At 43.8% G+C, this 144,179-nt stretch overlaps 1 protein-coding gene and 1 long non-coding RNA gene across 2 annotated transcripts; one reads left to right on the top strand and one right to left on the bottom strand.

The window, feature by feature from the left end:
- Positions 1 to 74,486: 74,486 nt before the first annotated feature.
- On the bottom strand, positions 74,487 to 134,224 carry GNAI1 (G protein subunit alpha i1). Its single transcript, XM_030559459.1, has 9 exons — positions 133,669 to 134,224; positions 108,253 to 108,295; positions 108,029 to 108,170; positions 99,959 to 100,116; positions 92,832 to 92,960; positions 78,458 to 78,587; positions 76,997 to 77,150; positions 74,656 to 74,862; positions 74,487 to 74,534 (listed from the first exon to the last, which is right to left on the bottom strand). Exons 1-8 carry the CDS (start codon positions 133,784 to 133,786, stop codon positions 74,672 to 74,674), a joined length of 1,065 nt encoding a protein of 354 aa, XP_030415319.1. The 5' UTR covers positions 133,787 to 134,224; the 3' UTR covers positions 74,487 to 74,534; positions 74,656 to 74,671.
- Positions 77,157 to 90,028, top strand: LOC115650114. Its single transcript, XR_004000012.1, has 3 exons — positions 77,157 to 77,382; positions 83,915 to 84,173; positions 89,661 to 90,028. It is a non-coding gene; the product is annotated as an uncharacterized LOC115650114 (long non-coding RNA).
- Positions 134,225 to 144,179: the final 9,955 nt, after the last annotated feature.

The following is a 144,179-nucleotide window of genomic DNA, read 5'->3' as shown; positions in this document are numbered from 1 at the left end:
TTACAGAGAACACAGAGAGAGATCCTGTTAGACTTGTACCCTGGAAGGGGTTTGCCTTTTTATTTCATATACAGACTTTGTGAGACTCAGCTGGAGGGCTGAGTTTCTGAAGATTCACCATAAGGCAGAGAGGAAGTACAGACACATACACTCTGCCAAAGGGTTGCTCGTGAGAGTTGAGTGCCACTCTGTTACACTTTCGTTATGGAAAATGGACATAGAATCATAACAGAAAGATCACCCTATTTAGTCACAGCACCCCAACACACACATACACACCCTTCAGCATATCCCTCATTCAGGCTTGTAAGGGAGTCTTTGGAAGGCAGCCTTACGACTGCCTTCCTCAGTGCCTGCATTAGAGGAATCCTTTCCCAGCTGGAGCTGGAACTTTTGGTGCCCTTTATGCTACTCCAGTTTTATCACGCGCTGTACAGGATCTACAATGGGAGTGAGGACCTCACCAAGTCCAGTCCTACAGTCTATAAACCCAGACAGACGTCCCACCAGTGTCATTGCTGCACTTACTGTAGGACTTACCAGCATTGCCATCCTTTTTCTGTCATTTCAAAAGGTGAGACACATATTTTCCCCCAGGTTACTCTCAGCTTGGAAACATATGGTTTGATCCTAATAATAATACCTAATTCCCATACCACACTTTTCATTAGCAGATCTAAAAACACTTCACAATCTTTAATATATTTAGCCTCACAACACTTCTGTGAAGTAGGCAGATGCGACCCCATTATCCCCATTTTACAGGTGGCAAATTGATGCACCGAGAGGGTAAGTGACATGCCCAAGGTCACTCAGGAAGTTTGTGGCAAAATAAGAAACTGAACCCAGGTTTCCTGTGCCCTAGGCTAGTGCCCTATCCTTTGAACCGTTCTGCCTCCATATTGAAGTCAACCGCAACAACATAATTAACTTTGGTGGGAGCAGGATTAAGCCAGCCAAGGATCTGATGCAACGATTTATAATATTTCCTTTTTATGCTAAATTTATGACAACATGAAGAGTGCTATGAAGATCCAATTAATCCTTGGAGTAAGGGGTCATAACTCCCATTGATTTCACTGGGAGCTACATCTGCTTATGGTAGGCCTCTGTTTGCACCAAACAGTGTACACATTTCCAGATTATCCCATTGCAGAGCTAATGCCTATTTAATCATAGCAATGTATCCAATATCGCCATAGTTTTCATTGAAATGTATTTTGTTTAATGTAGATCATCAGAGTGAGGAATTGATCAGAGTAGGAGTATTTAAAGAGAAGACAGGCTCATTAAGAGAGAGGAGCAGGGGAATAGGAGGTTCTGTATTTGCAAAAATACAAAGTTGTGATGGAGGTGGAGCTGCTGTGTACTAATGTATGAATAGGTGGTTATTGGAATAGTTCCTGTGTGAGGAGACTGGTTTCAATACTGGGATCATTAATGTATGACTATTCTGGGTTAAGTCAATAGGACTTGAGGGGCAATAAACAGGAGAATGAAATAATGACTCTGCAGAGGACAGCCCCATCAGCAAACACTTGAGGGTTGTTACAGGACAATGTTGACCTCCCAGTGAGACAATCAGACTGGATTTGGACAGCCGGGCCAAAAAGCCTGGGGAGCTCAGAGGACAAGGGAACTCAGACTACGTAAAAGTAACTCTTTCTCCTATGTCAGAGAATTGCTGCTGAGAAGCTTTGCAGACATACACACACACACACTGGTATGTCTGAAGAAGTTAGGCCTTCCTAGGCGTCCATCATGGTATGGGAAGCCTGTGGAAAGATAGGCACATATACAAGCCATTCACTGTTGTGAAAACTTTTTTTTCTTTTATGTTATACTTAATTCCTACTGTGATGATTAAACAATGATTTGGTTTTAGGAAGTCCACTGGTCACGACTCACAGGCATCAAACCTAGCCAGACCTGCTGAGGTAGCCACAGTTGATTCACACGGTGCTGTAACCCAGGGCCAGGTCTAAGAGTGGGAGAACCTCACGATTCTAAGAAGACAGGGAAGGCATGAGGCCTGTCACTTGAGGGGGTGCACTCAGACACTAGAGAGGGGAGAGAGGTGCAACTAACCCTGTCACCCTAACACAGATTGTTCTTATTTTTTTCCATAGTCTGGAAATCTACTTTGGATACATCTAGGGCCTGATCCAAAGCCCACTGAAACCCTATAATTGCAATCAGGCATTTATGCCCAGTTAATGACAGCATACTAATCAGATTTCATTTGCTTCCAAATAAAAAAGGAAGGCTCCTGCATAAACAAAGCCTTCTAAGAATTAGTTGGTGCTCGGTCTCATTTTAAAATTAATTCCCTTGGGAAACACAGTTTTAATATCACAGCATACATTTTTGCCCCACGACGCAGTATATATTTTGCAGAAAGAAGACTAACAGCAAGAGCTTAGTAAATCATGAGCATAACAGCATAACAATTTGTTCTTGGCAGGATCTGACCAACACTTAGTCCTGCCATGAGTGCAAGAGACTGGTCTAGATGACCTCTCCAGGTCCCTTCCATTCCTATGATTCTTTGTCCCAGTGCTCAATGATACCCTGTAGATTCATGTTTTTATAAAGAAAGAAATGCAGCATCCAACAGGGAAAGAGATTATTGCCAGCTAGAATGTTCCGCTTTCACTTGAATGGCTTCATTACTCAGGGAAACTGAGGTACCCTGTTGCCCCAATGAAGCCAAACTACTAGGGCTGCCTGCCTCAACAGTTGCCCTGAGAGTCCCTTTGATGTGTACATCCTCCTTGTGGAGGGATAGCTCCATGCAAACTGTAATGCGGCTTCATGTGGTGTTGCCTTCCCAAGAAGAAGTTTATGATGCACATTCTTGACTTCCAGCAGCCCAGCACTCACCACATCCTATTTCTCCTCCAAGCCTGCCCCTTTCCCCATGCAGATCAGTGATCTGCAGAGGGAACCTCCATAGCATTCAGGAGGAAATGCTTCAATCCATACTTAGAGGGGGCATGAAAGGGCTGGGAGTGTGTAGCTCTGAATTTAATCCTATGTGTCCACATTCCTGGACACTTTAAATAATAAGTAAATATGTCAACAGACAGAAACCTGATCTGATTCCTTAATGACATCTGCACAGCACCAGACACTATTTCAGTGCTGCTCTGACAGGTAACTCAGAGTCTGATACATCACTTGGGGAAAATGTGCTATATGGAAATCAGTATTAGAATTGTGAGCTATCACTTTAAATGCTCAGGGGATTTTCCTGGCCCTACTTGAAAGCTATGGGGCTCTACAGAGTCAGTCCCACAGAGACCCAGTCTAGAGCCAGGTGGGAAAAGTTGAGCCTCTTTCTGTTTCTGGGAGCAGCCTGTTTTGTCTCTGTTTTGCATTCTTGTGTGATCATTCTGAATTCTACAAAATAAAGTGCTGTTACACTGCAAATTTTCAGCAAGAGTATTTGTATGTTTTTATCTATATTCTCCATATGTATGTCATGACTATAACAGAAACCACCACAAAAACCACTTTTTTTGAAAAACCTAATCTATATTTATTTCTAAAAGTTAAGAATTTATTATTATTTTCTAAGTATTTTATGGGTTTAGAGATTTTTCTGGCTGGAGTAGATAAATACCTTCCCCATCCATGTTTCAGCTATACAGGAGAACAAAACAAGCACATTGTTTTTGTTTGTTAATTTTCTTCCCGAGAACACTCTGCTTGGTGTGGTGTCATGATCTTCCCAATCCTAAATTAAACTTCACAGAAAAACAGTACCTCCTGCTGCAGGGAATTCAGCTTCCTGTACAAAACCGAACCAGTTTATAACCTACACACACAAATCCATGGGAGAGCAATATTAAGGAATAGAGCCTACACAGCCAGAGAAGGATACTTGGAAGCCTAGAGAAATATACAGGTTTTTAGAAGTATTTAGAATAGAGAGGAATGAAGTTAGCTACATAAGCTAGAATCACTATAGCACAAAATGAAGGATTTACATGGAGGACCAGATTTTATTCAAAGTTAGAGCAACAAATTTGCAATTGATTTCAGTTGGCTCAGAATTGGGCCTGGAGTTTGACAACAATAAAATCAATGTGAGTTGGATATTTCAGTGAGCAGCCCATCTAATAAACATCAAGCTTCACAATATGAACCCCAGGACTAGCTCTTTGTTCAAACTGCAACGCTCTGACCTCTACTTGATATGCTGGATATTGATTGGAGAGTTACTTTTTATAGACATTTCCAGTAGCTAGGGGAATGATATTAGGAGTAAAATTCCAGGTAGGCTGCAATTGGAGACTGTTAACCTTGGTGATTACTCTAGCTTCAGTGTGAAGAATACCTGATAAGACCTTAGTGATTAACTTCTTTTAAAAAAAAAAAAAATAGTGTTAGCACAGCATGATCCCTGCAAATAGGGGAACTGGGGACTAGCCATCTGTAACAGTAAAGAAACAATGCATTTAAAAACAGCATTTTATTTTATGATTTTTCTTCAACATCCATTCCGTGTGAAGGTAATGATCTGTAGCACTATAGAGCCTTTATTCGACGATTCATGCTAGGGGAGACATGTCACTGCAGAATGGCACAGTCGCCAGGAGAAGATACTCTTAGGTATCTGAGGAAGCGTATGCTGGAGAAGCAGCTCTATTGCCTGTTGAACAGGCACAGCAAGCACACCCTGAGAGCCTAGTCCCAGATCTTCTGATTTGTACAAAGCAAGGGCGAAGGCACATTCATGCCCACCCTACCCCTTTCTGGAGTAGCTAATAGCTGTAACAATGCTACCAAGGAACAATACTTGTGCTCCCAAAAGAACTCTGTCCTACCAAGGGCACTAGAAAAGTCAGGAGAGAAGAGGATTTTTTCTTTAAAATTTCTGGTACTTTCTGCTTCAGGTTCATCAAAAACACCACAAAAGCATAAGCAGAAGGTTTCAGAGTTTCTGATCCTAGACCGATCATAAAAATGCAGTGGCTCCTGAAAAGAAAACAGCGCAACCAGTGTACATCAGAGTCATTTCACTGAAATCAGTAATGTTGCTCTGCATTTATGCCAGTGTAACTGAGCTAAGAATCTAGTCCATTGCTTTGCAATATCCTTTATCAGACGTTTACAGCCTCTCAGCTAAATCTAATCTCAATCTCCATTCTAAAAATGTAAGTTGTCGCTGCTGCTAACTAACTTTATCAGCCAGTCCAACCTTTCAATGAAATATTTTCATTGCTTTTCTAATGATCCCATTTTGTTGCAGTTGATTTGTTTTATTCTGTCAGAAAAATCTCAACAGTATGTATTATCTCAATCTGGTTGAGTATTACTGATGTCACCTCACTGTTTGGTTAGTTGCAAATCAGACGCAAAGAAAAAAATAGAACCCAAATTATTTATTAAAAACAGAAGTGGAACAGAAAATAAAATTAGTGGAAGTCCCTCAGGTGCTGAAAAAGAGTAGCAAGCCTGAATGGAACATAGCATGGAACATAGCCAAGGAGTATGATTAAATGCTAGGAATCTTGATGACCAAAGATTTTCTTTTCCTAGTTTTAGTATGTGTGACAGCTTCATTGGTTGTACCACACAGTCGTGTGCCTTGGTTAATCTACACATACATTGCACTCTCCAAACATGATCTGAAGATAAATGCCAGAGCCATGAGCAAGTTAATTATAAGGTTTCTATGCAGCAATGATTACATGTTGAGCTTCTGTCACATTACGGACGCAGCTTTTATTTATTTATTTATTCATTCATTCATTCAGATTTATACTACAGTAAACAAATGATCACCTATCCCAAAGTACCAGCACCCGTGACAAACTTTAAAAATACATTTTGCAAAATAGAGAGACCTCAGCAATTTCCTGCAGATAACACTACCCAGTGCCAACAGAGAGAAACAAAACTTTTATATTAAAGTCATTATGAAAACCATCACTAGAGTCCCCCTCCAACCATTCTCCAACTTCCCAATGGGCTGAGCATAAGAGATGGGTCTTGAATGTTACCAGACTCAGGCTGTTATGGATCCTGGCAGTAAGTCCCAAAGGTGCAGAGGCCTAATGGGGAAGTCCTGCTAGCCACTCCCTCTCTTATACTCATGGGGCCACAGCTTAAATCCCTCTGCTGACTGCAGCTGTGCCAGTGTAACTCACACACCTATTGGGTGTGCTGTTCTTGGTGCCACTAGCTGGGATAGACCACTTAGCGAGAGATTGGAATCTCAATCTGCTCTATAGCCTGAGCTAAGGGCCATATGGCTTTTAGCTCATGCAGTAGAGCAGGAATTGGCAACCTTTGGTACACGGCCTGGCAGGGAAAGCCCCTGGCGGGCCAGGCCAGTTTGTTTACCTGCCACGTGCGCAGGTTCAGCCGATCATGGCTCCCAGTGGCCACGGTTTGCTGCTCCAGGCCAATGGAGGCGGTGGGAAGCGGTGGCCAGCACATCCCTTGGCCCACGCTGCTTCCTGCGTGCCAAAGGTTGCCGATCCCTGCAGTAGAGATTCATGCATTTTGCTCCAAAGGCCCCAGGTTCAATCCTGCCCACCGATGACCAGGGTCTGTCGATGTTTCACCAATATGGCACGGGGAGATAGATGGTCACTTGGGTAATTCCTATTTAGGGTTTTATAGGTTAAACCCCTATACCCGGAAACCAGTAGCAGAGCACAGGTTTCATATTCCCACATAGAGAAATGCAATTTAATAGGCCGCTCTATTCTGTACTAGCTGCAATTTCCACATGGATTTTATCTGGTTTCATCTCTGGTCCTTATACTCGTGTGCAGGGAGTGCAGCTGCATGCAAGGACCCCCACTCTATGAGGTATCTAAGGAGCCCTCTGAAGCCTGGGGGAGACTTTTCATTGATTCAGTTGGCTTTAGATCAGGCCCATTCTGCATAGGGCTCAGGAAAAGTGATATTCCCTGTGCTCAAGTGCACTCCACATATCCATTACCTCACAGGAAGCAAGAATGAGGTGGGGTCATGCTCCTCCCTCCTCCACAGAAGCTTTTCTCCCCTCCACACTGCTACCTCCAATACACCCAGCAAGTGCAGGGCAGAAGCAAGGGTTACCACCTGGATCTTTGAGACCCCACAGGAATTTTGCTGCTACTCAAGTTTTTTCAATGAATCCTCAGTTAACTATAAACTGAGGATGAAACCCGGGTTCCATCAAAATCAATGGCAAAACTCCCAATGACTTGAAGGGGACCAGGATTTCATCTGAAAACAGTAGGAAGAGACAGGAAAAAAAAAAGATGAGTAAACAAGAGTCAGAAATGCATCAGAGATCCAGGGAGAAAATCATCTGATCTGAAATCACTTTTCTTATTAACTGTAGTCCCCCCCCTTTCATTTTCCACGCAACATTTGCAAAGATGACTCCTTTAGAAGAAATCAGAATTCTAACTAGGTCCATAAAAACAAGGTCATAAGCCTTTTTTGAATGTCTCCATCCCTCCTGCTAATAAAAGACCAGCTCCCACCTACACAGCACGAGAATTAGTAACTAAGAAAAGCTCATCCATGTGAGGTGCCTATTTAAGGAGAGAGGAAAAGATATGATTTTAAAAGAAAAGATGAGTAAGTTACGGTAGCCTCTGGGTAGCAGGAACCAGCATGTTGAATGTTTCTGCATGTTTTATACACATTCAATATTAATTCAGTTTCCGTGGCAACTATGACATCCTGTGAAATTATATACTACCATTGAATTACAAAGCATCTTAAAGCAAAATGCACCTGCAGCTAACAGAGACACTGTTGTAATTTAAAATGTTTCTCCTGCTCGTGTGACACTTCAAATTATCCCTTAAAACATATTTGTTTCTTTCAGATGTAGACCACTAAGATAGATTTAAGCAAGATCCACTGCTAGGAAATTGGTTTCTTGACTCGTGTTGTCCAATAAATGTCTGACCCATGTTTCTGTGTTTTGTTATGTTTTCCATAGTAAATAGTAACCATATACCTCGAGTCTGCATGATTATTATCTTAGATTAAGAGTAACCACCAAAACAAGCAAGAACAAAAGGAAGTCGCCATCTAAGAACACGATGTGTATCTCTCCATAACAGCTGTATATTTAGAAATGGCAACTGCCTTCAGCAGACTCCTGGAAGTGGAAAGGTACAGCACACACACAAAAAATAGGTTTCACACATCAAACATCTGGCTTAGTCTGTAAGCTCCTGAAGGCAGGAATGGTCTTCATTTATGTTTTTAGAGTGCTATCACAATCCTGGTCATCTATAAAAATAATGCCTCCTTTTTTGGATGAAGTTGTGAGATATACAGGAGACTGTGCATGAACTGAGTGGTTTTAGTAATTCCTCAATAAAATAAAATAAAGGCACAAGGTACAAATTTTCATGACATGGGTGTCACTATCACAATGCATTCAAGAAAAATGTGACATAAGCAGGCTGCTTTCCCCCAGTTTATAATGGCATGTGTTTTTAGCAACATGCTTTGTTAGGATTATTCATCCTAGTATTCTTCTCCTTTTTCATTGCTCTACTGCAATGGGGTTTTAAAACCAAAACAAAGACCGTTGTCTAAGTACCCATGGCTGCAAGATGCTCATTTCAGCAGCAGATGAGGCTGTGCAGCATACCTCAGGCCCTAATGGAAAGAGAGGAAAGACTTAGGAAGGCAAAGAACAGCTGTGGTAAGGTGCTGAGTTCCCTTCTCAATGACAGCTGAGGGTTGTGGACCAGGCAAGCAACTGATTACCCTGATTGTTACCATTCTTTGAAAAATGGATGTTGTTCCAGTGCCACTCAACCGTTTTAACCTGGCAAAAATGCGCTGGAAGCATTTTAAAGAATTTCAATATTCCTATTTATCTTACTAAGTAGATTTCATGTAACTAAAGTTTAAGCCCACGGGGTGAAACCGGAAGCCCACAAAAGTCAATACCAAAACTCCCATTGACTTCAGTGGGACCAGGATGTCACCATTAGGCTTTTCTAAGTCAGACATATTCATGTATTTCAACTTTTACACCCCTGTTCTTCGCTCAGGGGGCTTCATACTAATTAAAATATAAAATGCAGATAAAATCCACACTATACATTGAACTGCACAGACAACATTACAGTGATGTCTGCCCACCACAACACTGCATAAAAGAATAACATTGCATCTTCTCATCTCCTCTCCAGTCCGAGCAGACTATGGATATGGTGTTCTGTTGGCTAAGTGGTATTTTCCTTCAGACCTGTCTGGAATTAATTCCATACAAGATGCACTTTAACTCAAACCCAAAGAGGAAATGATTGGTCTATGACTAATATTGCACCTAGCACAATGGGACACTGATCTCAGCTGGGACTTTATTTAAATACAAAGAATAATAAAAATCCACCTCCTCAATTTCCCCAGCTGAAGCACCAGCTCCACCCTGCCCAATGGATTGAGCCAAAGACACCTGAGACTTTGCAACCATTTGACTCTTGAGATGATAGAAAATCAAAATACTACAGACAAATCCATTCCTGGCGTTAGTGGAGTTACAGCAGGAGTGACTTTGGTCCGGTGACACAAACAAGATAGCATCAAGTGTTTTGTCCTGAGAAAGGCTGAATAGATGACGAAACATGGTTAGTTGGAGCTATTAAGAAAAGACTAAGCTTTGAAATAGATCTTCGTTATTTTGAATCAAGACTCCTTACGCTTTTCTGCAGTGAATATAGCAAGACCGATGAAGCACTGACCCAGGGGCAAAGATTGCCAATAGCTTTGTGCTTTTCAGTAACAAAAATATAAATGCAGCACAAAGCTATCCAAAAGAGGGGAAATGGGCAATTAATCCTATTACAAACAAATCCTGACCTCTGCAAAACATCCATGAAAAAACAGGCTAAAAACTGAAACTAACTATGAAAATCCCAAGGACGTGTAAATAGCTTACCATTTAAGATAAGAATATTTTGTGATTGTATAGTGCATGTGTCATAAACAGATAGCTAAGGGTTAATGTCTCTTTCACCTGGAAAGGGTTAACAAACAGTGACCTGCAACACCTGAACAGAGGACCAATCAGGAGACAAGATACTTTCAGATCTGGATGGAGGGAAGTTTGAGTGTGAGTTCTTTGTTCTTGGTCTGTTCTCTTTCTGGGCTCTGAGAGTGACCACACGAATCTCCAGGCTCTTTAATCTTCTGTTTCCAATTGTAAGTACAGCGGTAGAAAGACAATATAGGCTTTTACATTGTTTTTCTGTATTTGCAAATGTGTAGCCTGCTGGAAATAGTTTAAATTGTATTTTTTCTGGATAAGGCTGTTTATCCATGTTCTATAAGCTAAAAGGCCCTGTAACTGTTTACTATCTAAATTGCAGAGATAAACCTTTTATTTTTTTCTTTCCTTTTTATTAAAAGCTTTGCTTTAAGACCTGTTTGATTTTTTTCTCCTAGTTAAGGCTCAAAGGAACTGAGTCTGTGTACATCAGGGAATTGGTGGGGAGAAGGGAAAGAGAGCAGAGGGGAGGGAAGGATAAGTTTCCTCTTTGTGTCACATTCATGGAGCTTGAATCTGTATTGCCCTGAGGGAGGGAAAGGTAAATTTCCTCTTTGTGTTAGATTCACGGAGTTGAATCACAGTGATCTCCTAGTGTACCCAGGGCGGGAAAGATCTGGGAGGAGGTAAAGAGGGGGGAGGGAATGGTTTATTTCCCTTTGTTGTGAGACTCAAGGAATCTGGGTCTTGGGGGTCCCCAGGGAAGGGTTTGGGGAGACCAGAGTCTATCAGGCGCTCTACCTAAGTCCTGATTGGTGGCAGCCTATCAGATCTAAGCTGGTAATTAAGCTTAGGGGAATTCATGCTAGTACCCATATTTTGGACGCTAAGGTACAGATCTGGGAATTATACTATGACAGCATTAGTGACTGAATGAACCCCTGTAGTCACACCCTACACATTATTGTAATAATCTTTGTACAAAATACTCCTTGTGAGGTATCATTTGAAAAATAATAACTCATTTGTCAATATTGTCATGGTGAAATATATGGAGAAACATTGTCTGTAAAGTTGTGAATTTCCTCACTTGTATGAACATGTTCAGACTCCAGGTAACCCTGATTAGGCAGGAGTGGTTAAGCAGGTATATCATAAACAAAGGAATGTGTGTTTACCTTAATTTACATATAAATAGTAAACCAGTCATTGAGGTAGCAAGAGAGAGACAAAGCAAATCTACATTTCAGCATACACTGGAAAGAAGAAATAGCATGGGGGCACCTTCACCCCCAGACTTTGGGTCACCTTCGTTACTATTTGAATACATTTTTCTTTGAGAAATTATCCTCAGAAGAATCCACTTCAAAGGGGGACTAGACTGTAACAGTGAGGGGCAAAACAGCACAGTCTCTCACTCTCTCTTGCTGTTTCACCTAAGACAAAGGAACCAACCCTTTGGGGGCAGATCCTGACTTGAAAATTTGGTCAGCCCTATTGCAGGGAACATGTGATAAGAACGATATCTTGAACCAAATCTAGCGTGTTAAGTTTTAGTTACTAGAAAGCATTTTATCTTTATTTCTCTTATAACCATTTGTGACTTTAGTGCCTTGTACTTGTGCTTGCTTAAAATCTCTCTTTGTTGTTAAATAAACTTATTTTATTCTTTAATCAAAACTAATCCAGTGTTGTGTTTAAACTAAATTGTTTGGTAACGCTAATTAAAGTAGCAAACTCTTGAATATTGATCCTTACAGCACAATGGACCTGCAATATCTGAATTGTCCAGGAGTGGGCTGGATAGTTTCAGAACACACATTTTGGGAGGAAATCTGGGACTGGGCTTATGTTGGGGTTACCCTGCAAGTGGTAATGAAGGCTGATGGAAACTAGGGGGTTGACTGGAGTGTTGTTGGCAGGCTGCAGCTACACAAACATTCAGGGTGTGATCTGCATGCTATTTGGCTCTGTGTGAGGAGCCTGCGGTGAGAGCTTGAGCAACAATGTATTGTGACGCACTCAAGGTTGCAGGGCAGGGGATGACAACCCCTCACTAGTCTGCATTGCACCCCAGAATGTGATAGCATGCCCATTGTGCTTAATTCCATGATTTGTCCCATAGAAGTCAGGGGAACCCCTTAGAGTAGTAAGACACATGCAAGGATTGGGCCCTCTATATGTATATCTGCATCATCAATAAAATGCAGTCTCTTCTGGGATAGAGGACAGCAGGTAGAAGGCACCAGCAGGGGAAATTTTGGCCAAGGACCTGGCTTAGATACTTCAGCAATGAGAATGTTGAAATAGACAGGTAGGCTCTGAGACAAACTTCTTCCATTATAAACTATCATTAGGCCTTTAGTGCCCATGCAGAGCAAACCAAGCCTCAGTTCTTAAGGGATCATCTGAAAGACCTACACATTATACTCTTGAAGATAAAGCCCAGCGCTAAATCTGGCAGAACACATGGCTCTAGCAAATCTAAACTGTGCAAACACAATGCTTAGACCACTAAATTATCCCCTCCAATATATAATTTACACTAAAACCTGCTATGCTGATTTCCACCAGCTGAGGAACTGACCTGTAGAGTTTATATTATATTTAATTGTTGCCTAATGTTTAAGTATAAAACTTAAACACAATGACTTATACATGGGTAAGCAGGGTCTGAATGAACTCCTTGGCAGCTAGCTGGGGATGAGGAGAGACTTCAGGAGTAAACTGTATTGACATGAACACACCTACTCCATGTAGGTATCCAGCAGACAGGAGCTGTGTAGCTCCAACCGATCAACTTTTGCTGGTGTTGGGTTACAAATCACTATAGTACCGAATGCAGTATCTTTATTGCATGAGTAAAGGGGAGCAGGACTGTGCTCAGTCTGTCCTGATTGAGGGGTCACCCTCAGTTGAAAGGAGCTTAGTAAGCCAGGGGCTCAAATGCCATACCCCTGCAAAAGTAAGGGGGGGGGCAGGTGGCAGGTTTCCCACCTGGAAGGTGTGATCTTTCCACAAAGGTTCTCGGTCTAGTTTAACCTGTTCTTCCCCATTGTTCAAAGATAGAGCTAAATAGGCTTCATTAGGAGCCTTTTGTTATGTTAAGTGCTTTACTAAGAGCAGCGTGGACTCTCAAAAGAATCGCAGAAAGGCGGGTGGCAAAAGGTGACCAGCCAGTGGAGTGGAACAAGTGGCTGGTGAGGCAGCTAGTGGAGAGGAACTGCAGCTGGTGGGGTGTCTAGCCATAGCAAGTGCTCAGATTGCAGAACAAGCCAGGTGCCTTCTTCCCTGGTGGGAGGTGACCTCACACAGATGCATCTCTGAACCTTGGGTCTTCACTGACCAAGGACAACCACTGTGAGTGGGGTATGGTGAGCGAGCAGAGAGGGGCACAGTAAATTAATTTTTGGTTGTAGAGTTCAGGAACATGGGGTAGTGTGATGGGCATCCTGCTCACAGCTTTATGAATCCTGCATGTTGCATTTTCCCTAATTAATGTCAGGTAATTTCCCTCCTTTCATTAAAAGTTTCTTTGCTACACTCAGACTCTGTGCTTGTGAGTGGGAAAGTTTTGCCTCTCAGAGGTGACCAGGGCTGTAGTGTACTTTTCCTAGCTTACTGGGTGGGGACTTGAGCTGGTTTTGTGTTGTATTGTTGAAAGGGAACCCCTAGATATTGAACCCAGCCCTGGTTGCTGCTGACTCCACCTGGCAGAAGGGTTACACATGTGAAGTCGGGGTCTGCTGTCTGCATTTACACTGTATGCCTTATAGGCAGCAAAGTCAGCTTTTGAGGTCTGAGTATTACAGCAGCCATGGGAAAAACAAAAATATCGGCTCCTATATGCATTACAATCTTTCTGTTGCCAGAATAGGTTCTCACTGTGCCCATTTCTCATTACTGTCCTTGGGACTGATCCCGCTTCCCTTCTTTGCCTCAGTGGGCACCAGTGTAGGCCCCACATCATGAGAATGACATTCAGGATCGGAATTTTAATCCCAACATATTTTTTAAAGACTGCAGTATGAAACGCCTTTGACCTTTTCAGTGGTCTCTGTTTGATTGGCTGAACATTCTATCCCCTCCCTGGGGCTCACTCTCTGACTCTGTTACTAATCATGTTGCAGAGGAGTACAAATGTCAGAGCAGCACAAAGCTACACTCCGCAGAATCCAGGAAGCACTGCAATTCTCACATTCCATCCTTGGAACGCAGATGATGAGAAAACAAGCTCATATGACTAATGGGAACCTTTCCTTGTGAAAATGAATGTGAAAAAGGAGCACTCAGCATTCGGGGGGTCATTGTCTCTGCTGCGCAGTTTCTTGCAGAGGTCTTAACACAAATTCACAGGCAAGTTTATGAAAGTGTAGATGGAATCTAAGATGGTATAATTTGCACCTTCTTCCGGACCCTTTAGTGAGCATGTTGCTTCAAGTTAGACTCCCTTACATGTCAGGAAGTGGCTGTAAGTAGGTGAAAGAACATAGAAATTGATATCCCAGATCAGACCATGATCTGACAGTGACCAGCATCGGATGCTTCAGAGGAAGATAAAAGAACTCAAAATGGACAATTATAGCATAACCAACCAAAGGAGACTTCTTCTTTTATTTTACAATTCCTCTCCCAGGGAAGGGAGTGCAGCTGAGTGCAAAGGAACTGAAGTTAGTAGGAGGGGGTCTAATATAAAATATGTTACATATCTCTCTGAGTTTGAGCCATCTTGTCTCCAGTCTCCTCCTCAGCCGGTTTACTGAATTTTCTATATGCTTCTACATAGTTCGGGAGCTGCTTTCCATTGTCTTGCCACAGCTGATTTGCTAATATGACAAAAGACTATTTCAAACACAAAATATGATGCTTCATGAAATTTCAGGAGGCTGAAAATAATTCACAGGAAGTCATTATAAATAGGGCCCTACCAAATTCATGACCATGAAAAGTGTCATGGACCTTGAAATCTAGTCTTTGTGTGCTTTTACTCTATACTATAGAGATTTCATGGGGGAAACCAGCATTCCTCAGACTAGGGGTCCTGACCCAAAAGGGAGTTGCACAGAGGTTGCAAGGTTATTATAGGGGAGTCACGGTACTGCCACCCTTACTTCTGTGCTGCCTTCAGAGCTGCTGCTGAAGAGCAGCAGATGTTGGCCAGGCACCCAGCTCTGAAAGCAGTGCCCCACCAGCAGCAGTGCAGAAGTAAGGGTGGCAATACCATACCAGGGTCTACATAATACTTAGTTCTACCATGAGTGCAAGGGACTGGACTAGATGACCTCTTGAGGTCCCTTCCAGTCCTATGATTCTATGATCTACCATAACATAATATACCATGCCACCCTTATTTCTCTGCTGCTGCCTTCAGAGCTGGGCAACCAGAGAGTGGTGGCTGCTGACTGAGGGCCCAGCTGTGCAGACAGCAGCGCAGACGTCAGGGTGACAATACCATACCCTGCCTTCCTTACTTCTGTGCTGCTGCTAGTGGTGGTGGCTCTGCCTTCAGAGTTGGGCTCCCAACCAGCATTTGCCGTTTTCCAGCTGCCCAGCTCTGAAGGCAGCACCACCAGCAGCAGCAGTGCAGCAGAAGTAAGGGTAGCAATAACCATAACCCCCTTACAATTGTAGGGATCCTGATCCCTACAATTACAACACTGTAAAATTTCAGATTTAAATAGCTGAAATCGTGAAATTTGTGATTTTTTAATTCCTTTGATTATGAAATTGACCAAAATGGATTGTGATAATTAGGGCCCTACCAAATTCAATGACAATTTCCTAACTCAAAAATTGTTGCAGTCAACACAGGGATATTCTATAGTGGACCTTGTCCTAATAGATGAAAGACAAACTGATCACAGAACTGTAACTTTAGATAGATAGATATTTTTATAGCTGCTTCCATTTCCACTCTAAATCAGATTCGCACAGCCCTCTTCCTCAGTTGTGGGATTGTAGCTTTTTGTTTAACTAGTAAGGTGCTCTTAAATAATTTCCAATTATCAGTCACTTTTTTTAATGAAATCTTTCCTCCCAGCTGACTTGGAACATAATTATTTTAAGTTTTGTGAAACTGCTCTATTAAATCACCAAATATATATACCACTGGTCTGGACTTTATTCTGGTTGCTCATCATAAACGTGATCAAGTCGTGATCACTTGTACCTAAACTACCATTAACTTTTAGTTCTGTGATCAGTTTGTCTTTTATCTTTTAGTACAAGGTCTACTATAGAGGAGCACTCTATGGTCTGCAGAGGTAAGGACAATAATAAGGAGTTTTTAAAATATATTAGGAACAAAAAAACAATGGTGTTGGTCCATTACTAGACAGAAGTGGTAGAATTATCAGTAATAATGCAGAAAAGGCAAAAGTGTCCAATAAATATTTCTGTTCTGCATATGCAGAAAAACAGATGATGCAGTCTCATCATATTGTTAAACAGAAGCTAGTAAAGTCAGACATTTTTAAATAAGCAGGTCCAGATAATTTGCATCCAAGAGTTTTAAAAGAGCTGACTGATGAGCTTGCTGAGCAATTAATGATGATTTTCAATTAGTTTAGAGCACTGGGGAAGCTCTAGAAAACTGGAAGAAAGCTAATATTGTGCCAATTTAAAAAAAAAAGTCAAACAGGATGAACTGAATAATTATAGGCCTGTCAGCCTGACATAGATTCGAAGCATGATAATGGAACAACTGATACAGGACTCAATAATGAACTAAAGCAGAGTAATATAATTAATACAAAGCAATATGAGTTTATGGAATACAGATCTGTCAAACAAACCTGATTTTTTATAAGAATACAAATTTGGTTGATAAAGGTAATAGTATTGACATATGTAGGGATGGGGCGTGGCTTCCCTCAGAGACTGATGCGGAGGAAACCTTGCTGGAAGCAGAGAGGTGGGACAGGAAGCATAAAAGGCAGGTCCTGCAACTCAGCTGCGTGGAAGCTGGTGAAGGAGACACCTTTCACTCACCACTGGAGCGGGAACCTGAAAAGGGCCTCTACAGCACTGAGGACTCAAAGGGACTGTCAGAGCTGCCTGCCAACAGGGACGCCGAGGAGCTGCTGGGACTGCAGCTAGCTGCGTACCCTGAGAAGATGAAGGACACCCAGGGAGTGAAGGTACCCAGCAAGGGGGTCATAGGAAGTAGCTCGGGGACACCAAACAGTAGTCTGGTTGTATGGCCAGAATCCCAGTCAGTATGTTTCGTCCAGAGCCATTCACTACTGTTAGAGCCCTGGGCTGGGACCCAGTGGAGTACGGTGAGCCTAGGTCCCCCTAACTCCTGTTGCCAAACCCACCTTTGAGGTGGCAGTGTCCCCAGCTAAGGCCAAGAGGCCTGTGTTTGTCTGCCATCCGCCAGAGTTAGGACATTAGGTGATAGACTGTTTTGATGCTCCGCCCTACACAAGGGCCTGAGCCCTAAACTGTTTGTACCTTGCCCTGCCTGGGGACTACAGGCTGCTTGGCTCTGCCTAGAGAGCCAAGACCTCTCCATCCCCCCCCACAATTGTCAACCAATAATGGAGTAATGGAGCTCATATTTTTTCAATTTTTAAATGAAAAAAGGGGGAGAGGGTCAAATCGCCCTCCTCCTTTTTAAACTTTTTTTTTGAGCAGAGGCAGAAGTGGGAACTATGAGCAAGAGGGCCTACATTCTACTTCTACCTCTGCTAACAGCTGGTCTTACTAATATTTCACAAAAAATAATTAGTTATGCCTTATAATGCCCCTAAAGTAAACATCTTTGCCCCTACTTTATAGCTGATGAAAATGTGACTAAACCAAGTGTTATATCTCAGGTCACATCGAAAATTAATAATTGACCTAGGTTTAGAGCCCAGAATTCAGGTTTCTGTCTCATCCACTTAATCACAGTCCCACTAGATTTTTTTTTACTCTCTCAGTTTCCGCATCTGTTAAATGGAGAGATAGCAATATGTACCAGAGAAGAAACCTGATGACGTACAAATTCAGATATCCACGGTCACAGATAGGTCAGTATATGTTTTTGTCATAAACAGATTGTTACGGGTTAATATCTCTTGTACCTGTAAAGGTTACAAGCAGGGAACTGGACACCTGACCAGAAGACCAATCAGAAGACAAGATACTTTTAAATTTGGGTGGAGGGAAGCTTTTGTGTGTGTTCTTTGTCTGTTGTGTGTTCTTCTCTCGGGGGGCGGGGGGACCAGACATTACTACAGGCTCTCTAAGTTTCTTTTCAAATAGTAAGTAAAAACAGGTGGTTTAGGCTTTTTGATTGTTTTACTCTATTTGCAATTGTGGATCTGGCTGGGTAACTTTTATATGTGTAATTGCTGGGAATATTTTGATTTGTATTGGTACTGGGGGGGGGAAGTCTCTTTCTGGTGTCTGTAAGCTATAGGACCCTGTAATATTTACATCTTGAAGTTACAGAGATAATTCTTTACTTTTCCTTTCTTTTATTAAAAGGTTTCTTTTTAGAGAACCTGACTGATTTTTTTTCTTGTCTCCCTTGTTTTATTCCAGGGGATTGGGATAACTCACCAGGACGGGTGGGGGAGACGGGAGGGGGAGAGATAGAACCTCTCTCTGTTTTCCTTGAATCTGTTTGCCTCTTTGTGGAAGGGAAGGGAGATGCTTCTCTGTATGGTGATTAAGAGGTTGGATCAGTATCTCTCAGGATAGCCCAGGGAGGAAATTCTGGGAGGGGGAAAGGTGGGGGAATGGTTTATTTCTCCTTGTTTTAAGAACCCAAGGGATCTGGGTTCTTGGGATCCCCAGGGAAGGTTGGGGAGGTCAGAGTGCCCCAAAACACTATATTTTTGGGTGGTGGCAGTGCTATCAGATCTAAGCTGGTAATTAAGCTTAGAGGATTCAGGTGCTAGTATCTCATTTTCTGAACTCTAAGGTTCAGATCTGAGAAGGAATGCTATGACAGTTCTACAGTTTCATTTCATAATGGCTAGAGCTGAATTCTAGAGTCTCTCCTCTTGGAATGGAGCTGGCTATGCGCACTCCAATGCTATTGCAGAGTATATGTTTAAGTGTGCTGTATTTGAATTGCGTCAGTGCCACTATGGTTGCTGACATGCACTGGAAAACTAAGGAAAGCATCATTTGCAAAACAAGATTTGCAGCTGGCCAGAAATTAAGAACCATTGAGTCGCTACATGTTGTTTTGTATTTGACCATTCATTCGTCATGCCAGCTTTCAACATCATCCCTAGACTTACACATTTTTTTACCCCATTGTATTTTTAATTAGGTAAGGAATGGTGTCCCTAGCCTCTGTTTGTCAGAGGGTGGAGATGGATGGCAGGAGAGAGATCACTTAATCATTACCTGTTAGGTTCACTCCCTCTGGGGCACCTGGCATTGGCTACTGTCGGTAGACAGGATACTGGGCTAGATGGACCTTTGGTCTGACCCAGTATGGCCATTCTTATGTTCTTATGACACAAGGGCACTACTATATGGGAATACTCACTGATATGTAATCAAGAATTCTAGTCCAGTCCCTCAGCTAGTGTAAATTGACATAGAACCAATTGCTTCAATTGAGCTACTCTGATATATACCAGTTGAGGACCTAGCCCTTTAAGTATTTAAAACCCTAAAATGATCATTGTGGAGTTAAAGTTCTGTAATTTTAAGAAAAATTCCCTGCCACATATGCATCAGCAGTACACATGATTATTTGCAACTTGCCAGGAAACTAGCAGTCAGTAACGTGACACATTGAAACAGCTTAACTATATCTGAGATTAATAAAATATAGGAACCATGATGCGAAGTAGAGAGATTCTGAGTGCTAAAAATAATACACTATTCACCACTGCATACCTCCAGTGCATTAACATAATGGAATGGATTTCCCCTTTTAGTCTTCATACACATTCCTCAGGGGGGCCTGAATATCTGCGGAGCTCAAAACTTTCACCACCAGCTCATTAACAACATTTACAATGCCATGAATCTAACCACAATGTTTGCAATCATGGTTCCCAGTAATGCCGTTGCTACTGATGCTGTTATCTAACAAGAGCAGCCACTAAAACTGGGACTATTCAGATTTGATCTTCACTAAGTGCTTCATACTACGCATATTATGCTACTATGCATATGTTATTGGAACAACAAACGATAATAGCAAACATCTGCTTGTATAGGGACAAGCTACTCAATCATCTGTAATAATAGTTGAAGGTTGCATGGGCTAGGCTCTCTGATATACCAAATTTCTGCATGGAGAAGCAGAGAATGGGTATCCTCAAGGAGCCATTTAGGACTTCCTAAATCTCTGTTTGGAGCAGTCTTTGACAAAGGTTAGAGGAACCTGGGGGCTGCTTTGACCTCTCCCAGGTGACAGCAATTCTCAAGGTATAAGGCAACCATATTTTCCCAAAGCAAAATGGGACACTGCTTGGGGCTGGCCCAAGGCCTCCCACCCTCTCCCTACCCACATGGGACCAGCCTGAAACCCCCTGCTGCCTGCATGTGTGCGGCTGCCCTGTCCCAAGCCAGTTCCTTCCTTCCTCTCGGCTGGGGTTGCCATTCTCCCACCTCCACTCACACAGTCCTCCATACCCCAATAGGGGTTGCGCCCCACTTTTTTTGCAAAACTGGACATTTCACCCACCTTATAGTAGCCCCATCTAAGTTGTATTTGCCTAGTTTATTGATAAGAATATCATGTGAAACTGTATCAAATGCCTTGTCCTGTTTGCTCTTGCCAGCTGATGATCAGAGAGCACACAGCTGAAAGGAAGGCAGGCAGCACTAGCAAAGAATTTGGAAACTCTCTTCCTTTCTTCCCTATTACCCCTACTCTTTTGTTTGGGCTTTCATTGCATGAGAAGCTCTTTGGTGTAGGATCAGCATTTTCTTGTTTCTACTGAACATTTGTGGTTGCTGTGAAATAATAATAGGGAGAAGCATTCGTGGAAGCCTGAAATGTCTATCCTGGAATGTCTACCCATTTCAGGGAATATCTAATCTGGGACACCCATGATAACATTTAATCTCCTCATTTTCTCTCACTCACAGACCTAAGCAGCTGCAAATCTTGGCTTGTGAAATCAAGTGATCAGTTGCTGAAGTAAAAATGTGTTAACTTTAGCAGTTGCTTTATGTCTCTCCATGCCAATTGCCAGGCATAACAAATATGCACTTTTAAAAATATAGGGCCAGATTCACCAATACACTCTTCCTGTTTGCACCCCTTCGAGTGATGAAAATAGCTATAAAACTAATCTTCACAGACTGATTACGCCTGCTTTGCATTACCAGAGCGACACAAAGCAGTCAGAATATGACAGTGACTATGGCCCATAATATCCATCTCCAGTGGTAATAGTGAATATGACCAATAACAAACCATTTTCTGTTCTTAAAGTATTAAGCTCTAACTGGAAAATGTGTCTCTTCGCTATCAAAGGAATGTCCATTTTCACTGCAACATTCAGGTTTACCTTAAAAATTGCATATTCTGTTAGAAATTCATAGTATTCAAAAGTCATTTATGTCTCACTGTCCATTTGCTAATGAAAGAGCTGAAACATTGGGGTAGTGATTCTTGTAATAACTGTCTGTTCAGTGTCTCTCTGTCTTTCTCTACTTCTTGAAGCAAATCAATGCATTAGGAATGTCTGACTCTTTGGCCTGGTCTGCACTGGGGGTGGGGGGAGGAATCGATCTAAGATACGCAACTTCAGCTACGAGAATAGCGTAGTTGAAGTTGACGTATCTTAGATCAACTTAGATAGACTTACTTCGTGTCCTCGGGGCATGGGATCAATGGCTGACACTCCCCTGTCGACTCAACTTCTGCCTCACGCCCTGGTGGAGTTCTGGAGTCGACGGGGAGCGTGTTTGGGGATCGATGAATCATGTCTAGATGAGACGAGAGATTCATCAATCCCCGAGAGAGTGATCACTACCCGCCAATCTGGCAGATAGTGTAGCCATACCCTTTGGATTCATGTATGAATTTTTTGCAGCTGACTTGTCTATTTATTCTTCCTAAATGGAAATAGAATCCATCACCTCTGGATCACTCTTCTCATTAATGGTCTGATCCAAAACTCACTGAAGTCAATGTGAGTCTTTCCATACACTTTAGTATGCTAAGGATCAGTCCCTGTGTAGCATTACTCACATGTGTACTCTCATTGATGTTTACTTTTGTGAGCGAAGCCTACGCATGTGCGTGAGGGTATCTGGACACAGCCAAAGTATTGCTCATTATAAATAATAACAATCATCCATGTCATTGGAAGACTAATTTTCCTTAGCTGATTGTCTTTAATTTTGCCCTAAAGTCCAGATCTTTGTGTAATAAAGGCTTTAAAAAGTCCAATCTTCCTTTTTCCATCCTCTCCCTGCTCCCTCCATCCCCTAGCCCTGAGGGTGAACACCGCTACACATTGCAGCTAGAAGAAACTGTAGAATAAAATACAGAATCTCTGCTCCTGGGACATGCATGCAAAATTTTCTTCTTCTATTTCCTTTATAGCTTGTCACAACTTGCTTGAATTGCACATAGAACTATCTCTGCACTAGCTCGCCGATATCAGAAAGTGCCAATTAATACCAGGGCTGTCTGCAGAGTGTCTTTCAGTCCCTTTAAGGTTTTCTCTCTTTCCCCGGAAGATCCTTTTAAAATGTGGGTGAAGATGTCTGTGAATTATCTGCTTGTGACAAGCATAGCCCAATACAAGTAAATGCATGTAACTACATACTTTGGGTAGAAATGAAAAGGACAGCATATTATTGTAATGTCTTGGTAGACACAGACAGGCAGTAGATGTGATTATGCTGATACTGTATTAACTATGCAAAGACAGTTCTAGCTTCCCTGCTTTTATTATGCAGGAAGGAAAAATTATGTGCTGTGTGGCTTTTGAGTCATTGGCTTCTCTGAAAACATTGCCTTACATAGGACCTGATGGGAATCTTTCTAATGACTTCAGTGGGCATTAGATCTGGCTTAAATGCAGGAATTGACAGGTCTGATGTAATTATTTACACCTGACCAGATGTTAAACACAGCTTTAAAACCTCTTCTGTTCAAATGATATGATCCTGAACTAGAATTTACATGGAAAATGGATCATTCTTCAAATAAACTTATATTTTGCAGGGCATAATATGTCTATGAATATGTAATAGGAGTTCTGAATCTACCACCTTCTACCAACTACTGTTTGGTTTTCACAGCTCCTAAGTGTTGCAGTCATAGACCTAACACATTCTTTATTGTGAAGAAATGCTCTTTTCAAGTGGCTAGCAGCTTCTAAAGAGAGATTAGAGCAAATTAAGCAGTGGTGGACAACCTGTGGCCCGGGGGCCACACACGGCTCGTTAGGGTAATCCGCTGGCAGGCCACCAGACAGTTTGTTTACATTTGCATGGCCGCCCGCAACTCCCAGTGGCCGCGGTTCACCATTCCCAGCCAATGGGAGCTGTGGGAAGCGGCATAGGCCACAGAGATGTGCTGATCGCTGCTTCCCGCAGCTCACATTGGCTGGGAATGGTGAACCGCAGCCACTAGAAACTGCAGGCAACCGTGCAAATGTAAACAAACTGTCTGGCGGCCCACCAGCATATTACCCTGATAGGCACAGGCCACAGGTTGCCGACCACTGATATACAGGAATCACTTCACCCATGGCTGAAATGCCCCAGGCAATAACTGCACATGTAACCCACATGCTTTTATACTGCCTTTTTTGTTGGTGTTTTATTCCAAAGAAAAAGAGCAGCAGTGGAGAGTAGGAAGATCTTTTTTGGTCTCATTGTGATTCTGTACACATACAGGGAGAAGAGCAGGGACATGGCCAGAAGTGTCAGAAATACCCAGCAGAGGAGTGTGATACCCACTGAGAAAGCTCAAAAACTTTCTTGAAGCCAATGTTTGAAGGCGCTATTATGCACAAGCAGTTTTGCATGTCTTACATATCCTCAGTCTTAGATGTGAGCCAATCATCCAATGGACTTGGCTCAATGCTGATGATGGAAGGCTGTTTAGATACTGAGCCCTTAGGGTCAGGCTGGCTTCCTACCCTGTTTGTACCATGTTGAGCACAATGGAACTCCAATCCTTGGAGTCCATAAGCCCTGCATACTACTACTGCTAATAATAATAATTAATAATGCCAGAAGAGATGGATGCTATCATGTTTGGGTCTCAAAATCTGTAACAATTTGGCTACGGTTATGTGTTATTCCAGCCTTTGCCTATTAGGGAAACCCCTTAATCAAAATAATGTATGGGTCACTGCAGTGTATTTTATGGAGGAGGGGGAGAGCTGGAAGAGGAGCTTCTGTCACCCCTATAGCATGTATTTACTAGGGAAAAGGCGTGTTCTTAACTCAACAACTAAAGAGAGCTAAAATCCTGGGGCAGACAAGGCAGTTTTTACACAAGTTAGCAGGTCATGCTATGGGGGAGTCTACAGTTTACCTACATTTTAGGCCACACTATGGACTGAGAAATGGCCTATGGAGAAAATCAGTAGAAAAAAGAACGTATATACATACATGTGCGCTAAAGAGAAATGTTATGATGAAGCCTTACATTGCAGTGTAACAACTCTTCCTTACCATCCACACACACAAAAGGTAGTTTGTGAAAGTCTATTGAGGAAGGACTGGTAGACTTACCGTCTAATAACTTTTGAAACAAAATCTATTAATATTTTTGCAAATATTTGTATCCAATGTTCACATTTGACTAATAAGCAATTGTGCAGCGCTGTGTCTGTGAAGGGAACTGAGAATTGTTAAGAAAGACCTAAGCTTAGGGTTTTGAAGACAATAGCTCTGGGTTTAGCCCTGTGCAATACTTTCTGAAAAGACAGAACTCTGACATGGCTTCAGCAAAAATGTAAGCCGAAATGCAAGAAGGCAAATAGAACAGCCATTGCACATAATTTGCCTCCATGTCCCAGTTCTACACACACATACCCCCACACACTGGCTCTATCTTACTCTCTTCTAATAACTATTTGATGAATCAGATTATGGTCTGAAGTACAGTTTTCTACGCTGGCTTTGTCTACACAATTACTTAGTGCTCAGCCAGCCAGGGTGTGAATCTACAGTGCACTAGCTTGCCCCACGCTGAGTCACTGTGTGGACCTTTCTACACCAGGCACTAAAATTTCCATTGTGCGCTTTGACATACTCCCATTTCAAACAGCTGGTATACTCCCGTCCTGCCTTTCAGCTTAAACAGGAATACGTCAAAACACGTTACAGAACTTTTAGCTCTCAGTAGCAGGGTCCACACAATGACTTAGTGCGCTGTAGATTCACACCTGAGCTTGCTGTGCACTAAATCACCATGTAGACAAGTCCTAACTCAGATATACTTTGAGAACACAATGAATTGTTGCTTTCACATCCAATACCTTGCCTGCTACTAATAGGAAATGTAGTAAAGCAGAAAGGGATCAATTGTGGGAAAGCTGGCAAAATTGCTTATAGGTTGGACAATGCATCTTGATAATCCAACATTAACTACTGTCTGTCCTGGAAGTGGAAGTGCTCATATGAGACTTGTCAAATGAGCAGCTAACCTGCTTTGCTTCATCTATGAACTAGCATATGGAGCAACTTCTCGGAAAGACCATCAGAGCAGATTCTTTATCTAGATTGCATTAACTGGTTTATTATCCTTAGCCCCAGGAGGAAGATGAGGGATTTAATCACATCCTGAAATACATGTGTCAAGGAAATAAGGAAACAAGCAAGTGCCCTGTAAAATAGAGCTCAAAATACCTCACAGGGCTTTCATGAATTACTTTTTAGTAAGCATTTCAAAAAGGTAAACCAATAAGGAGTAATTGTATTTGGAAACTGAAGGTATTCTTTATTTCTGCCTGTGGTACAGTAATGCCTATAAGCCCCTGTGGCAGGGTGATGACTCAGTGGCATGGCACCTCCTACTGGTCATCCTGGGAATTAGCTCTTCCTAACCCAGAGCAGCCTCTTCAGGCTGGTGTTTTGCCTGCCTCTGGCCCCTGTCCCCCTCCCAGACCCCAATACCTCTTTATGTCAGGGTTCTGCCCCGACAATAACTCACAATCTGGGTCTCCCCAACCCTCTATCCCCACCTTGCCTCAGTGGCTACTGCCAGTCTCCATCTAGCCCTCACTCACTGGGGCAGGCTGCAGTCTGTAAAACACTCATCATCGGCAAGGAGGGTTCATAGACTTACGGTCAGAAGGGACCATTATGATCATCTAGTCTGACCTCCTGCACAATACAGGCCACAGAATCTCACCCACCCACTCCTGTAACAAACCCCTAACCTATGTCTGAGTTACTGAAGTCCTCAAATTGTGGTTTAAAGACCTCAAGGTGCAGAGAATCCTCCAGCGAGTGACCCATGCCCCACCTTGCAGAGGAAGGTGAAAAACCTCTGCCAATCTTCCCTGGAGGAAAATTCCTTTCTGACCCAAATATCGTGATCAGTTAAACCCTGAGCATGTGGGCAAGACTCACCAACCAGCACCCAGGAAAGAATTCTCTGTAGGTAACTCAGATCCCACCCCATCTAACATCCCATCATGGACCACTGAGCATATTTACCTGCTAATAATCGAAGATCAATTAATTGCCAAAATTAGGCTGTCCCATCATACCATCCCCTCCATAAACTTATCAAGCTTGGTCTTGAAGCCAGATATGTTTTTTGCCCAGACTACTCCTCTTGAAAGGCTGTTTCAGAACTTCACTCTAATGGTTAGAAACCTCCATCTAATTTCAAGTCTAAACTTCCTAATGTCCAGGAGCTGCTGCCTTTGCCTATCTCTGAGCTGCCCCTCTGCAGCCCCAGTACCTATTTGGTCCCTTTTTGCAAGGCCTGCAGCCTGGGGGGTTTCCTGGCTAGAGCTCCCCAGCTCCCTCTGCCCTTCCCCAGCACTGCTCCACCTCAGGTACCCTGCTCAGCTCCCAGGCAGCCAGGTCCTTCTCTCTCAAGAAGCTAGAGAGAGAGCGTGTCTGTCAGCTTCTGGCCCACTGCTCTCTTATAAGGGCAAGCTGGGCCCCCGATTAAGCTGTCCACAGCTGTGGCTGCTTTCTCCATCAGCCTCCCTTTCCCCAGCTGCGGCCCTCTCCAGGGCCGCTTTAACCTCTTCAGGGCCGGATTGAGGTGACCACCCCACTAAAGCCCCAACCAACACTAAAGCCCCACTGTGCTAGGTACTGTATGTACATATAGTAAAAGACAGTCCCCATCATGAAGCACTTACAATGTAAATTATAGTGTGGTGGTGGCAGCACTACACTTAAGATTCAGGCTAGCTTAATTTTTCATAGCTGATTGTTCTAATTGTTCTAAAATCCACAGGCTTACATGGCTTGTCTTGAAAGTTACTGCGCCTCACAAAGGGTCAAGGCACAAAATGAACTCAAACTAGCTATGGGAATAAAGGGAAACAAGAAGACTTTTTATCAATACATTAGAAGCAAGAGGAAGACCAAGGACAGGGTAGGCCCACTGCTCAGTAAGGAGGGGGAAACTGTGACGGGAGACTTGGAAATGGCAGAGATGCTTAATGACTTCTTCGTTTCGGTCTTCACTGAGAAGTCTGAAGGAATGTCTAATATAGTGAATGCTTACGGGAAGAGGGTAGGTTTAGAAGATAAAATAAAAAAAGAGCAAGTAAAAAATCACTTAGAAAAGTTAGATGCCTGCAAGTCACCAGGGTCTGATGAAATGCATCCTAGAATACTCAAGGAGTTAATAGAAGAGGTATCTGAGCCTCTAGCTATTACCTTTGGGAAATCATGGGAGACGGGGGAGATTCCAGAAGACTGGAAGGGGGCAAATATAATGCCCATCTATAAAAAGGGAAATAAAAACAACCCAGGAAACTACAGACCAGTTAGTTTAACTTCTGTGCCAGGGAAGATAATGGAGCAGGTAATCAAAGAAATCATCTGCAAACACTTGGAAGGTGGTAAGGTGATAGGGAATAGCCAGCATGGATTTGTAAAGAACAAATCATGTCAAACTAATCTGATAGCGTTCTTTGATAGGGTAACGAGCCTTGTGGATAAGGGAAAAGCGGTGGATGTGATATACCTAGACTTTAGTAAGGCATTTGATACGGTCTCGCATGATATTCTTATAGATAAACTAGGAAAGTACAATTTAGATGGGGCTACTAGAAGGTGGGTGCATAACTGGCTGGATAACCATACTCAGAGAGTAGTTGTTAATGGCTCCCAATCCTGATGGAAAGGTATAACAAGTGGGGTTCCACAGGGGTCTGTTTTGGGACCGGTTCTGTTCAATATCTTCATCAACGATTTAGATGTTGGCATAGAAAGTATGCTTATTAAGTTTGCGGACGATACCAAACTGGGAGGGATTGCAACTGCTTTGGAGGACAGGGTCAAAATTCAAAATGATCTGGACAAATTGGAAAAATGGTCTGAGGTAAACAGGATGAAGTTCAATAAAGATAAATGCAAAGTGCTCCACTTAGGAAGGAACAATCAGTTTCACACATACAGAATGGGAAGAGACTGTTTAGGAAGGAGTATGGCAGAAAGAGATCTAGGGGTCATAGTAGACCACAAGCTTAATATGAGTCAACAGTGTGATACTGTTGCAAAAAAAGCAAACGTGATTCTGGGATGCATTAACAGGTGTGTTGTAAACAAAACACGTGAAGTCATTCTTCCGCTTTACTCTGCACTGGTCAGGCCTCAGCTGGAGTATTGTGTCCAGTTCTGGGCACCGCATTTCAAGAAAGATGTGGAAAAATTGGAGAGGGTCCAGAGAAGAGCAACAAGAATGATTAAAGGTCTTGAGAACATGACCTATGAAGGAAGGCTGAAGGAATTGGGTTTGTTTAGTTTGGAAAAGAGAAGACTGAGAGGGGACATGATAGCAGTTTTCAGGTATCTAAAAGGGTGTCATCAGGAGGAGGGAAAAAACTTGTTCACCTTAGCCTCCAATGATAGAACAAGAAGCAATGGGCTTAAACTGCAGCAAGGGAGATTTAGGTTGGACATTAGGAAAAAGTTCCTAACTATCAGGGTAGTTAAACACTGGAATAGATTGCCTAGGGAAGTTGTGGAATCTCCATCTGTGGAGATATTTAAGAGTAGGTTAGATAAATGTCTATTAGGGATGGTCTAGACAATATTTGGTCCTGCCATGAGGGCAGGGGACTGGACTCGATGACCTCTCGAGGTCCCTTCCAGTCCTGGAGTCTATGAGTCTCACAGGAACCCAGGAGGATGAGTGGTCAGATTTGGAGGCTGTTTGAGCAAAGGGTTTCTAAAGTACAGCCCTCCTAAATAAGTCATGTGACACCAACATTGTACAGTTCTTCTGATAGTTTTGCACAGAGCTGGGGCTCCTATCATCCGCTCGATATTGATTTCAGCAGTGTTCAACACCCACAGCCCCTTTTGGAGCAATACTTTGAAAGTTGTTCAGGGTAAAAGTTGGATCTACAATATCTCAAGCCAAGCTGAAGAGCTAGAGAAAATCATTTGTACGGTGTGACGGGATTCAGGTTCTGTTGCTAACCAGAGTGTTTGAAGGCAGGTTAATGTTAGAGGGACTGGATGCAATGGTGAGCTGGAGTTGTTAAATTTAGAAGCCGCTGTAGAATCAGTTATTAAAGGGGCCGGCGGGTGGGCAAACTCCGGTCTGCAGGCCACATCCAGCCCGCGGGACTATCCTGTCCAGCCCGCCTGAGCTCCCAGCTGGGGAGGCTCCCCTGGCCCCTCCCCCCTTGCAGAGCCCCAGCACACCGCGCTGCCAGCGCCAGCACTCTGGGCAGCTCTGTAGCTCCTGTCACTTTCAGCAGCGTGGTAAGGGGGCCGGGCCGGGGATGGGAGGAGGATTGGATAAGGGGCAGGGAGTGGTTGGAGAGGGTGGAGGTTCTGGGGGGGGGCGGTCAGGGGATGGGGGGTTAGATAGGTGTGGGAGTTCAAGGGGTCTGTCGCGGTGGTGGTGGCTGGGGTTAAGGTAGTCAGGGGACAGGGAGCAGGGTGAGTTGGGTAGGGGTTGGTCTCAGGCAGCTATTTAAAGGGCTGGGGGCCAGTGGTGAGCTTGAGCCGGTTCCCACCGGTTCGCAGGAACCGGTTGTTAAATTTAGAAGCCCTTTTAGAACTGGTTGTTCCGGGACAGTCAGGGGCAGGAGTTCCAGGGGCAGTCAGGGGACAGGGAAGGGGGGGGTAGATGGAGCAAGGGTCCCAGGAGGGGGCATCAAGGAATGTGGGGGATTGGATGGGGCAGGAGTCCCAGGGGGGCACGACCCCTTGAAGGGTGAGGAGGAGGGAACCTGTTGTTAATACTTTGGCAGCTCATCACTGGCTTGGGTGGCAGAAGCAGGAAAGCCCCAGGCCCTTCAAATAGTCCCCAGAGCCCAGGGGTAGCCGGGGGGGCTCCAGGGGCTATTCAAAGGGCCTGGGGATCCAGCTGCCTCTGCCACCCAGTCTTTAAATAGCCATGGGAGCCCCATTGCTTCGTCAAGGCTCACACAACTATTTACAGGGCCAGGGCAGTAGAAGCAGGGGAGCCCCGGGCCCTTTAAAAAGCCCCCAGAGCCCCTGGCTGCTGCTGCTACCCCAGTTTAGGGGGGGCACTCACCTTACAAGGTGGGCTGGGACTGGCTCTGACTCCTTCAGCCATGCCCCTTCCACCCTAGACTCCACCCCTCCCAGGGGCCAGAGCTGGCCCCAGCGTACCGGTAAGTCACTGGACTTACTTTCACCCCTGGTCTTGGGAGGGAGTGGTCAGGGGACAAGGTGCAGGGGAAGGGGTGATGGGTTGCAGGTTCTGAGGGGGGCAGTCGGGGGCAGGACATGGGTTGGGTTGGGGATGGATGAGGGGGAGACATGTGGGGAGGTGTCTTCACTTGCTCCCAGTGAAGGACCTGCCACTGAAATGCCGCCGAAAACCCAGAGTGAGTGAAGACCCTCCCCACCACCGAAGTGCTGCCGAGGACCTGGTAGGGAACCTGTTATTAGGATTTTGGGAGCTCATCACTAACTGGATGGCTTGCGGTAACATTTCTTGTGCCTACTGGTTGCTCCCTGGCTGCATTTTGTAGAGGCTCCTTGTGGAAGTTTTGCTCTGAGAGCAGTTTCCTGTTTACAAGCTGATATTTCAGACTGTTCTAAAAGCAACATACATACTCTGTTCTTACTTTAGTGTCAAGAACACCAACAATTAAATAGAGGAAAGACAAAAGACTCTAGAAGCAGCAGCATTAGGCCAGATCTACACTCAGGCGCATTGGAACAATCTGTACAGTGGGAGTGCTGAAAGCCACTGAACCAAACTCTAAACCCTGTACATGATGGAAACCACTTTGAGCCAGGAGATGCTGCTGCACCCCCAGCACTCCTAGTTCCGGCACCTATGTCTACACTAGAAACTTTTGCCAGTATAGTAATGTCAGTTGAGTGTGTGATTCTTAATGACATTTTTTTTTACTGACAAAAGCCCTAGTGTAGGTGTACCATTTATCTCATTTGGGTAACTGGTATAAGCTATAACATCAGAAGCACGCTCTTACCATTGTAAGTTGAACCTACATACATTAAGAGTGTTTGCTGGGTTAGCTATACCAGTAACCTTTTGTAGTGAAAACTACGCCTTAAGGTAAGGCAAACATGTCATGGTCCTCACCTGTTTCCTAAACAATGGGACAGTGTGTGACCAAAGAAAAATCAGGTAGCTAGGTAGCTACAACTCTCATCAATGACAGCATGATCAAAAGGAACTGCAGCGCACTAGGAAACACATCCCTGATAGAAAGCCCTATTCTCAGGGCTGTCATAATGCTGACATTAATAAATGCAGTGCCAGGGTAATGTGGTCAGTCAAAACTATAACTTGTGTTTATCATTAAATATGAAGTCAGAAAACAAATTTCAATTTTCTACAATAATTTATCCACGTGTCACAAACCAAAAGCTTTCACTCATGCTAATACTGTTGTTTCTGTGAAAAGGGGTCCAAAAGGAAATGTTAGACATCAGAGAATTTTTTTAAAACCAGCCATTGCAAACCTCAAATGATATTTTCCCCTCACAAATCAAGGAATAGGAAATAGGAAAATCAAGGAGTACACAAATTACAACAAAATTTTAAAATGATACTCAAATCCAAAGGACAGAATTTCAGTAGAACTTTTTCACCCCATTAAAATGGAAATCCAGGTATAACATCAATTATTATGGGGCATTCATTAGGGGAATGGGAAGAGTCTGTGGTGCAAATTGAGGGTCACTTCATCAAGGGCTCCCTCAGATATAGTCCCCACCCCGATAGCTGATTTTAATAATCCAAGAGCTCTAAAATCCACATGCACAGGAAGATTGTCTTGAAAATGTGTATACCCCTGGGGTCGAGTTTGTGGTGCAAATGTTGGGTAATTTGATTAAGGAGTTCCCAGTATACATCCCCAGTACAAATTTCTTTTAATTTTCAAACTGCTCAAAATCCACGTACATAGTGAGATTATTCTGAATACCATTTACCATAAGGCCTATACGGATCTAGACAAAACAATAAAATGCCTATACACATTTCCCTGCCTCAGCTTCCTCACCACTTTAAGTGTTCTTTGAGTTGAGGTGGTCCGAGATTTTTAAGGAGTCCATAAGAACATAAGAATGGCCGTACCGGGTCAGACCAAAGGTCCATCTAGCCCAGTATTTGTATACAGACAGCGGCCAATGCCAGGTGCCCCAGAGGGAGTGAATCTAACAGGCAATGATCAAGTGATCTCTCTCCTGCCATCCATCTCCATCCTCTGACAAACAGACGCTAGGGACACCATTCCTTAACCATCCTGGCTAATAGCCATTTATGGACTTAACCACCATGAATTTATCCAGTTCTCTTTTAAACCCTGTTATAGTCCCAGCCTTCACAACCTCCTCAGGTAAGGAGTTCCACAAATTGACTGTGTGCTGCGTGAAGAAGAACTTCCTTTTATTGGCTTTAAACCTGCTGCCCATTAATTTCATTTGATGACTCCTAGTTCTTGTATTATGGGAATAAGTAAATAACTTTTCCTTATCCATTTTCCCTCCACATCACTCATGATTTTATATACCTCTATCATATCCCACCTTAGTCTCCTCTTTTCCAAGCTGAAGAGTCCGATCCTCTTTAATTGTTCCTCATATGGGACCCTCTCCAAACTCCTAATCATTTTAGTTGCCCTTTTCTGAACCTTTTCTAGTGCCAGTATATCTTTTTTGAGGTGAGGAGACCGCATCTGTACACAGTATTCGAGATGTGGGCGTACCATGGATTTATATAAGGGCAATAATATATTCTCAGTCTTATTCTCTATCCTCTTTTTAATGATTCCTAACATCCTGTTTGCTTTTTTGACTGCCTTTGCACACTGTGTGGGCATCTTCAGAGAACTATCCACTATGATTCCAAGATCTTGTTCCTTACTCGTTGTAGCTAAATTAGCCCCCATCATATTGTATGTATAGTTGGGGTTATTTTTTCCAATGTGCATTACTTTACATTTATCCACATTAAATTTCATTTGCCATTTTGTTGCCCAATCACTTAGTTTTCTGAGATCTTTTTAAAGTTCTTTGCAGTGTGCTTTGGTCTTAACTATCTTGAGCAGTTTACTATCATCTGCAAACTTTGCCACCTCACTGTTTACCCCTTTCTCCATATCATTTATGAATAAATTGAATAGGATTGGTCCTAGGACTGACCCTTGGGGAACACCACTAGTTACCCATCTCCATTCTGAGAATTTACCATTAATTCCTACCCTTTGTTCCCTGTCTTTTAACCAGAATCATTCCCCTCCCCCTTTCCTTCTGCGCTTGCTTTCTCCTCTGTGTACGTGGACAGTTATCCCCTTACTGACATTCCGTGGGGGTGTTTTGGTTGCTAGCTCCCAGCACTAAAAGGGGAAGGGTCGATGGGAAATCAGAACCCTGAGACTGACAGTCCCCAGGGGCAATGGGAAGAGACCAATGCTCCATTGCTTAGTTATCATGCCCTGGAGTTTGCCCTGAGCATTAGCATTGTCCAAGGGTGCTCCATTTGAATAGATGATCATCAGAATTCAAATAACCCTTTACTGTTAGCCCTGTGCCAAGTGCAAGAATTTCTCCTGTCCCCTTCTGCTTTTAGATCAATATGGAGGCAAAAGACATGAGAGAAGGCAAATAAACCCAGCTGTCAAAATTAAATCTGCAGTGTCCGACACAGGTAAACACAGTCCCCAATATCAAGCAGAAATCATAAACTCTATCTAGACAGATTATCCCAGTTGTCACACCTACATCTCTCGTTGCATGATAAATGACATTCCTTCCAGGGTCACTTAGGAAATGACTGAGTTTAGATTGGGAATCTCTTGTTACGCAGTCAGTACAGCAGAAGAGTCTGTATTAACCATATTTAAAGTAATGTTAACGTTAATTTGTTGCCACGTCTTTATTTTACTAGCCTGCTCACCTGGCTACCATCCCCGAAGAGACAGGTACTCAATTTCTAGTTGATATTGTTCAAGGAAAGTGGTTTTGTTTTGTTTTCCCTCAACTATAGTTTTGCTGGCTATATGCAGAGGACTCTCATAATAACTTTTTTGGTTTCATCTGATGAATCACACTTCAGTATTTCAAGGACAGAATTATAAACAAACCTTCACTGAAAAAATTAGAGACACTTGACAATGAACTACTCTATTTATACCAGGTTTATATCTAGTTCCCAGGGCATTATTGACTTGGTCGGTACTTGCAATAAAGGGAAAACAAAGCTTGCATTTTTATTATGAGAGTAACTAGTGATCTGAAAATAATGTGGGAAAAAGCAGCTTTCTAATCTAGCTGAGAGTTTCCACATCTTGGTATTTAAATACCCCATCTCTGCAGTGCCTTAGCACAAAAAAAGTATTTACAAATTTATCTTCACAACAACCTGTGAAGTAGGGATTATTTATTATTAGCCCCATTTTATAGATGGGGAGCTGTGGCAGAGATTAAGGGCTTTGTCCCAGATTATATAGGAAGTCTGTGGTAGGACAATGAATCAAACCAAAGCCTCCTGCATGCCAGTCCAATGCCTTAACCTCCCAGCTGACGAGCCTTGTCTCCATGCAGGCCTATGTTGTCTATTTTCAGAGCTTTATAAGCTGACTGCAGACCTCTAGGCAGGCGGCTTGCACCACGACAGCCCCACTCCTGCCATGCTTTCTGCCTGGGGTTATGGATCATCCGTTCTGCCAGCAGATCCCAAGGTGGTGAAAAGTCCCTCTGATTTGATTGTATTAATGCCTATGTAGCTAAAAGCCAGATTTGGCTCTTTGCACTAGAATTGCCCTAGGCGTATATTCATTATATCACTGTTGATGTAAGACAAAAAGAGGGGGTTAGTAGGTTATGTCCAGAGATCATAATTTTCCATGATGAAAACCCCCAAAATTCTGATTAAAGACCAGAAAAACCCATGGTTTTTCCATTATTAAAATGAAACATTGAACTTTAGTTTCCCTAGGCACAATATAAATAGGTATCAGTTGAACACAATGTTTTATTGATATATTTACCATTTTTAAGTAAGTTCGAAGCCTACCTTCAATGTGAAATTTGTTCTTGCCAAACTCAGTGACACGGTCTTTAGGGGTCTTTCCTAAGTTTTCAGCATCTTTTCATAACTGCAATTATTCATGTCTGGAGGCTGACGTGAAATTTGAGATGCATTAAGACCTGAACCTCTCTACACAGTAGAGTAACTCTATACACTGGAAGCAGTTTATTGGAGTATGTTTAGCTATGTAAATTTAAAGCACATTCAAAAATCAACCACGAGACGGGGAGCTTGCGTGCACTGAGTAAGTGACACTGGTACTTTCCGTAAAATTTAGTTGATAATTAATCCATGTTTTTATTTCTTCACAAAATGTAAAATCTAACGATACTCTATAAAAATAATCAACAAATCCTGCATTTTATCATGTGTCACAAGATCCGCACAGGTTTCTGCCTTCTCACCCTGTGCCCTGCGCCCAGGCTAGTAAAATAAGCCTTCTCAGACCTTCTTCTGGTGTTTCACCCTTGTGCTTTATTTTACAGGGCCACCATGCAGTCCCCTTTATCCTCCAACAGTTATCCCCTTTCCAACCCATTCCAGGGTCTCTTGGCCCTTGAGGCTCCTGTCTTGTGGTGAGGAGGCAGAGCTGTAGCCTCCGAACTCCTAGCCTCCTGACTGAGTGTTGGTCAGGGCTTTCATAGCCTGCCCAGCCTTCAGCCCAGCTGTCGCTGCTTAGCTCAGTCTATTGCAGCGAGCCAGCCCCCATTAGGGCCAGCAGCTGGGCATCTCTGCCCTTGACCTCTTTGCCCGAAAGCAAGCTTTAGCCAGCATTTTAGCAGGGCATTCAAGGGGTTTCATCCCTGCCCTGCCATACCATGGTGAACGGATTTCTAGGATCCCTGGTTATGTCTGCAGAGCTGTTAATGGGCCAGTCTAATGGGTACCTTATAATATATGCTAACTACTTATGCTAAACAATCTGTTCCAGCTTGCATTTAGCTGTGATGCTGGGAGTACCTTTCCCAGACCTGAGGAAGAGTTCTGTGCAGCTTGAAAGCTTGTCTCTCTCACCAATAGAAGTTGGTCCAATAAAAGGTATTACCTCACCCATCTTGTCTCTTCTTTTTAAATCCTGGACATTCTAATGCAGGAAATTTTCAACCCTTCATTCTTACAACTTTCAAAAGATTAAACGTTCATTTTCCCTGTGTCACTATGAGCCTCTCTAGATGATTAAGCAGTTCAACGGAGATGGCTTTAGGTGTCCAGTGTGAGATACAACTTCAGTGGCAATTTTCTTTCAAGCAAGGAAGGAAACAACAAGAAGAAATATAGTCCTGTCCATATTCAATATGGTTGGACATATATAAATCATGAACTGTGAAACATTAAGTGAAGACACAAGTCCTTCTTTAAATTCACACACACTCCTGCTTTTGTTCTGCAAATTTGCTGTAGTCTGTACCAGACAAAACAAAATGCTGTCTTTCTGAGTAGAGCCATTAGTGACAGGGCTAATTATTTCAGGGTATTTTCTTTTCCCTTTGCCTCTGGAGGTAGTTTTGTTCAGTGGATAGGGCACTGGACTAGAATTCAGGAAAATTCAGTCCTCTTCCTGCCTCTGCCACTCACCTTCTATGTACTCTTGGATGAGTCACTTCAAACTCCTGGCCTTAGTTTCCCTACCCGTGGAATACAAATAATGATGTTTACTTCCTTTTATAACATGCTCTGAGATGTATGGATGAAAAGTGCTGTATTAGAGTTAAGTATAATTACTGAGTAGAGCATTTTTATGAGTCTTGCTGAGATGGTTTAAATTACACTTATGTTAAACTGTTTGCTCCCTCTGCTTTAATGACCATGATATGAAAGATCATTTTAATAGGGTATTAGCAAATGCACATTTCAGATTACAATATAAAGCTGATGACATCCTCTGAGATCAGTTCTTAAGATGGATAAAAACATGCAGAGATGTCCAAGCACTTTCCAGATATTAGCTATCAAAGCCTCACATCACCTCTGAGATATAAGCAAGGAATATCAAGGGATCAATTCACCACTGAAATATGGTCATCTCTGATTGAACATAGCAGCTGCTCAGCAGCACTCTTCAGCAGTAATACATAAATGTGTAGTGGAAGTAAAAATACTCCAACTATAATTGCATGGGGGATTAGGGAATGCGAACGGGTGGGACCGGGGCTCGACCCTCTCCGAGGGGCAGAGGGGTGCCACACTGGCTCGCTACACGTTCTCTGGCTGAGCAGGCCCCCTGGCTCCGGTCCTAGGTGACAAACACAACGTCACAAGGCTTGGGTCCCTGGGTTCAGGGCAGAGCACACTACAGAGTCAAAGGGGGCTCAGGCCCTCGGCTTCAGGGCTGAGCAACAATACAGTTTAAAGGGGCCCAGCCCTAAGTTCGAGTGGGGCACCAAACGCAGAGTCACTAAGCTCAGGCCCTTTTGGCTCAGGGCTGAGCAAAGCACAGTCTATAAGCCCAGGCCCGTAGGCCTGAGCACCGGGGAGAGGGGGGAACTGCCACCCGTAAGTGGGGTGGCAGGGGGGACGCAGGCCCACCCACTCCAGTGCGTCCCAGCCTGGGGCCCTAACAGTGGCAGATGGTCCACTGTTGCGTCAGTGGGGATCCTGCCCGCAACACACTGACATAGGCTCGGATATGATTGCAGCCTGACCGGAGTCGGCTGCCCCCGGGCTACTTCCGACCTCCCCCTCAGGGCCTACCTGGTCCGTGGGGTCACCCCCGGGGAAGTCCAGCAGCATGGGCTCCTCACGGCCAGGGCTAGGTGGCAGGTCCGGTAGTTCCTCAGGGAAGTCTGAGCTGATTTGCTCCGGTGGTTCCTCCAGATAACAGCAGGGCCAGGGAGGCTCCAGTGGCTCCTCCGGGTAATAGGCACAGGGAAGCTCTGGCAGTTCCCTCGGGTAGTAGGCATGGGGAAGCTCCGGCAGCTTCTCCAGGTAGCGGGCACGGGGAAGCTCCGGCCAGTCAGGGCGGCTGCTCTGGGCCCTAGAGGGTTCCCAGTCTCGAGCTCCGTGCGGCAGGTCTGCTCCTGGTGGCGGCTGGGCTCCAACTGAGCTCTGACGGCCGGCTTTTGTACTTCTGGGTCGTCGCCTGACCCTGTGAGGGGTGGGCTCACTTCTCCTTAGCCCCGCCCACTCAGGCTTCTGGCTGGGCGCTCCCTCTCTCCACACCGACTCGCTACAGGAAGCAGAATGTCACTACTTGCACTGGAATTTGGTCAGGACACCAAACACATCTAACTACTGAAAAAATGTCAGCAAATCTTCAGTGAATTCAATCAAGTGGTCAGGACCCGAGCTCCAAATCTCATACAAACCATGTAACTTTTGGTAGCACTGTGCTTCTGTCTCTGTGTTCTGGCCTTGGCTTAGTCCTCAAAGGGAAAACCGTCACCCGCCAAATCACCAGCATCACTTCCTACAACATCCAGGAGTTCCTTGGAGGTCTGTCACCCAGTCACTGAGTAGCCCCTCCTCTTCCCACCACAGCCAAAGTCAAAATCCAAGCAAGGGAGTGAGGTTAGTCAAGACTGTGACAGTCCAGCCCAATGTGAGTACTCGCTTGAGCAAAGTTATTACCTGCCTGAGGGCCAGTGGGACTCCATTAAGTTAATTGGCCTTAACCTAAGTGCCTGCAAAATCAGGACTTTATCCAGTGATTAGTATTGACACAAGCTTTAAGAAGTTATATACATGAATTGTATCCTGAGAGTGTCACTTTAGGGGAAGAAAATAAGTGTTTAAGGAGAAATTCAGTGATTTTTCCCCCCTGAAACAGCTAAAGCCACCCTGCTTTTCTGCTCTGTGGTAAGCATGAAACATACTGAATCACTCTGGCAGATACCTTAAGCTAGGTGATTGTATATCACTTCACACGGTTCTAGTCAAACGTGCTTTAAGTAATAAAAAATAATAATTGTGTTTTCATGCCCTATACTATATTTTTTATGGCACTGACATCATTAGCAACTGCTAGTAAATTGACCAGCAAGAGAGTCGATTTCCTGTAGCTCAGTGTACAAGTCTTAATGATCCATTTTTTTCAGTCTATGTTTACAGCCATGCAGGAAAAGATTGTGCTATTTTTAGAAATAACCTTGAGCATGTTTACTGGCAAGCATATCTATAGACAAACAGTGCAATGGCTGTAACTCTTTTATCCAACTGCTTTTCATAATCAAACAGCACAGCTAAATAGGCCATGCTACTGAACATATGCATTTAGGCAGCAAAGCACACCTGGATGAAGCACAGTCTACTTGTGTTATTGTTTTTTGTTCTGTTCTTTTTTTAATGTATTTTCCAGAGATGGAAATAAAAAGAATTTGAGGTCAAAGCCTACACTTCCACACAGACTGAGTCACTGCTGGAGCTGTGCAAGCTCTGCGAGGCTTAGTCCATGAAGGGAACAGCAAGCTGAGCTCTGCAGTATGGATGCAAACCAAGTTTGACTTTGGTAAACTGGAGCCGCCAAGAGAAACCAGCACCTCCCTGACTCCCCCCACTCTCACATATATAGATGTCTTTCTGCCACAGCTATACCATCTGCTCCCCACACACACACACCCCAAACAGGAGTCCTCTTCTCCTTCACCAGCTGCCTCTTCTTCAAAATCAGCACCAACACAATATCTTGTGAGGTTAGCAATGGAATCTGCTTCTTACTGCTGGGGCCTGGGAGCCTCTTCCAATCCTTCCTGTGGGTTTTTGGGGCCACAAAGGGCCATTTCCTCCAGAATAGGCTTCAGAGAGCTGTGAGAAATGAGTGACTGCCTCCATTCCTTCCCTACCACCACCTGTGGGGGAAATGCCCCATTTCCTTGCTTGATGGCTTTATTGAAAGATAACTCACAATCTATGTGGCAGCTACGGAGTTCCTGAGGATGACCTGAAAAAAAAGTATGTGCTAGGGCAGATGCCCCATAATCCCTAGTATGCCACTGGGGCCCAATTCCCTCATTGATCTCAAAGGGACTGCATAAAGTTAGGCAAGTTCTGAAGTACTTTGCTGAATGGGGGTTAAGGAATACCCCAGCAGAAGGGGTGGTTGTTGCTGGGGAATGAAGGTGACTTCCTAGGAAGAGAGGGAGATTTGTGCTTTCCCAGTCTGTGCAATAATTGCAGTTGTTCACCAAACTTCTGTGAGCAAAGGCTGAGGCTTTCAAATGTGTTGAACCCCCAACCCACTCAAACTGAGGCTCAAAGTGACTGTTCCAGCTACAGCCCAAAAGATGGTCTTTTCCTTCATCTAAATGCACTGAAGTAAAATAGGAAGAGTTTAATCTAACCTGAGTCTACCAAAGACTCCCATTAGACATGAAAAGGTATTGCAGTAATTCAGTTTTCATCCCCTTACGGATTTTCATTTAACACCTGTGCACCAGGGATATAAAACCCTTTAGAATTATTTTTATAGTTTCCTTTGGTGACAGCAATAATGAAAATACAATTATAAGTTTTATATATATATATATATATATATACATACACCAGTGCCAAAATTCTTTGTCTGGGGAAAGACTGTAAATAAATAAGTGGGATAGCAAAGTGATATAATATCCATTTAATCAGTAACTTGCCACTTGAACAAACCAATACCTGATGTTTCAGATAACATCTAATTCTAATACCTGATGCTGCTGGATTAATACGCTGAGAAGGTCCTACAAATATTCACTCAGCAGTTTAAACAAATGTGCTTTTCACTTCTTTTTGTGTTCATTTTCCAGGGCTGTTCTACAAATTAGCTGGCTAGCAAGAATGTTTCCAGAAACAGTGAATTTTAAATGAATTTTGGAGATTATTCACTGAAAACAAAATTTGAATTCTTAAAGGTGAGTATTCTCATCCCAGACCTGTGGCTGATACATATTCTCATCCAATCAGAGAGCAGAAACTGATCACAGTGACCAAAACTAGCCAGTAAAACTTGAATTTCAAATATCCAGTGCGCAATCAATGGATCATGAAACATTTGCAGAAATTACTGAGCAAATAATTGTAAATAGTGAATAAATTGGCAAAAATTGCAATCATCTTATAGACAATTTGTGAAAGAAAAAGAGGCAAAATCCATTCAATGAATTATCCATTATGAACTAGTCACTGAACTCTACTCAGAATAATTCTTACTTATTATTTGCATTGCAGTAACATGTAGCACTCCAAAAGGAGAATGGGGCCCCATCTCACGGAGTGAGAGCCAATCCCTTTTCCAAGCAACTCACAAGCTAAACAGACAAAGCAGACAAAGGGTGAGGGAAGCAACACAAGCACTGTGAGGTGAAGTGACTTGCCGAAGGTCACAGAGCAGGTCAGTGGCAGAGCTGGGAAATGGGACTAATCCCCAAATATCCTGACTCCTACTCCAGTGCCCTATTCACTGGACCACACTGCCTCCTCAATATACTGATTGATTAATCCTGTAAAGTTCTAAATATATTCGATGAAGTGCTGAGGGCCCTCAACTCCTGTTGTCAATGGCAGAAGAGAGTCTTCAGCACTTCTCAGGGTTGGGCCTTCATCTTATTGTGAAAATTAGAACTGGTCAGAAAAATTCCACTACAACACTATTTTTTTGGTCAGAATTTGCCAATTTGTCAAAACCTGCCTGCTTTCCTGCCAGCTCACCTGCCCAGCTCCTTGTCAGCCTGTCTGGTGGAGTAACGAGGAGCCGAGAACCTGGAAGCCCTTGGAAGCTTCTGGTTCCTCAGCAGCCTGGGCTTCCAGGGATCACAGCAGCTCACTATGCATACTGCCCCTGAGTCAGGGTCTCCCAAGCTTCTGCCGTGTAGACTACCCTGGAGTCAGGGCTCTGTTCCCTTTCTGAGTCCCTTGTTCCAGAGCAAAATAAAACAGTTGTGATGGGGCAAGGCCAGATGGCTACTGTAAAGTAGTGAGGAACAGGTATGCTAGCCCCAGGCTAAACAAATCCCTGGTATCATGGTAACCAAATGGCAGTTGCTCCAGGTTAATCAAGGCACCTGGGGCCAATTAAGATCCTTCTAGAAGGCAGGGGAGATAGCTACATTGATTGGGACACCTGAAGCCAATCAAGGGCTGGCTGGAACTAATTAAAAGCCTCCCAGTTAGTCAGTGAGGTGCATGTGTGAGGGGCTGGGAGCAAGAGGCGTTAGGAGCTGAGAGTAGAGAGGGTGAGCTGCTGAAGGACTGAAACGTACAAGCATTATCAGACACCAGGAGGAAGGTCCTGTGGTGAGGATAAAGAAGGTGTTTGGAGGAGGCCATGGGGAAGTAGCCCAGGGAATTGTAGCTGTCATGCCGCTGTTAGAGGAGGCACTAAAAACAGCTGCAATCCACAGGGCCCTGGCCTGGAACCCGGAGTAGAGGGCGGGCCTGGGTTCCCCCTAAACCTCCCAACTCCTAATCAGACACAGGAGGAGTTGACCCAGACTGTGGGTTCCACCAGAGGAGAAGATCACTGAGGTGAGCAAATCCACCAATAAGCGCAGGACCCACCAAGGTAGAGGAGGAACTTTGTCACACAATATATCAATATCTTCTGCAAAATGAAGTTACCATTCTCTGCCCAGCTCTAGGAAATGTGGTGATAAATTCATCACTTGTGGCATATCCCTTTGTCCATGTTGATTTGCCTTCCCTCAAACACTTATCATCTTCAGCCTCTTTTTCTGTATTCAGAGTTTTTATGAAAATACTGCAACATGCCTGCCAATTTCAGTTTTGGCTTAGAGACCAATTTAAGCTTCTATTATAACTCCTTTAATATGCAGTTGTTTTTATTTTAACAGAATTGCTGATAGACCCTGAGGATCAAGTTGCAAACAGTGTTACTGTATAATGTTAACCACTTTGCAACTGGGTTTGACAAATGTACAGAATGTTAAAATGTTGCCATGAAATATATTTCCAAGAAGTATTGTTAGAGCCTATTGGAAACTATGTGTTGTTCTAATAGGAGGGGAAAACATAATCAAATATGGATTAACACAAGATAAGATTCATATAATAATACACTCTGACAAGAGCAATAACCATGCATTTTCTGAGGAAAAAGGATACATATTGAGCCATTTCCAAGAAAGAGTTTTAATCTGTTTCCCTGGAACAGCAACTTACGTCAGAGCTGACTGCTCAAAGGTTGGGCTATTTTTCCACTTACTGTGTCTGGAGAAGAAGGCTGGTTCAGTGGAATGATAGCCTGAGACTCAGTTAAATTCCTTGCTCTGCCATAGACTTCATGTGTGACGTTGGGCAAGTCACAGTCTCTTTGTGCCTCAATTTTCCATCTTTAAAATGGGGATAATTGTGTTAAAGACTGTGACTTGTCCAGAAGTTATATTGATGGAGGCCATATATGTACTAGAACTGGTCAAAAAGTTTTCCACACAACAGTGCAAGGAGTGGAAGTCCATTGGCTGGGGTGTTTTCAGCTGTCTGGTACTCTCCAGAAAGAAATGATATGTGCCTACATGTTCACACAGAATTCTGAGTTAAAATAATGTTAAGGTCTGTGTGCCTTAACATTCCCTGCTAAACATCACAGGGCAGAAGATAGGTGATTTCATACACTGTACTGTATTGCTGCTGTGTATACACTCAAAGTTTAAATACATAAAACTGAACTCAGGTTAGCACTACTGATACTAATCCTTATGGCCAAGATATAGTCTTACTGGAGCATAATTTTATAATGTGAAGTCTGACACAACCTTAACTATTGTGGTGTTACTGGACACAACAGTGGTCTGAAGGGAAATGATAGAACATGTCTTCTGTAACCCATGAAGGTCTGGTTCTAGATTTGGCAGGTGCAGGATCCTGTGCAAAGCAGAATACCTGGCATCCATAACTTACATTGCACATTTGGTCATGGGAGGATTGGACAGCTCTTTGAGTCACAGACATTTGCGTAGGTGGGTTTAGGTCCTCAGGAAGAAGGATCAAGGTGGTTTTCAATAGTGGGGAGGGCTGGAAGAGCTTCATTACCTAGAAGGAGGTCGAAAAATTTTCAGCAACCCGGAAAATAAAGCTTGGGCCCCATCAGTCCAACAGCTAGCACATCCCTCGGCCCACGCTGCTTCCCGCAGCCCCCATTGGCCTAGAGGCGAACCGCGGCCAGTGGGAGCCGCGATCGGCCGATCCTGTGGACGCAGCAGGTAAACAAACTGGGCTGGCCTGCCAGGGGCTTTCCGTGAACAAGCAGCAGACCGGCTTTGAGAAGCACTGCATTACTCCACCTCCCAGGTTGTGAAGCCCAAGAGAGGTTCTGCCACAGCATCCCAGCCTCTATGCCTCCTGGGCCCTTCCCTGCTTAAGAAGATAAAAGTGCCCTTAGAAGACATTGGGTACATCTACACCATAAATGATGTGTGACTGTAGCATAGGCAGGGATATATATCCACACTCGCTCTAATCAAGCTAGCATAGATAACAACAATAATGAAGACATGGCAGCATGGATTTCAGCACCAGCTAGCAACCCGAATACATAAACAGGATCCCTAGCAGGCTTGTCATGTGGCACACAGCCCATGCCGCAGTGTGTACTGGCACATCTTCACCCCTATTGTTAGCCATACTAGCTAGATTAATGCTGGCACAGGCATGCCTACCCATGCTACAGTGAGACCTTAATTTGTGATGTGGATATGTCTATGCTGTCAGAAGTCTACAGCTGAGGGAATATCTTCCTGTGAGCCTCATTCTCAATCCAGCAGTCAGAGGATAATCTGGTTTAAATTGAATCCAGTCTGGATGAGTGGTACTTAGTACAGAAATGCCTTGAAATGGACCTGAAGTCAAAACCAGACCGATCTAGGTAAAAGGATAGCTACTCTAGCTGGAAGCATCCTACTCTCCAATCAGAAAAAGACGGTTACTCACCTTTGTAACTGTTGTTCTTCGAGATGTGTTGCTCACATCCATTCCAGGTAGGTGTGCGCGCCGCGCGTGCACGTTCGTCGGAAACTTTTTTACCCTAGCAACTCCAGTGGGCCGGCAGGTCGCCCCCTAGAGTGGCGCCGCCATGGCGCTCTATATATACCCCTGCCGGCCCGCCCGCTCCTCAGTTCCTTCTTGCCGGCTACTCCGACAGTGGGGAAGGAGGGCGGGTGTGGAATGGATGTGAGCAACACATCTCGAAGAACAACAGTTACAAAGGTGAGTAACCGTCTTTTCTTCTTCGAGTGATTGCTCACATCCATTCCAGGTAGGTGACTCCCAAGCCATACCTAGGCGGTGGGGTCGGAGTGAGAAGTCGCGGCACGGAGCACTGCAGTTCCGAAGGCCGCATCCTCCCTCGACTGCTGGACCAGGGCGTAGTGGGAAGCAAAGGTGTGGACCGATGACCAGGTCGCTGCCCGACAGATTTCCTGGATGGGCACACGGGCGAGGAAAGCTAGCGACGATGCCTGCGCCCTGGTAGAATGCGCAGTCACACGGCCCGTAGGGACATGGGCCAAGTCATAACAGGTCCTGATACAGGACGTAACCCAAGAGGATACCCTCTGGGAGGAGATAGGAAGCCCTTTCATACGGTCCGCTACCGCCACGAAAAGCTGGGGGGATTTTCGGAAGGGCTTAGTCCTCTCTATGTAGAACGCGAGAGCCCTACGGACATCCAGCGAGTGGAGCTGCTGCTCCCTGCCTGAGGAGTGAGGTTTTGGGAAAAAAACCGGAAGGAAAATCTCTTGGTTGACGTGGAAGGCTGAGACCACCTTGGGCAGAAAAGCAGGGTGTGGTCTCAGCTGCACCTTGTCCTTGTGGAAGACCGTATATGGGGGGTCTACCACAAGAGCTCGGAGCTCCGACACCCGTCTAGCTGAGGTGATAGCCACTAGAAAGGCAGTTTTCCAAGAGAGGTAGAGCAGGGAGCAAGTAGCTAACGGCTCAAAGGGGGGCCCCATGAGCCGGGACAACACCAGGTTAAGATCCCAGGTTGGAGCAGGGGGACGGACGTTAGGGAATAAACGTTCCAGCCCTTTAAGGAATCTCGACACCGTCGGGTGAGAAAAAACGGAGCGACCGTCCGCACCCGGGTGAAAGGTGGAGATAGCTGCTAGGTGGACTCGCAACGACGATAAGGCCAGACCTTGCCCTTTGAGGGACCAAACGTAGTCTAAGATTTCGGTTACCGAAACTTCCATAGGGCGGAGATTTCTCTCTACGCACCAACAGGAGAAGCGCTTCCATTTCGCCGAATATGTGGCTCTTGTGGACGGTTTCCTGCTGCTCAAGAGCACCTCTCTCACAGGCGTGGAGCAGCGCAGCTCGGAACCAGTCAGCCACGCAGGAGCCACGCCGCTAGGTGCAGCGACTGCAGGTCTGGGTGACAGAGGGTCCCGTGGTCCTGGGTAATCAGGTCCGGATGAAGGGGCAGGGGAACTGGGTCGGCTATGGCCAAGTCCAGCAGCATGGTGTACCAGTGCTGCCTGGGCCATGCCGGGGCCACCATGATCACGAGAGCCCTGTCCCTGCGCACCTTCAGGAGGACCTTGTGGACCAGAGGGAACGGGGGAAATGCATAGTACAGGTGGGTTGACCACTGGATGAGGAAGGCATCCGCTATCGACCCCGGCTCCCTGCCCTGAAAGGAGCAGAACGCTTGGCACTTCCTGTTCCCTTTGGACGCGAAGAGGTCCACCCAGGGATAACCCCACCTCCGGAAAATGGAGAGAGCGACGTCCGGGCAAAGGGACCACTCGTGTGACAGGAAGGATCTGCTCAATCGATCTGCCAGAGTGTTCCGTACTCCAGGGAGGAAGGAAGCCCTGAGGTGAATGGAGTGGGCTACGCAAAAGTCCCAGAGTCGTATCGCCTCGTGGCACAGGGAGGAGGACCTGGTGCCTCCCTGCTTGTTGATATAGTACATGGTCGTCGTGTTGTCCGTGAACACGGCGACACAACGACCCTGAAGCTGATGACAAAACGCTTGACAAGCAAGGCGGACCGCTCTCAACTCCCGCATGTTGATGTGGAGCCCCACCTCCTCCTGGGACCACAGGCCCTGTGTCCGCAGGGTCCCTAGGTGGGCCCCCCAGCCTAGATCTGAGGCATCCGTTGTCAGGGATACCGAGGGCTGAGAGGGGTGAAAGGGAAGACCCGCACATAATATGGACTGGTCTAACCACCAGCCGAGAGAATCTAAGACCTTCTGGGGGATTGTGACTAACATGTCTAAAGGTTGCCTTGCCGGCCTGTAATGACTGATAAGCCACAGCTGGAGAGGCCTCATGTGGAGCCGAGCGTAGTCGGTCACAAAAGTGCACGCCGCCATGTGGCCTAACAGGGTTAGACATGTCCTCACTGACGTCAATGGGGCTGACCGCAAACGTTGAACGATCGCCGCCATGGTCTGGAACCGTTGCAGAGGCAGCGAGGCCCTGCCCACAGTGGCATCCAGGACGGCCCCGATAAATTCCACCTTCTGCGTGGGCCTCAGAGTGGACTTGTCTGTGTTTATCAAGAGGCCCAGACTTGCAAATATGGCGGTGATCATGCGGACATGGCTGTTGACCTGCTGTTCCGACGTGCCCCGAATCAACCAGTCGTCCAGATAAGGGAACACGTGGACACGGTTGCGCCGAAGATGCGCCATGACAACTGCCATGCATTTTGTAAACACCCTCGGGGCCGTGGACAGGCCGAATGGGAGGACTGCAAATTGATAATGAAGAGCCCCCACAACGAAGCGGAGAAAGCGTCTGTGGCGCGGCCAAATGGCAATGTGGAAATACGCGTCCTGCATGTCGAGGGCGGCGTACCAGTCTCCCGGATCCAGGGATGGAATAATGGTCCCCAGGGATACCATGCGGAACTTCAACTTCACGAGGTATTTGTTGAGTTCTCGCAGGTCGAGGATAGGCCTGAGGCCCCCCTTGGCCTTGGGGATCAGAAAGTAGCGGGAATAAAACCCCTTGCCTTTCTCGTTTTCCGGAACCGCCTCTATAGCTCCTTTGCTGAGGAGCGTCTGCACCTCCTGCCGAAGGAATTGCTCGTGAGAGGGGTCCCTGAAGAGGGACGAGGAAGGAGGGCGGGAAGGAGGAAATGAAACAAACTGCAGGCGGTATCCCGTCTGCACCATGCTTAAGACCCAGCGGTCCGATGTTATTTGGGACCACGCCGGGAGGAAAAACGAAAGGCGGTTGGAAAATGGGGGGGAAGGATCCATAGGGGAAACTGTTACCGCGCCCTCGGGCGCACCTTCAAAATGAAGGCTTAGGACCAGGCGGGGGTTTTGAGGAGCCTTGGTTCTGCCCCCCTTGGTTCCCAGACTGCCTGCGCCTGCCGTTCCTGCCGCGGCGCCTGTAAAGGTCCTGCCGCTGGCGGAACTGGGAAAACGGCCTACGTTGTTGCTGTTGTTGCGACCTAAAGGGTCTACGCTGCGTCACGGGGGTGTGCATCCCGAGGGACCGCATAATGACCCGGTTGTCTTTTAGACTCTTGAGTCTGGGGTCTGTCTTATCAGAAAACAGGCCCTGGCCTTCGAAAGGAAGGTCCTGTATAGTGTGCTGGAGCTCCGGCGGAAGGCCGGAAACCTGCAGCCAGGAGATGCGACGCATCGTAACTCCTGACGCGAGGGTACGGGCAGCCGAGTCCGCAGCGTCCAAGGAGGCTTGTAAGGCCGTGCGTGCGACCTTCTTGCCTTCGTCCAAGATGGCCGTAAACTCTTGGCGAGCATCCTGTGGCAGCAGCTCCTTAAATTTGTCCACTGCCACCCAGGAGTTAAAGGCGTATCTGCTCAGCAGGGCCTGTTGGTTAGAGACCCTGAGCTGCAGCGCCCCAGCCGAATACACCTTACGGCCAAGGAGGTCCATCCGCCTGGCTTCTCTGGATTTGGGGGCCGGAGCCTCCTGGCCGTGACGCTCCCTATCGTTCACCGATTGCACCACCAGTGAACCAGGAGTCGGGTGAACATGTAGATATTCGTATCCCCTAGAAGGGGCCATGTACTTTCTCTCGACTCCTTTCGCTGTCGGAGGGATGGAGGCCGGGGACTGCCAGATAGTATTGGCGTTGGCCTGGATGGTCCGTATGAAGGGCAGGGCGACCCTGGTGGGAGCATCAGAAGAGAGGATGGTGACAATTGGATCCTCTATCTCCGAGACCTCCTCTGCCTGCAGACTCAGATTTTGAGCCAATCGCCTGAGGAGGTCCTGGTGCGCCCTGAGATCCAGTGGGGGGGGACTGTTGGAGGAGGTACCCGCCACTGCCTCATCCGGGGAGGAGGATGATGAGACCCCAGGCACGAGAGTGTCTAACTGAGGGTCTTCCTCAGCCCTCGCCTCTGCCTCCGGAGCCGCAGCGGAGTCCTGCTGTTTGGACCCTTCCTCCCCTTCCGGGGAGGGAGGGGGGCGAGACAAGGAGGCTTCAGGGGCCCTACGCTCCGCAGTCGCCGGTCTAGCAGGGAGCTGCTGGGGGCCCTGGGCCTGATGGTATGCCCAGGGTGTCCAGAATCCCCACTGTTGTGGGCCTTGGTCTTGCAGCGGCGGATCACCGAACAGCGCCGCCTGCCGGTCGGTGCCCAGCGCATACCCGCTGTCCGTCTGGGAGGATACGGACGGCTGTCTCGAGGGCCACGGTGGGGCCGACCCCGGATGGTAAGGGTCTGCGCGGGCCGGCACGGAGGATCGTCTCGGTGCCGGGGACCGGTGCCGGGAGTCATATCGGTGCCGGGACCGGGATCGGGACCGGGATCTGTCACGGTGCCGGGATCCTGATCGGTACCGGGCGCCGCTTCGGTACCGGGACCTGCCACCAGCTCGGTGCCGGGAGGTCGACCGGGACCTACCACCAGCTCGGCGCCGGGAGGTCGACCGAGACCGGGACCTGCCACCAGCTCGGTGCCGGGAGGTCGACCAGTGCGGCGAGTAGCGTCGGGACCTGCTCCTGGAGTCGCGGTGCCGGTGTCACCGACTGGAGCCTGACCGCGACCGCCTCGATGCCGACCGTTGCCGCGAGTGCGACCGGTACCGCTGAGGAGAGCGGTGCCAGGACTGCGAGCGGCGTCGGGATCTGAAGCGCCCAAGACGTCGGGACCTGGATGGCGAACGACTGTCTCTGGGCGGCGCCGACATCATGGGCTTGCCTCTGGACACAACCCGCACCGGAGGTACCGGGGGTGGCAGCCGAGTGGGCTCAGTCAGGGCAATAAGGTCCCGAGCCGAGGCGAAGGTCTCCGGTGTGGATGGGACCACTACCTCAACCCCAGATCTCATGGGGGAGCTCGGCGGCACCGGACTCAACGGACCCGCCGGGCCCGGAGTCAACGGTGCTGACGGTGCCGGCGGCGCCGCGGCCGATGTCGAGGCCGGGCGCTCAAGCCGGGTCTGCCTGGCCGGAGTATCAGACTTCGACGGCCTTGGCTCTGATTCCAGTGCCGGAGAGGGTTGGTGCCGAGGAGTCTTCTCGGTGCCGGAGCGATCCGGTGCCGGTGCCGATACCACGGCCTGCGAAGCCGACGGGTCAAGTGCCGCCTCCATTAGGAGAGTTCGGAGCCTCTGATCCCTCTCCTTCTTTGTCCTCGGCTTAAAAGCCTTACAGATGCGGCACTTGTCGGATCTGTGCGATTCCCCGAGGCACTTCAGGCACGCTTCGTGGGGATCGCTGGTAGGCATGGGCTTCTTGCAGGCCGCACACTGCTTGAAGCCCGGCGAAACAGGCATGAGCCTGGCGCCGGGTGCCGGGAAGGGCTAAGCCCCCGGCGAAGAACTACTTAACAACTATTTAACTAAACTATCTACTTAACAAACTAATTAACAACTATAATGGAACTAGAGATGAACGATAGATAAACGATAGAGAACTAGGAGAGCTAGGGACGTGGAGGACAGCTAAGCCGCGCTCCACAGTTCCAACGACCGACACGGCGGTAAGAAGGAACTGAGGAGCGGGCGGGCCGGCAGGGGTATATATAGAGCGCCATGGCGGCGCCACTCTAGGGGGCGACCTGCCGGCCCACTGGAGTTGCTAGGGTAAAAAAGTTTCCGACGAACGTGCACGCGCTGCGCGCACACCTACCTGGAATGGATGTGAGCAATCACTCGAAGAAGAACCTAAGATGCTCAGCTGCTCGGCAGATTGCTGGACTTTCTCAATAGTTCTTAATTCTTCATGGATGATCATAATACTTTGCCTGATTCTCTTTTCACTTCACTTGTTTCATACCACTGTGAGTTAATGGAGTTATCCTTGATTTACACTGCTTTAAGTAGGAGCACAATCAGCCCCTGTGGAGGTAACTGAAAGTGAATCAAGCATCCAGAGATGAAAGACTAGAGTGTATTATATCAAATTGCCACTTATTCAACTAAAAATCTTTCTTGACACAGCACTTAACCACTTTGCAAAGGAAATTTCTAGACTCAGGATGACAACTCAGGCAGATATTTTTGCACCAAATATTATCTTGTTTTGTACATCCCCTCTCATCTATCGCTGCCAAAAAATCCAGAGAAATATTTTAAATGCTTGCTTACTTACACTTATAAATGGGAATATTGAGTAGGAGCACTAAGATTATATATCACCTCTGGATTTGTCAATGGTGTATCTGGTATTAGAGTACTGTGCCCTTGTTCTGGTGTCCACAATGCAAGAAGGATGTTGAAAAATTAAAGAGGATTCAGAGAAAAGCCACAAAAAGGATTAAATAATTGGAAAAAATATCCATTATAGTGATAGACTGAAGGAGTTAAATCTATTTAATGTTATCAAAGAGATGATTAAGTAGTAACTTGCTCAGTCTATAAGAACCTACGCAGAGAACAGGAATTTGGTAACAGAGGTCTCTTCAATCTAGCAGACAAAGATATAGCAATATTCAGTATCTTGAATTTGGAGCTGGACCGTTTTAGTCTAGAAACAAGCTACAAATGTTTAAGAGTGAGGGCAGAGCAGATTGAGATTTATTGGGGCCCTGGGCACAAAGACCATGTGGCCCTCCACACCCAGGGGACCCAGGGCACCAGAACTGGGGGGAGGCAAAGGGGAAGCAATGCCCACCCAATTTTTAACGTGGGCATAGTAACCTTGGGCAGGCACAGAGCAGCAGTCGCAGGTGTTACGCTTCATGGCAGAGGAGCTGATAAGGTGATCAGATCCCCCATCACAAAGCATAGCCTCTGCTAAGGGTGCCTGCCTCTTCCCAGTAGAGGGCTGAAGGGGGGTGAGCCCCCCTTGCCATGGGGCCCTGTCTCCTGTTCTTCTCCTTCCCTCCGAGACCCTGCCTCCTGGCCAGGCCAGAAGCCGGAGCTGGGCCGTGGTAAGTGCCACTCAGGTAGCCTGGGCTGCTGTGGAGAGCCCAGACCCTCCACTCGCGCTGGATGATGCACCTCAGGGGGCAGGGACATGGGCTGGCAGCTGCTTTGGGGCACCCTGCCCAAGGGAGGAAGAGGGTACGGGGCTCCCCACAGCAATCTGGGCTCCCTGGGTGGCTCTTACCACTGCCTAGTTCCGGCTTTTGGCTTGGCCAGGGGGCAGAGCCTTGGGAAAAAGGAGAGGAGCAGGGGTGGAGTTGGGGGGAGGAAGGAAGAGCAGGAAGAGGGGGCACAATTCCAGCATCAGAGCACCCCTCACTTCTGCACAAGTTTCGGTGCCCCTGTCGGGGGGCCTCAGATTGGCCAGGGCCCCTAGGCGTGGGCTCTGAGGCCCCATGCATTAATCCACCACTAAGTGAGAGTAAATAATCTTTAGAACAATGTACCAAGGAGTGTGGTGGATTTTCCATCACTGGCAATTTTTAAATCAAGACTGGATGTTTTTTTAGAAGATATATTGTAGTTTAACAGGAAATGATTCAAGAAATTGCTGCGGCCTGTATTATGCTGGAGGTCAGACTAGATGATCACATTGTACGACTGGCTGCTCTCAGCAGAAAGATCTGGCAGCTGCTGATCATACAGCTGACTTGAGATTGCTGTTGCCTTAGCACTTCACCTCAGCCTTCTGCCATGGTCAGGACACAAGGGTGGGGTGGGGCTTAGGGACACAAAAGATCTGTGGGACTGAGTGTAGGTGGCACATTGGAAATATGTGTGGATGTATATTTTGCATGTTGCTTTATTCTTTCCAGTCTTCTTTCCACAAGCAAAACTTGCCAGAGATGGATGCTATAGTATCTTTCAATGAAGTTTTGACTGAGCAATGTTACAAAATTTAGAACTAAAAGGAGCATTTTCCAAACCAATCTGTGAAATATTCTTTGGGGCACAAAGTTTCATGTCAAACAAAATTCAGAGGGCTCAAAATTGGGTGGGATATTTACATGTTTTCCCACCATCTCACTCAGTCCTAATATTATTATCCCCTTTGGGGAAGCCAAGCCAGAGAGGTTAAAACTACCATTTTAAAAAATGATCTCTGATTTTGGGTGCCTAAAGACACCTTGGCCCAGAGCCTCAAATGTATTTAGGCACCTAACTCCGAATGGGCTTTATTTTCTGAAGTGCTGAATTCTCACAACTCCAACTGAAGTCAAGGAGAAGTTCAGGTATTCAACACCTCTGAAAATCAGGCCCAAGATGTTTCAGGAGGCCCCAAAAACAGGCCATCAAAAGATAGAAAATCAGACACAACTCCCTTATTGCAAGTTAAAGAATATCTAAACTGCAAGAGCATACAGTTTAAATGATTCTAAGCAATGCGACTTGCTACAGATGGCCCATCTGCACCAAATCGCCAACAGCAGTTCTTAACTTATAAGTTATGTTTTACATAGGAACATTACCATTAACACATCCATATACATACTATACTAAAACTGTACTATGCTATAATGTAACTATACTTATCATTGGTAAACTCACTCCTTCCACTTGCTATGTTAGTTACATTGTCTCTTTCTGTGTTTGCTCCTTCTGCTGTGGCTGCTGCTGCTTTTTCATTCTGTTACTGTTGCAGCTTTGGGTCTATTGTTCTCTCTTCTCCAGCAGCAATTCTTGCTGGCTCCTAACTGTCCAGCTGCCGGTCAGCACACTGCCTTTTATACTGTCAGACCTTCATTGAGCATGTTCACTGTTAAACATTACCTCATCCCTGCTTACTGTGCAGGATTACTACTACTAAAAAAAGCAGCCCCAGACCAACCCAGACCTATCCCTACCCTTCTAAGCATTTTCTCAATTCTGCACATGCTCACATGCTTAATACCAACATTCAATTTGGGGCATCCCTGGACATGTCCAGACATGCTTGGACTTATTCAATACTAATAACCTTGCACATGTTCGCTGCTGTTGTTTACCTCAGAGTTATGGCCTTGCCCTACTTGGCTTTTTGCCAAGGCACCATCTTAGAAATTTTTGGCTTTCTGCCAAATAACTGAATGTTTCACCCCACTCCTTGTACTGGGCATGCTCAGTCCAGAAACACTCTGTGGCACTTCCTTACCTTACTCTACATTCCATTGCTCATGCTCAGTCCAGGAATCTCTCCGCTCTGGTTATGTGACCCACATGGTCCAATGGTAAGTGACCTGCAGTTTTCTGTTCTTGCAGTGTCTTGTGCTTATTCAAAAGGGAAGTCAGAGCAGTGGTGAATTAGCCACTGGGTTGAGAGGGCCCCAGCCCATTGGGGGCCCCAAGAAAATGGGCACCCCCATGCCCTGACCCCACTCCCAGCAGGCATGTCAAGTGGGCAAGGCATGCCCCATGCCCCAATCCCACTCCCCAGCAGAAGTGCCGGGCAATAGGGAAGCCCCCAGATCCAGATGTGGACCCGGGACTGGAGGATCTCTAGCTCCCTTCCATGGCCTCAGGGCTAGGGGAGCTCTCACTCCCCGCTGCAGCCATGGGGATCAGGGCTTGGGCCATGGAGGAAGGGGCAGAATGGGGTTGGATCGTGGGTGGGGCCACAGGTGGAAGGGGTTGGAAGGGTGCCCCCCCTTGCTCTGGCCCAGGGCCTCACAAAACTTTAAACTGCCTCTGAGCCAAAGACACAAAATGGAGGTTATGAACACAAAATGGGATTAGAAAAATTTTTTCAGTTTCACAATGATTTTTCCTCACTTAAGTATGCGATGGCACCTCTAACAGAACTGTTCACTGGTCTCTTAAGTCCATGCATGCTGATGAGGCAGCAAAGTCATGTTAAGAATGGAATAAACTCTCACTTGGAAGCCAGTTGAAAGTCATGGGATTTGTGTGTCTTCCCTGGTGCTTGGAACAGCCTCCCTCTCTTGTACATTAAAAACAACCCCTTTCTCTTCCTTTATAGCCATACCCTTATGCAGTAGCACCTTACTCCTGGTGTAGGCCCACTATCATAGAGGTTGACATGCTATAAGAGAGAGTAAGGTCTCCCAATTTCTGGCTGCAGTGGGGATAGCTGTCCGATTCCTTTCTGCATGCAAGTTGGAGGAGGTAGAGAGAAGTGGGACTAGCCCTGACTCCATCCCTTGCCCCTGATATCCAGACTAGCTGGCCAGCTGCACAGCAAGACGTATGTTTTTCCGTGAAAAGGAAGAATTATCTTACTGCATCCCCAGAGCAGCATTAAGAAGTAGAGGAATAGCACATGATTCACAGTTCATGGTCTGATTTATTTTTGGGGCAGTGCCAGGCAGATTGTAAAGTTACAACCTAATCCACTGAATTGAATGGGTTTATTAGTGGAGTATGGTACTATTCAAGGTAAGTAATGGCAACAAGGTCTGGCTCTTAATTATTACTATTAAACCTTTATATTATGGTAGTGTCCAAATGCCCCAAATCAATATCAAAGCCACCAGGCCTTCCTGCGATCATCAGCACCTCACTAACAGCAAATCCACACCTCCACTGTTGTCCCATGGGTTGTATTTGCCCTGTTTACTCTACATGCTCTTCAGGACAGGGACATTGCCTAATAAAAGCTCATTTACAGTGCTGCAGTCTGTAAGCAATTAAATCAGAGTAAAATCACCCATGACAAAAAGGCCAGAAGATACTGGGAAAAGAAATTCAGGTTAATTATTTATGAGTAACATTCCAATTATGATATTGCATTTAGTCAGTTGTCAGTTCAGTCTCTATACACTATTTAGGTCAAATTGTCCTCAGTAATGTCATCTTTCCTCTTAGCTGACATAGAAAAAGCTTTGGCAGGATGCAGATTGTGTTTCCCCTCTACTCCTGATGTGTTTTATTATTTAAAGTCATTGGGAACTGTGGCACACTGTTTCTTTCCCCAGATGTTAGAGACTAAACATACTTTATGACCTTGCCTCTAGGGAAAGATATTTGATCTGGAGTGTTTGTCTTCAAACAAATAGTTAACAAAGAGCAAAACTAATTTATTTTGAGAACCAAGTCTAATTGCAAACAAGTTAATTCTACAAAATTGGTACTCAAAACACATTACCATCACTGAGCAGGACTAAATGATCTAGCCAGTCTAGAAAACAGAACAGACTATTTGGAAGTATTTAATCAAATCTGTCTAAAGAGTAAGTGAGATTTTATTTCTCTTGACTCTAAATGTGTGTGCGCGCGCATACACACACATACACCTCTACATAGACACATATATGCTGTCCCAGTTGTTCTGTCATGTTCTTTCCTGTGTGTCACTCAGTCTTATTAAAAAAAATATCACTTGGGGCCAAATTTTGCCAGCTTTACTCATGTTGAGCTGTATGTTACTCCATGAGTAGTTTCATTGAAATCAACGAATGTTCATAAAGTGTTTTGAGATCAAAGGCTCTATTTAAATACAATGCATTGGGTATGTCTTCACTGCACAATTAATCTGGGTGACTGGCACCTAGCTCTGAGTACCTGGATTAGTCTAGCCTAGTTCTGAGAGTCCTCACAGCAAAGCTCTCCCTGCATTACTATGTTCTCCCTGTTTCTGCACTCACCTGTAGTGTAGACATGACCTATGCTAGTGGTTTTCAAACTTTTTTCCTCACGATCCAGTTGAAGAAAATTGTTGATGCCTGTGACCCAACATAATTATATCTTTTGACTAGAGTTTTTATAAAATCATAATATTGCAATGTATACCAGCTTAACCCACTTAACATAACTAACACTAGCCTTAGTAAACCTATTGTAAGGAGTGTGGGAGGTGGCTCAGGGTAGGGAAGAAGGTGGGGTGTTTATAGGATTGAAAGTTATGGGATTGAAATTAGGTTTTTGCAGTGTAAATTTTGCAGTGCAAAAGTCTGTCAAAACTTGAAGTGATATAAATCTAAGAAACCATCGAGTGATAAGATGTCCACAATGCAAGGTGCATTCCTTTTTGCAAGTCATCTTGATTGGCTAATTGCTTCTAGATGAAGACCTCCTCCAGAAAGTGATATTTTAGCACAAGTGAATCGAAGTAGCTGTATTGAAACAGCATTGCTACTCCAGTACTTTAGTGGGAGTATTGCCCTTTCGAATTGCCAGTATCGAAGAAATCAGTGTCATCACAACAACAGAAAGACTTTGGGTGTGTCTACACAGCAGCTGGGAGATGTGATTCTCTCAGTTCAAGTAGACACACACACACATTAGATCTGCTTCAGCTAGTGTGTTAAAACTAGCAGTGTGGCTACAGTGGCATGGGTGCAGCACAGGCTAGACATCCCAGAATTATACTTGAGTGGCTAGCCTGATACCAGTGCCACCACACTGATACCTCTAACACTAATTCAAGCAGAGCTAATACAAATACATCTGCACATGCTGGTAATCACAGCTCCCAGCTGCTGTGCAGACATACCCTTAATATTCAGCCTGTTAGAAAAAGAGTTGTTGAGACGTACAAGCAAATACAAATGGCAGCATGCATTTAAAAGTCCAAAACAATATAGCAAGATAGAGTCTTTGTTAAGATGGTTTCTCACAGTCTCCTTGCCAGCCTTATACTGGCTGGTCTGGCCAGGACCCATCAGAGATATCAAATTGCTTGGTGTGTCTCCTGAGGTGAAGGATGAAAACAGAGCCCCGCTCTGTTCCTTATATCCCCAAAGGGGTTGTTTTTTTCTTACAAGTCTCCCTTGTCTCTCTGGGGTGCAGGAGCCTTGTTAATTTTCTCTCAAGTTCAGGATCAGGATAACTCCCACAGGTTTAGCTTGATGGCTTTGTTTACTGCTAATATGTAAAATGAGACAAACCCACATTCCTTTGTGCAGGACAGACCTGTTTACTACCTTTACCTAGACTAGGCTGTCTTCTTAAAACATGTTCTAGTAACATCATGCAAAGGGAAGTCGTAACTTCACATACATGCATTTTGCAATATTAATAACCAGTGTGTTTTTAGGTTTCACATGATACCTCTCAAGGTATATTTAAACAAATCTTATTCCAATAGTGTGTAGGGTGTAAATACAGAGGTGCCTAGGGTCACAACATTAAAGGTTTTGCTCGGGGAGGTGGAGTGCAGATTGAAAAAAGAAGGGCCAGCCCATAGATTATGGATAAAAAGACACAATCAACTTTCACTTTCAATTTTGTCTCAACTTTATTTAATACCACCTGTTCCCACACTTAATTCTAGTTGTGTCACTGTATTTGGATTAATGAATTTGCTCCTCCATACGTCCTTTTATTGGTCTGAATTCATATTTTTCAACTCAGGCCATGTCTACATCTAAAACTTTGCAGCGCTGGTTGTTATAGCTGTATTAGTACAGCTGTATAGGGCCAGCGCTGCAGAGTGTCCACACTTACTGCTAGCAGCGCTGCAAGTGCTGTTAGATGTGGCCACACTGCAGCGCTGTTGGGAGTGATGCATTGTGGGCGGCTATCCCACAGGGCACCTCGTCCCACAGCGGCGCTGGGGCTTGTGGGAAGGGGAAGGAAGTGTGATTGTCCTTCTGCTTCCTGTTCCTGTTCCAACGGCCAGCGTTGCTTTGGTACACATGCGGAGCACTGTGGCAGCATTGTGAATCTAAAGCGGTTTTTCTGCATTATCTTTCAAGAATGGATCCTCAGGTACTGAATACCTTACTAATGACTATTGCCAGCACATCTCGCCTTGCTGTGGATCTATTCCTTAGGCTGCTAAATGTGCGTGTGACTGACATTGAGGAGTCGGACGATGGTACTGAATCGCATCAATATGCAGACAGTACAATGCTAGTGGCAATAACAGACGTGCTCTGCTCCGTGGACCGGTGCGTTTGGGCTCGGGAAACCAGCACTGAGTGGTGGGATCACATCGTCCTGCAATCATGGGATGACGAGCAGTGGCTGCAGAACTTTCGTATGAGGAAAGCCACTTTCATGGGACTTTGTGATGATCTCGCCCCCAACCTGCGGCGCATGAACACGAGATTTAGAGATGCCCTTTCTGTGGAGAAGCGGGTGGCTATTGCAATCTGGAAGCTGGCAACTCCAGACTGTTTCCGATCGGTGGCGAACCAGTTCGGAGTGGGAAAGTCCACCGTTGGAATGGTGCTGATGCAAGTTTGCAGGGCCATTAATCGAACACTGACAAGAAGAACCGTGACTCTTGGGAACGTGCAGGACATTTTAGATGGCTTTGCAGAAATGGGCTTCCCTAACTGTGGAGGGGCAGTAGATGGGACGCATATTCCTATTATCTCTCCACCCCACCTGGCATCGGAGTATATTAATCGCAAGGGGTACTTCTCTGTGGTTCTGCAAGCGCTTGTGGATCACCGTGGGCATTTCACTGACATTTACTCTGGATGGCCTGGAAAGGTGCACGATGCACGCATATTTAGGAACAGTGCCCTGTTCAGGAGGCTTAGGGCCGGGACCTTTTTCCCAGATCACAAGATAACAGTAGGGGACGTGGAAATGCCCATCGTGATTCTGGGAGCCCGCTTACCCATTAATGCCATGGCTCATGAAACCATATACAGGGAAGCTTGACAGGAGCAAGGAACGGTTCAACTACAGGTTGAGCCGCTGTAGAATGACTGTGGAGCGTGCTTTTGGCCGTTTGAAAGCTCGCTGGCGCAGTCTGTTCGGGAAGCTAGATTTGATGGAAAGCAGCATTACCGCTGTTATATCCGCGTGCTGCACCCTCCATAATATTTGTGAAGGGAAGGGTGAAAGGTTCAGTGAGGAATGGACCTCCGAGGTTAGACATTTGGAGAATGAGTTTGCTCAGCCAGAGAGCAGGGCTAATAGGGAGGCCCAGGAAAGGGCTTCAAGGATTAGGGATGCTATAAGGGAGCAATTTGATGCTGAGAGCCAGCAGTAATGTTTGGTGCATGTGTTGTGCTTTGCTTTACCTTGCTGTGTATAATTTACCATTTCTATCACCAATAAAACATATGGAAAGAAATACAAACCAAAACCTTTTATTTGTCATACAGTAAAAAACAGGTAAGGGGGTATGGGTGGTTCACAGTACATTCAGAGGTTTTACTATTTCCTATTTTACTCAATTGTAACCGTCTGATGCAACTCACCAGTACTTTGCTGCAGAATGATGGGGGTGGAGTGCACAGGGTAAGAATTAAACATATCTTGGTTACTAGGTGATGTTATAGGTGTTGGGGGCAGCTGATGATAATAAGGAACTGGGTGCTGCATAAAGCTATTTTGAGGATACACAGGGGGACAAGGAACAGTGCTTTGGGAAGCCTGTGGGTTATCACGGTATATATTTGCCTGCATGGCTACAAGAGACTCAAAAGACTTGGTTTGGCGAGACAGGAGTCTCATCATCTGCCTGGCTATTCTTTTGGCAGACAATTCCTGTCTCCTGCTTTCAGTCAGCCTCCATTCCTGTACAGTTTTTCTCCACTCCTCAGTCTTCCTACTTTCCCTGTTGTAGTGGTTCAGAACGGTCTTGATCAGCTCCTCTTTTGATTTCCTAGGATTGCGCCTCAAATTCTGCAATCTACGTGAGGCCGGTGACACAGCTGCATTACTCGAGTTGCCTAGAAAAAAATAGAGATAGAGACATGTAATACACAGGGGCATCGTTGTTTATTATCAACTTTTGAAGGACATTGGAAACTGTAGGTAGCATCCCTCTCACATACCTCACATAACACTGTAGAGTTCAAGAAAGCTAAGACATGTCTAGCAATGGGGTGAGTACTTTTGCTTAAAATTCTCCCATGTTAGTGGGATGCCTTGGTTCCTGCTTGGAAGGGGGGCCGGGTGAGGAAAAAGCACCCCGCAGGACAGGGTTCCCGCTTGGAAGGGGGGGTGGGGGACGGACAGAGCACACCGCAGGGCACGTTTCACGCTTGGCAGGGGGGATCGGTGAGGAAAAAGCACCCCGCAGGACACGGTTCCCGCTTGGAAGGGGGGGTGGGGGACGGACAGAGCACACCGCAGGGCACGTTTCACGCTTGGAAGGGGGGATCGGTGAGGAAAAAGCACCCCGCAGGACACTGTTCCCGCTTGGAAGGGGGGGTGGGGGATGGACAGAGAGCACACCGCAGGGCAAAAATCACGCTTGGAAGGGGGGATCGGTGAGGAAAAAGCACCCCGCAGGACAGGGTTCCCGCTTGGAAGGGGGGGTGGGGGACGGACAGAGAGCACACCGCAGGGCACGTTTCACGCTTGGAAGGGGGGATCGGTGAGGAAAAAGCACCCCGCAGGACACGGTTCCCGCTTGGAAGGGGGGGTGGGGGACGGACAGAGCACACCGCAGGGCACGTTTCACGCTTGGAAGGGGGGATCGGTGAGGAAAAAGCACCCCGCCTTGATGCCTACGTGCTGGGAAGGGTGGGGGGTGTGGATTGGGGCAGAGGAAACAGACCGCCTTGCGCTGGGGAGCCGTGATTCTAGCTACCTGCCCTCAATTATCCCTAAACTATCCACAGGCTTTCATAATGCCAGACATATCACTGCTGCGTGTTACCAAGGAAGAGCGGAAGGGTCTTCTACAGGAATGCGGATACCGCCCTGGCCCCTATGCAGCTCGCCTGTGTGCGGCCATGGTCCCCCCACCCCTCGCTGCACAGTGGATCGGACGAGTTACCCTGACCGGGACAGGGACCACGGTGGCTCTCCCTATAAACTTGCTAAAGCACATTGCCCAAGATCTAGCTGCAACTTTTCAAGAGATTACTCAGGCAGATTACACAGATGTCATAGATCACATCAATGGGCTATTCCACGTTTAGGCATGCATGCAGTCAGCCATAACGAAAATCCTGCTATCACAAAACATTGCAATCTACTTACCACGAGCACGATCCTCAGCTTCCTCATCAACGTCCGCTTCCAGCTGCTGCGACTGGCTAGTCTCCTCAGGGCTGGAGAAGAGCTCCTGGCTGCCTGTGTCCTGAGACTCCGGGGTGTCCCCCTCAACGCCAGTAGCATCACTGTATTCATCCTCTACACCATCCCCCACTTCTCCCAGCTCTGAACTCTCCATCATGCTCCTAGGATTCACGGTGGGGTCACACCCAAGAATGGCATCCAGCTCCTTGTAAAACCTGCAGGTTGTGGGGGCTGCTCCTGAGCGTCGGTTTCCCTCACGGGCTTTGCAGTATGCACTCCTCAACTCCTTAATTTTTACTCTGCATTGCAAGGCGTCCCGTTCGTAGCCCCTTCTCATCATGGACTGCGATATCTGACCATAGGTATCGTAGTTTCTCCTTCTGGAGCGCAGCTGTGTTTGAACAGCCTCATCTCCCCACACACTAATTAGATCCTGCAGCTCTGCATTGGTCCATGCTGGGGCTCGTTTGTTGCGTGGAGGCATGGTCGCTGACTGATTGATTGATTAATTGCACTCCACGCCTGACTGAGCAAACAGGAAGGTGATTTTTGAAATTTCCCGGGGCATTTAAAGGAGGGGTCAGGTGAGCACAGGGCAGAGGAGTTTTCTTGATTACCAGAGAGGTATCCTCAGGTATGCTGGGATACCTGCTTATTCCACGGAGGTCAAGAAAAGCGCTGGTAAGTGTTTACATTGCATTACCAGCGCTGGATCACCAGCGCTGGATCCTCTACACCCGAGACAAAACGGGAGTACGGCCAGCGCTGCAAACAGGGAGTTGCAGCGCTGGTGATGCCCTGCAGATGTGTACACCTTCAAAGTTGCAGCGCTGTAACTCCCTCACCAACGCTGCAACTTTCTGATGTAGACAAGCCCTCAGTGTGAAGCTTTACAGCCCTGTTACAATATCAAGGGGGAGGGAGAAAGTGGGCCGATATAATACAACAAGTGAATGTTTTATTCAAGCTAATTTAATAAGGAAAAGATTAAATATTTATATCGTACTACTGGCATGCACTGTGCTTCAAAGGGAAAAATGGCTTCCTATTCCACATATGATAAAAATACAATTAGATTGTAAACTAAGTCCTAAGTACAGGTCAGGACATAATTGCTCTACCCCAAGAGTGGACCAAGCAACAAGACTTGTCTACATGGGAAAATTGACCAGAATTCTTATTGTGGAATAAGCTTGTGACAATGCGGTTCTGGCGGGACCCAACTGAGAGTGCCAGTTCAGGACAAATCAAGCCCCAGACCCAGGTCAATATACAAATCATGCTGTTGATTCTAAAATCTAAAGATTTATTCATAAAAGGAAAAAGTTATAGATGAGAGTTAGAATTGGTTAAATGGAATCAATTACATACTGTAATGTCAAAGTTCTTGGTTCAGGCTTGTAGCAGCGATAGAATAAACTGCAGCTTCAAATCAAGTCTCTGGAGAACATCCCCTGCTGGGATGGGTCATTCAGTCCTTTGTGTAGAGCTTCCATTCGTAGCACAGTCCCTCCAGAGGTAAGAAGCAGGATTGAAGACAAGATGGATATGAGCCATCAGCCTTTTATAGTCTTTTCCAGGTGTAAGAACACTTCTTTGTTCTTATTGTGGAAAATTATAGCAAAATGGAGTCTGGAGTCATATGGGCAAGTCGCTGCATACTTTGCTGAGTTACAAGGCATATCTGCCTTCTCTCAACGGGTCAATTGTGTAGCTGATGGTCCTTAATGGGCCATCATGCAGGCTAGGCAGAGCTAACACCAACTTGTCTGGGGTGTCACCCAGAAGCACAGCACAAGTTTGAAATACAGAGAGTACAGAGCCAATATTCATAACTTCAACTACAAATGATACATATGCACAGACAACATAATCATAACCAGTAATCCATAACAAGGTCTTAGACACTTTATATGACCCACTTTACATAAGATTTAGTGCCACTACAGGACCTTGGTTGCAGCCATGTTCTATATGGTCCCAGATTATATCAATAATGTCACAAAGCTATTCTGGAATAGTTCCCTGTATGGACACACTGATTCTGGAAGAATATCCACAGAGAGCTATTGCAGAGTAATTTATCCCACAATAGCTATTCCAGCCAATTTTCCTATGTAGAACAAGCCCTAAGTCACAATCTGGTATCTGATCACATTTTACATTTGGGGAAATAACTTATGACAGTCCTATACTTTATGCAGATTACTTTCCTCTCTGCATTGGTTCAAATGTGCTGACAGCCACATTTTTGTAGGGGAAGTAGGGCAGAAGCCCTTTAGAGGCTGATCGCCACCCTGAATTGTGACATGGGTCTAGACCAACAAAGAATTAAATTAGCAACTTACACATTTTTACTCCTCTGTGTTGGCACATCATGGGGGCCACAACTAGTGTTCTAAATTAGGTAGATAAGCATATGTGTCTGTATAAGAGTACATACTAAATTTTGTACATTTAAAATTAAGCTTCTAGTAAAAAAGAAATGTGGTGGATGTATGGATGGGGGAAACAGGTAAACATTTAACAAAGTCTGTGATCCAAATTTTTCTTCTCAAAAAACTTTATTCATTTCTACTCCTGAAAGAAATTCTTTGTACCATCCATGGCAAAGGCAAGAGTACATTCCCAGCATGAACAAATAGTAAAGGCAAATTCAAGACCCCTCAGAAACAGGTTCAGCAACTGAGTTGAATCTTAATCTACTGCAGGTTATTAGTGCACAGCTATGAACTTACTTTTTTGAAAGATCTCAACATGACACCAAATTCTTGCAACATTTATACTGTGTACACAAGTAATCAACCTGCAGATTGTGCTCCCATGGTAACTTAAAAGTGTCACAGCACTCAGTGGGTTTAAAGAAATAAACTAACCTGTACAGACATAAATCAAGAACAATAATGCACAGAAGTGATTCTAAAATATTACTACTAACAACATAGCAAGTATGTCAGAACAGGAAGAGAGAAGTACGAGGAACATCATGAAAACGGTTCATGTCATTACACACATCAAGAATTCAGAATACACAGATTGTCAAGGAAGTTTTTCTGCCTAATTTGTTGACCTTTTCAATAGTTACAGATACAAATAATTCATATTAAATACCCATATTGAAAGACAGCAGGTTAATCTCACTAATGAGGGGAGGGGTAGCTCAGTGGTTTGAGCACTGGCCTGCTAAACCCATGGTTGTGACTTCAATCCTCAAGAGGGCCACTTAGGGATCTGGGGCAAAATCAGTACTTGGTCCTGCTAGTGAAGGCAGGGGGCTGGACTCAATGACCTTTCAGGGTCCCTTCCAGTTCTATGAGATAGGTATATCTCCATATATTATATGTGGTTTGGTCTGTTCTAACTGGAGGCTACGTCTACACTACAGCATAAAATTGAAATTACTAAAACCGGTTTTATAAAACCGATATTATAAAATTGATTTTATGCATCCACACTAGGGCACATTAATTCGGTGGTGTGCGTTCATGGTCCTAGGCTACCATCGATTTCCGGAGCGGTGCACTCTGGGTAGCTACATTAAAGGAATGAGACCAATAACTTCGATTTCCGTCCACACTAACCCTAAATCGATATAGTAATATCGATTTTAGGGTTACTCCTCTCGTTGGGGAGGAGTACAGAAATCGATTTTAAGAGCCCTTAAAATTGATTTAAAGTTCCTTGTAGTGTGGACGGGTACAGAGTTAAATCGATTTAACGCTGTTTAAATCGATTTAACTGTGTAGTGTGGACCAGGCCTTACAGATTACTTAATTTACAGGAACATTCTTTGAGATACAATCTTCTGTATGGTCCTACTGTAGAAACATGCACCCTGTGCACATAAGACCAAAATATTTTAATCAGCAGCATCCTTTGAAGCTATGCATGTGCCCTTCACATCTTTGTGTCCCAGTCCTCAGTGAAGTTATAAAGGGCAGAGCAGTCCCACTGCCACTCAGTTTCTTTAAAAGCAGCAAAGAGTCCTGTGGCAGGCACCTTATAGACTAACAGACTTATTGGAGCATGAGCTTTCGTGAGTGAATACCCACTTTGTCGGATGCATCAGTTTCTTTACTAATACATAATCCAGGTAAAGGACCCCATATCAGTAGAGGAGTGCAGGTTGTGGGATTGGTGCAAATACAAAAGCATCTTGAAGAATTCCAGTTACTATAAGGTAAGTAACTTTATTTTCTTCTTTGAGCATTTGCCCACAGATCCCACTATAAGTGACTAGCAGACACTACTTAAGGTGAGTGAGGAGTCCTATCTAAACAACTTTAGGACAGCCCTTTCAAACTGGGTATCTGATCTAAAAGCTGCCACAATGGAGTAGTGATTTATAAATGTATGAACCGAACTGCAAGTAGCTGTCCTGCAGATCTCAGAAATGGGGACTCTCCCAAAGCAAGCTAATGATGTCATCTGACTGCTCTAACTCAAAAGAGAAGAGGTAGTTTACTAAATAGAAAATGTTAATGCAGTCTAACTCATTTAGAGAGTGAGAGGAAGCAGCCTGCCCATTGGATTGATCACCAAAAACCACAGACTGGATGATTTATGAAATGGCTTTGTTCTGATCTGATAAGCAGATACAGCCATGAGACATATAGTGTGTGGAAATTAGCCTCTACAGGAAGGTTGAGCTGGGGGGAGGAAGATACCTGTAAGTGGGTAAGTTGATTTATAGGAAAATCCAAAACCATCTTTGGTAAAAATTTCCAATGTAGGTGAGTAATCCTGTCTTTATGGGGTGAGGGGGGAACAAAGCAAAACATTGTTTGGAGTGGCTGCCCTCAACGCCTAAAAACACTGTGGGATGGGACCAAATCAAATTATTTTTTTGCAGAGATAGCAGCAAAATTAACTCTAACATAGCTATAGACAGCCCTGAATGTTTCAAAGATAAATATTCCAAACCAGTCCAAGAGCTGAATATGTCTCTGAATGGACAACAAAAAATATTTCCAATTAGCATGGTATGACCTTATAGGAGTCTTTTCTGTTCTGGGACAAAACATCCTATCCAGCTTCTATACACAGAACTAAGCCAACAAGCCTCCAAGCTGTCAGATGTAGACATGCTGGGCCCAGGTGGAGATCCAAAGGTCAATGGTAATTGCAGCCCATGCATCCATAAAATAAGGAGATTGCCAGAGAACGGAAAGAAGGGGTAAAGATTCTCTACAATGAATCCAAGTTTCTTTGGACTCAGCATAAAACATGCCACCTCCAGCCTTATAAAAAGCATACTGTCATAGTAGTAGGGCCTCTTCTCTTTCAAAAGAGAGGCCTTTTTCTTATTTCAGTACCAACAAAAGGATCCTAATTTTTCTAAAAAGATGGAGGCCTCTACCTGGAGAATGAGAGAGATCTGGTTTACTTCCCCTTCTGCGATTGTAAAGACAAAGACTCAGAATCCTTCAGAAAGTGAAGCACTTTGTCAGTTCTTGACTTCAAAAACCCTTAAAAGGAAGGTCCTCAATTGTGGCTTGAACCTCGTTTGGAAAGCCTGACAACTGCAGCCATGGTGTTGTCTGCATAGAGACTGCAGTGGCCATTGACCATGCTCTAGCATCAGAGGCATCCAGTGAGACCTGCAAATCTGTCTTCGTCACTAACTGACCTTCCATAGCCACTGCCTTCAGTTACTCTCTGGTCTCTTGAGGAAGTTTACCCATTAACTGTAGCACTTTGTCTCACTGCAGGAAATTGTACTTCACTCACAAGACTTGATAGTTGCCTATATGAACCTGAAAACTTGCAAAGGAGTAAACTTTTCTCCCCAGAACGTCCATCTTCTTGAGCTCTTTATCCCTGGCATAGATTTAGGCAGCCCAAGCAGCTCAGAATTTTCATGAGCCACTGTCACAACCAAAGTTTCAGGGATTGGATGAGTAAAAAGTACTCAAAACCCCTTAGGGCGAACTTGGTACCTGCAATCTCCCCTCTTAGAGGAATGTGTCCAAGACAGATTCCAGGGTCTGCCACAGGTCCTTGACAGGCTCAAGAATGCCTTCATTAGTAGGCATGGAATCTCTAAGTTGACTGTCATTCTTTTAAGGAAATCATGGAAGGCCTTGAAATAGTCTATTGTGGATGTATTAGATGGAGTCATAACTTTGTCAGGTGACAAAGATCACATGGTCAGGTGAATAAGCTGATCCTCATATTTCTCAAGGAGGTATTTTTCCTTGCTATGAGGTTCTTGCTCAAACTCTGAAGGAGTTCATGGTAAGAGGACTGTGGCGCTTGCAGATGATTGTTTAGAAGGATGTAAGCTTACACTGGATCTTGATGCAGCTGAATACAAAGCAGAGAGAGTGAGGCCAAGGATTCCACAGAGGTCAATAGAGTCAGGACTGAGTCTCATAAAGGAAGGGCAAATGGTTCCCCACAAGTGGAAACCAGAATATGAGAGCACACTGAAGCATGGGATCTGTGATGAGAGGGGCTCCTTTCCAAGGCTACACTCGGGAATCAACCTAGGCAAATGAGATCTCATAGGTGAAGGGCTCCTGCTGCCATGTGAAGGTGATGCAGTTTAACAGAATCCTTCTAGAGGAGCTAATTCCTGAGGCATAGGAACATAGCATGAGGTGGCATTGGTACTTGTCACAAGGCACCTTCAGGGTGGGGCAAGGGCAATAGCCCTGTGGTTAAGTCAATATGGCTGAGCTCAGTCACAGGGCTCCATGTCTGGCACCAATAAGGCTCTCCTTGTATGTGAGAAAGTGTGGCTTAATGTCCAGAGTCAATAGGGCTCCCCTTGGCGGCAGGGAAGCATGGCCCTATGGCCAAAGTCAATGGGACTCCCCTTCACTGCAAGGAAGTGCAGCCTAATGGCCAGAGAGTCAATAGAAGGGGGTTTTGTAGGCCACCCTCAAAAGGGGGGGTGGCTGGGCAGAGGGACCCAGACTCTCCCATCTCCACCAGGTCCCAGCCCTGGGCCCTGGTAGTGGCGAAGGGGTTCACCACAAAGACGATGGGGAATCTGCCCACAACACACAGACTGCTGCAGGGATACTGGCTAGTCCCTCCCTGAGCTACTTCCTACCTTGACTCCTGCAGTGGAAGTCTGAGTGTTCTTAGACTCTCCAGGCCCCTTGGGTGGCACGGCTCTTGGCAGCTGCAATGTCTCTGGGGCATCTGCCGGTACCCCGATGCCTGTCTAGGTCTCAGCATCCCCCACTCCCAAGGCTTGGACTTCCAGCTGCTTCTCTGCTGAAGCTGAAGAGGTGCATCCTTCCTCCTCAGCAGTCAGCCCAGACTGAGCTGAGTTGCTCCCTTTTATACTGCAGCAGTTGGAGCATACTCAGTAGGGATGAGGGGGCGTGGCTTCCACTGCCAAGAGTAGTGGTTTAACCCTTTCATCTCCCGTACAGGGCAATGTACCCCTTCACAATACTGTAGAGGTTGGATGCAGAGAAATTTTCATATTCGGTACTCAGGTCTCTGGTATCAGCAGAGACCTGGATAGCACAGATACAGGAGAGATATCCAGAAAAGTGGATTCTGGTTCCAGAGAAATGGTATATAAAAGCAGCCTTGGTGGACATAGGAAACAGTACTGATGGTGATGGAAATGTGACAGTGGTACCAACGCTGAGATCTTAGAATTCTTATCAGGATGTGGTACCAATGCCAATGATGCCAAGGAAGTAATGCCAGTCACAAAAGATAGACGACACTTTGAAACTGTTTTTGAAGCCGGAGCAGACTGCTTTTGAGGGGGAACCTCAGAATCTACACTACACAATGAGCTTTCCATTAGAAATAATGTTAATGGGCATGATGAGCCCTTTGTGGGAGCTCAGAAAAAAAATTACAAGTGGCACACTCAGAAATATGAGACTCTCCTAAACAAAACATTTTGTATGTGCATCATTGGCAAGCATAGATATCTTGCAGGCAGGGCACATTTTAAAGCCCAGAAACCTATTCTCAGCCATCAGATATATTCAAAAGAAAAAAATATAAAACTTATCAAAACTAATTCTAAATGTAAGAACTATGGGGAAACTGGAGGCCACCCTGGACTCTGACTCGCTACCATGGGCAATGAAAAAGACCTGCATGGTGGTTGAGGCTGCTCTGTCCTTTTTACCCTTGCTGTAGGGGGTATGAGGGTAAGCAGGATGCATGCATAGCCCCAATGGACACTTCTGGCTAAAAGATTCTTGGCTCACACACCTATAGTGATATCCATGTGGACAAATGCTCAAAGAAGATACTTCCAAGTCACATATGATAGGCTTTTATCTGGCTGTGGTGCCCAACAGATTCACACCTTGGAAGTTTATCTCCGTGGTCCTTTGTACTCTTATCAAAAGATGCTGAACATTTCAAAAGCACAAAGATCTTATCTCAGTATTCTTGTAGATATTAAATTGGCTAGATTAATCTGTGTCTAGGGGCTATAGCAATAATTGATCAATCATACACATGCAAACTTTGAACATGCTCACATAAGAGGTAATTAATGTTGGGATAGAGTACCCTGAGTATCACTAGGCATGTCTCTGGTTTCTTTAAAAATAGTCATAAATTGGTCATTTATGGTGAAATGTAAAACACACACACACGACGGAGGGAGGAGAGGTGTGCTGTCACAGAGAGCTGAACAAGAGGTGGACTGAGGAAGGTTCTAGGTTGTAGCTTACAGTGAAGCCGAGAGAAAAAGGCAGACAGATCCAGTAACTTCAAGGACACCACTTTTCTCATCTCATGAAGTTATTTGTTCTGGGTTAGAGGAAAGCTACAATTTCAGTTGTCAAAGGTGTTGGTTTCACAAGTTGATGTCATTTTGGTGGCTCACACACATTGTGGTGTTGGTGACACAAGTTGGTGTAATTTTGACTCTATTCTGGAAAGCAACAACTCTGAAAGTGTCCCTAGCCTGTTTGCCAGAAGCTGGGAATGGGCCACTTGATGATTACCTGTTCTGTTCATTCCCTCTGGGGCACCTGGCATTGGCCACTGTCAGAAGACAGGATACTGGGCTAGATGGACCTTTGATCTGACCCAGTATGGCTGTTCTTATGTTCTTATAAAGTGACAGATGTCATGATAATTAACTATCTGCATACACGCTTCCCACATGATGCTATGGATACAAGGGCTAACACTGCCTTTGGATGTATGAGTAGGGAAGTAGCAGGAAGAAGTTAGGTGACATGACCTGTGTATACAGCACTGACAAGATTATAGAAAGACAATTTGTTAGTAGATATGCCTTTGTCCAATATAAAGAACTAACACCCTCCAATAGGCTGGAAGATAAAGCTCCTGGGATTGGAGGATTCTCCATCACTTGAAGTCTTTCAGATTGGATGACTTTCTAAAAGATCAACCAGAAATTATTAACTTGATGTAGTAATTACTGGGTGAAATATCATGGCTTGTGTTATACAGATCAGGCTAGGTCTTCATAACGGTCCCTTTAGGCCTTAAAATGCATGAAAAAGAACAGCTTATTTTGTATACATCATTCTGTAAATGTAAGACAGACCTGTGAGATTCCCACCACAGAACCAATATCAGTTCGGAGGGGAGGGGGCGGCAAGGAGAGTCTTCATGGAAATTTGTCCAGCTGCCAACTCATCAAGTCAAAAGAGGAAAGTCCATCAGTCTACAATGGAAGAGCTCATGAGGAGATATATTTTCAATGCACTTGTTTAGCACAGGACAAAAAACAGTGTACATATTTCAGGAAAGAATTATAATTCGTTTTTTAAAAAAAATCTCATTTTTATTAGGATGTTAGTAAATTATACAGGATAAAATTCAGGAATCCATCAGCAATGGTCATCAATGTGTGCTCATTTTTATTTTACTTACATACACATGTGAATTTACTCACAATTTCATTTCTTTTCATTTTTATTCACTATCTTCACAAAGTGGATGCAGCAGGTCTTCCATCAGTAAATTTAATGAAAAATATTTCTCTTAGGCAAGGCACAAAGAATTTAGACAAATTTTCAGTAATTTTTGATTAATCCCAGTTTTGTTTTGTTTTTTTACATTAAGTACAAAGACAAGTTAAATAGTCACAAAATATTTCAATGATACATAAAATCAGTTGTGACTGCAGCATAATGCACAATTCAAAGCAGTCCAAGATGTAAACTGGTTACCATAATTACTAACTAAAAGAGCTTGTTCTGTGTGAACATTTTCAACAACCTCCATCATTAATAAATTAATATTACTGCTCCTTTGTTTTAACCTCATTGAAAACATTTAGAAATTCCATAGCAAATAATGGAAAATTCCAAGAATGAAAAGAGCTGAGATAAGAACTATTTCAAGGCCATTTGACAGCCTTAAACCAAGAATACACACAACCAAAAATGAGTTAATGCTTTAAAATAACTCTAATTAGACATTTAGAATGAACACTTCTAAGCATATGAATCTGTAAGAAAATATGAAAAACTAGCAACAGTTTCAGAGGTGTTCTTGTCGTGGACAAAGTAGTATGGTGTGTGGTAGTTACAAACAATGTTCCAACAACTGTAGAAAGTAATATTTCTAAATTTGTTGTGACTACATTTCTTAGGTGACCAAAATGCTCAGGACAACCATCTAAGAACTTATTTACAAAATAAAAGCTTATTTCAGTTTCAAATGTATAAAAATCAGTTGTGGCACTACCCATAATGCAATGCACAATATACACCTTACATAATAAATGATACAATGAAAGGAAATAAATTCTATGCAATATTATTTAAAGGGACATGGTCAATTTAAAAATCACACAAGTGCACACCATTAAAAGTCAACATTAGCAAATAATTACCTCATATGGAGATCAGAGATATATAAAGAAAATTTTCTCTTTGCAACAGAAAATATATATACTATATTTGATACCACTGTGCATTGCTTTTTTGGTAGTGTCTGATGTTTTCATGACTATCAATAATTTGTAGAACTAATTTTCTTACCTACAATTAATAGCAACACATTAGGAACCTGATTCTGAATCCATGGAATGAAAAGAAAACAAGTCGTCTTGCTCTCAAGTTTTGCCACTGGCTTTTATGAGGGCAAGGAGAGTTTTGTCACTCACAGGAGAAAAAGATAGACAAAATACATTTTAAAAATTTAATCTCTGTTATTGATCCCAATAATTTCTTTTTACATTTCTATCACTTTGGGAAATGAAAATTAACTAATCCAGTTTCAGTTTCTCAGTGTTGTAACGTTTGGGCTGAAAAGATTGCAAGCAGAAGTTTATTTGTAATCAGTTATTTCCACTGGAATTCTAATAAACAAAGAAAACTTATTAGCCTTGAAATTTTTAAGAGCTTTTTCAAAACCGAAGGTTAGGGACAAACTTGAATTCACAGTGTCCCTTTAAAGCTGAGCAAGCGCAAGATTATTTTAGACTACCAAGAAGCCTGTAACACTTGGTTATGCAAACAAAACCTAGTAAGTCAGCATGCATATTTAAGATGTAAAATTTAATTTTTGTTTCAAGATGTTTAAATAATCCAAAGGCTCAAAAAACAAAAAAAAAAAAGGTATTACCCTCCTTAAGAGCATTCTCATAAAACATGGAAACTTTGGAACACAAATCAAGTTATTAAAATATTCTGTTCAATGTTCATACAAATAACATTCCTACAATTACAAGTATACATACAATCAAGACACTTTTCATTGTTACCTAATATTTAATTACTTAAATTTACAAGACAAACATAAATAAAGCTGTTAAAACAGGCAAGTACAGTACTGGTCTGTTATTCAGCACAAATTGTTTTATACTTCTTTCTTCTTGAAACCCCATCAGGTTAGAAGTTTGTGAAGTCATTCTTCAAATCTAAAAATAAAGATCAAGAGAATTAGACTCCTATGTACATGTATAAATGCCTTCTATTACCAAGGCATATAGAAAATGATGAAAAGTTCTATTACTCATTCTGGTCAAGGAACACAATTACCATTGAATGCAAAGTCTTAGAAGAGGCCACAGTCTTTTAGATTATTTTTTATGATGACGTCAGTGACCGCATCAAAAACAAACTGCACATTCTTGGTATCTGTGGCACATGTGAAGTGAGTATAGATTTCCTTTGTGTCCTTTCTCTTGTTCAGATCTTCAAATTGACACTGGATGTATGCAGCTGCCTCTTCATAAGTGTTGGATCCTGAAGAATGGGAAAAAGTTGATCAATAAACACTAAATTTCAGAATAAGGGCTTGTCAAACCCCCGGTAAGTGTAGACACGCGGTGACCGATGCATTGGCAGTTGATTTAGCAGGTCTAGTGAAGACCCTCTAAATTGACCATCGATCACTCTCCCGTCGACTCCTGTACTCCACCTGAATGAGACGCGTAAGGAGAGTCAATGGGAAAGTGTCTCCAGTCAACATCACTTAGTGTGGACCCCGCGGTAAGTAGATTTAATGTGTTGACTTCAGCTATGTTATTCACGAAGCTGAAGCTGAGTAGCTTAGATCAATTTTCCCTTGTAGTGCAGACAAGGCCTAAGCAGCAATGAATACTACACGCTTTGAAGGAAGCCATGAACCATTTTTTTAAAACTGCTGGACAGTTTCTTTAAAAATGGAAGAATTTTATGCAGTTTTAAGTAACCTCACAACTACTGTTTTAAGTTAGAGTATAAAACCTGCTGGTGGTAAAACATACTGGATTAATAATAACACACACACACACAAATTTTGACTTCGATGGGAGGTCAATCAGGTTATTAAAGAGCCATAACTGCTCTGCAAATAGAAATGATGTTTTGTTTCCATGGAATTGTTAGTTCATGTTTTCAGATTAAACACTAAGGAAAGCAACAACAACAAAAAAAAAAACTTTCCCTCATTCCATTTATTTTTGTTTACACTCACTTTTCTTTTTCATAGTGCTTTCTTCCATCTCCACCTGCCTAAATTTATTTTTGGTCTATTCCCTTTTTTCTCCCAGTTTTAATTATATTTTTTCAAGTAAGTATTCTCTGCACAACAGAATGATACAATTTCATATAATTATATAAATCTACTGATAGGTAGCAGAAATCTAAATACAGACAACTGCTGAATTACATCATTCTCTCTTCCTAAAGAATTCTTGCATACCATGTTTTTCCTTCCAATGTGTTTAAGAAAACCTCATAGACTCATAGGTCAGAAGGGACCAATCTGATCATCTAGTCTGACCTCCTGCACAAGGCAGGCCACAGAACCCCACCCATCCAATTTTATAACACCCCCTATCCCAGGACCGAGTTATTGAAATCCTCAAAATTGGTTTGAAGACCTCAAGCTGCAGAGAAATCACCAGCAAGCAACCGGTGCCCCACGCTGCAGGGGAAGGCGAAAAACCTCCAGGGTCCCTGCCAATCCGCCCTGGAGGAAAATTCCTTCCCGACCCCAAATATGGCGATCAGCTAAAACCTAAATGCCCTAAACCTCTTTAGGAGAAAATCCTATGATTGTAAAGGTTTTGAAGCAAAAGGGAGTACAGGAAGAGCCTAAGCAGAATAAATTGGAAAGTATCTCACTACGAAGAACATTTAAAACACTTTAAATACTGAACAATGAATCAAATATTTGTGTGGATTCTCCCCCAGTGCTTTCAAACATTCCATGTACTTGAAAATATGTTTGACATCAGCTTTCAATAAACCATGAATGTAACAATACTTTTGATTACAGTTAAATATTTTAAATTCCTGCTTAATGTTAATAATTGGCCAACTATGCTCTCAAACCACCACCTTACAATACATCTATGTTGGAAAGACTATCAGAGTTGCCATTTTGTAAGCTGTTACAAGTTTGGGACAGTTTTCTCCCCTTATACGTACAGTTTTTCATATCTTTGAGCTGTAGTTAACTATATTTTGGAATATTTTTAGACCTGGTTGTGATTTTTCAGGCTGTCAATGCTCGCAGCCCAGAGATAGTGAGTACTGGTCTAACAGGAGCATTCCTGCTTTACAATGAGCAGTTATAAATTCTCTTAGCCTTACTCATATTCATTGTTCTACTGACTCAGCTAGGACTACTCAGGAAAGAAAGGAAAGCAAGATTTGGCATATACTTTAAAGTGACTAAAAGTGGCCTAGTGAAGTTTCATGATTTTGTTACTCTACTTCCATATGAAATTGGCTCCGTTGACAACTAAAAAACTATCTCCCCAAACTGCTAGCTACAGACACAACTTCGATTCCAGATTAAACTGTTTCTTACTGGTTCATGCATCATAAAACCAGTAATAAGATTCCATAACGGGAAGTGACTTGACTTCCCAGGTAAGTAGTAGAATACCTGCGTATTCGGGGTAGCAAATAGTGAGGGGACTCCTTTTGATTTTTTCTTCAAAGAGATCCTTCTTGTTTAGGAAAAGAATAATAGACGTGTCTGTAAACCATTTATTGTTGCAGATGCTGTCAAACAATTTCATGCTTTCATGCATCCGATTCTGCAATTGAAAAGAAGATACTTCAGCCTACTCTCCATTATCCTTTTCAACAGTAATGAAATCAGGAAACATATACCTGTTTGGTACAGTGAAACTCTACCAATGGAGTAATAAAATCTCCTGTAAAAGTCTTTTTGTATATTGAATCCCAGAACCCCACTCCAGTGCTGTATGAAATGGAGAACAAAATAATCAAAGCACTATTTCCTATAATAATTTTGGCAGTGTTCAGGTGAGTAAATTCTTTATTTTTTCATTTACTTATGATTGTAGTTTTGAATATTGAATGTCTAACAATTGCACAGTTTAGTATGTCTCTTCCGTACATAACTGCAAATGTTATAAAGAAAAGGCATTCCAGGGAAGACAGTGACCTTTAAGTGGAAAATGATTACTGTATAACTCTTCTTAAAGATGTTAGAAAATCAAATATGGCAGCCCTGCCAGATAGTCAAGTACTTCAGTGTTACCAGGAGATCAAATGAAAAAGTGCTTTACTCACAAACATTTTCCAGTCATGCATATAGCCTCTGCCATGCTTTTAACTGTTTACACTAGTAGATTACCACCCACCCAGGACACAATTTACCTAGGCTTGATTTGAAGGCTACTTCCTTACCTCCCAAATTACAGTCTACAGGAGAGTCAGCACCAAAGAAGTACTTTACTTATTAAGCCAGCTAGAGAGCAACACAGACTAGGATCACTCTTGTCAGCTCCATGAATAAAGAATGGTGCTAGTTTGTGTCTGCTTTCGCTAGGGGAGTCTGATCCTGAAAGAAGAGGAAAGAAGAGTTGCTGGAAAGAAAAACCAAAGAAACGAAGACATAGATAGAGGAGACCAGCAAATGCAGGGAAAATTATCAGAGAAAGAGACCTATAGAAAGGAAGATTGAAGGACTGGACACTAGGTAAAAAAAGAAGAAAGAAAACACAAAGTGGTGGTCTAAATAAGCCATATGGTTTTCCACTAAAAATTGTCTTAATCACCAAAATTTGTCTTATTAACTCCCTACTATGCAACTTAAAACAAGTGTTCACCTCTGTTACCTAATTTAAAAATAGAATGTCTTTTGGAACATGGAAAAGAGCTACGTGTAAACAAAAGTATCCAGTAAGAAAGTGATATTCAAAAAGATGGCATTTTCTTCACCATTTCTACTGTCCACTGGGACACTTTCAAGTGGAAATGACTTCCTTGTGAAAACAGAGGATATACACACTTTTCATAAAGGGTTTAACTTCTTTCAAGATCATTTAATTTTTATTTCCTCTTCTCCCCCTTCCTTCAAGATTAGTTTACTTGCCATTTCCTCATCTTCTGCTAGGACCAAGTCATAATCACTGAGCGCTACACAAAAGATTATTGCTGTAACTCCCTCAAAGCAATGAATCCACTTCTTCCGCTCTGATCTCTGGCCTCCCACATCAAACATTCTGCAAAATATAAAAATAAGATAGCGTTAAAATGTCAGCCTTCTGAATACTATACACAAAATTGAAGAGCAGACTGTACTAGTCTGATCACACAATTTTATGGTGAAAGGATATTGAAGTTTTAGAGTAATAGCCTAGCGTTGAATATTAATTTTAATAAAGCCTTAAAAATCTCTTCAGTACAATAATTTGCATTACATTCTAGCAAAAATTACTTTGAAATTAAAGCAAATAAAATGCTCTGCAGAAGTAAACATGATCTGAACTACAGAGTTTCTCTGCAACGGTTTATGGCTGCAAGATGTCAAAACACACTGCAAAATATGCACCTGGATTTAGTTTTATTATACATGTACTTGAATGAAGAGCTTTTCAACTTATTTGGCTTAGTGAAAAAAAATGCTAGCACTAAAAATACAACAGACCATGAAAAAATAATTTTCTTTGACAAATACTCTTTGAGCTAGGGTGCAAAATCCTGTACATTCAGGAGCACAGAGTAATTTATGTGTTTCACTGCTTTGAGGGGAAGTTTTATAAAACACTTGGATTATACTCTGAAAATTGAGTAAAAGTTACATTTCCATTTTTTATTTTCACAGTTTCAACATTTCTAAATCCAAGTCACATGGTTTATCACTCAAACTATAATTTTTCTAAACTTTCAGCTTTTCAAATTCAGCCTAGAAATCATGTTGGGTTTTGACTCGTGCACAGACATACAGCTGGGGTTTGGCAAACACATCAGTTGCTAATGTTTAAAACAGAAAAATCCAGTTCTCTTTCCTATAGCTGATCGGGTTGATCATTAAAGAACTCTAATATATAAGTTGAGGTAAGCATTTCAGTACCCAAGAGATGTTTGAGATGTTTTAGTCAGCGTGGATTCCTCTATTGGTGTGCATGAGATCTGAGTTTTTGAATAGGGCCTCCTGATACCACTGTACAAGGCATAAAGGGCAAAGTGGCCATAACTCTCCCTCAGTTTCCTCACAATTCAAAGCTTGTGTTAGCCGAGGACTCCTAAAAGCAATCTGAAGTTGCAGCTCAGGCGGGATCTTGGGCTCTGAAGCCTAGAGTGGAGTGGACTTCAAAGCCCAAATTGCAACTTCAAAGCACTATCTACATAGCTATTTTTAGACCACTAGTGCAAGCCCCACTACCTAAGTCTATTGACCTAGTATGGAAGGCTCTGGATGCCGTGGACTGTGTAAACATGCTTTAAAGCAGAGGTTCTCAACCTTTTGCTTTCTGAGGCACCCCCAACATACTATAAAAACTCCACAACCCACCTGTGCACAATACTGGTTTTCTGCATATAAAAGCCAGGGCCAGCATTAGGGGGTAGCAAGCAGGGCAACTGCCTGTGGCTCCATGCCACAGGGGCCCCTACGAAGCTACATTGCTCAGGCTTCAGTTTCAGCCCCAGGTGGCAGGGCTCAAGGACCTGGGCCTCAGCCCGATGCGGTAGGGCTTCTGCTTTCTGCCCTGGGCCCCAGCGAGTCTAATGCTGGCACTGCTTGGAGGGCCCCAACAAACCTGCTCATGGCCCCCTGGGGAGCACAGGGTCCCATAGTTAAGAACCACTGCTCTAAAGGTCCTGAAAGTATTCAGCACTGCAATTTAAATATTCATCATTACAATTTAATCTTTACTTTGGAAATTGTCTTTGCCATGTTTGATATACATGGAGTTATTTGCACCAAAACAAAGCTTCACAATCAAGTCTGCTGAGAAATTATAAAAGACCTATCAAAAACTGCACAGAAAGAAAATAGATTTGCTGTATTTCTGCAAAATTAAAATTTAAAAGGTTTTAAGCAGATACGATAAGTAAAATCCAAAAAGAACCAGCTTAACTTCTGAGAGACAGCTTATCAAAATGGGATAAAAAACTTGTTGCTACTATTTTAGATTTATTCAGTACTGAGAAGCATGTTAGGTGCTTTATAGACAACGAAGAAATGTTGCCCTACCTCAGAGAACTTTTTTTTAAATATATAAATGACAAAAACAGGAGGGATAGAAGGATAAAGTGTACGATAAGCTAGAAGTCTACAATGTTATGTGGTTATTTTAATTATTTATGAACTCTGATATATTAAAATATGTCTCTCTTCAAAACTTGTCCCTGTCCATTTGCATCTAAAAAAATTCTGCTCAGAAGCAAGTTATTTTTACTGATTCCTCATGTCTATAAATCCACTACTGCTTGCTTTAAAAAACAAACAAAAAAACCCTAAAATCCTAATGACTTCCAGCACTCCTGTTTAATTACTACAGTTTAACCCTTGTGGTGCTCTGCCCACAAACTCTAAATATTATGGAGTTCTAGCCTTTTTTAAAAAAGGAAGCAATCAGGCAACCAACTAGGCACAGCCTAATTGGATGACACACTTACATGCAAAGTAAAGGTCAAGAAAAGTTAAAAAATCTACAAAAAGTATGAGTAAGTAATCTAACAAGATGTCAGAAATTTGACAGCCAGATCTTCATCTTCCTGAGGAACAAACAGAACTAATAACTGGGGGTCAATAACTCACAATTTGTATTATTGTCACTCCCAGAGGTTTCAAACTCCCTGGCTTTGCTAATCACTCTACACCTGAAGCGAGATTTCAATAGTGTGGCTTTTTTAATTTTACCAAAGTAAATTTCACAAAGAATTCGGAGACAGAGGGTAGAGGATTCATTTCCATCTGCCGCAACAGCTACATTTTTTCATGGTTGAAGAAAAATAATTCAATATACTTAAAACCTTCTAAAGTACAGAAATGAAATAAATTTCCAATGTAGTAAAGTCTTAAAACTTGGATTTGTCAAATCATACCATGCATTTCTATCAATATAAATACTGAAGGGTTTTTTGTTTTTTTTGTTTTTTTAAAGTGGGAACAGACACAACGGATTAGATATTTAGAATAGAATTGCAGCTGGTGCACAAGAATCACAATTACCTAGCAAATATATTTTTGTAACAAATGCTACTCTATAGTGAATCAATACTACTAAATTTGTTGCTCTTCTCATACAAGCCAATTCAATGTACATAAAGCAAGAAAAACACTTCTCTCCAGTTCCAAAACAACTTATAAGCTTAAAGCAGACTGAAGGAATAATCTATGATTTCTTATTCAAAATCCAAAATGGAAACTAAACAGAACATACTATTTTAAGAGGAAAGTCAATTTAAAAACAACCCCCCCACACTTCTGCCAACATATTGTATCTACTACTGCTTCAATTAATACCTAAGATCACATAGCAGATTTATTTATTTCATTACACTTTACTGTTTGCCTTTGACGGTAGTTTAGTCAGTTTGTTTCCTCTTCAGAGTCAGGTAGCTAGTCATATTTCCCCCTTGTTTGTGTGAGCCTTTCATACAGCAACAGAGGAGAGAAAAACTTTAAAAAAGTGTGACTGTAAAACCACAAGAGTTTACAGTCTGGAATTAGGGGCAAGCTTAGTAATCTACTTGTAAAACAAAATCTAAACTCTTTAAAAAATGTAAGTTAAAATTGATCTAAGAACCCTCCCACAGACTTTAAATGAAAAGTTACAACGCTTTGGTAAACCATCCAATTAATAAGATTTGCATGTGACCTTAGCAAAGTCGCAAACATCCAGACCAATTCAAAATTGATGTTCAAGGTCTATTTCTGCCTTCAGATATACATAGAATAACTTCCACTGAATTCAGGGAAGTTGCAATCGTTTATCCAAGGACAAAATTGTTAGTGATAGGTCACTAATAAACAGCATCCTCATTTTCAAAAGACTGGCTGGCCTAGCAAGGATTAAAAAAATGTTTGTCAGGTACAGCTAGACTCCATTCTGGATTTGACCATTTCTTTCCGCCCGCATTTACACTGGAAGGAAGCCACATATTCCTACTAAGGTATGTTTGTATGTCAGCAAGAAGTGAAGCAGATGGAGCAGCCAAAGTGCCTATTTATTTGTATTACCATAGGAGCCTTAGTGCAGCAAAAGCAGCCAGTTTCTTCAAAGAGCAGCAGAAGCTTCGCAAGACTTGGGGTTGGGAAGAGAAAAGGGAGGGGAGAGGGGGAAAGAGGTATATTTGGCTCTTCCCTCAATCCACCTAAAGAATATGGGAGGGAAAAGGAAAGAAGGGAAAGAGAAACACATCAAAGCCAGGTGAGAAAATTCAAGGGGCATCTGTGTCCCCTCATAAGAACAGATTCATTAAAGCAAGAAGTGATTATTTTAACCATCTAATCTGACCAAGCCAAGAATTTCATCCAGAAATTCCTCCACGTCAATACCCTGTGTTTGAGCTGAAGTATCTTATTTTACAAAGACATCTAGTTTTGACTTAAGACTTCAGGTGATGGCGAAGCCACAACCTTTGATAAGCTGTTCTAATAGTTAAGTACCCAAACTTAAAAATGTGTGGTTTATCTCTAGCCTGAATTAATCTATTTTAGGTCTCTGGTCTTGTCTGCTAGAATAAAGAGCCCTTTACAGGTACTAACAAGTGATCAAGTCACCTCTTAACCTGCCCTTTGATAAATTAAATAGACTGAGCTTCCTAAATCTTTCACTGAATGGTGAGTTTTCCAGACCTTGACTCATTTTTGCAGCTCTTTTCTGAACCCTTTCCAATTTTTTAACATCCTTTTTGAAGTGTGAACACCAGAACAGGACACACATTCCAATAATGATTTCACCAATGCTGTTTAGCGGTAATACTACCTGTCTATTCCTGCTCAACGTTTCCCAGCTTATACATCTAGGTACCCACCACGGCCCTTAAATACTCTTCAGAATCACTGCTTTTGAGGATACAGTTTGCCATAGGGGTAAGATCCAGGCTCTGGTCTGACATTCTCTCAGCTTTCATGCAGGTCACTAACTGGCATGGGCTTGTGGCACGTTTGTTTGAAGCCGTGGGACCGAGGCATGCGCCAGTGTCCCAGGAGGACTAGTCCTGCAGGGCAGGAACCTACTAAGGGCTTGTCTACACTGGCAATTAACAACGTTGCAACTTTCTCACTAAGGGGTGTGAAAAAAACACCCACGAGTGCAGCAAGTTGCAGCGTTATAAAGCGCCAGTGTACACAGTGCCCCAAGTGCTGAAAGCCACACTCCAATCACTGGGAGTTACGCCCCTTGTAGAGGTGGCTTTTTTAGAGCGCTGGGGGAGCTCTCTCCCAGTGTTGTGCCGTGACCACACAAGACCCGTTAAAGCGCTGCCACGGCAGTGCTTTAGTGTTGCCAGTGTAGGCTAGCCCTAAATGATTTAACTACTTGTTAATTTATTCTAATCCTAACTATTTACATGCCATTTAAAAATCTATTTACAGGATAAAGAAAATCACTCAGAAGAATCACTTGCAAAGCAAGAGAAACAGTGTTCCAGCAACCGTCACAGTCGGTAAAAAGGAACTGAAGGGGTGACAGGACGTCACATACCTATATACTGCAGTATGAAGGTGCCACTCCAGAGGGCACCAGAGTCAAGCCGACGGATACTACTAGGGGAAAAACTTCTGGTAATGGTGCAGTCACACCTACATTGGAATAGACATGGGCAAGCACTCAAAGAACTCCAGTTACTATAAGGTAAATAACCTTCATTTCTTCGAGTGCTGGTCCCTATGGGTATTTGCTATGGGTGACTTCCTGTGATGCTTCCCAGGGTTGTGAGGCACCTCGCTACCACCTGCCCTTAGTGTGAGGAAACCCTGTCTGTGCCTGCCAGAGTCAGTTCCCCAAGTGTACTGATCTAGGCAACACACACACTCCTCCCTAGATCTATGCAGAAACTATTCTCTCTCTACAGGTTTGCCAAAGGCACACACCAACCCCCAAACTTCTCCCCAGAGTGTCCAGCCCATTCCACTGGACACTCACAATATTCACAGATCTGCTGCTGCCAAAGAAACAGTATTGCCCCCAGCTTACAGATGCACCTCAGATCATCTCTGTGCTTAACCTTTACAAATATTTACAGAAAATTCAAATAAAAGTTTATTTAACAAAGAATAGCAATTCAAGTGATAGCAAACAGAAATATTGGAAACATGGTTCTATACAAAATAAAATAACGTACATTTTAGAGCTAGAGTTAATTAACAAAATAGTCTCATGCCTAGCAGAGTAGTACTTAGCAGTGCTTTACCTGATACCTCTTTTCATGAGGCACAACACTGTCAGCTTGATGGAGTCTAAATTAGCTGTTACCACTCAAGAAACAGATCCTGGAGTCATTGTGGATAGTTCTCTGAAAACATCCACTCAACGTGCAGTGGCAGTCAAAAAGGCGAACGTAATGTTGGGAATCATTAAGAAAGGGATAGAAATAAGAAAATATATTGCCTCTATATAAGTCCATGGTATATCTACATCTTAAACACTGTATGCAGATGTGGTCGCACCATTTCAAAAAAGATATATTGGAACTGGAAAAGGTTCAGAAAAGGACAACAAAAATGGGGTATGGAATGGCTTCCATATGAGGAGAGATTAATAAGACTGGGACTTTTCAGCTTGAAAGAGAGACGACTGGGTGTGGGGGATATGACAGAGGTCTATAAAATCATGACTGGTGTGGAGAAAGTAAATAAGGAGGCGTTATTTACTCTGTCTCATAACACAAGAACTAGGGGTCACCAAGTGAAATTAATAGGCAGCAGGTTTCAAAAAAGAACCAGATAAATTCATGGAGGATAGGTCCATCAGTGGCTATTAGCCAGGATGGGCAGGGATAGTGTCTCTAGCCTCTGTTTGCCAGAAACTGGGAATGGGAGACAGTGGATGGATCACTTAATGATTACCGTTCTGTTTACTCCCTTTGGGGCACCTGGCATTGGCCACTGTTGGTAGATGGAACACTGGGCTAGATGGACCTTTGGTCTGACCCAGTATGGCCTGATGTTAGCTTGCCTCCTCAGTCAAGGATCCATCCTTAGAGGCAGGGGTACCTGCCGCCAAATTGCCACCGAAACCGCAGGAATGATGGACCTCCCTCAGAAATGCCGCTGAAGGCAGCCTGACTGCCGCCCTCATGGCAACCAGCAGGCTGCCCTCCGCGGCTTGCCGCCCCAGGCACACACTTGGTGTGCTGGTGCCTGGAGCCGCCCCTGCTTAGAGGTTTTTAAGGCCTGGCTTGACAAAGCCCAGCCTGGGATGATTTAGTTGAGGGTGGCCTGCTTTGAATAGGTGGTTGGACTAGATGACCTCCTGAGGTCTCTTCCAACCCTATTCTTTTATGATTCTATGAGCCAGAGTGTCTCTTGGTACCCCTAGACACAAATGTCAAGACAATCATTTATCTTTACTCAAACAGGACATCCCCTGCTTACTGTTTCTTCTTGGCTTTCCTCTTATTGATTTCACAATCTCTTGATTATGCAAACAGGCATACACTGTGAGGCAGACAATACCTAATACACATATGACTAGACAGGGAGATAAGCATCTGTTACCACCTGTCTAAAAAAAAGTGTTACTAACCTTTCTGGAACTACTGTTCTTCGAGATGTGTTGCATTTGCCCATTCTGCATTAGGTGTGTGATTGCTGTGAAGTCACCAGAAATTTTTCCCTCAGTGATCCCCACTGAGTCAGCTCTAGCGTTCTCTGGTGTTGCGTGCTCATGTGCCGGTATAAGAGGCCCAGCCAACCCTGCACCCTCTCAGTTCCTTTTTTGCCAGCCAACTCTGACAGAGGGTCAGGGGGTCGTGGAATGGACATAGAATCATAGAAGATTAGGGTTGGAAGAGATCTCAGGAGGTCAACTCCCTGCTCAGAGGAGGACCATATGCAACACATCTCTAAGAGCAAGTTATGGAAAGGTTAGGAACTGTTTTTCTTCAAGTGCTTGCATATGTCCATTCCACGTTAGGTGACTCCCAAGCAGTACCATAGCAGGTGGGACTGGAGTTCATGGACACGCTGACCGCAACACAGCTCAACCAAACCTGGAGTCATCTCTAGCTTGCTGGGTGATGGCATAGTGGCAAGAAAACGTATGTACCAATGACCAAGTCACCGTTCTGCAGATGTCCTGGATTGGCACCTGGGCCAAGAATGCTGCTGAGGAAGCTTGCGTCCTTTTAGAATGGGCCATCACTATAGCCAATGGTGGAAACTCTGCCTGCTCATAGCATCGGTGAATGCATGATGTGTTCAAGGATGAGATCCTCTGAGCCGAAATAGGAAGGCCTTTCATCCTGTCCGCTACTACCACAAAGAGCTGTGTGGATCTACGGAACTTTTTGTCCTCTCAGTGTAGAATGCCAGGGTACATCTAACGTCCGGTGTGCAGAGATGTTGCTCCTCCCTGTTCGTGTGCAGTTTTGGGAAGAAAACTAGCAGAAAAGTAGCCTAATTACAGTGAAATTTGCAAATCACCTTTGGGAGGAATGCAGGGTGAGGGCAAAGCTGTCCCTTGTCCTTAAAGACAACTGTACAGGGCCCTGATCTCCTGGCTAAAGGGACAGCCACCAAAAAGGCCATCTTCCAGGAAAAGTTTGACAAGGGGCATGTTGCCAGCAGCTTGAACAGGAGGCCCATGAGTTTTGACAAAACCAGATTTAGGACCCACAGGAGAATGGGCTCCCAAATCTGAAGGTATAGTCTTTCCAGGCTCTTGAGAAAATGAACAGTCATCTCAAGTGAGAAAACTGATCTGCCATCCACCGGGGTGTGGAATACAGAAATCGCTGCCAGGTGCACTTTAACTGATGAAATTACCAGACCTTGTTGTTTCAGATGTAACAAATACTCCAGAATAGCCTGCAGAGATGACCATGTGGGTGAGACCCCTTGCTGGGAAGAGCAAATGGAAAAACGCTTCCATTTGGCGAGGCATGTAGCTCTGGTAGAGAGCTTCCTGCAACCTAGCAGAATCTGGCAGACTTGCTCCAAACAGGCCAGCTCCTCAGGATTTAGCCATAGAGCTTCCAAGCTGCCAGGTGAAGGATATTGAGATTTGGATGGAGCATTCGACTGTGGTCCTGCTATATCAGGTCTGGGAGGAGAGAGCGGCATCAGAGTTGCTACTAAAAGGCCCAACAGCATGGTGAACCAGTTTTCGCAGGGCTAGGCTGCACCTACAAGAATGACTCGCTCTCTGTCTTGCTTGATCTTCAGTAGGACTTCGTGCACTAGAAGAATGGGGGAAAGGCATAGAATAAGTGTCCAGTCCAAGAGAGCAGGAAAGCGTCCATCAGTGAGCCCTGGCTGTGGCCTCACAGGAAGCAGTATGGGTGACATTTCCTGTTCTGCCTAGTTGAAAACAGGTCTACCTGGGGAGTCCCCCACTGATGGAAAATGATCTTTACTAGGTCAGAGCAAAAGGGACCACTCATGGTGATTGGAGAAAACTGCTAAGGTAATCTGCCAGCTTGTTCCTGGCTCTCGGAAGGTGAGAAGCTTTGAGATGGATTGAGTGTGTTATGCAGAACTCCCACAAGCAATTAGTTTCCTGACATTGGCGGGGGTGGTGGTGGTGAGCTCCTCCCTGCTTGTTGAGGTTGAACATGGCTTCCATACAGTCAGTGAGCACTAGCACATTCTTGTTCATGATGTGGGACAACACCTGACAGTCAGGCAGACTGCTCTTAGCACCAACATTTGTATGTAGGAAAGCTCCTCCTGGAACCACAGGCCCTGCATCATGAGGTGCCCTAGGTGAGACCCCCATCCTAGATCCAACACAGAATCCCTCCACCAGTCGAGGGAGGCAAGGACCGGGCAGGAACTGTGAGCACTGAATCCAAGTGATGGCAACTCAGTGAGTACACCAAAGCTAGTCAAACTTGAAGGGATCTGAGGCATCGCCTCGCATGCTGCACTACGTATGTGCACGTGGCCATGCGGCTAACTATTAATGACACCATTGTTTGAAAGTGGGCTTCTGGGAGGAAAGTCCTGTCCTGTGAGAAATCAAGCATTGCTCTGTGACAAATTCTATCCTCTGTACAGGCTTAGCACCTGAAAGGTTGACTGTATGAGGCAGAAACTGGCCTGCACCTGGGCCTGGGACCAGCCTTTGACCAGCTAGTTATTGAGGTTCAGGTAGACTTGTAGCCCTCTTTTTTCAGGAAGGCCAACACTACTGTCATACATTTAGGGCTGGTCTACACTACGGGGGAAAAGCGATCTCAGATACGCAACTTCAGCTATGTGAATAACGTAGCTGAAGTCGAAGTATCTAAGATCGGATTACTCACCGTCCTCATGGTGCGGGATCGATGTCTGCGGCTCCCCATGTAGACTCCGCAACGCCATTCAGGTTGGTGGAGTTCCGGAATCGATATAAGCACATTCGGGGATCGATATATCGTGTCTAGATGAGACGCGATATATCGATCCCCGAGCAATCGATTGCTACCCGCCGATACGGCAGGTAGTGAAGACGTGGCCCTAGTGAAAACCTCAGAGATGCTAAAAGGCTGAACAAGAGAACTATAAATTGGTATTGAGTCTGGTTTACCATGAACCTAAGAAACCTTCTGTGGACATGGAAAATCATGACATGGAAATAAGCATCTCTCAAGTCGAGGATGGTGTACCAGTCCCCCAGATCCAGGGTGCGGATAATGGAGGTCAGGGAGACCAGGTGGAACTTCAGCTTTTTGAGGTAGCCGCTAAGACGGCGCAGGTCTAAAATGAGTCGGAGACCTTCCTTGGCCTTTGGAATTAGGAAATACTGGAGTAAAACCCCTTCCCTCTTAAGTCACGAAGAACCTCTCTGGCTTCCACTCAGAGGAAGGCTTGCATCTCCTGAGCCAGAAGTTGCTCATGAGAAGGAAAGCATGTGGGAGGTGGTGGTAGAAATAAATGTAAGCATATAACCCCTTTCCACAGAACTCAGCACACAGTGGTCCAAGGTGATAAGAGACCATGCCATGTTGAAGGGGGGCAGGTGGTTCGAAAACTAAAGGTGGACATGATCTAGTGGCATGGGAACTAGTATAATGCCCTAAGGAATCCCATCAAAAGTTCTGTTCGGCTGGCCCCCACCTGGGAGCTCAGGTAGGGATGCTGAGGCGGATGGGGGCAGCTGCCTGCATCTAAAACCCCTGCTTCATTTCTTCTGCAGGTCCTGATGGCAGGATGGAGCTCAGAAACAGGTGGAGTGCTGGGGCCTGAAGCGTTTTCTCAAAAGAACCTGGGCATAAAGACCTAGGGACTTGAGGGTGGCTGTGGAGTCTTTCAGACCATGGAGCTTTGCATCTGTTTGCTCTGAGAACAGCAAAGCATCTTCAGATAGAAAGGCTGAATGGACTGCTGGACCTCCATTGGCACTCCTGAGGAGTGGAGCCAAGAGCATCTGCTTATGATCACCGCAAAAGTCATGGATCTAGCCGCCAAGTCTTTTGCGTCGAGGGGAACCTGCAGGGAAGTCTTGGCTACAGACTTACACTCCTCTACCAGAGCAGAGAACTCCTGGGGAATTGAGTCCTTTAATTTTAACATCTAGTCCCAGATGTTAAAGTCATACCTCCCCAGCAACACCTGCTGGTTCAAGCTGCAGACCTCCATAGAATAAACCTTTGTACCAAAAAGGTCTAGTCTTTGAGTATTTCACTTCGGGGGTTGCTGCTTGTCGCCTTTGTCTCTCTCTCTTGTTGACCGCCAAGACCACCAAGGACCTGGGAGGGGGATGGGAGTATAAATAATCATACTCTTGAGTGGGAACAAAATACTTCTTTTCGGCTCTGAGGTGGGAGGCAGGAAGGATGGGGTTTGCCACAGGGCTCCTGGTCCCGTGATGGCCTCACTGAAAGGGAATGCTTCCTTCAGTGGGGCTGCCGCCCTAAAAGTATCAGCCAGGTTGTGGGAGGACTATCTATCTCCACTTTCAGCCTAAGGTTCGAGACCACTCTTTTCAACAGCTCCTGCTGAGCTTTGAAGTCACAGTGGAGAGGTGACATGCCCACCTGACACTGCCTCATCCAGGGAGGATTAGGAGGACACCTACACCAGCAGGGGGTGGTCCTCTTCTCTTTCTGCACCGATCTGATCCTGAGGGTCTAGGTTCTGAGACTAATACTAGGCTTGGTACTGAAGTCCAGATCGGGTGTTGCTTGATGGGATGGAAGTGCTTTCCTCTCTGAGACCACTAAGCATGAGTGCCTGGAGTTAGGGGAAAATCCCCTGGGTTCAAAAATGGCTATTGCATCTACATAGGCCAGTGCCCACTGTGCCAAGCACTTAGGGGTAGCCCTACACCTGGATCCACAACCTGATAAGGCTGACTGGGGTGGTACTGGGGAAAGTTCCTTGGCTGGGAATACAATTCCACTTCTGAGTCAGATGAGTCTTCCTCCAGGGCCCACAGAGCAGCAGTACCATTCGGTGCCAGGGAACAGTGCTGAGCTGGGGAGACCTGAATAGAAAACAGCAGAGAGAGTTTCCCTCTTGACGGTACCAAACATGAGCTTGGTGCAACATGCTGCCTTCTGCTCACTGGCACAGACATCATTGATTCTTGTACTGCCGGCAACAGTGGTACTGAAAGTACCAGCAATTCTCTGGCTGCAACAAACGCCTCCAGGGTTGATGGCACCACAACTCTGCTGGTGCCACAATGTCCCTCCAGTGCCGAAGGTTGATCCGAGACCAGACTCAACAGAGCCTGCGTAAGGACAGAGTCAATGAGCCCTCGGAGTAGGGGCAGAGGAGTGGGCACACTCAGGTCACACTCCGCTGTGCTCTCCATACTTGGCTTTCTTCAGAGTTGGGGAACACCCTCTCTCAGCCACCTGCCTATGTTTTTTCTTTGGCATAGGTGATGGGAAATGGTGCCAAGAGACTCTCTCAGTGGGAGAAGCACTCCGCACCAACACCAAAGTACTCAGTGCCAAGTCGACCAGCTCAGCTTCAACAAGGGTCAGCACGCCGCCTACACCAAGATCTTTTGGCCACAGCATCACACTGGAGCTCAAGTTCAGCTGATTATCCACCACCAGCACCAAATCTTTTTCAGAGAGTCTCTGCTTTCCAGGAAAGAGTCCCCCATCCTGTAATTGTGGCCTATATTCTTTGTTTACATTCAGCCTCATTAAAATGCACAGTTTGCTTGTGCCCAGTTTACCAAGCGATCCCAATTGCTTTGAGTGACATGTCTTCTTCATTATTTACCACTCTTCCAATTTTTGTGTCATTTGCAAACGATCAGTGCTGAGTTTATGTTTTCTTCCAGGTCACTGATAAAGAATGGTAAATAGTGTAGGGATAAGAACCGATTCCTTCAGGACCCCACTGGAAAGAGACCCACTCGAGACAATTCCCGATTTACAATTACAGTTTGAGACCTATCAGTTAGCCCATTTTAAATCCATTTAATCTATGCCATGTTAATTTTATATTGCTCTAATTATTTAATCAAAATATAGTGCAGAACCAAGTCTCACACTTGGCCTAAGCCTATTACATCAACACTATTACTTTCATCAACTAAACTTGTAATCTCATGGAAACAGATATCAAGTTTGACAGGATCTATTTGCCATAAACCCATGATTTACATACTACACAGACAGTAGGTATAACTCTTCCACTGTATCCTTTTCATGCACTTGCTTTGCTGAGAGAAGTGGAGGAGATTCCAGAATGTTTAGTTTCAAAACACCTAATGCAAAGAGAGAACATCTCTTACTAAGACTTAATGCAGAGACGGCTGCTCCTTAGAAGTTTCCTGAACTCTCTCTACAAAAGTCTCATTTTGTCTTCATGGAGAAAAAAACAGATTTGAAAAAGTAGTCAGTAAATAAAGCATCATGTTGCAAACTTGAACAGAAATCAGCACTGAGCTTTACTAGAAAAGATATTTTTGTGGTTTCACTTCACAAATAGCAAATGTTCATAGTCCATCAGCTCTTCAACCGATTTTTCAGTAGAAGAAAAGCTGATTTTTCAATCACTAGTTCTTCAACATTACACAAAAGGGATTATTTGAAAGAAGTTTATATGTGCACATTATTCATGTAAACATGTAAGCTTACACAGGAATTAAATAGGCTTTCCTGGTGCTGCAACTCAATGTTAAATATGCCTCCACGAAGTTGTGTTATTTCATTGCACTTGGTCTCACTATGAAAGTCATTTCCCCAATCCCTTCTCTTCCCGCTGACACCCCCTCGTCTCTGAAAATAGTTCCAGATGCCAAGAAATAAGTTGTGACAAAAATAAGTCAAAGTTGTTAATCAACATTTAAAACTTTGAATAAAACATATCACAGGGTTATGTGTACAGCTTGAATACTCACTTAAAATGAAGATCTTTGAAAGTAAAATGAGTTTCCACTATTCCTGTAGTTTTCACTCTAGTCCTAAGAACATCCTGTTGAGTCGGGATGTAACTGGTTTGAGCTATCCTGTCCAAATCATTCAAGTAACTAAAGATAAAATAAACACCGCTTTTAATTATTTTTAAAAAGATAAGAGATTTGCACAGATAAAAGGTATTTTATCAGTTATAAAAGTTAACATATCTAAATCCTCACATCTATTCAGCACATTCAGTTTAGTGTTCATCTTAGACATAAGCAGGGACAGTATTCTTTGGGGTAAAACAGAGAACCTGCATACTACATTCATGTATTACAGGTTATTTACCAGTTTAAAAATAGAATTTTAAAAAAAAAGTTTGGCAAGCCTTTACTAGGAAAAAAAATTAAGCAATTCATTCCATCTTAAATAATTCTTCCTTCTAAGTCTCAGAACACGTGTGGTTTTCTTCCAGTTGGTGCAAGCAATTATAAAGCAGGAAAACATGTAAACAGAGAATACATTTTATTATCTTTACACCTGTCTACAGAATTAAAGTATTGTAATATGCTGTCCCTTAATGGGAATTATTAAATGTATGAAGAATGTTCTAGCCAAAATACTGAATCAACAGATGTTCATGTGACTTAATGCTCTATGATTCTGTTTATTGACTAGGTGGCTGGTTTGGCACACTGTAACACAGTAACTTTCCTTCTAGTCAGATAGTCTTGAAAACAAAGCCTTGTGTTTTACTTTCTGAAACTCTTGAGATGCATGCCATCAGTTCAGTTCTTTTAATACAGTACATGTGTGATTTTTATTTGCATTCACTCTGAAAAGGAACAGAAAAAAGAAACGGCTACCTATATGATCAGAAATCATCAACTTCAGGGATATAATTAGGGGTGTTCAGTAAACTATGCTGTCATTATAAAATTGCAGGAAAGAGAAGAGAAGGTTACTGTAGGTTCTCCGAGATGTGTGCTCCCTATATGTAATCCACTGAGGGTTATACACATGCACTGGAGCTTTTCAAAGTAATATTGCTCGATGGTCCACAGAGGCACCTTTTATTGCCTTGTGGTTTCGATTGATTGTATTAGTACCGATTGTATTCCACTGAGGGTGATTGACAAGAAGGTGCAAGGAAGATGATGGAACCGTAGAACGGAGGACCACTGCACCGAATGAGGCATCCGTCGCAGCATCATGTACTAGAGGATAGCGAGAGGAAAAGGTGTGTACTGAACTCCATGTGGCTGCCTTACATATGTTCGCAAGGGATCTATCATGGAGCATGGCTCTGGTTGATGCTTGTGCTCTTGTAGAATGGGCTTGTATCCCATCTGGTGGGGAGTTCCCTGACAATTGATAGTGACACTTAATAAACTCTGAGACCCACTGAGAGATTCTCTGGGTGGAAATGGTGTGTCCTTTAATTCTCTCAGCTATGGCAACAAATAGCCTGGGAGACTTCAGGAACGGCTTCGTCCTTTGTAGATAAAAGGCTATGGCCCTACACACATCAAGGGAATGAAGCCACCATTGCTCATTAGAAGCATGTGGTTTTGGAAAGGAGGTAGGTGGATGTATGGGTTGGATGAGATGGAATTGGGAAACCACTTTTGGCAGAAACTTGGGATGCCGTTACAGTGAGACCTTGTCCTTACCTAATGTGGTGAAATGACGGCTCCCAGTTCACCAACCCTCCTCCCTGAAGTAATAGCAACAAGGAATGTTACCTTCATGGACAGGAGAGAGAGAGAGCGAGCACGCGTGTGAGGGCTTGATGCCAGCGGTTCAAAGGGAGAGTTCATTAAAGAAGTAAGGACTAGGTCGAGGTCCCATCGGGGAGTGATAGGCCAAATTGACAGATATTTACATAAAAGGTCCATCCAGAATCGGACGGTCCAGGGGTGGGTAAAAATCAAATACCCATCTACTGGAGGGTGGAAAGCACTAATGGTGACTACATGCACTCTGACAGAGCTGAGATTGAGTCCTGAGGTTTTCAGGTAGAGGAAATAGTCAAAGCATAGGGATGCCCACAGCTTTGGGGGAAAGACTTTGCCCTTGGGCCCAGGAGGTGAAGCATGTCCATTTGGCCTAGCAGGATCACCTTGTGGAGTCCTTTTGGTTACTGGAGAAGAGGTCTTGCACTGCCAATGAGCATTCTTGTGCTAATGGAGGTGTCCATTCAAAATCTATGCTGGTAAGTGTAGCTTCCATGGATCTCAATGCCTGAGTCTGCCATTGTTTTGTCAGCAGTTCCAGAAATGTCCAGAGTTGGAGAGGAGGTTGTTTCAACATGTGGAGAAGAGGGAACCAGAACTGATGACACCAAAATGGAGAGATCAGAATGGCTGTTGTGCTGTCCTGACGGAGTTTGTGGAGGATACCGTGGGGGGGGGAGGGAATAAAAGGAGGGGGGACACCATATAGTGTCTAGTTTGACCAATCGATGACCAGAGCGTTGATCAGTGAGTGAGCACCGAGTCTTCTCCTGTAGCAATACTGGGTGCACTTGGTGCTGGTGCAAAAAGGTCTCTGATTGGTGTACCCAGCGACCAAAGTTGTCTGTGATTATCGTTTCGTGCAACTCCTATTTGTGGTTGGTTGCAAAGGTCTTGCTGAATCTGTGATCATATTCTGGGTGCCAGGTAGGTAGGCTGCTGACAAAAGGATATGATGTGCAATGCACCATTCCCAGATGTGAGTTGCCTCCATACACAGCACTGGGGCCATGTGCCACTTTGTTTGTTTATGTAGTATACTGTGGTGGTGGCGTCTGACATGACAAGGATGTGGCAATAGCAGATAGCTGGTAAGAACATGCAACATACTTTGTGTACTGCTCCAAGTTCGAGTATGTTTCTGTGCATCCTGGACTCTCACATGGGTCCAGGTGCCTTGTGTCATGTGATCTCCAATGTAAGTGTCCCAGCCCAGTGGTTCTCAACCAGGGATACACGTACCCCTGGGGTATGCAGAGGTCTTACAGAGGGCACATCCACTCCTCTAGGTATTTGCCTATTTCTACAACAGCTACATAAAAAGCACTAGCAAAATCAACACAAACTAAAATTTCATACAATGACTTGTTTATACTGCTCTATATACAATACACTGAAATGTAAGTACAATATTTATATTCCAATTGATTTATAAGTACATGGTAAAAATGAGAAAGTAAGCAATTTTCAGTAACTGTGCTGTCATACTTGTATTTTTATATCTGATTTTGTAAGCAAGTTGTTTTTAAGTGAAGTGAAACCTGGGGTACACAAAACAAATTGGACTCCTGAAAAGGGTACAATAGTCTGGAAAGGTTGAGATACACTACACCAGCGTGTGAGTGACACGCCCAATATGAATATCAAGGTTGGCAAGGATGGGAGGAAGGGCATCCCGGAGCAGACTTGTAGCAGGTCTGTCCACCACCAAAAAGAAGAGATGACATTGGGTGGAATGTTAAGTAGGGTGTGCATAGATTGGTGCATTGGAGAATAGATTTTTTGCAGCCACAGCTGTAGACGACAAAGATGCAGGCAGGTGAAGTGTGTGATGTATGTGCACACCGCCATTTGCCCTCAAATGGAAAGTCACGTCTTGGCAGAGACAAAAGAGTTGGAGCTTATCAGGGCTATTTGGTTCAGTAGGCTTTGGAATCTGACCTGTGGCATTTAAGCTCCTGCAGAGATCACATCAATGTGAGCTCCTATGAATTCCAGGGACTGAAGAGGGCACAAAGTTGATTTTTCGACATTGATGCTCACTCTTAGGGAGGAGAGAAATAGAAGAAGCTGGGATATCAATGCTTGAGCTTCCTCTTTGGACCACACTGCCAACAGCCAGTTGTCCCGATAGAGGAAGTAAAGGATTCCATGACATCATAGGTGAGTCGCTACCACAGAGAAAACCTTTGTAAAAACTCATGGGGCAGTGGTGAATCTGAATGGGAGAACCCTGTACTGGAAGTGCCGTTGTCCCACTTTGAACCTCAGGACCATCCGCAAGCACGGCCTCCCCGCAGCTCCCAGTGGACACATTTCACTGCTCTCAGCCATCGGGAGCTGCTGGAAGCAGCGGCCCATCCAACCGTGGGCTGCAGGTTGCCCACCACTGCTCTAGAGTTTTTTAGATAGTGTAAGGAATCATCAGTTTTCTGGTTGAAGAGGTGTGATTCATTGAAGGAAAGGTCCTCAGTAGTGTTCTGCACCTCTCTAGGGAAACCCAAGAAGTGTAACCAGGATTCCTTTCTCATGACAATTCCAGTCACCAATACACACAACATATCCACTGAACCAGCTTCAGCCTGAAGTATGGACTTAGTGACAAACTTGCCTTTCTGTACAATTGCTTGGAATCAAGTACAATTCTAATGAGGTAACTTATCTGCAAATTCCTCCATCCCGCCATAGTTCATGAAGCCATTCTTGGCCATCAGTGCCAAGTTATTAGAGATCTGGAACTGCAGTCCAATTGAGGAGAAGACTGTTCAACCCATGAGGTCAGGTCTCTTACCTTCCCTGTTGTTTGGTCTGCTCTACTGCAGCCTGTATTATCAAGACGTTAGGTGGAGGGTGTGAAAATAAAAGTTCTGGTCATGGGGTTTGGGAGGAGGGGAGAGAGGCGTAGTACCTTTTTGCAGCCCTCTTTGGGGTTGGTACACACATCCAGGATATGCCACACACTGTGTGCTGGCTGAAGAATAGCATTATTGATTGGTAAGGCCACCCTTACTGGTACTAATGTATGCAGAATATCTCGTAACCAGTGCTGACTGTCCCACACCTCTTCCAGTGGGATCTCAAAGACAATGGCTATCTCCATAGGAGGTCTTGAAACTGATGATAGGCATCGGGTAGGGAGGAAGGTGTTGATGACACAGTTGCATCTGGAGATGACGAAGGGAATCTCTCCCGATCCACCAGTACCGTTGGACCTGGCCTGATTGGTGCCTCGTCTAACCCCATTTCTGAACCTCTGCCAGACAAAGGGTGGGACGGTGAAACAGGGGAGTTCTCCTGAGCCTAATGAGACTATTCCAGAGGAATATATTGGGGCCATGAGCTCCAATATGGCCAACCCAGTTGATCCTGCTGCTGTTATGCTTGTGCCCAAGTAGAAAGAAACCAGTTTCTTGGGTAAGTCAAAAGGGGAAACTGGGAGCTATTGGAACCCTCTGGTAGTCGTGTTTCCTCAATGGAAATGGTAGACCATGCTGAATGTCCAGGTTGTCAGATTCAGAGAAGTCGGAGTCTTGCATGAATGCCAGTGCCGATGGAACAGGATGTGTTAGAGGGGTATGGTCAGCAGATGGTAGATATAACGCATGAGATGGAGCTCTCTACAGAGGTGAGTGCATCAGAACAGGGGGGATAGCTCAGTGATTTGAGCATTGGCCTGCTAAACCCAGGGTTGTGAGTTCAATCCTTGAGGGGGCCACCTAAGGATCTGGGGCAAAATCAGTACTTGGTCCTGCTAGTGAAGGCAGGGGGCTGGACTCAATGACCTTTCAAAGTCCCTTCCAGTTCTAGGAGATAGGATATCTCCATTAAAACAAAACAAAAAACATGCAGTGATGTAGCTCCCTCCAGAGTGAACAGTTTGTGAGGGCTAGGAGTGTTTCCGAGTTTTCCCAGAGTCAATAGTATCCAGAACCGGTAAAGGCATCTGGGATGCCACCAGCCAAAGCAGGAGGGGTACACAGATCTGGCACTGGGACCAGCAGATCCAGCAAGTGGTGCAGACTTTTATCACTCAGGCAAAACCACAAGGCAATACAAGAGCAAATATGCAGACCACTGAGCAAAACTACTTTGAAAAGCTTCGGCTCCGGGCGCATGTAGAATATAATAGGGACTATCACTCAAAAAGAAATGACTATTTCCCCAATAAAGCTAGTTACCTAAAAGACTGAAGCCATAGAGACTTTGAGGGATCTTATGAGAAGTAGGAAAATGACCCACAAAAGTGACTTTCCAGTTGTTTTTGTCCTGGATGTGCTTTCTTCAGGCTTATCTTTCCATTAAGTTATTTGCTATCTTGAGTTTCATCCTGTTTGTCCCTATTCTCGATGGCTTGAAGAGTCTAGAAAGTTCAAGCTGTCATTCAGGTGCAGAGCAGATAAAAGCAGGCTGGAGATCTCTCCAGCAGTGTTTTTCAACAACCGATCCGTAGACCAATGCCTGTCCCCGAGATCTCCCTGACACAGTTTAGGAAGGCAACAAGCCAGTCCCTGGTATCAAAAAGTTTGAGAAATACTGATACTATAGTTTCTCAGTGCACTAATGGCATCATGTTTTTGTTCATTATATATGGATTTGAACTGAAAATTAAACCAATCATTTAGCCGGTGTCCTGCTCGGTCTTGGTAATTTATGCTTCAGATATGCTTCAGCCACTCTGCCCCAATCCTTTTCCTTTCTACTGCAAAAAAAACTAGTAACAGCATATTTGAAGAGCAATCAGGAACAGAAGATTTATTAAACTTAGAATCCTTTCAGATAATTCAGAATCATGATTTACACATCACAAGCCTGTAATTGCTTCATCTTAGTACTTTTATCATCCTCCTCCTACCATATTTTCCATCTGTTTTTCCTCTCTTGCTGCAGCATCTAGTCTTAATTAGTTTTAAACTCATTGGGGCAAGAACTATATCTATCTATGCATCTGTACAGTGCCTAGCACAACAAAGACAAATCCTAATTAATACCGTGGTAGCACCCAAAAATACCAACGTAATGGAAGTGAAGCAAAGTTCAATTGACAATGCTGATTCAGAGCCAACAGTCATGAAAGGTTTCCATATACGGAACAAGTAGCCTTGAGACCACAACTCCCTCCACCTCCACTATATGGGCAGAAATAAAACAACTGGCCATATAAAGCACTCGAGAGTACCTGTTAGTTTTTATTTCTTACATTAACTGCTCTGTTACATTAACAGACTTGACCTGTTAATTCCAGCACAACACTTAGGTTCCCCACCCAGCTCCTTTTCTTCGAGTTCAGGCTTCTATTTCAGGACTGCTGCAACTGTCTGATCCCAGAAAAGGACACCTCTATCTAGGTACTTCTAAGACTCTCATCAACATAGTATGAGTTCTACACTTACTAAGCTGCAGAGTCATTAAGCTGGTATTCTCTGGATCTATTGAAACAGGCTTGAACTCCACTATCTTTCCACAATCTCTTGATAACTCCTGCAAGTTCCGTGGTCATAAATCCTTCCTCTGCTGCTCCAGCTAGTACAAAGAGTTGTCGGGCATCATCCTGTAAGAAACATGGAAACAGAAAACTTGAGGGTAAAAAAAAACTAGAGCAGAAATCATAGAATCATAGAAGATTAGGGTTGGAAGTGACCTCGGGAGGTCATCTAGTCCAACTCCCCTGCTCAAAGCAGGGCCAATCCCCAGACAGATTTTTGCCCCAGATATCATTCCTTTAAGTTAATAGAATGACTTAAAAGCATCAGCGCAGTCCACAACAAATGGATGAATTAATAGACTAAGGAAATTAGTATGTCTACACAGCCCATGACAGTGGCCTCCCGACCCAGGCTGGCAGACTAGGTCTCACAGAGCTCATGCTACTGTAACCCATGTGCCTAACAGGGAGATCTCTTTAAGAGATCTATGGGGGTGGGGTAGGAATAAGTTGTGCCTGGGTCCTTATTGCTAGGCAGATGCACAATTAGATCTCCACATTCAGAAGTTTCTGGACTTGGGTGTGGCAGTTTTGGAAATGCTAAATAGGTTCCTTGTTCCTGAACTCAGAATCCATGAAGGCAAGTAGTCAGGGCAGTTACTTTACAAAAGGCCATATGCCCTAGTTTGGGAGAAGCTGTGCTCCTGGAGCAGAAAGCAGACTGTTGTCCCAAACTCTAAAGCATTTTGCAGCAGTTTAAAAAAAAACAAATCTATATACTGAACTAAGTGGTTGATTAATTGTAGCTAACTGAGTTCATTTCAGCAGAGCAGGAGAAAGAGTCTTCATGGATTCCAACAAAATGGAATTCCAACAAAAGATTTCTACAAACATGTGGTGAGATGTTGCTTTTAACTCAGCAGACTATATACATTTTGTGATCAAAGACTAACAGAGACTCAGGTGAACTCAACCTAAGCTTTTGGGAACTCAGTTTCTTTTAACTGGGTTTCTGTGGGGACTGACCTGTTTAGATTTAATTTGTTTTCTTTATTTATGCTTACGTATAAACTGTGAAGATAACATATGTGGATTAGAAAGCAGCCATGTTATGCTGTAAAAAATAAATTATTAACTATGTTTCTTTATCATAAGATTTTATAAAGTTGGTACTTAATTAAGCTTATTCCTTTTGTTCTTTTTGGGACTTGAATGTGGGGAGGTTGACCCTGTAGAATCATTGCTGAAAAATCTTTAGAGACAGAATTCTGGGTCTCTTGCTGCTTTTCTATGGGAGCTGGGTTTTTTTAAGGCACTGGAGAAGGGCAATGAAGTGAACTCGAGCCCACCCAAAGGTTACACTACCACACTAAAAATAGCAGTGTAGACAGTACTTTGAAGTTGCAACTCAGGTTGGAGCTCGGGCTCTGAAGCCCACTCGTGCCTAGGCTTCAAAGCCCAAGCTGGAACAGCTACACATCTATTTTTAGTAGAGTAGCACAAGTCTGAGTCTGTCCATCCAACTGTAGAAAATAAAAGCCTATTATTAATTGAAGTTTTTAATATATTGACTGGTAGTAAATCAAATATTTGCGTGAAGACACTAAATTTTATTGATAAAGAAATTTGTAAGATCTCAACAAGAAAAATAAGTGGAACCAACGTATTTCAATTTGAAGCCAAACTCCAATCCCATTTTAGCCCTCAAAACCAACTGGATACAGTTATATTTACACTCAAATTTTTACAGATACATTTACGTGAATTCTGAATTTGTAGTACACTCTTTCTTAAAGACCTACAAAAAAAAAATCAGCTGTGAGTAGAAGCCATAAATTGCTAGCCCTCCTCAAAGCATTCCTCCTCTTCTGTCAGCAGATGCATCAGGTAACCAATCGTCTCAATATACAATAAAATGTTTTCTAGTATTTTTGGAAAAAATAGAAGAGGTATTAACCTGTAAGTCTATTTTACCCAGCAAGAATCCATTCTCTCTCAATGCTGGCCAACATCGAGCAGTTAATAGTTTTTAATAAAACAAATATGGGGGGTTTAAAAACTGAACTGTTGAATAAAAAGCAGAATATAGAAAACTGTTCAACCATGAGTAATTTTTGTGATACATATATCAGATTATTGCATTTTATTTCTCCTCTCATTCTAGATATGATGAGAATGAAAAGCAGTTCTTGTTTTGAGGGGGGTTAACTATTATATCATCATATTAGGACACTGTGGAATTCATAAGTCATATCATAGTATTACTAGTTAAAAATTTCTTATCTTACACTTATACTGCTCTGACCTTCAATACACACAAGTCTAAGCACAAGAAAAAGAAACCTTCCTTATGGCTTAATTTTCAGATCTGTTTGACATGATAGTACAGGAATGGCATCTCCCAACATCAAGAGAATTGTATGTTCTGATCTTTTTGCTCTCATTCTCTCACAGGCAAGGCTTGCTTGTTTGCCACAAACTCAAATATGGGTCCCAGTTCTCCAGGAAAGAGATTTCAGTTCAAATTTTGCCTTCATTTACAAGAGCAAAACTTTCACTGAAGGACAATTAGACTGACAGGTGTAACTGAGGGCAGAATTTGACCACAGCTGTTCTACACACTTAAATACAGAGATGAAAAAACCCTGCCCCAAGGAGCAGAATCTCAACAATGGATTACATAAACAACTGAAGTAGTAACAGACACCAAGAAAGGACATTTGTTAAATACACAGATATTCTCTTTATGAATATATACATCTGAGTAGTTGAAATATTTGTTTTGTTTTGAAGTATAAGCATTTTTTTTTGAGAGTGGCAGAGGTGATTTCTGTGGAATGATTTGAATAAAACAGTGCAGCCTTGACAACAGAACTGAGAAACATACTAAAAAGAAAAGGGGAGCATGGCAAGAGACACAGACACAGCTCCGGCTGCAGAAGATGGAAAGTAGGTTTCAATTAGACTGGTATCTTTGGTGGAATGGAAAGGAATAGGAGACCTTGGATTCAAAAGGTGACCAGGTTAGAAATGTAAATAGGGGCTGCATGATGCAGGGCACAATTTATGGAGCACAGAACAATCACATGCATCTCTTCATCCCACCTCCAATTCCATCAACAAATCTACTTTTTGTTTCATGAGTTATACTTATCCTTCAGTGCTACATTTCCCTTTATAGAAACAGTAGACACACCAAGTGTGGCTGTATTAGGGGGCATTAGGATCAACTCTTCTTTTTATGAAGTTAGGTAAAGTGGGGTTTCTTCCATCCTTCCCTTAAACATTCTGGAATAGAGGGGCTTCCCTTCAGGAAAGAACAGTTACTACTTTTCTATAACTACTGTTCTTTGCGATGTGTTGCTTATGTCCATTCTACATTAGGTGTATATGCACCATCACCAGAGATTTTCCTCTCAGTGGTATCTGGAAGGCTGGCTCTAGCGCCCTCTGGTGCCATGTGCTGGTAAAAAGGGCCTGGCTGGCCCCTTACCCTCTCAGTTCCTTCTTGCTGACTAGCTCTGACAGAGGGGCAGGAGGGTGGGTCATGGAATGGACATGAATCACACATTTTGAAAGAAAATAGTTATGGAAACATTAGTAACCATTTTTTCTTCTTCAAGAACTTGGTCATGTCCATTCCACATTAGATGACTCACAAGCGATACCCAAGGTGGGTTTAGAGTTCACAGACATGCAGATTGCAGCAGTACTCTTCCAAATTTGGCATCATCTCTGGCCTGCTGGGTGATGGTGTAGTGGGAGGAGAGAGTATGTACTGACAATAAAGCAGAAAGAAAGAGCCTCAAAACACACTTCCCCTGATTTCCTATTTTTCATACCAAGACTACACTGACAGATTTAGCTGGACCAAAGTCACTTTCAGGAAAATAAGTTATATACACATATTTGCATACATATATATACACACATATAAACACACACACACACTGTAACTCTTTACTTAATGTTGTAGTTATGTTCCTGAAAAATACAACTTTAAGTGAAATGATATTAAACAAATCCAATTTTCCCATAAGATTTAATGTAAATGCGGGGGTTACGTACCAAGGAAATTTTGGGGGGGCAGACAAAAGGCATTATATACTGTACAGTACTGTACTGTGGTTGGGAGGTGCCCCTGGCTTACCCCACACAGGCACAGTAGCAGCTTCCTCACAGAATAACAGGCGCTGACTTTGCCTGGGGATGCTCCAGGCCCACCTCTTCCTGGCCCTGTTCCACTCCAGGCCTACCTCTTCCCGCTCCCACTCCACCTCCTCTCCAGAGCACGCCACATCCCCGCTCCTCCCCCTCCCTCCCAGTGCTTCCCTGCTGCCAAACAGCTGTTTGGCAGCGCTCAGGACTTGCTGGGAGGGAGGGGGAGGAGTGGGAACACAGCACTTCCCCCGCCCTCCTAGAAAGTCCTAAGTGCCACCAAACAGCTGTTTGGTGGGGGGGAAGCACTGGGAGGGAGGGGGAGGACGCCAGAAAGAGGAACTTGTGCAATGCTCCCTTGTAAAGTCGCTGTTCTTCCACAGAATCTTACAAGCAGTGGACAGAGCAGGCAGCCAAACGACGTTATAAGGGAGCACTGCACAACTTAACGAGCATGTTCCCTAATGGAGCAGCGACATAACTTTGAAATAACGTTAAGCAGGGGATGTTAAGTGAAAAGTTAGTGTGTGCGTGTGCACACACACACCCATCTAGCCCAATATAACGTGATCTGATATAACACGAATTCAGAGATAACATGGTAAAGCAGCGCTCCGGGGAGGCAGAACAGCACACTCTGGTGGATCAAAGCAAGTTTGATATAACGTGGTTTCACCTATAATGGCTCCTGAGGACAGCGTTATACTGGGATAGGGGTGTGTATATTATATACATATATGCACGCACACACACACAGACCTTTTCTGCTTGCTGAAGGGTTTAAATAAAGTGAACGTTGATACTACAGAGCTATATATGCTGAAGGTTTTGTCCCCCATCAAGCATGCCAATTCGAGATAAACCAAGTCCACAGAGCTACTTAAATGACCTATTTTCTCAGAGTCAACATGTAAATTTACACTGCAGCAAGAATTCAGAACAATAGTATCAACTTTATTTCCATATATATATATATAGTGAATTTGTATATATGCACCCAGAAGTCTAGACTATTGTAATTTTTTACAAAACAAACAGAATTGGGTTTGTCCTGTTCCTACAGACAGGAAACAAGTGACCCGACTAAATTTATGCATTACACAAAGAAAAAAATGTCACAGAAAACTTAATCATCTCCTCCTTATGAGTCACTAATTTATCTCTCCATCTCCTCGTTACCACTATTAATATAGTAATTATTTTTGAATACCATCACAGTAAAGAGTCACCACCCACCCAAAAGCTGTCAGTTCAACATTTACACCTGGGGGAATTCTGCGCCACTGCAAAATTCATGTCTAGTGCATAATTTTTCCCCCATGCAGGAAATACATTCTTCCTAAGAATTGCTGCAGTTCCACCTTTCACCCACCAGAGGCCACTGTGGTGCCAGAACAGCCAGCAACATGAACCCAGCCACCTGTTCTGGAACCACAGCCACTTCTGGTGAGCAAAAGGTGGAAATGCAGAAATCTGAGGCAGAATGATTTTCTGTTGGGGAAAAAAAAAATCTGCGCATGTGCAGTGTTGCATAATTCCCTCAGGAGTAGAAGATCACCACAATTCCCTTCCCAGGGAGCCAGGTTAAGCCACACAGAGACAATGCCTGTCCTAGAGAGATTACAAAAAGGCAAGAGAGACCCAGTTGGAGAACAAACTAAGCAACAGGTGAGGAAAATGAGGGTAACAATGACAGAAACAAGGTCATATAGACTAGATGTGTGCATAATTTGCAGGTTCTGAGCACATTATTATCTATATAAATTTTCTTGTTTCATATATAACAAGAAAACTAATGATCTAGTACCCCTTATTAGCCAAACCATTATCATTTCTGTCTTACCCATGACTATAAACTCAATGTCAAAAGCAAAGCAGCATTATCTAGTAATCTAAATATAGGACTGAAATCTGAAGATCTGAGTTCTATTCCCAGTTTTGCCACTGACTTGGTGGCCTTAGACAGCTGAAAATCTCTGTTCACACTCTTCCCTGCAAAATTATGATAATGGCTACTACATAGGGGCATTGTGGCTATAGTCATTAATGTTAGAAAAAAGTGGGTTTGAGACATTCACAAAAAAGAGGTATAAAAATGCAAAGCGTCAACATATAAAATGGTGCTTCTTTCATGATAAAACCATTTTTCTTCCCCTTGTTCTTTATTCCCACCCACCCCCTTTCTGTCATTCAAGCTTGCAATCTTGACGTGTGAGGAAAAAGTAAATATGGTACAAGACCCTAAAGTACTAAATAATAAATAAAACATGTAATACAAATGAATACTTTACAAGTTTCTTTCAGTACATGATCTGCAGAATCTCTCCCCTTCCTCTGTGTCCCTTCTGTGAAGACTAGCCCATACCGGGGCTACTTCCTGCTTCAGCTGTTGCAGCCAATGAATATTCCACACACTGACCTCCACCTCCATTGAGTACAATAACTTTTTATGCATTCCAGGGTACGGACTGCCATTTTAGGTGTTAAATCCAACATCTGGGTGTTACTGAGGTCCTCAAAACCCTTTCTTATCCAATGCCTAATTCTGTAGATACTTAAAATCCCTGGGTGCTTGAGTATCCTCTGTTAAAAGTCCCTGGATACCCAAATTTCTGCAAGTGTGTATGCAGACAGATGCCTGAGTCTAGGTGCGTTGGTACCTCTTATGCTTTAGCCATCAAACTAGGCATTTCCCCACCAAACTCACCTGCAGGGCCTGATCTGGCAGGTGTGCTCAGGGCATGCCTAAACTCACACAAAAGGGGAGGCCCACCTTATAAACTTCAGCTCAGTGGTCAGAGCACTCACCCAGAACGTGGGAGACGTGGGTACAATTCTCCCATGTCTGATGTGTAGAAGCAATCTGAAAACAAAATTTCTCATCTCTCAGGTGAGTGCCTGAAGCATTGTGCTATGGGATATTCTGGTGCAGAGTCTCAATTTTTCCTGTTGAAACTGTTCCAATGTCTATAAATGAATAAATAATTATGCATTCGGACAGAGGAGCAGAATGACTGTGTAGAGCAGCAGTTAGGGCATTCACTTGCGAGGTAGGAAATAAGTTCAAATCCCTTCTCCACATGAGGCAGAAAGAAAATTTGAACAGCCATATACCATGTAAAGTGCAATGACATTTACGGTGCTCTATAAATCAAACCTCCTGCAAAGGAAAATTGTCTGTCATTTATTTGGAATGTTAAAAGTGGACTATTAATATTTTTGTCTGTCTGCACCTGTAAGACAAGGTAGGTTTGTATAAATGTTGCCAAAGTTCTTTAGATTCTGTAAAAAGAACAGGAGTACTTGTGGCACCTTAGAGACTAACAAATTTATTTGAGCATAAGCTTTCGTGGGCTACAGCCCAGTTCTTCAGATGCATAGAATGGAACATATAGTAAGGAGATATATATACACACATACAGAACATGAAAAGGTGGAAGTAGCCATATCAACTCTAAGAGGCTAATTAATTAAGATGAGCAATTATCAGCAGGAGAAAAAAAAACCTTTTGTAGTGATAATCAAGATGGCCCATTTCAGACAGTTGACAAGAGGTGAAAGGATACTATGTATTTCCCCACGTTAAGTATCCTCACACCTTTGTTAGTCTCTAAGGTGCCACAAGTACTCCTGTTCTTTTTTGCGGAAACAGACTAACATGGCTGCTACTCTGAAACGTTAGATTCTGTGTTATTCTGAAAAGTACTTTTCTCACTCTAAGGAGTTTGGGTTTTTTCTTCTCTTCTTTTTTGGAGTGTGGATACTGGAAAAAAAAATTCTAATATCTTTACCATGAAGCAACAATGGACAGAAAATGATGCTTGAACAACATATGACATGTTAGCGGCATATCTACATTTGTATGTACTTCAATACTCACAGCCCTTGTTGGATCACAGAAATCTATCTTCAATCTCCCCATTGCTCTAATGATAGCAATAATGGACTGAATGGTATTACTGTAGACAACAGCTTTGTATTGTTTACATTCTTCTTCTGAATAACCAGCTTCATGGATAATCCTATGGAGGAAAATAATGTTAAGTCTTCTATTCAAATGGAAGCAAGTAAATCATTTCAGTTATATCTTTTAACCATACTTACTTCATTTGCTTTACAATTGTGCTTTTCCCTGATTCACCAGCTCCTGAAAAATAAAAGGGTAAAAATTATTAAAAGACATTCTTCTTGACTTCCCTTCGTTTCCAAAGCTAGCAGTTAAAAAGTCAGTTTTCATCTTTCAAGAATCCCTTAACAACTGATATATTACTGAAGAATTTTAAAACACAAATTTTTACAAGTTACCTTTTAACATCAGGCAGGAAGTTTAAATTACAATATCTTGTTTTAGACACTTACAATAGGAGGAGATTTAACTCTGCAATACCTTTATATTCATAGCTATACTCCATCAAGCCACACAATCTTCTCATTTAAAAAAATTGCAGGAATTTATAATACAAACAAACGGCCAAATACATGTGTGTAGAATCTACTAACTAAACCCAGGGTGGGCAAACTATGGCCCGTGAGCTGCATCCAGCCCTCCAGACGTTTTAATCTGGTCCTCAAGCTCCCATCTGGAACCTGGGTCCACGGCTGGGGGCTTGTCCCGCTCTAGCCAGGGAGCGAGGTTGGAGGCTTGCTCCGTCTCTTATCTGGCTCCAACGAATATGCGCAGCCAATGGGCTTCACACGCTGCCGCTGCCCCTGTGGAAGGGGCAGCACACAGAGCCACCTGGATGCGCCTCTGCATAGGAGCCAGAGAGGGGACATACCACTGCTTCTAGGAGCTGCTTGAGGTACATGCCCCTCAGAGCCTTCAACCTTGACCCTCTCCCATGCCCCAACCCCCTGCCCCACCCGATCCCCCTCCCACTCTCTGAACCCCTTGGTCCCAGCCCCACCCCAGAGCCCACACCCACAGCTGTAGCCCTCACTCCCTCCTACACCTCAACTCCCAATTTCGTGAGCATTCATGGCCCGCCATACAATTTCCATACCCAGAAGTGGCCCTCAGGCCAAAAAGTTTGCCCACCCCTGAACTAAACCAATACCTTGACAACTTTTTCCCTCACATGTTTTCACAATACCTCTCCTGGAAGACAGTGTAATCAAAATGTCATTACTGTTACATCTAAAGGCTTCTCTGTGGGGCCTCGCAATGCAGGCTATGGGTGTGTGAGTTGCAAAGCACACTAAAGTGTTTACCGGAGCTGCCCCAGGTAGACCCTGCTAGCACGAACTTATGAAGGCATAATGGGACCGCATTAACAAAAACTAGGTACACCTTTTAGTACACTATGTCAATCATTTCATTAGTCAGCTTCTGGCACTTAACATGTCTTTCAGCTTGAATTGGGCTAAAAGTTGTATGAGATTCAGTCTAAGAACAATTTATACTTTTTAAAAAGTTATGAAAATCATTTGTGTAAGTAATTTGTTATTCATTTGAAATATACAGCAATGAATGATTCCCTCTCCTCCATATGTAAGTAATCTTGGGTTTTTTATTTATCACTTCATCATAGTAAAAAATGGACATAAATTCTGTGCCTGGGACGGTACATTTTACCACAATCTGAAGAGTGTGTGTACACGCACATACACACACTACATACATATTCTCAGAGGTTCTTCTGAAGACTTCATAACTCACTTGTAGCTTCACTACTCATGAATAATGCAGCCATCCCAAACTCCTATTGATAGAACCCTTATATGGTACCACAATCACATTCCATACAGCCACAGATAGACATGAGAAGCAAAGGAAGGGAGATGAGGGTTCCCCAACACCATCAGTGAGCTCCAGGGACAAATATTTCCCCATCTCAACTGATAGGAAGGGAAAGAGGATTGACTACACTAGTCCTCCAACTTTAGTATTAGACATACTTACTAGAGGTTGATAAAAGTTGGTGCCTCCTGCCTACTATACACTGGAAAGGAGAAGAATCTTTCTTCCCCTTCCCATAATTCCATCCTACCCCTCAGGGTTTGTCTACATAGCTACACTTGTGAAATTCTCCACTGTACTCATGTAAAAAGTGACAAACTGGGGCAAGTTGTACTAATGCAACTAACACTAGAGGTCTGCATGAGTGCAGCTACATCACTAAAAATAAATAAATAACCACCAAAGAAAAAAACACTATGTCAGAACCAAATGTGCCATGGAAACACAGGTTTATGGAGGAGGACTTGAAACCTTTGCTGAGGGAATTTTCAATCTACAAAATCATTCTGGTCAACAGCTCTATCTACTGAGATCAGGGTCTCCCTGTACCAAGAATGGATGAGGGGGAGAAGTTTTAGATACTGAACAATAGCTGTGTCTTGTGGGCAGCCTATTTTAAAGGCAGCCTTGTTAATCCACCTCTCTCCCCCCAAATTAAACAATCCCCAAACCACAATTTTCTCCAGGAATTCCAGATTGAGAATAAAATATTTGCCCTTTTTGCATCTGATCATTAGCTTTTCTAGGTGGTGAGCAAGAGCTTATTGTTGGCATTTGCTATATTCCAACGTGGAAGGAACAATTTCTACCTAACATTCCATATCATCTGAATCATATTGGTCTGAGATAAGAAAGCAATCCCCACAGGACTGCAGAGCTTCAGTGAACAATAGTCTGATTTCCATTTGGGATAGAAGGGGATCATGAGGCATCTCTTTCTGCTTGCTCTCACTTTGGAAGGCACAGTTCAAGAACTCCATACACTCTGACTATATAGTTCCTGCCTCTGCAGAGGGCACACACCTGCAAGAACAGGAGAAGCTCTGCCACCAGTGGCTGCTGGTTTGGTTTCTCCACTACTGTACTGTTCGCTACAAGAATAAGAAGAGGGGTCAAATGCAGCTTGAGCTAGTCTTTTATCAGTGGAGGAGGAAACCTTTCCTTTATTCTCCCTGTCCAGGATCTTTGTCTCCAGTCACCTTTCTGCCCCTCATCAAAACTAAGAGCTCTGTGTTGACAACTTGGAGTGCATCTGCAGGCAGAAGAACTACAGCTTATAAATTACCCCCTAAGTCCCTGCTAGTTTCCCCCAGACAACTTTCCTAGGAGCTAGGTATGTGAAGGAGCTAATTTCTATGGTTGCTGATGCTTGACCAGTTCCTGTGTTTGATTCCTGCTCCCTGATGGAGGGTGAATCTTTCTGCAGGAGCCTCTGCTGTTAGAACTGCTCCTGCCTCCAGGGAAGCAAGGAAGCGTGGCCCTCCTTGGCCTTGCGAGAGAGATTATACCAGAGATATTTCCAGAAGTTTATGGGGGGCTTCTCCAGATCTCCCTAGGTTCTTTGCTAAAACCACTATCCTTTCTCAGTAAGGGAGTTCAGACTTTTTCCAAGGAAAGGCAGAACCTATATTTTTTCCCCCAACATAGGCCCATCCTTTTTCCTGGAGAAGACTAAGGGCTGGTCTATATTAGGAAATTAGGTCAGTATGACGACATTGAAAAGAGATATGAAAAATCCACACCCCTGAGCAACACAGTTAAATCAACCTAACCCCAGGGGCAGACAGCACTACATCGACTTAGCTACTGCCTCTCAGGGAGGGAAGTACATACGCCGACAAGGGACTCTCTCCTGTTAGTGTAGACGGAGTGTTCACTGAAACGTTGCCGCTGCACCGAGGCAGCCTTTTAAGTGTAGTCAAGCCCTTAGACAGGGGAAGCACTAGGGCTAAGCATATACTGGACCTGTACCCTCTTTTCCTCAACTCTTCCTTACCCTGGGCGGCATAGCTGTTGTTGTGAAAGGGACTGCCTGAGTAAACGGATAGGCAGCTGGCTGAAGAGGTGTCTGAGCACCCCTTGCCACCTTAAAGGGACCAAGTCCTAAGGTATTGAGGTGTTCTTTATAGACTTTCCTAATTTCCTCCCCTCTTCATGAGGAGAGACACTTCCCTGCTTAAACTAAATCTGAGCCACCTCTGCACTTCAGTAAGGTAAGGTACACTATACTTAGCTGGTGCCTGGCACTGGACCTGGTTATGGTCAGTTACACTGGCCACCTATAAAGGGAAAGTTCAGTATACATGAACTGTGGGCCACAGACTGTCAGTATGTGCTGCTAGGGCAGATGAATAACAAAGTATGTCACAGGAGCTGCTTATGTCCTCAAAGGCCTATTTCTTACTTCTAGCAGAAACTTGGTAGGGACAATGTTCTCCACCTGCTCAACACAAACAAATGATACCACCAGTCAAGTAAGAGATACTAGCAGTAGAATGACTGTACCTAATCAGGTGAGGAATCTGTGCGAAGCCAGGTAGAAACAACTAAGATGTTTGTACACCAAATGCAAGGAGTCTGGGTAACAATATGGAGGTACTAGAATAACTGGTGCAAGGGGAAACAGATATTATAGGGATAACAGAAACATGGTGGAACAGTAGTCATAACTGGAGTACAGGTATTGAAGGGATGTGCTTTTCAGGAAAGACAGAAACAAAGGTAAAGATGGTGGCGTAGCACTGTATATTAATGATGAGGTGGCCTGTAAAGAAATCTGAAATGATGGAATGGATAAAAACAGTCTGTTTGTGCAGGGGCAGCTCTAGGCATTTCGCTGCCCCAAGCACGGCAGGCAGGCTGCGTTCGGCGGCTTGCCTGCAGGAAGTCCACTGGTCTCGCGGCTTCGGCAGACCTCCCGCAGCCATGCCTGCGGGAGGTCCAGAAGCTGCACGGCCAGCGGCGCCGGCAGAGTGCCCCCCACGGCATGCTTGGCGTGCTGGGGCCTGAAGCCGCCCCTGTGTTTGTGTCAAAATCCCAAACTACAGAAGATTAGATGGGCTCTATTTTTATCTTTCTATCTTCAGTTGCATTAATTTCTTCAAATTCAGTCGTTCACAACTTAAAATAACTACAGTAAATACTCCTTCATAAGCCGAATTATTTTAGTAAAAACGGGAGGCACCAGAGAAGGGGGTCAGCTTATGAACGGGTATAGAGACGAAGAGGTGGGACACAGCCCCTCCCCCCAACAGAGAGAGCAAGGAGAGGCAGCAGAGCCAGAAGGAAAGAAGCAGGGCCAGCGTCTCCACTTCTGGCCATGCTGCTCTCTCCCTAGCCTTTGAAGCAGCTGCAGCTCCGAGGCTGACATACTGCGGCCATGCCACTCGGCCCAACCTGCTGGAGCAGCTCCAGTCAGGCCAGAGACATCCTCCCCTGGCCCTCCCCAGATAAGGTGGGAAGGGCTAGGATGGGGAGAGTGTGGGTGTCCCAGGCTAGGGTGAGGTCATGTGAGGAGTGGTCACAGGGGTTACTCCCCTGACCCCAAGCTTCTCTCCCCCAAATTTTTTTTTTCCCCACTAGTTGCTGTCCTGGCATGTCAGGGTAAGCAGCTGACACGTCGGGACACTTTGTTTACTTAGGGTTACATCCGTGCCTGCAGACACTCAAGGTAAACAAACCATGATGGCCCAGGAGCCAAAGTTTGCTGACCCCTGAATTATAGAGTCGGCTTATGAATGGGTCATAAAATGTTTCCATTTTTACTTATCCATCTTGGGGTGGGCGAGGTCAGCTTATAAACGAACCAGCTTATGATTGAGTATATATGGTACATACATAACTTTCTCAGGAAGAGCTGACTAGGGCTGATAAAGCCTGATAAATAGTATTTCAGAATGAGCAAATAAAACTATTTAAGAAGCAGAACAGTTTATATAATGATAGTATAATACAGTATATATAATTATCACAATAGTATCAAAGTATAATACAATGGAGAAATTGGTCATGATTTCATAGGTCATGTTGAATTTAAACTTCCATTTGAGAATGCTAGAAAAAAAATGTTTGTTTGCAGTGTGGTTGTAGCCCTGTTAGTCCCAGGATAGGGGAGAGAGATGTGGACGAAACCACTGTGGAATGGGCCACCTGAATATCCTGAGAAACTCTGCTTTTCCTCCCTCTCCCAACACCTACTGCACATGCCTAGCACATCACCTACCACCCCACATTAGAACCCATAGGGGGTTTCACAAAACAATTACTACTCATACTTGATGGAGACCGCATCCTGAAAGAAATTTTTCCTGAATGCCCTCTTCTGGCCTTGAAACAATCCCCCATCCTTATCATCAGAAGCAAAGTTCCCCACATAACAGGACAGTCCAATTCAAAATGGCACCAGACCCTGGCAAAACAGATGCAAAACATGCAGACATATCTCCACTGGCATGATGATCAACACCTCTCACAACACATCCATCAAGATACCTGGGTCTTATACATATCTATCACAACATGCATCAAATACTGCAAAAACAAATGTGAGTGAAACCAGAAAATCACTACACTTTGAATAAACTTCCACAAGCAAAAACACCCTATCACTCAAGGGCGAACAATTTTCACAAAACAATCATTCCATATCTGATCTCTGTCCTCATCCTCACAGGAAACCTGCACAACACCTTCAAAAGATGTGCCTGGGAACTTAAATTCATAACTTTGCCAGACACTAAAATCATGGACTCCATAGATACTGGTTTTATGTCTAATTGCAACAGTCTAAGGCAGTGTTCCCCAATCTTTTCGTCTGGCGAAGGACTGTGGAGGCAGTGGAGCATCCACCGAAATGCCGCCGAATTTCAGTGGCATTTCAGCGGCGCTGCCTCTCAATGTCGCTTGTCGGCAGCAAGCAGCGTCATTGAAAGGTGTCGCCGCCAAAATGCCGCTGGATGCTCCACCACCAGCCAGGACACAGGCGCATTTAGATGCCCCCGTGGGCATGCCCGCAGGCACCGTGCTCAGGACCCCTGGTCTAAGGGCATAGCTACATTACAGAGAGTTTACAGTAGTGCAGCTGCACCAATGAAATAGATCTTCATCAGTTGCTTATCAATTAAAATTTCCTTATATGAATAACTAAAGTTTTGAGTGCTATGAACTTAACAGCATTCTAATCTGCCATGAGTTGGAGGGTGACATATTTGGGTGGGTCATAAGGGAGCAAAGAAGGGAAGCCCCAAACTATACTGCGCTGCCACCTTAGGGATATGACTGGGATATACTAAAGGTCTAAGCACAGAGATCTCCTCTTGCAAACATTAAAAGAGGAATGATTGTCAATTGAGGGTGGGGCTAAGAGGAAGTCAATGAGAGAGTTTGGCTGGAAGCTGGAGCTGCGGAACAGAGCTGGTTCTGGGCTTCCAATTCTATCTGGCTCAGGAATAGAGCCAGGGAATTAATAAAACAATCTTATTTGCTCTAAGAAAACAGGTTGCAAGCAGGGCAGAGAAAATTTTAACTGACACAAACTTGGGGTTTGGTCCTGCTCTGAGCAGGGGGTTGGACTAGATGACCTCCTGAGGTTCCTTCCAACCCTGATTTCTATGATTCAGGCAGAGCTCAGCTTTTCAGGCGAAACAACAGAAGTCTGTCACTGCATTAATCGGAAACAAAAGGACATGACATTCCAAAACAAAACTAAGTTACAGTTAAGTTTGCAAAGCACCACTGTGACGTATCAATGAACACATCTGTGTTAAAAGCCAACCTATACACATTAAAAATTATGGAAATAGGCTAAACACCCTATGCACATACAGACCACTGAATAGAAACATTCTCAATCACCAGCATCCAAATTACCTTAACTCTGCCCTTACAAGGTGTTGTTTGTTTGTTTGTTTTTTAAACAGGGAAAGGGTTAAGGTTATGTAGATGTTAGTGACTAAGCCCTGGTCTACAATAGGAAATCTGGTCAGCATCACTTTCGCTTGGGGAGTGAAAAATCCACACTCCTGAATGCCACAATTAAACCCACCTAACCCTAGGTGTAGATAGCGCCAGGGCAACAGGAGACTTCTACTGTTAACCTAGCTACCACCTCTTGGAGAGATGGACTACCTATCCTGACAGGAGAAGACCTTCTGTCAGCATAGGCAGAATCTTCGCTGCAGCATTTTAAGCATAGACATGCCCTGAGTTTTTATGTTTTGTTTTTTTTCCCCCTAAATCATTGATTTTTATTCACCCTGGTATTAAAACAAACTATTTTTTTAATTTAAAATTGGATTTTTTTTTATAAAAAAGCTTTTTCCTCAAAAAGCAATCTGAAGAGAGTTTTAATTAAGATTCATTATAGCTCAAAGACATCTCATCATGGAATAGGGATTATAAATTCTAATTCTATAGTATGAGATATATTCATGTCATGTTTAAGGAAAGTTTTGTAAATGAGTTCCAATAGTTTACGGATTAGGGACCCAATTTTATGGGGTTCCAGGGGCTTCTGTGTAGATTATTTAGGTTAATCTTTCTATCTATCCAATGGGACTCAATGCTCAGTCTAGAGGATACCATCAGAGATGCTTAGTTTTGCAGTTTTCAAACTGTAGATTTGTGTCTCCAGAGATAACATGCTTGTTAACAGCAAAAATGTTTTTAAATAAATAATATATAGAGGTGAGAAACAACAGACCTCAACCCTATTGTCCCTCTGCAAATTTGTGTACACAGAGTCAATCCCTTACCACTCTCTAAAAGTGCAAAGTTTCAAAAAAGTTCAATGAATAGAAGATTGTTGGGGCTGGAATAGATCTGGACACGTAGAAGAAGTCTGGAGATAAATGTGAGAAGGGAGGGACAGGCAGTAGAAACAAAAGTGAAACTTTTCAAGCAGCATATTCCAGAAGTCTTGAGGTCTGTCTGAGTGTAGCCTTCATTGATTTGAGATCTACCATATCATTCTCTCACTAGAAGGGAAAACCTATAATGGCAGCATGCCATAAGAGACACCCAGTTTGGGAATATTTTAATAAAATTCCTCTACCTGTGGGTAAGACAGGCATGCGTGCAAAATGCAAACAGTGCCACAAAGAAATGCAAGGCCTGGTTGCCAGAATTAAAGAACATCATGAGAAGTGTTCCTTCTCAGAAGGAAGCTGTGTTGAAGATGATGAAAGGAACATGTGCAAACATGCAGGATCTTCAGGTTGGTGAACTTTTTATTTCCATACTTCTTTCTTAAGGACTTCTTGTCTTCCTTCTGGACTATTCTTGAATTCTCATGTTTGAGTAAAAAATATAGTTGTTAACTCTATCGTACTATCATTTTAGTTGCAGTTTGATAAAAAATAAATAGCTGAGATAGGCAGATCTTTCTTTTACAATTTCACCTTTAAAGTAGTATTGAGTGTCAGTGAATGCAAGGAGTAATACTAAATGAGCAGTCTGGTAATAATAATTGAGTAACTGCACTGACTTATTTTGTTTAGGAGAATCTATCCTCAACATACAGGATTTTGAAACCTATCCACCTTCAATATCACCATTTTCTATAGTTTCAGAGTTATCTGCCAATGACAGTGTTTCAGTCACATCATGTATGTCACATAGCCACAGTATATCTGTAGCAAAAAGAAAAAAAAATCATCATCATCCAGATGATGATTGATAAGTTTGTGATAAGAACCAGCAGATTACAAAAAGAGGTAACTGATGAAAAAATTGCCCAGTTTATTTATGCAACAAACTCTTCTTTCCCTATGACTGAGAACCCATATTTCATTAACACGGTTCAGTCATTAAGACCAGGATACAGTCCACCCAGCAGAGCAGATGTCGCAGGGAAATTGCTGGATAAAGTGTATGAAAGAGAAATTGAGCAGTGTGCAAGATGTCTAGAGAGTGAAATTGTTAACCTGAGTCTTGATGGGTGCAGCAATGTCCACAATGATCCTGCTGTATGTGCTTGTCTGATAACAGAAGGGAATATCTTCCTTACAGAAACAATGGATACATCAGGAAATGCACACACAGCAGAATATTTACAAGAAGTAGCAGTAAAAGCTATAACAAACTGTGAAAAAAAATTCAAATGTCTAGTATGCAGCTTGGTCACAGCGAATGCTTTAAATGTATCCAAGACGAGAAGAAATTATTTAGAGTCCTAAGCTAATAACATATGGTTGCAGTGCTCAGTTGATGCACCTCCTAGCCAAAGACTTCAGTGTTCCAGAAATAAAGGCTAATATTGTTGAAATTGCAAAATACTTCCATAACAACCACTTTGCAGCAACTGCTCTGAAAAAAGTGGGAGGAACCAAGCTAACTCTCCCACAAGATGTGCGATGGAATTCAGTAGTGGACTATTTTGAGCACTGTATCAAGACCGGGCCTAATCTGAAGACAGTTTGTGAACAAAATCGTGGAAAAATAGATGGCACTGTCACAGCCAAAGTTCTCAGCATTGGGCTTAAGAGAAATGTGGAACACATGCTGAGCACCCTGAAGCCTATTTCTGTAGCTTTAAACAAAATGCAGGGAAATAGCTGTTTTATTGCTGACAGTGTTGAAATTTGGAACAAACAGAGTGAGATCTTAAAAAGAGAAATAGGCAATGACAGAGTTAATTTACAAGCATTAAAAATAAAAAAAATAAAATGGACAAGCATTATGTCCAGCTCATTTTCTTACAAATAGTCTCAATACTCGGTACCAAGGTCAAACCTTAACTGTTGAAAAGGAGGAGTTGGCTATGACATGGACATCCAGCAATCATCCCTCCATAATGCCAACTATAATAAACTTCAGCGCTAAGAGTGAACCATTCAAAAACTATATGTTTGCTGATGTTTTAAAGAAAGTCACACCAGTGAACTGGTGAAAGTCACTTAAGCACTTGGATTCAGAGACTGTTGAAGTGATAATCTTACTTTTAAAAGCAGTAACTTCTGTCGGTGTAGAACTAATATTTTCTTCCTTTGGACCAGGGGTGGCCAACTTGAGCCTGAGAAGGAGCCAGAATTTACCAATGTATATTGGTAAAGAACCACAGTAATACATCAGCAGTCCTCGATTAGCTCCCGCCTCCCACCCACTGGCAGCCCCACCAATCAGTGCCTCCCCCTCACCACTCGATCAGCTGTTTTGTGGTGTGCAGGAGGCTCTGTGGGGAAAGGGGAGGAGCGAGGGCATGGTAGTCTCAGAGGAGGGGATGAGAAGGGGTGGAGTGGGGAGCAGGGCGTGTGGCAGAGCCAGTGGTTGAGCAGTGAGCACCCCCCAGCACATCGGAAAGTTGGCGCCTGTAGCTCAAGCCAAGGAGTCAGTGCCTATACAAGGAGCCGCATATTAACTTCTAAAGAGCCGCATGTGGCTCCGGAGTCACAGGATGGCCACCCCTGCCTTGGACTAAGTCATTCCAAATTGAGAAATCTTTTGGGATCTGAAAAAGCAGGAAAGCTTGTTTTTCTTTTTCAGATTATGAACAAACAGGAAAATGAAGGTGAAGACAACTGAGTAAGCTGAAGAAGCCAATATTTTAAGTTTCTCATGTTGACCTGGCTGACAGTCTATTTCATTTTTTTTTAATATTTCATTTAACTATTTTAGTTAAACAATTTTAAACAAAAACAAACTTGATTTTAAAAAACTAGAATGTTTAAATTAAAAAAATAATATGCTTGTTTTGTTAAAATATGATGTTTGCTGTTGAAGAAAAAAATCCAGAATACATAATGTCATTGTTTTAGTTAACTAAAACAATTTAAATATCTGTTTGGTTATTTCATTTACCAAAGGTAATTGAAGTGCAGATATTTATGAAGTCATTGGGAGGTGAACTATCTCCAATTCAATAGGTTAATAATTAATATTTGGAGGATTTTCTTGCCATTTTGTATTAATAGGAGATCACCACAAACAATCATTCATTTTCTGATATAGCTGTAAAACGAATCCTAAAAGTTTTCAAAATAAATCACTTTAAAAACGTATAGTGTGTGCCTTCTAAAAACGAAACCTACATATACCTCTGAGGCGTGAAGAATATGTATTAAGGTTATAACAACCAACAAGAATGTACTTTTATGTAGAAATCCATGATTGATAGAGTCTTCCCGACTAGTGATTTAAATCAAATCCACCCTGTTTAACACATTGATGTTCTTAATGTTACGTCTTCTCTTGAACTGCTCTTACCTTTTTTTGGTTTTGGAATTTGCAAATTACTTGAAATGCAATCATTTGAGAGAAGCTTGAAGGACTTAAGAAAAAAGTTGTCTACATAGTACCTACAGACTACAGAAAATAAAACAATACAGTAACTCCCCCAGGAAGTAATGAAGCATGAAATAAATATCAGAACATCACTGTTAGAAGCCACAAGAATAACATGACAGAATTTGAAGTGACAATGACACTGATTTGTTGGACAGAAAATCTGAGATAATTCAAGATCTAGAAATCAGCCAGTGTTCAGATATTACATAGAAACAGAAACCATGTGTATGCCAAACTTTAAATGCACTCTCACTTTTGGTAAGCACTCTGGAAAACTAAGGAATTAATGCTGCTTTATTTCTTCCTTGATAGGTCTTTGTTGCTCAAGACAAATCCTTAGAGTCAGTCTCTCACAACAATAACTCATTTAGCTGATTACAAAGAATACGTACTACTTAAGGTTACTTGTATTTTATTTATACCCCTATTATCTAGGGCAAGTATGCAACAACTCATTTAAGTATATACAACAGAAGTAGGCAACCTATGGCACAGGCGCCGAAGGCGGCACGCAAGCTGATTTTCAGTGGCACTCACACTGCCCAGGTCCTGACCACCAGTCCAGGGGGCTCTGCATTTTAATTTAATTTTAAATGAAGCGTCTTAATTTTAAAAACCTTATATACTTTACATACAACAATACTTTAGTTATATATTATAGACTTATAGAAAGAGACCTTCTAAAAACATTAAAATGTATTACTGGCATGCGAAACCTTAAATTAGAGTGAATAAATGAAAACTCGGCACACCACTTCTGAAAGGTTACCGACCCCTGATATAGAACATAAAGATTTACCACACACAGGCCTCTGTTAGTTTGTTTTGGTTTGTTTAAAGTAGTCACAATGAACTTGAATACCTATATTATTATTTTACGTAGATTCATCAGGCCTGAAGCAAGCAAGAAAAAGTAAGAGAAGGTAATTCAGGATTTTTCATTTAGACAATTTTTTTACAAGAGTATGTTATAAGTAGTCCAATGTTTCACAAGAAAATTGGAATTTAAAAATAACCCTATGAATAGCATTCGCCCTCCATAATTTCCACTTTTATCAAACTTTAAAAGACAAACCTTTAAACCTGTATTTACCTCTGGATTCCTGACCTGAAATTTAAGTTAAATTTAACAGGATATCTTCAGATCATCCCCAATTCTTTCCATATTAAGACTTAAACACATCCACACATCACTATGTCAAATAAAGTGCTTACCCATCAGTTTCAAAAGAACATTCCAAATATAAAATGATGCATTTTGTCTTCCTACGTCTACTGACACTCTAAGGGCTTGTCTACATCACAAAGTTGCAGCGCTGGTGAGGGGGTTACAGCGCTGCAACTTAGGAGGTATACACATCTGCAGGGCATCACCAGCGCTGCAACTCCCTGTTTGCAGCGCTGGCCATACTCCCGTTTTGTCTCGGGTGTAGAGGATCCAGCGCTGGTGATCCAGCGCTGGTAATCAAGTGTAGACACTTACCAGCGCTTTTCTTGACCTCCGTGGAATAAGCAGGTATCCCAGCATACCTGAGGAAGCGTCTGGTAATCAAGCAGGTCTCCTTCCCCGGTTTGCAGGGGGGTTCGGGGAACGCGAGAGCAAACCGCGGCGAAGCTGGTTTCCTTCCCCGGTTTGCTCTCGCGTTCCCCGAACCCCCGTGCAAGCAGGTCTCCTTCCCTGCGGTTTGCAGGGGGGTTCGGGGAACGTGAGAGCAAACCGCGGCGAAGCTGGTCTCCTTCCCCGGTTTGCTCTCGCGTTCCCCGAACCCCCGTGCAAGCAGGTCTCCTTCCCTGCGGTTTGCAGGGGGGTTCGGGGAACGCGAGAGCAAACCGCGGCGAAGCTGGTCTACTTCCCCGGTTTTCTCTCGCGTTCCCCGAATTCCCAAGCAAGCAGGTATACTTCCCTGCGGTTTGCAGGGGGGTTCGGGGAACGCGAGAGCAAACCGCGGCGAAGCTGGTCTACTTCCCCGGTTTGCTCTCGCGTTCCCCGAACCCCCCTTGAAGCCGCCCAACTGCGCTGCAGTGTGGCCACATCTAACACCACTTGCAGCGCTGGTTGCTGTAAGTGTGGCCACTCTGCAGCGCTGGCCCTATACAGCTGTACTAATACAGCTGTAACAACCAGCGCTGCAAAATTGTAGCTGTAGACATACCCTAAAAGCAGAATGTAGCAAATTACCCAAGGGCCAAATCCTGGACCCAAAACACAGCCCAAACAAACAGACCATGCGCTGGGGAGAAGTGGTTTCCAGGGTTTCAAGTTTTTTCCAATATGTTCACCATATCTTAACAGAGACTGACTAGTCCGCCACTTTCCCTCCCATTTGCAATTGCAAAGATCACCTCACTTCCCCCTTGGCACCTACATCAAATAAAATCTCTGAACATAGTAATTGTTTATATATGAAATATTAACATTATAATAGCACTCACCAGACCATTATGTTGGGTGCTGTGCAAATATATATTAAAAAAAACACTCTGGCCCTAAAGAACATAGTGTTCTATGCTCTGATCTTGCTCAGTTTCACATGTTAGCAACTTGGCAAATATAAGCAGTCCTGCTGAAGCAGATTACAACAAACATGCAAGTGGCTTTAAGAAATTAAAAGGAAATAGAAGGGCAGACAAGGACAGGAATGCACATCTAAAGCTAGCCATATGACAAACCAAACTCCAAGCCAGAGGTAATTTTTGTATTTTAAACAAGGAATATTCATATCATCAGTATTTCCTACTGACCACCAGTCCAGTTATTGGCTGTCAGAAAGTATAATGTTCTATGTAACTGCAAGTCTACCTCTGCTCCAGAACCTCACTGTTCAATAGCTGACCTCTGCTGAATACAAGGAGTGCCTAGATTTCTGCTGTGATACATCCAGAACAAATTCACTCCATAGCTCTTCACTTCCCATCTCTGGAGAAGAGAATATTAAGACTCACTAAGCAGGAGGTCTCAGGATCAGCATCAGTGGTTCATGAACCAGTACACCGCTACCTCGATATAACGCCACCCGATATAACACGAATTTGGATATAACGCGGTAAAGCACTGCTCCGGGGGGGCGAGGCTGCACACCATGGTGGATCAAAGCAAGTTCAATATAATACAGTTTCACCTATAATGCGATAAGATTTTTTGGCTCTCAATGACATCTTTATATCGAGGTAGAGGTGTACTATTTTGCAGAGAAGGCCACCTGGTAACAAGTCTGTGATTGAGCAAAAACACCAAATGTCAAGCATATTGCATAAAGGTGTATAGAAACAAAACCTCTTTCAGATGAACTTTCTGCTGGACTGGAGTCATCATCTCTTATATGACGTCCCTTCCATTCCCCTGACACTCAACGTATGTCTACACAGCAATTAAATACCCGTGATTGGCCTGGGTCAGATGACTCTGGCTTCCTGGGGTTTGGGCTGTGGGACTAAAAATTGCTGTGCAAATGTTTGGGCTTGAACTGGAGCCCAAGCTCTGGGACCCCACGAGAGTGGGTCAGCTGACCCAGGCAAAACCACAGCCATGACATAGGTCTTTTATTCCAGGATAAATGTATGGTCAGAGTCGTAAGAATGTCAGAACAAACTTAACAGCCTCACTGTGGCCTCATCTGCACTGGTATGCAGATGTCCTGCAGGTGGCCAGAGAGCCACCATATCCACTGCTTTTGTTCCCAGATCTCCTGTCTCAACAGAAAAGGCGGATTCTGCATCCCAGCCTAGACACACTCCAGTCTGCAGTGTTGAGGATAATATGCTGACTAATGTTGACCATGTCTGCTCTCAGAGGCAGAAACCTCTCAAGCCATCATCTTACAATCCAGGAAGCATTCCACCCTAAAATATTGTCTGTCCCCTCCGCCCCTCAAAAAGGAAACGGTTTACCGTCTGTGCCACTGGTAAAGGACTTGCTCCACCTCGAGCTGGGGTCTCTGCAGTCCTAGAGTACTTTCTACAACTGAAGTCTGAAGGCATAACCTTCCTAAAGGTCTATATAGCAGCAATATCTGCTCATGACGATTATGTTAAGGACAAACCAATCTTCTCTCATCCTACAATCTTCATATTCCTTAATGGCTGTCCTATCAAAACTGATGAGTCTCTCATTATAAGCCCCTGGAACAAACCTCTCTAACATCAAAATAGCATGCTCATACCAATTACATTTTCTAGGAGTGTGAGTGAGTTAGTACTTTGTAGCCCATTCCACTTTACACTGTGGTTCCTAGGAGACCCCATCCAAGCTTCACACCTCAAATGGATTCAGATTTCCACCTCTCTCAATATATTTCCCTCCCCATGTTCTTACCCAGATTCCATTCCCACTCAGGAAGCTCATCTCCTTTTCCTAGATGTAAAGAGGTTCTCTGTTTTTACCTGGGGAAAAAAAATCTGTAGAAAATCAAATAGATGGTTTATAGAATATGGGGAGAGATGTCAGGGATAATCCATTATGAAAGAAGTTCTTACTGGATTAGATATATAGAATAGGGGTCCCCAACATGGTGCCCTCAGGGGCCATGGTGTCTAAGTGTGCCCATGTACTGGCCGGATGAGCATCCGCCGAAATGCCACCGAGAAGCTCCGTCATCCAGAGGCATTGCCACTGAAATGCCAACGATTTTTGGTGGTATTCTGGCGGCGACACCTCTGGATGACGCTACTTGTCGGCGGCATTTCGGCAGCGATGCCTATTGACGTTGTTGCTTGGCAGAATTTCAGCAGATGCTCGTCCGCCACCACGGTCCTCCGTGGCTCGTCGTCTGGCACCTGCCAGACAAAAAAGGCTGGGGACCACTGGTATAGAACATTACCAGTAGATTTTATTTTTAAAACCTGTAATCCATGGTTTAAACCTCACCGAGAGCTCCCACATTATCAGTGGCATCTCTAAGGCAGGTTCCTCTGGAGGAGATAAGCAAAGCAGAAACTTGGAGTTCAGTTCACTGTTTCACCAGATGCTTGGTGCTCCTTGGATTTAGCATGGCACTACAATGACCTGTTTAGCAGAACGGTGCTATTGTCCGTATTTAGATAAAAACTCCTTGTCCACCATCATCTTGGTGGAGTACCGCTTATGGGAAAAGGCCCTCAAAGAAGAAAAGTCACTTATTAATAGTTGCTCAAAGAAGGGCTGTGTGTATTCACCATATTGGCCCACCTTCACCTCTACTTTAAAGTTCTACATATCACCACAATTTGGCAGTCAGGGAGAAGGAACACTAAGGTGATTGTGGTGTACTCCCTTAGATAGAATAGCAATAACATCACCCTCACAAAAGATCCCTCAAGAGCCCTTCAACTGACATGGCTTTTCAAGGCAGTTCCATAGCCTGGTATCTAGGGAGCCACATCCTACAAGTGGGACTACACTGAGGCCCTGGAAGAAGAAAGCCGAGCTTGCTCTAGTGCACTGCTTTACATCAGAGCAGTGCATCAACACTGAACGTGTTGCACTGGCATAGTACCAGCAGTACAAAAATCCCTAATGTAGCCAAACCTTTAATCTTTAACCTTCTTGAATGAAGAGCCTAGGTACGGGCCTAAAATTCAAACCAATGTTCCAAAGCAAACCATTAAGGAACTCTGATATAGGGCCCCATTTTCAAAACTCAAGTTCTAAGTTATATATGCAAAATGTGTTTGCACATGCAAATGTATGTTTCATATATATATTACCTAAAAGAATGTTTGTGATAAATTATACACACATCACAAAAAAACATTGATCGTAATTATTTTCCCAATTTATTTTTAAACAGGTGAAATATAAAATATTTAATTGCTTGACAGAGCTTTAATATACAGCAAAGATTCAAATTACTCGAGCACAGGTTCATGTCCTCCCAAAGTTTCAAATAATTTGTTCTATCAGTCTTCCCCTGCTTCAGCAGAGGAGTGGTTCTCCTATAAAAACAGGGCCATATCCCTACCCCCCCCTTCACTATGGCTAACCAGTTGGCTTCATTAAGGCTTCAACACATTAAAATTTATGTTTGTAGTGTGCAAAAAGCAGCAGGCACCCCCAAGTGTGAAAATTTTGGTTTAAATCTATAAAGGTAATTACCTTAATAGAAGTGACTTGCGGGTTTTCTGAGGATATTATTAAGGCTAAATCTAGTCTGACACACCCACAAAAGCAAAAAAGCCACTAAACAGCACAGAAAGACAAAATTCAACTATTGCAGAATCCAGGGCAGAAGCAAAATGCCAACCGCTACTAACAAGGTCTGAAGTGTTAAATCATATTAGTTGGGAATCCCAGGCAATGACATTAAGAGCTTTAGTAGCAAATAATGATTTTGCTATGAGTTTACTGGATTTGTCAGGGATCAGGAAGTGAACCACCATACAGCTGAGAAATCCACTTCCAAGACAAATATATAATGTCAGGGAATAAAGAGGACACTGGTCCAAGCTTTGGGACTTTATATTCAGTCCATCACTAGTTGCAAGAAAGCAATGGTGAATTCATCAGTGACTATCAGCATAAGACATCTCATTAACCATTAAACTACAAATGTCTAATCTTACTGACTTGTTTATATCCAGCTTCTCACTACTGTCAGACTTTTCTAGTACTAGCAGATCCTAAGTTCAGACCTTAAAACTTCATATATCATTCAGTTACTATCTTGCTATCAGTCACAGAAATTTCATATATAATTTTAATAGCTGCTATCTTAAAAAGTGGTAGAGCTATCTAGACTGTAAACTAAGAAAAAGATACTCTCTTTATTGCATGTTTATGCAGAAATTCACAATAGGACTCTATGTGAACATAAACAATAACATAACTAGAAATTGAAAACCAGAATGAAGCATTCATCTCCAGCAGTTCACAAACTATTTGTTGCTAAAGTCTTGTCATAACTGACATTTGGGGAAATTTAAGATAGGCACTTGCATGATCAGCAAGATTCAGAAGACCAGTTTCTCAACTTTCTAATGCTAGATGTTTCTGGGTTCCAATTTTCCTAATGTGGATGCAGATTGAGATGTAGAAATCCTGGGGAGGGGGACGGACAACACGACACGTGGATCATTCAAATGCTTTCAGAATGGCTCACTTCCTCAACACAAGTCCTGCTTTTTGACCAGAGATCAGAAATGTTTCAATCCATGTGTTAATACCTATTTTACTTCCTGTTCTATAAGACAGCAAAACATTTCTACATAAAACTCCTCTATCCTATGACTCAGACCACTTCTGGTGAAAGTATTGCAAGATATAGTGATAGGAAGACTGTTACAACAAAGGCCTCGTCGACATTAGAAAAGTTAAGATCAGTTATTTACTATGGGTAAAGCTCAACCAGTAGTAACAAAAGTGGTTTATGGGTTCCATTTTGCCTAATGCAGGAATCCTAGAAAAGTTATTTCAGTTTCAAAACTGGATTCTCAAATACAAACATCTCAGAACTGTTAAATTTATGAGATGCATCTCATCTGAAACAAGTTTGTAAAGCTCATCATCGTTAAAAGGACCAACAGTTTATTAACAAGGAAGAAAAAGTAGTGAACATTTCAGAAAGCTCCTGCAAGCTCTTATGTAAGTACTTAACTTTACTCATGTGAGCAGCCCCAATGACTCCAGTGGAGTTACTCAGGTGAAAAAAGTTAAGCATGTGCTAAGTGTATGTAGGACAAGGGTCTAAGAATATTCAATTTTAAGTCTACATTTAGCCATTAGATTTCCAATAGTTACATCACACAACGCCATGGAGGTTTAAAACAAAGACAAAAAAATAGACAAACTTTTCTTAATCACCAATTATAAGCACATTTCAACAGTTCCAACATGTAATATCTTCATTACTGCGTACTGCATGCTTCTGTATAGGCAGCCAGTTTAGAGCTGATTGCAGAGATTCTTTTCACTGTTTTTCTGTTGCCTAGTTACTGTAGCTCCTACTAAATATTGAATTAGGTGCCTTTGCTGTTATTCCAGTGAATTGCAATATTTGCTAGTAAAATTCCTTGAAAATATCATCTTTATAAAAGGCAGGTAGCTCACATTTTTCCCATTAACCCCTTATTTTCTTATTGCAATTTCTTATTTTTTTAAGGAAAAAGATTGTACTTGTAGAACGTCAGCATCAACAGATAAGAAATTTCACTTATTTGGAAGTTGCAATGTCCTGTCAGTTACCCCTGAATCTAGGGGAGAAAAGCAATCTGTTTTCCTACCACAGTTAAAGCTGTGGTATGGTTCTGAGAAGCATCTTCTGTTCATTCTTAAGCCTTTGTGATTGTAGAGATGTGGAAGCAGAATCGCAGGATGGTTTTTAGATCATTTTTGTGAGTTGGGAGACACCATGCTGATTGAGATGCTTCTGTCCACCACTTACACAGCACTCAACCTCCGGGAAGCAGCATCTCCAGAGATTTTGCAGATAAATCCACCACCTCCTGGCATCCCACTTTCCATGCCCAGAGCTACATAGCAACTGGGTTTGGGGCAAGAGATAGCAAGCTAGGGAAGGAGAAGACATGGAAATAAGCTGCTTCTTCCTTTTCCTCCCCAGGAAACTTCAAACAACATCCCAACCCCAATCAACGGGTGAGAGGCATTAAATGTCTCTTTGCACCGCAGAGACAAAGAGCTGAGTCCAAATCTTCTTGTGTCAAGAAGACAGATTCCTGAGGCACAAGACTGTTTCAGCATGAAAAAAAAATTTCTCTGTCCCACTAGCCAAATTGCTTGTCCATGCCCTAATTATTTTTCAGCTCAACCATGTCACCCTTATTTGGAGTCATTTCACTGACTTCCGATCTGCCTATGTAATAAATTCAAAATTCTTGTCCTCATTTTCAAGACCTTACATTATTCAACACTTGCCTACATTTCTGACTTGATCTCATTTACTGTTCCCCGCCATCACAAGTGCTTATTCCTGGTCACAGTTCAACACAGGGCCAACTGATATCTTTGGTCATGTTGTAATAAGGTTAGACTAAACAAAGCCTGACAATAAATACTGAAAACTTTCTTGATGACAACATCAGGCCTCCAGGCTATCAATTAAGTTCTCTACACTCTTCTGATGGGAAGCCGTTACACCACTGTGTGCTAAACATTAAGATTGTATACAGTTTTGCCCCAGCTGTGCTGGTCCCAAGAGATTAGAGAGACAAGATGGGTGAAATAACATTAAACCAAGACCTGAAGAAGAGCTCTGTGTAAGCTTGAAATTTGTCTCTCACCAACAGAAGTTGGTTCAATAAAAGATATTATCTGACACACCTTATCACTCCAACAGTAAAATAAAGTAACTCAAATTAAGATTAAAAAAGTTAAGTGTACTACAGTTAACAGCCAACCCAGCTAAACAACAACTTCATATGCTTCTGTCAGACACTTTTTAAAAAAAAAACTCCTATAAAGTTCTGAATATTAAAAAGTTTGGAAAAACATTTGGGTCTACGTTATGCTAGAGACCCAAGTTGCACTGCTGTGAAGTATCCCACGTAGCTGCTCCCTATGCTTATTCACTAAGCTTTTTTTAATTGAAAAAAGTTTTTTGATCAAAATGAATGTCTGTTTTTTCAACCAAAAAGTACATAAGAAAAAACAGTTAGACGCTTTCAATTGTCAGAAACTGAATGTTTTTTACCTCCTGTATGAAAAACAAAATTTCATAGTATTTTTTTTTATTTTGAAGTTTCCTCAAGAAAACAATGGGCATTTGCCAGCTTTATTTACTACAATTTAGTAATAAATTTTACAAAATGTACACCAGAGAGACTGTATACCCTAAAAATCTCTGACTGTTGGAAGATCACCCTTAGAATGTGGGATATTTTGACTCAAAAAGATGAAAAATCAAGAATAAATTACCACAACCTACAGTCTCTCAGGCAGTGGTCCCCAAAGTGCGGGGCATACCCCTTTAGGGCACAGCAAGGCCCGGAGCACCACCCAACCCCACTCCGCTCCCAGACCAGCCCCCAACCACAGCACAGCCCTACTCCCAGTCCCTGCTCTGCTCCTAGCCTCAACTCCATCCCTGGCTTAGTAGCAGCTTCGCTCCCAGCTCCCCAGGGGGTGTATGGACAGATTCCATTACAGGTAAGGGGTGGGGCACAACATAAAAAGTTTGGGGACCACTTTCTAAGGCCTAGCTTTGCTACACTGGCTTTAGCTAAATCAGTTTAACATCACACTTTTAGTTAACCAGTGCAACTTTGTGTTTAGACAACATTTAAACTCAATTGTTATTTAATATTGGGAAGATAAATCAAACCCAATGAGAGACAGTCCACGCGAAAAGTTACCCTAAATCAGTTTAACATCACACCTTTAGTTTAACTGGTATAAGAGCAGAAATTGTACAAGCCCTTAATAAAACATATAATGAAAAAAACTAGAAATACTAACATTTTCAATATGTGTAACACCTAGCATTTGAATATGTGTTAGCACAAGACCTAACAAGAAACACTCAAGTCAGGGTACTAAAATAAAAAATAGTTTTTGTAGACTCTAGAGCATTGGTTCCCAAACTGGGGGGCGTGAAGAAATTCCAAGAGGGGTGTGAGGCTGCCTAGTCCTTGAGCTTCCGGCCGTTGAGGCTAGCCTCTGGCCCCTCCCCTGCAGCCATGCCACCAAGCAGGCAGCACAGCTTGTGCCCACCCACCTCCCAGGCTTTCCAATAAGCCAGTCCTGCTGCTCTGAGCAGCCTGGTAAGGGGGCAGGGAGGGAGAGGTTTGGATAAGGGGCAAGAGGTCCCGGAGGGCAGTCAGGGAACAGGGAGTGGTGGGATGGGGTGGAGGTTCTGGGGAAATGGTCAGGAGACGGAGTGGAGGGGAGGGGGGCTGGATAGGTGTGGAAGTTCCAGGGGGCCTGTCAGGGGGTGGGAGTGCGTGGATGAGGTAGGGCACTCAGGAGACAGGGAGCGGGGGGACTGGATGGGGTGGGGTCCTGGGAGGGGACGATCAGGGGACAAGGAGCGGGGGGGGGGGGGTTGGATGATGGTAAAGGAGAGGTAGAGGGCGTGCGGGTTTCTTGAAAATTAAAAAGGGGGCATGATGCCAAAAAGTTTGGGAACCACTGCTCTAGAGTAATTTTGTCCCTAACCTCTGTTTGCCAGAAGCTAGGTATGGGCGACAGGAGATGGATCACTTGATGATTACCTGATCTGTTAATTCCCTTTGGGGCACCTATCATTGGTCACTGTCAGAAGACAGGATACTGGGCTAGATGGACCTTTGGTCTAACCCAGTATGGCCATTCTTATCTAGCAAGAAAAAACACCAGGAGAAACAAACCAACTTTGGTGCAGGACAGATGGTGAGCCACACAAATAGGTCAAGAGGTATTCCCTGAATGATGGGCCTGTTCATGAAGTCCATAATTATGTAAAACCTTAGTCCAATTATTTTCAATGGGTTCTTCCTGCATAAGAACTTTAGGATCCAGACCCAATAAAAATTAACCTTCTGGTTTTCACAGCCCATTTTAACTGAAGCAAACTTTCAACTCCTGGATTATGCTATTCTCAAAATGTATTGGTATGAGCAGATTAGCTATATACACTGGGACTGCAAGAAAACTGTACAAAAGAATATGTATTTTCCTATATTACAAACCCTGAATTTGTGAAACTTTTAATTAAGGAGAAACAGTTATTTGTGAAATACAAAAGTGAAAATACAATTATCTAAAAATCATGCTTTTTAAAGAGTATGTTCAAAGTGCTTCTGTGGATGTCATGCAAATGTTTGTGCATACTATAACTGTACAAGTTAAAAACTCCACAGGAAATAGAGAAATGCTTAAAAAAATTATTTCAAGTTGGAGCTTGTAAGCCCTACCATAATAATAAAACGATAAGGTTCTATCACCTTCAAGAACAGAAACACTAGTATGTCTACACTTTTAACACTGACCCCACATACACCTCTACCTCGATAAAACACTGTCCTCAGGAGCCAAAAAATCTTACGTGTTATAGGTGAAACCGCGTTATATCGAACTTGCTCTGATCCACTGAAGTGCACAGCCCTGCTTCCCCTCCTCCCCCCAGCACTGCTTTACCGCATTATACCCAAATTTGTGTTATATCGGGTCGCGTTGTATCAAGGTAGAGGTGTACTTTTGACCTTTCATGCAACAAGCAATGGCTGAGGAAGCACTGCACTAACCAAACAGGCCTGACACTGAAAAAAAATTCAGTTGTTTCCTTCATTAAAAAAATGTCAAGTGCATGAATGTAGTTAGTGTAGGACAAAATTTGTTTTTCTCCATACAAGGCTTGTTTCACCTCTACATCTATGCAGGAAAGAACTTAAGTTTCCTGTGCAATAGATATCCAATGTGCCATTTTAGAAGTTAAAAACAGAAAAGAAGAATTGTTTCCTGTGCAAAAAATATCAGAGTAGTATTCTGGCAGTCAACACTTCCTGGGAAAAATCACAAAACTTTTCTTTTTGAAATTACCATCAACTACTAGTGCAGCTCCTGAAAGGCAGAAAAAACATGTGGTTTGTTCAGTCTGAATATGTGAATTAATACATACCTGTTCAGTTTGTACTTTTAAATGTACAATACAAAATACAATAATAGTGTAGTGCAAATCTCACTTCCCTCATTTGTGGGTTAATTTTAAAAGTATCTTCTGCTGGTAACTAAGGATTATGTCACATTTACTTTAGTGATGGGTTTAAAATGCTCACTTCCGATATTCTGAAACGTCTTAAACTTTCTGGTTTACACATCCCCTCATTCCCCAGACATATCTAAGTCTGTTAAAAATATGTCAAAAAACCCCACCCCCAATAATCATGGTAAGGGCTAACAAACTACTGCATTCATACACTTGTGGCAGGAGACAAATACATAGCGATTCATTAAATTACACACCGCGAAAAACCCCAATCACAAAAAGTTATTTAAAAATAGATATTTAAAGTGTTGGCAAAATAAGTGTTCCTCGTGGAAGCAGAGCATTTGGAAAGTAAAAGCAGTACCTTTGCGTATGTCCATTCAATGTTTGGTGTTTCAAAGGGCGGGCGTGAAATGAATGGGCATGTCTACAGGGCGTAAATGTTAAAGTAAATATCGTCCAACCCAAGAGCACTGTCTACAACACTGATCTTTACAGTTTCCATGAATTCTTCCTCTAAGCCAGCAGAGGCCAAGTGCGCCGCTCGGGGGCTCCCTTCCCTATCCCCACGCCCCGAGAACTTATAAGCGGCATGGAGGCCACAAGAACATCCACGGTCCCGTTCGCGAGTGATCATCCTACGGGGCAACATCCTCTCTGGCGCCACACGCCACGTCTCGCCCTCGGCAGCGGGCGCGCAGGAGTGTTACCCAGAACCGTGCCAGGCCCTGGGAGGGAGTTACCGGCTGCCACCAGCGCACAGGCGAAGCAGGGTCGCTGGCCCGAGGAGCCCAGGCCCGGCAGGCACAGACCCGGGCTCCGGCACGGAGCAGCGGACCGGGGGCACTGGGCCCACGGGCCGGGAAGGGCAGCAGCCCCGTCGCTTACCTAGAAGGAGCAGCTTGACCTCCCTGGCCGCCTTCTCGCCATCCTCCCGCAGGTTCCTGTCGATCATCTTACTCCGCTCCACCGCCGCCTTGTCCTCCGCGCTCAGCGTGCAGCCCATCTTGGGGGGCGGTAGGCGGTTACGGATCCCCCCAGAAAACCCCCCGTCTAGGCGCTCAGGTGATGGAGCTCACCCCACACACGCGCAGCGGGGGGACGCGCTACACGGACAAGGCTCAGAGCCGTTTCTCTCCGGGCGTGAAGGGAGCCAACGGTCCCCGAGAGCAGGGACCTGCTGCCTTCCTCCTCCCTCAGCCCAGTGATGCTGCCCAGCCCCGGCTCCCAAGGCGCCGCCTGTCTCGCGCTCTCCTCAACAACGCGCGCGCACATACACACTCCAAACAACACCTCGCGTGGGGGAGCGCGAGCCGCTCGCTCGCGTACAGTCCTTCTCGCTCTAGGTCTGGGGGAAGGCAGTGCGCGTGCGCACGACAGCTCGGATTTAAAAAAGCCTGCGGGGAAATGGTGGGGAATGGAAAAGAAGTGGGTAGGAAACCCGGATGAAAAATGGGGAAGGGGCAAAGCGCCTCTCCCCTCCACTCTGCGTCTGCGTGACGTCACCGGGCCGACAGATTTTAATAAAATATTCTGTTAACAGAGAAAACAGAACAGAAGCGCTGAGGGGGTTTTGAATTTCAACGGTTGCAGTACTGGACGCTACCAGTCTTACTGAAGGGAGGAGTCACCCATTCAAGACTGTACCAACAGGAGCGGGAGAGTCCCCCAGTTGACTGGAGAAAGTAAGCCCCGCCCACCCGTTCAGTGAGGCCATTCCGGCCAGGGGAGCGCATCACTCAACCCCGACCGGACTCCTGGCAGTGGGGGAGGGGTGGAAGAGCCCGGCGGTTGAAAGTCATGAAACTCTTTTGAAAGGGAGCGAGGAGTCGCCAGGAACCGCCCTGTCGCCCCTTGCTGAGAGAAGGGAGGAGCCTGGAGCTCCCCCTTCTCTCCTGTGGGAAGAGCCTGGGCTCCTAACAGGAGGGGATGGGGAGCTTTGACTTCAGCAGCTCTAAGTGGTTATTCTGTCCTGGGGGGGGGGGACAAGTGGGGTGGGCAGCCAATCAGAGGGCCGAAATTCGCTAGCGGGGGTGAAACTACTGCCATGGTGCAAGAAGTCAACTTCTCTCCATGGCAGGAGTTGGGCAGAGGAGTGGCTGGCCGCAGTGCTGACCTGCCCTGCATATGGCTGCTATACCACCCAGCTGGGTTTTACCCAGACAGTTCATTTTGGGGGTTCTGGGTCCAGCTGCCTTTAGGGCTGCCCGGTGCCCAGTTTTGGAACGGAAAGTTTGGTCAAAAAGGGGACCTGGCTGTGTCTGTTCACATGCACTGAATGGACACCAAAAGTCGGGTTACCACGCGTCTGGGGGAGATGCTGGGTCATTAACCCATTCCAGCCCCTGCTCAGCCAGGGCTGCCTTCTAGCTGCAGGCAGGCTCCTTGTCAAGCAGCAAGAGGGACCTCCCGGGGGGCAGAGGGGTGAAGGGATAGCTAGATGATTCAGAGAGTGGAAGGGGAAGAGTCATGAGCAACAGGGACGGGCCTTTGGGGAAAGAGGCAGAACAGGGTTGGGGCCTTGGGTTAGTAGCTATTAGAAAGGTGGCAACCCTAAGCAGTAACTGTGGTTCACGGTCCCTGGACTGCACTCCTCCTGCTTCCTTGCCACCACAGTGCCCTCACCCTGTTGCAGCCATACTGGGCCCACTCTGCCTTTTAGGCCCCTGGGTGCAGGGGAGGGCAGATGGGGTGCAAGAGCATGGGCCCAGCCAACTGAGCTTGCCCAAAAGAACCTGGGTTCCTGCACACAGGGTGTATACGCACCAGAAGCAGAATCGATATGGACAACACTGCTCAAAGAACCACTGTTACTGAAGAAGATGTCACATTCTCTCTTGGGAACAGTGAGCAATATTGTATAGTTAAACATGAGAAACTTCCAATTCCTTCCGATTTTCACACACTAAAAAAATCCCCTCTGTGAAAATGTCCATAACTGACTTCAACTGAAGTGTCTTTGTTTTTTTTAAGTTTGAGTTTATCTGGTATCAAACTATGGTTGAAAAAATTTCATTTGTCAATGAAGAAATTATTCTCCACTAAAATATCTTAAACTGTATGAACATAACATTTCAAACTTGGTATGATTTAAGTCCTCACTCAGCAAAGAAAATAAAGCCAAATTTGAAGAAAAATAGTTTGGTTAACCAGCAGCAGGAAACAGCTGCCTGGGCCAGAAGTCTTAAATCTCAAGTGTATAATTAGCAGAATAAAGGGAAGATGCATCTTTCCTCATCCTCCCTCCTTCACCACAAGAATCTGCTTCCTCGCCTGCTCTTCCCATCCCAATGAGCTCCCACCTCTTCCAGCCACATGTGCTTTCCATGCTCAGTTTTGGTTCTCTTCTGGCACCTTCCCCCAACCACCTTTTTCCCATTAAAAAAATGAACAACTTTTTACTAGCTCTGCTATTTATTAGTGTTATTACATATCAAAATAAACTATGGTCTACTGTGGCTTTTGCACTGCCATGTGGGAGACCTAGTGTCAGTCTCATTTCTCAAACCAGACACTTTTGGGAGCAGCTGCATAATTTACATATTTCCAAGAATGAAGGGGGTGACTAATACTACAACAGTGATCCTTAAAGTAGATTAAAATGGATGGAGGAAGAAAGTATGTAGTGATCCCAGAAATTCTGACTGAGGGCTTGAGGTAGTGGTGTTTGGTAAGTTTTAAGAGACATCCCTAGCTATTTGAATCCAGACGTTGTTGCTGCAGATGACATCTAGGAGAAGGGTCATATTATGATCTATGTACTTTATATATATAGGGTCATATTGTGATCTATGTACTTTATATTGACTTTAACCCATAACTCTTGTTGGTGACCACTCAGCCAAGTAGTCTCACTGAATTTCATGGGAAAACCTATGGAAGTGTTTCCAACATGAGTAATGGTTGCATTATCTAGCCTTATGTAAGTAGGGGAATAGTCCCGCTATTATGGGGAACTTTCCTGGTTTATACACTACCCCAGTGAAGTGGGCTAGTAGAAGGATCTGAGTCCTCACTCCCAATTCCTTTACCCAGAGGCCTGCCTGACCTCAAAGGCTCCCCTTCCACTCTCCTGTGTGGCAGAGTCCTCATAACACAAACAAGGCTGGGCCAAGGATTCCCCCAACTTTGTTGTTGTCACTTAGGGCAAGGGCTAGGATGTCCCCAGTCCGGGGTGCTCTCTCTGCACTTGACACTTCCCTGACCCACTGATCCTTACATACAATTCAAAGCAAATGCAATTTGTTAAACAGCAATCAATTTAAAAAAAAAGAGCCCTCAAGCTCTAAGTTGCAGAATCCTTCTTCCCAGCATCACCCCTGCCCCATCAGGGTTACAATCCCCCTACATGTCTGACCTGCATGGCCTCTTGGCTGGAGGCATCTCCCTGCACTGGACCTGCTGTTCTGGGTCCCCCTCACTCTCCCCAGCTGCTCACGCACTTGGCTCCGGACTGCTCCAGCCCCAGTTCCACTCTGCCTTAACACTGCTGCTGCTGCTCTGCCTCCAGCTCCCTGGGCTGCTTCTCTGGCCCCTCTGGCTCTGGTGCTGCAGCTCTCCTCCCAAGACAGGTCTGCTCTCTGGCCAGCTTCTGTGACTCTGCTCCCAATTGTGATCTGCTTCCTGGGCTGCTTTTCTGGCCCTCTGGCTGGCACAGCTCTTCTCCCCAGCTGAGCTTGCACCCATGCTCTCTCATTAGCTTGGTCCCACTCTGTCTGACCCAGGCAATTCCAGCTCACAGGGAGGACAGGACCCCCCTGGCCTCCTGACTCCCTCATTAGCCTGCCTGTCCTGTCAATCAGACTGACCTGGAGCATTGGCTTCTTCCTATTGTTCCTGGAGATTGTTAGTCTCAGTCCCCTTTCTTTTGGTACTGGGAGCTAGCCAACCAATGCTCCCCGCCCCCCATCTCACCCCACCCCCACTGAGTTTTACACTTAACGAGTATGCAATTAGTTTGACTGGATGGAGACTTTTCGTCCCAGTTCTCCATTGCCTGGCATTTTTGTAGCTGTAACACTCCATTATTATATATTATTTGAACTACCATAAAGCCCAGGGATCTGAATCATAGGTCAGGACCACACACTGCTATGCCCTGTACAAACACCTGACAAAAAAACAATCCCTGTCCTGAGAACTGAGGACCCAGTTCAGTTTCCATTGACTCCAATGGAAGAATAATTGGGCCTCATTCAAGACCTCCAAACTAGCACATATAAAAGATAGATTTTGTTTTTCTTTAATCAGCATTTTCCATATTGACTTTAACTCACTTTTAGGTAGACTTGTGGCATTTGTTATATATAACAGATGTACCAGACCTGACAGAATGGGTTGTCCTCAGTTCTCAATAGAGTATGCTTATATGGGTGGGAAGTACAAAGGTACGTAGGACCTAAGTCCCATTTTTAGGCATGACTGCAATCCATAACATTGCTGCTCAGCTGCCGCCTAACCCCATAGGTGCTTAAAGTCACTCAGCACCTTTGCAGTAAAAATTCCTTGATGTCGGTGTTTCTACCTCTGAACACGTGCACTGCTATCTCCCTCTAGGTGCCTAGACCCCTATCTCCCACCTAGGCCCCAGAGTGATTCATGAACCAGGGGAAGACCAGTGTTCATCTGCTTAACTTGTGTGTGGGACCCTCTCCAATAGGCATGCACTGGGGCCTCCTAACTCCACCCAAAACAGGGGAGGGGGAGAGTCATCCCTTCTAACCTTTAGCCCAGTGGTTAGGTTAATCACCTGGGAAGTAGGAGACCCCTGATGCAAATCCCTCTGCCTGATGGGAAGTGGTTCGAACAACAATTTGCCACCTCTAAGGTGAGTGCCCTAACCCCTGGGCTACAGAGTCATTCTAACTCTCTCTGACCCAATTAATATTTAGTTATTCAATTATTTAATTAAACTGGAAAAAACTTCAACAGGAGAAACTGAGGGAAACCCACATTAATATATTCCATAGGGTAGTCAGTAGTAGCAGCATATGAAGTTAGATAGCCTCTGATTAGGCCCTAGACACAATTTAGGCAGCTAAATACATATCTTTTCCTGGTTCATGAATCATACACAGAGATAGATGCCTCCCTGCAACCCAGACTTAGGCACCAAACTCCACGAGAGTGTTTATCATACCCCTTTCACCAGCATCACCTATTGACTAGCTTAGGCAGCTCCCTGCCTAGTGTGCTGGCTTAGTGGATCACATTCTAAGGAGCCTTTCTCTCCCCATTCATTGTATAGGGAGCGTGGGTGCCTTAATCAGGTTTTGTGGACAGCAGTGCTCTTTCTGTGATTTTATAGGTGCCTAAAAGTTAGGTATTGTGACACTTTGTCCAACACCTAGCTCCCATTTGTGTATCTTGGCCCAGGAAGCCACTATATACCCTTCAGCGCACCACCTAGCAATATATTTGTAGATGGAGTCCCACCAAGAGATGGTAAATTGTAAATGGTCTTGAAGGTCTTCGTAAATAATTTACTTTCCTATTTAAGTAGACAATATTATACAATAAGTAATTGCATGCCTTAGAAAATTATACTCATATTGGAAGTTAAAATTCATGCCAACATTTGTAAAATAACTAGTGCAGGAATGTAGCTAATAAAAACCTAAAATAGTCAGGAGTTGCCTCAGATGATAATAATCCAGTTTAGAGTCCTTCCCAGTTCATTAATTTCATTGGTGAAGAACAGCATCCAGATGTTAAATGTAACACCTGTGAAGGGATGGCTTTTCCACTACTGACTTCATCAAATCTATATCAACTTGCCTGTTTACATTTAATGCAAATGTGTGGTTTGTAAATTTTATAGTATCATAGTCTACCTAACATTATCCATCTGAGCAGGCAACTGGACAGTATAATAATTTGAATATACTGATAAGAAGAATGCAATGAATGCAAGTAAATACTATAAGTGCTGTGGAGGATTTCAGTGAAAATAAAATGTAATGTGTTGCACAAGAGAAATAGTGTTGGATAGAAGAGGAGCTGGGTGAATTCCTTATAATGTAGGGCTTGATTCTGCCCTCAGATACATAGTGTAGCTTTTGTTACTTCAGTGGAATTAGTTCTAATTACGCTAGTGGAGAGGAGAATCGGTTTTGTGTGAGCATGCTATGCAATCCAGTAATCCTTACAGATAATTTCTGGCAAAATATTTGCAGTTAAAGTGTATTTAAATGCCTGAAATAACAGTGATAGAGGGGCATTTGGTGCTTAGCTTATTTTAAATTAACCTTTCAGAAAAAAAGTCAGGTTCCCCACAAGTCACACTGGTCAGCTCTCAGTTATCGCGACTCCAGGGAGCAATGGTCTGAGATGCCATAGATACGAAGACTCTGCTAGAGAAAGTTATGGCATCAGGCCATAGCTGCTCTAGTAAATGGATTTCTTGTATATATTTTCAAAAGGCTTTTTATTAAGATATAATATGAAAAATCATATTGAAGAAGGCCCCATTCCCCACCATTCCCATACAACCTGAACTGATGATGAAATAATCATGATTTGGTGTGCTGAATTCCCCAAGTAAGAAGAGGTATAAGATATTTCTTAGCCCCTACAAAATAAAAAATAATTAATTTAATAAGTAATGCTTCTCAAAAACTTGTAAGTATCTAAAAATACTAACCTGGGCTTCTGCAGGGCTATAATGGCAGTCTTGATGTCACATAATTATGCATTCAGGATCATCACAGTGGAACAGGAATGAGATGCTGCAACTAGGAGAATTTGGCATTTTAAAAAAAGTTTAAAGTTAGTTAAGTGTTAAGTCAAATCATGATTATTTCACTTTTAGTCATATTTGAAGTTCTCCTTTAGGCATGGACAAATGGAGTTTCCTTTGCAGTAAACATCACATTCATCACTAGATTTAAATACCTAGTAGACACACACATCTGATGTGGATTTGACAACTCATTTAACAATTTTTCTTGTCAACAAAAATATTGCCAAAGTTGAGTAAAACATCCTTTTCGCTGTCTGACAGCCCTTAAAATTTTCAGTACAACTTTTTTTGTGGTGCTGTTATAACCTTATTCCCAGATTTGGACCTTAGCGTCCCAAATATGGGGGTTAGCATGAAAACCTCCAAGCTTAGTTACCAGCTTGGACCTGGTACCTGCTGCCACCACCCAAAAAATTAGAGTGTTTTGGGGCACTCTGGTCCCCCTGAAAAACCTTCCCTGGGGACCCCAAGACCCAAATCCCTTGAGTCTCACAACAAAGGGAAATAATCCTATTTCCCTTCCCCCCTCCAGGTGCTCCTGGAGAGATGCACAGACACAAGCTCTGTGAAACTACACAGAGTGATTCCCCCTCTCCGTTCCCCAGTCCTGGGAACAAAAAGGACTTTCCTATTCACCCAGAGGAAATGCAAAATCAGGCTAGCCAATTCAACACACACAGACCTCCCCTGATTTCTTCCTCCCACCAATTCCCTGGTGAGTACAGACTCAATTTTCCTGAAGTAAAGAAAAACTCCAACAGGTCTTAAAAGAAAGCTTTATATAAAAAGAAAGAAAAAATACAAATGTTCTCTCTGTATTAAGATGATACAACACAGGGTCAATTGCTTAAAAGAATATTGAATAAACAGCCTTATTCAAAAAGAATACAAATCAAAGCACTTCAGCACTTATATTCATGCAAATACCAAAGAAAAGAAACCATAGAACTTACTATCTGATCTCTTTGTCCTTACACTTAGAAACAGAAGACTAGAAAATAGAACTACTTCTCCAAAGCTCAGAGGAAACAGGCAGACAGACAAAAGACTCAGAGACCCAATTCCCTCCACCCAAAGTTGAAAAAAATTCAGTTTCCTGATTGGTTCTCTGGTCAGGTGTTTCAGGTGAAAGAGACATTAACCCTTAGCTATCTGTTTATGACAGGTGCACTTTCAGATACTGAATTACAATGACATTTTTTCAGGTCTCCTGATTGGCAGAGTCTACTTGATATGTTCAAGATTGTCCACAGAAACCATTTAGCCTTGTTTCTCCAGGCATATGTAGAGTGAATGGGATATTCCTCCCAAAAGACATTAGAAGGAAACCCTAAAATCCAAAAAGACACAAGGAGTGAGCCTCTCACACCATGGTCTGGCCTCTTTACACCTGGTAAAAGGGCTGGAGCTGTATAAAGGGGCCAGTTCTTGCTGAGGGAGAATTCCTGTGACATAGGCACTGAGGAAGACAGCCGAAAATTTCCCTTTGAAGACTCCCTTTTAAGCCCTGGCATATTCGGTATAGCTGGGGTAGGAGGGATGAGTTGGGAGCATGTTGCAGATATTCCAGACATATTACAGATCATAAGGCAACCCAGGGAGGTTACCATAACTCAGACAGGTCCTTGAGGCTGTCCAAGTTACACCTGGGGCCACTTCAGTCCCCAACACAGCCCAGGAGTAAGAGGGCACAAAGGTATCTTAAAAGTAGTTTGGACTCTCTCCCTGATGTCTTCAAGTTCTGTGCTGCAGCTATAAGAGGTGCAGCACAGAATCCCATCTCACCAAAGATAATACAAGGATGGGAGAATGTCCAGAGGAGGATGCACTGAAATTTGCATATTCTGTTTATTAATCCTAAACTCATAGAAATGTAGGGCTGGAAGGGACCTTGAGAGGTTATCTAGGCTAATCCCCCTATGCTGAGGCAGGACAAAGACAGTATACCTAGACCATTCCTAGCAGGTGCTTGTTTAACCTGTTCTTAAAAATCTTCAATGATGAGGATTCCACAACCTCTCTTGGTAACCTTTTCCAGTCCCTAAGTATCCTTATAGTTAGAAGGTTTGTCCTGATTCCTAAATCTCCTGTGCTGCAGATAAGTCTATTCCTTCTCGTACTGCCTTCAGTGGACATGGAGAACAGTTGATCACCATCTTCTTTATAGCAGAGGGTAGCCATGTTAGTCTGGATCTGTAAAAGCAGCAAAGAATCCTGTGGCACCTTATAGACTAACAGACGTTTTGGAGCTCATGTGGCACCTTATAGACTAACAGACGTTTTGGAGCTCATGCTCCAAAACGTCTGTTAGTCTATAAGGTGCCACAGGATTCTTTGCTGCTTATCTTCTTTATAACAGCCCGTAACATATTAGAAGACTGTTACTAGGTGCCCCGTCAGTCTTCTTTTCTCAGGACTAAAAATGCCTAGTTTTATAATCTTTACTCAGAGGTCAGGTTTTCTACTGAAATTTAAAAACACTGAAATTTGCATATTATGTTTATTAATATTAAATGTAGACTGTGCCATTTGAACCTTTTCATTCAATTATGTTAGTCATTAATCAGTAAAGACCAGATTGTGCAAGCCTTACTCATGTTGGTTAACACTTATTCATGCAAGCAGTTTCATTTAACTTGTGTAAGTAAATGTTCATCAACATAAGAGTTGTGAAGTTGGACCTAGAGGTAAGGTATATCTGAGAATAAAAACCTGAATTCAGCCTTGTTTAACAGTCTTGGTCAGGAAAAGAGTCAAGTGTTGAAAAAATGAGGAAGAAAAGAAGTTCAGAAGAGGAAAACAAAATGAAAAAGAATTATCAAAGGTCTATATAAACAAAAAGGATATGAATCATATTTCATACAGACCTTGTCTTTATTTCTACATAGTTTTTTAAATATATGGAAGGCAAAGACTGCTCTGAATCAGATTTATAGAATCATAGGACTGGAAGGGAGATCAAGAGTCCAGTTCCCTGCACTCATGGCAGGACTAAATATTATCTAGACCATCCCTGACAGGTGGTTTGTCTAACCTGCTCTGAAAAATCTCCAATAATACAGATTCCACAACCTCCCGAGGCAATTTATTCCAGTGCTTAACCACCCTGACAGTTAGGAACTTTTTCTTAATGTCCAACCAAAACTGCCCTTGCTGCAGTTTAAGCCCATTGCTTCTTGTTCTATCCTTAGAGGCTAAGGTGAACAAGTTTTCTCCCTCCTCCTTATGACACCCTTTTCGATACCTGAAAACTGCTATCATGTCCTCTCTCAGTCTTCTCTTTTCCAAACTAAACAAATCCAATTCTTTCAGCCTTCCTTCATAGGTCATGTCCTCAAGAACTTTTATCAATCCTGTTGCTCTTCTCTGGACCCTCTCCAATTTCTCCACATCTTTCTTGAAATGCAATGCCCAGAACTGGACACAATACCCCAGTTGAGGCCTAACCAGCGCAGAGTAGAGCGGAAGAATGACTTCTCGTGTCTTGCTCACAACACACCTGTTAATGCATCCCAGAATCATGTTTGCTTTTTTTGCACCAGCATCACACTATTGACTCATACTTAGCTTGTGGTCCACTATAACCCCTAGATCCCTTTCTGCCGTACTCCTTCCTAGACAGTCTCTTCCCATTCTGTATGTGTGAAACTGATTGTTC

The sequence above is a fragment of the Gopherus evgoodei genome, chromosome 1, assembly GCF_007399415.2.
Source record: "Gopherus evgoodei ecotype Sinaloan lineage chromosome 1, rGopEvg1_v1.p, whole genome shotgun sequence".
NCBI lineage: Eukaryota > Metazoa > Chordata > Testudines > Testudinidae > Gopherus > Gopherus evgoodei.
This window is presented reverse-complemented; position numbering and strand designations above follow the sequence as displayed.

Coding starts and splice junctions, on each gene's coding strand:
- GNAI1 (XM_030559459.1), bottom strand. CDS start 133,786: ATGGGCTGCACGCTGAGCGCGGAGGACAAGGCGGCGGTGGAGCGGAGT. Junction 100,117..108,028: donor TCTGTGATCCAACAAGGGCT/GTGAGTATTGAA, acceptor TGTTTCTTACAG/GATGATGCCCGACAACTCTT. Junction 77,151..78,457: donor TAGCAGAAGATGAGGAAATG/GCAAGTAAACTA, acceptor TTTCAATTGCAG/AATCGGATGCATGAAAGCAT.